At 38.6% G+C, this 144,179-nt stretch overlaps 4 protein-coding genes and 1 long non-coding RNA gene across 8 annotated transcripts in view; 4 read left to right on the top strand and 1 right to left on the bottom strand.

Moving 5' to 3' along the window:
- The window catches only part of syne3 (spectrin repeat containing, nuclear envelope family member 3), a 64,123-nt gene extending 32,010 nt beyond the window's left edge, over positions 1–32,113 (top strand). The window contains exons 10-17 of the mRNA XM_061968993.1: positions 1,885–2,028; positions 3,112–3,246; positions 5,090–5,251; positions 6,521–6,693; positions 6,768–6,999; positions 10,041–10,184; positions 13,305–13,490; positions 29,635–32,113. Of these exons, the coding sequence (XP_061824977.1) occupies positions 1,885–2,028; positions 3,112–3,246; positions 5,090–5,251; positions 6,521–6,693; positions 6,768–6,999; positions 10,041–10,184; positions 13,305–13,490; positions 29,635–29,817 (1,359 nt within the window). The 3' untranslated portion in view covers positions 29,818–32,113. The remainder of the gene's footprint in view (positions 1–1,884; positions 2,029–3,111; positions 3,247–5,089; positions 5,252–6,520; positions 6,694–6,767; positions 7,000–10,040; positions 10,185–13,304; positions 13,491–29,634) is intronic.
- An 8,233-nt stretch (positions 32,114–40,346) lies between these two features.
- clmna (calmin a) lies at positions 40,347–98,612 on the top strand. Of its 3 annotated transcripts, none has more exons than XM_061968994.1 (14): positions 40,347–40,579; positions 40,672–40,773; positions 60,739–60,800; positions 68,705–68,800; positions 68,898–68,981; positions 69,074–69,166; positions 73,014–73,204; positions 73,282–73,475; positions 85,684–85,766; positions 85,870–87,912; positions 90,985–91,109; positions 92,546–92,630; positions 92,723–92,781; positions 95,574–98,612. In XM_061968994.1, the coding sequence occupies exons 2-14, from the start codon at positions 40,689–40,691 to the stop codon at positions 95,665–95,667; spliced, it is 3,294 nt and encodes a 1,097-aa protein (XP_061824978.1). In that variant the 5' UTR covers positions 40,347–40,579; positions 40,672–40,688; the 3' UTR covers positions 95,668–98,612. The 3 variants fall into 3 exon arrangements, with proteins under 3 accessions (XP_061824978.1, XP_061824979.1, XP_061824980.1); XM_061968995.1 differs by having other exon boundaries at positions 60,742–60,800; XM_061968996.1 differs by lacking the exons at positions 40,347–40,579; positions 60,739–60,800 and having other exon boundaries at positions 40,683–40,773.
- Positions 98,613–110,566: 11,954 nt separating this feature from the next.
- On the top strand, positions 110,567–123,215 carry lgals3a (lectin, galactoside binding soluble 3a). Its single transcript, XM_061969010.2, has 6 exons — positions 110,567–110,714; positions 111,023–111,040; positions 111,118–111,855; positions 118,277–118,365; positions 118,427–118,583; positions 122,442–123,215. Exons 2-6 carry the CDS (start codon positions 111,026–111,028, stop codon positions 122,595–122,597), a joined length of 1,155 nt encoding a protein of 384 aa, XP_061824994.1. The 5' UTR covers positions 110,567–110,714; positions 111,023–111,025; the 3' UTR covers positions 122,598–123,215.
- A 53-nt stretch (positions 123,216–123,268) lies between these two features.
- LOC133611859 (uncharacterized) lies at positions 123,269–126,106 on the bottom strand. The gene is made up of 3 exons (XR_009816059.1): positions 125,909–126,106; positions 124,427–124,518; positions 123,269–124,339 (listed from the first exon to the last, which is right to left on the bottom strand). It is a non-coding gene; the product is annotated as an uncharacterized lncRNA (long non-coding RNA).
- synj2bp (synaptojanin 2 binding protein) lies at positions 125,832–142,027 on the top strand. 2 transcript variants are annotated; one of them, XM_061969012.1, is made up of 4 exons: positions 125,832–125,999; positions 136,932–137,068; positions 139,266–139,361; positions 141,043–142,027. In XM_061969012.1, exons 1-4 carry the CDS (start codon positions 125,942–125,944, stop codon positions 141,187–141,189), a joined length of 438 nt encoding a protein of 145 aa, XP_061824996.1. In that variant the 5' UTR covers positions 125,832–125,941; the 3' UTR covers positions 141,190–142,027. The 2 variants fall into 2 exon arrangements, with proteins under 2 accessions (XP_061824996.1, XP_061824997.1); XM_061969013.1 differs by lacking the exon at positions 125,832–125,999 and adding an exon at positions 126,331–126,458.
- The last annotated feature ends 2,152 nt before the right edge of the window (positions 142,028–144,179 follow it).

Consider the following 144,179-nt stretch of genomic DNA (forward strand, 5'->3'; position numbering starts at 1 on the left):
TATATATATATATATATATATATATATATATATATATATATAGCTAGAATTCACTGAAAGTCAAGTATTTCTTATATATATATATATATATATATGAAATACTTGACTCCTCCCTTCTTAACTACGCCCCCAATCACACACACCCCTCCTCCTCCCCCACCTCCCGAAATCGGAGGTCTCAAGGTTGGCAAGTATGCAATATTCATTTGCAGTAAAAGTTATTTAAAAATGAATAGTAGTATACAGCTGGACAAGGCTTTTAGTTGTTTTTTTTACATTATTTTTAGGAAACATCAGAACAGTATCAACATAATGGTTTACGTGGTACTAATTTTGTGGTTAATTTAGCAGGAAAAAACATCAGGAGATTTTACAAACAACTTTTTTGCTTGTGTTTAAGAGGAGCATGAGCATTTGCATTTCAAAATATAAGAGAAATCTGTAAAATTATGGGATTTCTTGACATCTACTCGATTTTATGGCACTTTATGGATTTATTACATTGTAAGGGTTCCTCGTGAGGAACCCTGGAATATTGCTAATATTAAAAAATTATTTAAAAAAATCTGGGCTTCTTCATGTAGTTTATAGATGAGACATTTTTTAAAGATGGCTGACATAATTTCTTCTTGGATGTTAGAGAAAGTCTCAGAATGTGCAAACTGCTGCCTACTCTTCTTTACTTATTGACTAAGTCTCTTATTTGTCAAGATACAATCACGATCAAAAGTTTACATACACTTGTAAAGAACATAATGTCATGGCTGTCTTGAGTTTCCAATACTTTCTACAACTCTTATTTTTTTTGTGATAGAGTGATTGGAGCACATACTTGTTGGTCACAAAAAACATTCATGAAGTTTGGTTCTTTTATGAATTTATTATGGGTCTACTGAAAATGTGAGCAAATCTGCTGGGTTAAAAGTATACATACAGCAATGTTAATATTTGCTTACATGTCCCTTGGCAAGTTTCACTGCAATGAGGCGCTTTTGGTAGCCATCCACAAGCTTCTGCTTGAATTTTTGACCACTCCTCTTGACAAAATTGGTGCAGTTCAGTTGAATTTGTTGGTTTTCTGACATTGACTTGTTTCTTCAGCATTGTCCAAACGTTTAAGTCAGGACTTTGGGAAGGCCATTCTAAAACCTTAAATAAAAATAAGAGTTGTAGAAATTATTGGAAACTCAAGACAGCCATGACATTATGTTCCTTACAAGTGTATGTAAACTTTTGATCGCGACTGTATATACCGTACACAAAATTTGGATTTTTGTCAGAGATATCTTTTCTGTCGTCTTCATTTGATTGAATCAGGGAACATACAAAGTCACGGAGCTCCTTTATGTGCTTTATAAATAAAGTTGATTTGATTTGATTTGATTTAATGAGCCTACGCTCCCAGCGTTGCGGACAGAGACTTGTCAAGCAGACTCGATCGCTGCAGTAGTATTAACAAAGAAAACGGGACCGGTAAGACACCATGAAAGAAGGACAAAAACTGGATGTCCCTGCATAAATTGGGGGAAAAAATAGCAGCACTGTATTAGAAGAAAGGAGTCATGGGTTAGGGTTATGGTTAAGGTTAGGCCGCATAAGCATTTCGCTTATGAAGCAGCTGAGTGTTAAAAAAAAAAATACAGATATATGTCAAAATGCCTAATATCGGGGCTGATAATCGGCCTGGCCGATAATCGATCGGTGTGGAGAGAGTTAATGCAATTTAAGTAGCATCAAGAAGCGAGTAATACTTGATGGTCAGATAGGTTCCCCTCTAAATGTGTTTTCATATTGGATTGTTGAATTTAGGCAATGAAAAGACATTAAAAACAAATAATGGGGAAGTTTCTGACTGCTTTTTTATGTAATTTTTCACTTTGGCAGGCCTCCGTTTCAAGAAGTAAGGACTTTGGAGATGCTTACATTTTGATCAGCTCCAAGTTAAGGGGCTTGCGAGACAGGATGATGGCAGCTGAAGTGCTCCAGCCTGACATCCTTGCCAAGAAAAGTCAGTTCGACCAGTTGAAGGTGAGTTGAAATGTCGGCATGATAAGGACTGTTTGTTTACTTACTACTAGCGGTGTCCCGATTTTGATCCGAGACGATATCTGCAGGAATCATGCATGCCGGTACTTGTATTATTTTGTAGTGTGGAATGTTAGAAAAGGTTTGATCAAGTGAAATTAGTCTAACAGAGAACAATGGTCGTTATGAAGCTAACGTTCATACTTAACATTGTTCTCTGTTTGACTCATTTCACTTGATCAAACCTTTTCTAACATTCTACACTCAGTTTCCCCTTTATGTGACTGAACGTGGCGCATTGCCACAGCAAAATTGAAGCTCTCACACTTGAATTTAAAACATTTTTTTTACATGAAAACAAATTAAAGTAACATAATGTATTGTAGCTTCCAGAAGAAGTCAAAAATCAAACGCTATTTTTACTTTTTATTGCCAATCTTATGCTTACAACCGGCCCAATTCCAATACATATTCCCTCCCGTGCACACAATTTCGTATTCTTGCTTCCCCGGACACACGACAACACTTCCTCATTCTCCGCCAATCCCCTTTCAGGCACGGACGGTGCACTCGCGATCTCATGGGAACAATGAACATGAATTTAAAACCACACGAACATAAAACATTGCCACCAGCAGATCGTTACAGTACAGTCTATAATAACACCAGAAAAGGATGCTAAAATTATTGCTTGTCAGTTTTAGTAAAGAAAAAGTATCTAGATACCGGTACTTGAAAAATTCTCAACAAAGTACATCGTACAATAAGCAGCAACAATATAAGAAATATATGTTCGTACTTATTAAAAATAACATAGTTTTGTTTTTAAATGTATGTACAGTATACATTTTTTTAACCTTTTCAAAGAAAATTATATCGTCATAGCAAATTATACAATGACGTCATGATCATCACGACCCTACAGACACGGGTGTCTTGGAAATTTAAGGGAAACCCTGACACTACTGAATAAAACAAGTGTAGTGTATGTAGTCGTTATGGATCAAGCCTTCACAAAAAGTTTGCTTCTTTTTCAAACAAGAAACTCTTAACACATCATGTGTTGTGGATGTGTCCTATTTGCAGGCCATCCAGAAGGACCTGGAAGACTGTGAAGCACACATCACATTTCTTGAAACGCTCATATCGTCCAGTTCCAGCAACAAGACTCAGTTTGAAAAAGTTCACGCTGACTGGAAACAGCTTTGCAACACAATTAGGGTAAGAGACTTGTGAAATTTAACTCTGAGGTTTATTCCTTCACTTCATGCAGTCATCGTGTCTTTTCAATCGAAAGGATTTCACCTGTTGTGCAAAAAAACTGAAAAACAACTGCAGATGTCCATCCATCCATCTTCTTCCGCTTATCCGAGGTCGGGTCGCAGGGGCAGCAGCCTAAGCAGGGAAGCCCAGACTTTCCTCTCCCCAGCCACTTCGTCCAGCTCTTCCCGGGGGATCCCGAGGCGTTCCCAGGCCAGCCGGGAGACATAGTCTTCCCAACGTGTCCTGGGTCTTCCCCGTGGCCTCCTACCGGTTGGACGTGCCCTAAACACCTCCCTAGGGAGGCGTTCGGGTGGCATCCTGACCAGATGCCCGAACCACCTCATCTGGCTCCTCTCGATGTGGAGGAGCAGCGGCTTTACTTTGAGCTCCCCCCGGATGACAGAGCTTTTTTAACCTATCTCTAAGGGAGAGCCCCGCCACCCGGCGGAGGAAACTCATTTCGGCCGCTTGTACCCGTGATCCTGTCCTTTCGGTCATAACCCAAAGCTCATGACCATAGGTGAGGATGGGAACGTAGATCAACCGGTAAATTGAGAGCTTTGCCTTCCGGCTCAGCTCCTTCTTCACCACAACGGATCGATACAGCGTCCGCATTACTGAAGACGCCGCACCAATCCGCCTGTCGATCTCACGATCCACTCTTCCCCCACTCGTGAACAAGACTCCTAGGTACTTGAACTCCTCCACTTGGGGCAGGGTCTTCTCCCCAACCCGGAGATGGCACTCCACCCTTTTTCGGGCGAGAACCATGGACTCGGACTTGGAGGTGCTGATTCTCATCCCAGTCGCTTCACACTCAGCTGCGAACCAATCCAGTGAGAGCTGAAGATCCTGGCCAGATGAAGCCATCAGGACCACATCATCCGCAAAAAGCAGAGACCTAATCCTGCAGCCACAAACCGGATCCCCTCAACGCCTTGACTGCGCCTAGAAATTCTGTCCATAAAAGTTATGAACAGAATCGGAGTTCCTTAAGGCTCTGGATGCTGTGGGGCTGTCTTGGTTGACAAGACTGGGGGCGGTACCTCTGGATTGGCAGAATGGGGTGGTGGTTCCTCTCTTTAAGAAGGGGAACCGGAGGGTGTGTTCTAACTATCGTGGGATCACACTCCTCAGCCTTCCCGGTAAGGTCTATTCAGGTGTACTGGAGAGGAGGCTACGCCGGATAGTCGAATCTCGGATTCAGGAGGAACAGTGTAGTTTTCGTCCTGGTCGTTGAACTGTGGACCAGCTCTATACTCTCGGCAGGGTCCTTAAGGGTGCATGGGAGTTTGCCCAACCAGTCTACATGTGCTTTGTGGACTTGGAGAAGGCATTCGACCGTGTCCCTCGGGAGGTCCTGTGGGGAGTGCTCAGAGAGTATAGGGTATCGGACTGTCTGATTGTGGCTGTCCGCTCCCTGTACGATCAGTGTCAGAGTAGGTCGGACACGTTTCCAGTGAGGGTTGGACTCCGCCAAGGCTGCCCTTTGTCACCGATTCTGTTCAACTGCAGATGTGATAAAAGTAATTTGATATCCATAAAAAGAATACCAATATTGGAATGTAGAGAAGGTCATTTCTTCACCCTTGATTGTTTTACTTGTTTGCATTGAATTGGTTGGTATATATTTCTCACCTTTATACTTGTATGACATTTGAAAATGTTGTGTAAATTATAAGAATGCTGAAGGTCAAATGGGACAAATTAAATACATCTTTAAATAATTACTTAAATGTATAATAAAATAATTATAATTCGATTTAAATACATACTGTACATGTGTTATTAAATGTTGTAGGTGAAGTTGCATGAGAGTGAGCAGAGTATCGAAGATCACAAAAGCTTCCATGAGAGTCTACTGAACATGGAGAAATGCTTGATGGTCCTGAAGCAGAAGGTGGAGTCCTTTAAGAGTCCCACAGGAGAATGGAACATTGATGGTCGCAAACACGAGGCTGAGGTCTGTGAGTTTTTATACTGACAACTAGGGTTACAAAATTCCGGGAATATTCAAAGTTGGGAACTTTCCTTGGGAATATATGGGAATTAATGGGAATAAACGTTGAATGCAACATGCTAGATCTTGCAGCATGATTATTAGCTAAAACAACCTGGTTTAATGCAAATTCAGTAGAATTTCATATATTATAATTGTATTATTTGAATAATGATAAATGAATGTGTTGTGGCAGTTGCGGATGTCACCAATGCAGCGGTTTGAGGAAACACTCGGTTGCTTCTCCAAACATGTCTTTAATGGTGAACTGCCAACAAAATAATGCTAAACAGCAAGTGCTTAAAGTGTAATGGCTTTGTAAACACACTGAGACAGTCCAAGTCCATTGTGTTCTTTGTGGTGTTTTTGAAACAGCACCATTGTTTTCTTCAGAATTTTCGACTAACTTAAAGGGTTTTGCCAAGAGGATTATTTGTAATGTGTACATTTTCAGAATGTGCTTTATCTCTTTTTGGCCAAAGTAAGACAAATAAATACATTTTGAAGTTGGATGCATTTTTAAAGACTTATGTGGGAATACACTTTCCTCCTAAAAATGACACCCATATTTTAAAGAGATAACATTTAAAAATGACTTCTGGGTATATTATATTGATCAACTAATTCTTATATTGAGGGCTTTATGGGCGGAATAGAGGCCCTCCCATCGACTCCATTGTTAGAATTAGTTTTAATTACAACTTAGACTGCATCAAAAACATATGTTTTCTTGTCTTACATAATGATTGTAAATAATGGGCAAAATTAAAAAAACTAGATCCCTTTTAATAATTTTTTTTCATCCTGGAACCTCAAACACACCATCAGCAGCTTCTCTATATTTTCATGGATAAATGTCAGCCGTTGAGATATTTTTTTCACATCCTTGGCTGACATAGCCGACTCATTCTGCTACAGTATGGTGCAGACTAGCTGTGCTACGTTCCAACTGTGACGAAGTTGGCTAGATACATGTTAGATCGTGGTTCTATGAGTTATTTTTTTAATTCAATGAATATCATCCACTTATTCTCAGCACTGTCCTTCACACTCATGTTGCACAAATGTTGCTCTCTACCCACAAGCTAATGCGAGTAAGTTCGGATTTTTAAGTCGTATCATACGGGTTTCACTAGGCGCGTAACCTAAAAGAGATAGCTTTTATCCCGAAAAACTTGTAAACTGGGTGACTCGTGTCCCAAGGACCCACTGACTATTCTGGATGGTCCACAGAAAGCACTGGGAGAGTTTCCAGAGAAAGAGTTGCAGCTCCAGCAGATGGAGGTCCAATGTCAGAAAGTTCTACAAAGGACTTCGCAGAAAGGAGGAGTCCACATTGTGGAAGATATGAACCGTCTCAAAGAGTCCTGGTTGAACTTGTACAAGATGAGTGTCAACATTCACAGGTGATGTTCTACATATTAAAAATGCAGCTTTGGTGCAATTAAGTTCATCTTCATGTTGCTTTCTTTTCTTGCAGGCTGCTGAATGGATCCACGGAACAGATGACTGTTTCTGACATGTGGGGAATCAACACTTTAGGCTCCACAAAAATGGCAGAGGTGGTGGATGGTAGTCAACATCCCAAAGGTCACCTCATACCGCCTAGACAGGAAGAGATTCCCAAAGAAGTAGCTCGTATGTCCGACGCAGAATGTTCTGACCAAAGCAGAGGAGCTTTTGTGCACTTGAGGCAGAAAGATGGCGCAATGGTATGTTGTCAAAAGTTGAAATATATTAAAAAAAACTATTAGGGTTGTGCCATTAATCAGTATCGAACAATTTTCGTGAAAAAATAAATGATCACGATTGCCGATTAATGCTTTTAATTGCTCTCTGGCTGACAGTCTTTTTTGTTTTGTTTCATGACTGATAAGCTAATCTAATTACCGTAATGTCCGGGCTATAGAGTGCACCGGTATTTTTGCACCATATTTTAGAAGACATTAATTGTTTTACATACTGTATATTAGCCGCACCAGACTATAAGCCACAGATATACAGTATACCCGTACGAAACATTTTGTAAATGTTTATTTACTTACCTTAATTGTTTCCGAACAGTGCCTGTCACATGGCAGTAAAACGGCTAATCAAACAAAACAGAAGTCATCGTCATGGACCCGCTAGCTGCTGAAGCTACCTCTCCAATCAGCTAAACAGACTCAATAACTTTACAGTGAATTTACAAAATTTAAGCAGTACAAAAATAATGCCATTATAAGTTAATACTACTTTTTTTTTTTTTTTTTTTTTTTTTTTGTGTCCTGTCCAGCTTCTCAGGCAAATCATATAGTTGATGTAGATGCCCATGTCGGCTGTTCAGATTTACTTTACAAAAGAGAAGTGTAGGATACTTCTCTTGTTGCCTTATTTGTATTTGACTTTATTAAATGTATTTATATTATCATTTAGTGCAGCCGGGCCGGAGCAGGAGGGGATAGAAAGAGAAAAAAAAAGAAGACAGAGGGGGAAATTGTGGGGACAAGTCGGGGATTAGACAGAGAGACAAAAACAACAACAGCAAACAACAACAACAACAACAATAGAGCAACATCAGCAAATATGACATGTACAAATATGATGGTAAAAGTAATAGCAAATAAGCAGTTAGCGAAAAATAAAAAATAATACAGAAATGACAATGAGCATTATTACACTACAAATGGATCAATACAAATACCAATAGAAATAGCGCTATTGATAATGAACAATACCAATAATTTACCTTTATTATCAACAATACAGTTGTTTAAATGCAACAATACATATACGTAATGATAACTTGAGATACGAAAGAATGCAGAAAAATGGAGGGGGAGAAAGAGAAGCAACCTACATTAACCTTGTAGATTGTTATAGTCACAATAGGTTAAGCTTTGTCAGTGTGCCATGTGTTACACCCAGTTTACCCTAGGGCAACAACGTTAATATATGTTTGATGAAACGTGATTATGTGCATGAGTGTAAGTATGCATATGTACTTGTATATGTACAGAATGTGTATATGTGTTTGTACAATGAATGTATATGTACAGAATGTGTACCGTATATGTGTTTGTACAGTGAATGTATATGTACAGTGTTAGTAAGTTAATACTACTAACACAGACACTTGTAAATGTGTTAGCATATTCGATAATGCTAAAGACTCCATACCCAGCAGGGAGAAGACATTAAAACAACATTGAGAACTTGTTGAATTAGGTCCTGACGTTGAGCTAATCAAACATAACGTTGCAACAACATGCTTTTTGACGACTGTTTATTCATTGTCAGGTTGTGACGTTGATTTGACGATTGAAATAGGTTGGGTTGTTATCAGCATACTTCAGTCATCAACAATTATATCATCTGAGAAATGGACATTGAAACAGTGTAGGTCTGACTTGGTAGGATATGTACAGCGAGCGGTGAACATAGTGAGCTCAGAAAACATAAGAACAAGTATATACATTTGATTATTTACATTTGATTATTTACAATCCGGGGATGTGGAGGGGTGCGGGGGTTAGGCTAGGGTTGTAGCTGCCTGGAGGTGTTCTTTTAAGGAGGTTTTGAAGGAGGATAGAGATGCACTTTTTTTGTTTTACACCTGTTGGGAGTGCATTCCATATTGCTGTGGCATAGAAGGAGAATGAGTTAAGACCTTTGTTAGATCGGAATCTGGGTTTGACGTTGTTTGTGGAGCTCCCCCTGGTGTTGTGGTTATGGCGGTCATTTAACCTAACCACTAAGCTAGTTTGAAACAACACCAAGAAATAAGTGTTCAGTAAAGTTTAAGAAGTGTAGATGGAAGCTCGTTACCGCAGAGCAAGCAGTTATTAGCATGAAATTTACAAGTAGATTAATAAAGAGGGCGGATCGATCCATATAACGGTGGTGTCGACACTAAGGGTAGTATGAGTATATGATCTATATTTTCATTTTCACAAAATTGTTTTTTCATTAAGTTTGTTAATGTTTACGAACTCGGGGAATAATTCCCATGATACATAAAAAACAAAGGATTTTAATGTTTAATAAATACTAGATTTAGCTTGTTTTTTAAATTAGTGTTCTATTAACTTTGTTTTCATCAAACAATTGTATGTAATTAAAGAGGATAAGGAACTGGTTTAAATATTGTGTTGATATTGTTAAATAGAAAAAGTTACAGTTAATACATGTGATTGGTATTGGTTGGCCGATCTCCTGATAGAATCGGAATCGGCAACATAAAACCCTGATCGGAACATTCTTAAAAACTCTACTTAAAACAATATGATGCCATTATGCAGACTCAACAATGGTATAGTGTTTTATTTCAAATACTAATTGTGTCATGGCAGTACACATGTAATGAGATTACAATCTAATGGTAGTGCAGACACTACGACTACTCCGACAAAAACATTTTATTTACAGTATCTGCAAACAGTACGTGATCCAATCAGTAGGATTGAAACAATTGAAGGTGATTTCCTTCCTGCCATTTGCTGATGTGACGGTTACGTACGTACCTGCGTCTTAATTCATTTGGAGTAGAGTAAGGAAAGACAATACAAAACATAAAACTGCTCATCTTTTGTTTACAAACATGAAATTAAATATCAACTACAGAGAGTGTAATTCTTTAATCAAAATAATAGATTATAGTTTAGTTGATGTGTGCAAAGATGCAGACAAGGGGCTTAGTAGAAGTTTAACATTTCCAATAAGAGCAAAGCAATTAGACAGATTGTTGCTGATTTGCATATTTGATGCTATTCAGGTGAGCGGGGATCAATACAAGTCCAAAAGGAAACAGTTTGAGGCTTGGCTCAGCAGAGAGAATCAACTCCTGTCAGGAATCCTTAGCACCAAGCGAGGAACCCTGACGAGCAATCAAGTCCAGAAACAACGAGACACACTAAAGGTGAACACACAACAACACAACATGTTCACTTGTTAGCTTTTCTTTGCCTTTCCTTTATGCATCGGATACTAGGGATGGGTACCATACATATTTGAATCAATAAGGTACCAATTCCTGGTACCTGGGAATCGATACCAGTACTCAACAATACTAATTTTCTGTACTTTTGTGTGTGTTGTTCAGTATTAATGGTTTTTGATAATACTTTTTTTTTTTTTTGCAACATTTAAACATAAGCTAATAATAATAACTGCTGACCAGTTGTTATATCTTGTTGTATTATCATCATTGCAAGTATGACAATAAATTGGAATTACAGCTGCAAGTCCAAGACATTAGATGGCAGTAGTGTACATTATATGGTCTGTTTTTTGTTGCGCCCTAAAAAGTGTTAATACTGTAAGTATTGTACACACGACACACCAATTGTAACATGATTGATTGTAACGTGCATCTTAGTTGGTAGTTTAAAATCGCTAATGCTAATCAGTAAGATGGTAATAGCAAAGCCAATGTATATTAGCATTAAGTTAGCGCATTTTTGGAAAAGTGGATCCTTACTTTACTTACGTTGTAGCGTTTTTTGAGTCAATTTCTTTGTTGGCATTGAAAATTGCAACATTACCCAGAGGTAGTTTGGCTGAGCACCGCTCTCAGTGCTGCTGGAGGGATCTCGAAGTGCCAAAGTACTAGGAGCCACTTAAATTGAGAACTGGGCGTGCTGTCACGCGCAACCCAGATACCGTAACATGGCAACAATAGACTTAACGGTAATCAAAGCCTGGCGGGATTCGGCCCAAAAAAGTGCCAAAAAATTTTTGATATCAGTTTGAGGCCAAGTAAATACAGGGCCAGTATTGCCGATACTCATTATCGAATACGTCATTATTATTGAATATTTTTGTGAATTTGCCTCTACTTAGTTGACTATGATTACGAGAAAACAGCAAAAATATGTTTTGCATTAAAATGTTTTTATAACAAAATACAATATAAAACAATGTAATAGTAAGTAAATGAATCATTTCCCTATTACAATCTACCACTCACAATGTCATTTTTGCAAAATAACAAGAAAAACAATGTAACAAAAAATATAGATCTTAAAATGTAATCAAAACCAGTAATATAACTTCCATTTCATGCAGATATTTGTGGAAAAAGAACGTATGTAATAGTGGAGCAGGGAGGGGGAGAGGTAAAGTGTGCCTATTCTGTGTTATATGTGTTTTATGTTGCACGATTGCACCAAGTAAAATTCCTAGTTTGTGAACCCGTTCTCAAACAATGGCAATAAAAACTCGACTGATTCTTCTGAGTGAGCAGCTTAGAGAGAAAGATGTGCTGTTTGCACTGACAGACTACAACAGGAGACGCTGCGGCCTCGTAAACTGTGAGGAAATTTTAGTAATTACCTGGATGTATAGAAGAGAAACTGCGACAAAAGTATTGATGGGATACCAATATCCACCTTGGTATCGATACTATCGATATTTATATTGATACGCCCACCTCTAGTGTAATTGCAGACGCTATCAAATAAGTACAGTAAGTAATCATTCCTCACAATTCCCCACATACCTTAGTTTGAAGCTGATTTTGGGCACGGGAAAGAAACAAAATAAATCATGTTTTGTGTGGCTTTAATTATTTTAAAATGTAAGTGTTGGAAGCTAATTCTCAAATGAACACAGTTGTCAAATAGGAATACAGGAGGTATAGCTTTGACCAGTGCGACTCGGGCACAAGGCCTCCTTCACAGCTCCCCCATAGAAAAGGTAACGATACTGCAGGTTATGCAGGTTCGCATACTGTAACTTTGTTACGACTTTTACTACCTCTATTTAGTCAAGTTTGATGTCTTTTTTGACTTCGCATAACTATCGTATCGTATCTCTACCGTGTTATACAGTATTTGTTCATCAGATCTCTGTTTTGTTCACTTCAATAAAAGACCATGTTCCTTTTATTTACTTTGGGAGAATGACCTACATCAGGGGTGTCGAACTAATTTTAGCCCAGGGGCCACCTGGAGGAAAATCTATTCCCAATTGGACCGGATTGGTAAAATCATGGCATAAGAACTTAAAAATAAACATAACTTCAGATTGAGTTCTTTGTTTTACTTAGGCCAAAAATAGAACAAGCACGTTCTGAAAGCGTACATAACACAAATAATCCTCTTAACAAAACACTTCAAGTTAGTTGAAAATTCAGAGGAAAAACATTCCAGCAGTTTCAAAAACACTACAAAGGACAACTTAGACTTTGTCTCTGTGTATCTACAAAGCTATTAAACTTTAAGTCACAGCCTATCTGGAATTAAACAAAAAAGATAATAATAAAAACTGTGCTAACTCAACCCAACAAACCATACAAACGGAGGTAGTAAATATTTAAAAGGGTTTAGTTACATTTTTTGTCCAATTTTCTCTTTTTGACAGACATTTTGTGGCAATGATGGTGCCAAAGAACGATGTGTTTCACGCAAAAGGGCAGGTTTTCCGTTTCATTTGGGTCGAGGAGAATGAGCCGTAGCCTCTCTTTACTGTGTACCTCTTGCTTGGCATACTTGCTTAGCCCCGCTATAAACCGTTTGCTTGTCTAACAGAATTGCTATGGCGACATCCAGTGGACACATTTATAATAATAGTAATAAACCTGGGATTTATATAGCGCTTTTCTAAGTACCCAAAGTCGCTTTACATGTAGAACCCGTCATTCATTCACACCTGGTGGTGGTAAGCTACTTTCATAGCCACAGCTGCCCTGGGATAGACTGACATTTAGAACAGCAGTTTTTTTCATTGAAGAAATTGCTAATTTTTACATTTGGCAAACTCATCTCGCGGACCGGGCCGCAGGCCGATTCAAACCTTTTCAGACCCATGGACCGTACGTTTAACTCCTCTGATCTACATACACATGACGTTACTGACACCTAGTGACTAGTCAGTGCACTACATATCATGATTTCTCTCTTTAAAAAAGAAAACAACACCATAGAGCCGACAGTGATTGGAATATGAAAATACTTTGTGGAAGGCAAGCCTAGTAAACACTTATTTTGGTGGTACAAAAGGATGCTAAATACTCCCAACTTTTGTGTGCTCCATACAGGCTCTGAAGGCAGGAGTGAGTTGGGGTCAAAAGCAGTTCCAGCTTTTGCTGCAGGACAGGAAAGAGAGTCAGGCAGGATCAGGTCCAGCAGAAGATGACAGCTTCGAAGAACTTCGTTATCGCTGGACTCTCTACAAGTCCAAACTAAAGGATGCCCGTGTCTTTCAGAAAAGGCTCAATTCCCAGGTAACGATCCAACTATGGACATGAAACATTTGACACTATACACAAGAGCAGTGAGAATGTCAACCAAATCTACATTATTACAAAATGAATGACAATAACTATGGCCCATAACTTGTATTACAATATTTGAAACTTCTTGCTTTTTCAGTATAAGCTCACTTTTTATTTTTTACATCTATTTATTTACAACTCAAATCCAAGTACAGAAAAAAAAATATTTATTGAACTCTTCTTAGAAGTTAGAATGCAAATATGAAATATATAAATAATTTAAATACTGTACTATGTCATATGTACACTGCAAATAGTGAACTTACTATGCAAAAAACAAATCACACTGTACTGTGTGCCCAACAAATAAGACTCTACTATGTACACAACAAATAATGCATTTACTACCGTATTTTTCGGAGTATAAGTCGCAGCGGCCGAAAATGCGCAATAAAGAAAGAAAAAATCATATATAAGTCGCACTGGAGTATAAGTCGCATTTTTTGGGGAAATTTATTTGATAAAACCCAACACCAAGAATAGACATTTGAAAGGCAATTTAAAATAAATAAAGAATAGTGAACAGCAGGCTGAATAAGTGTACGTTATATGAGGCATAAATAACCAACTGAGAACGTGCCTGGTATGTTAACGTAACATATTATGGTAAGAGTCATTCAAATAACTATAACATATAGAACATGCTATACGTTTACCAAACCATCTGTCACTCCTAATCGCTAAATCCCATGAAATCTTATACGTCTAGTCTCTTACGTGAATGAGCTAAATAATATTATTTGATATTCTACGGTAATGTGTTAATCATTTCACACATAAGTCGCTCCTGAGTATAAGTCGCACCCCCGGCCAAACTATGAAAAAAACTGCGACTTATAGTCCGAAAAATACGGTATTTTAAAATATGCAAGACATACAAGTTAATTGCATTTGAAAGGGTATATTTCCATTATTATTATGTGTTGTCATTACATCAGTGGTTAATTTGGTCTCAAAAAATAATGGCAATATCCTTTATCTGCAATAATTTGTAGGTCAATATATCGTCGAGCAAAATGTGTTGTAGGCCCAAGCCTATGATGATCTCAACCTCTTTTTGGGAAATTTTTAAAAAGGTGGAAAGAGGTTGGGAGACAGAGTGTGGATTGTCTGTGGTGATCGATAAAGAGAGGGGGCCAAAGAGAGAAGAGCGAATGGTTTCAACAAATGAAGTTATTACACTGCTCTTCTGTGGAATTTGTGAATGAGGGGTTTACCTATGCATGCAATTCTATGTTCCAATGTCAACTGTAATGTCACATCTCATTGTGATGATCTCTGTGAAATGTGCAATTGTATTGTGTAGGCTTTATTAGAGGCCAGCAGACCTCTACTCACTCATTTTAGTAAAGCTAAAAACACCAAGCCTGGGTGGAACAGGTATGTAGCTGGCCCACATGCAGAGGCTAAGGAGGCCCGTAAGGCCTGGGTTATTGCTGGTAGACCTAGACAGGGACCTGTTCTTGAGCATAAAAAGATAACCAATACCCCATACAAATATGCAGTGTGCTTTGTTGGCAAGCATGAGCGAGCCCTATGAGCTGACTCAATGGCGTGGAAACTGCTTGACAGCAATGTCATTGGCTTCTGGAAGGAAGTTAAAAATATAAATAGAGTTAAAGCAGCATTGCCATGTAACATTAAGGGTGGATCTGGTGGAGGAAATATACCTGAACTATGCAGGCAGCACTATGCCGCTCTATTTAACTGTGTTAGAAGTGAGCTATATTGTACAGGCAACATAGAGGAGGAAGTGGTACACATCAGCCCCAATGACATTTCCCAAGCCATCAGGAAACTAGCTGATAACAAAGCATGTGGCATGGATACTATTACTGCAGAGCACCTAAAGCTAGCAAGCCCTAGGGTAGCTGTGTTGCTTTCCATCTGTTTTACGGGGTTCTTAATACATGGCATCCTGCCAGATGCTATGCTGACAGTTATTTTAGTACCTGTCATTAAAGACAAGGCTGGTAAGGTAGGGAGTATGGTCAATTATCGACCTATCGCCCTAGCCAGCATACTATCTAAAGTGCTGGAAAGTGTGATAATACACAGAGTTGGGGATCTTATTTGCACCACAGACAACCAATTTGGCTTTAAGAGTAAGCATTGCACTGACTTGTGTATTTGTGCTTTAAAAGAAGCAGTAGAAAAATACAGAGCGCAGGGCTCTACAATGTTGGTAGGTTTTATTGATGCATCTAAGGCATTTGACAGAGTCAACCATCACAAAGTCTTTACCAAGCTGAAGCATAGGGGTGCTCCAGGTAGCATCATACGTATTCTGGCATATTGGTACGACAGGTAAAATGGGGGAGTAGTTTATCCTCTCCCTTTAGAGTTGGCAATGGGGTACGGCAGGGTGGGCTTCTATCAACAGGCCGATTTAGCCTGTATATGGATGATCTGTCAAGGCAGTTGAGAGAATGCAAAACAGGGTGCATCATTGGGAACACCTTAATCGATCATGATTATTTGGCCATTATATGCTTCACAATACGAAGGTCCTGAGTAGTCTGCGGTTCAATCCCAGGCTCGGGATCTTTCTGTGTGGAGTTTGCATGTTCTTCCCGTGACTGCGTGGGTTCCCTCCGGGTACTCCGGTTTCCTCCCACCTCCAAAGACATGCACCTGGGGATAGGTTGATTGGCAACACTTAATTGGCCCTAGTGTGTGAATGTGAGTGTGAATGTTGTCTGTCTATCTGTGTTGGCCCTGCGATGAGGTGGCGACTTGTCCAGCGTGTACCCCGCCTTCCGCCCGATTGTAGCTGAGATAAGCTCCAGCGCCCCCCGCGACCCCAAAGAAATAGTAGCCTAATGATATGTAGGACCAAGGAGGATCAACATCTTAATTTCCCAGGTTTCTACTTGTCTGTGTGCAACAATGTCAAATACTTTGGCCACATCATCAATGACAAGATGGAGGATGATGCTGACATGCTTAGACAAAGAAGAATGATGTATGTCCAAGTCAATATGCTGGTGAAAAAATGTCACTACTGTTCTGATGAAGCGATAATGTACTTGTTTAGAGCTTACTTCACCCCTATGTACACAGCACCCCTCTGGGTGAGGTTCAAAAAAAGAGAGCTTGCGCAAACTCCAGGTTGCAGATAATGACTGTCTCAGAATCCTGCTCGGAAAGCCCAGGGGTAGTAGTGCCAGCAAACTTTTTTTGTGATTTAAGGATAAACACCTTCCACGCCACCCTGAGAAAACTGATGTCTAAAATGTATATGTAGACTGCAGGGGTCCGAGAATGATCTTATTATACAGATAACCAATCCTAGGTGTAGTTCTGTTAGGTACCAATCGTATATATGGGGATACTGGTATTGGAGCCTTTTATAGTATGTGTAGACGCATTTTTAAAGTATTTATATATATATATATATACACACTATTTTGCCAAAAGTATTTGGCCACCCATCCAAATGATGAGAATCAGGTGCCCTAATCACTTGGCCCGGTGTATAAAATCAAGAACTTAGGCATGAACACTGTTTCTACAAACATTTGTGAAAGAATGGGCCGCGCTCAGTGATTTCCAGCGTGGAACTGTTATAGGATGCCACCACCTGTGCAACAAATCCAGTCGTAAAATTTCCTGGCTCCTAAATATTCCAAAGTCGACTTTATTATAAGAAAAGTGAAGAGTTTGGGAACAACAGCAAGTCAGCCACCAAGTGGTAGTCCACGTAAACTGACAAGAGAGGGGTCAGCGGATGCTGAAGCGCATAGTGCAAAGACTTTCTGCACAGTCAGTTGCTACAGAGCTCCAAACTTCATGTGACTTTCCAATTAGCCCACGTACAGTACGCAGAGAGGGTCATGGAATGGGTTTCATTGGCCGAGCAGCTGCATCTAAGCCATACATCACCAAGTCCAATGCAAAGTGTGGACGCAGTGGTGTAAAGCACGTCACCACCGGACTCTAGAGCAGTGGATACGTGTTCTCTGGACTGATGAGTCACGCTTTTCCATCTGGCAATCTGATGGACCAGTCTGGGTTTGGAGGTTGCCAGGAGAACGCTACATTTCGGACTGCATTGTGCCGGATGTGAAATTTGGTGGTGTGGGGTTGTTTTTCAGGAGTTGGGCTTGGCCCCTTAGTTCCAGTGAAAGGAACTTTGGAATGCTCCAGGATACCAAAACATTTTGGACAATTCCTTAGAATGGCACTTCAAGTTCATATGTGAGTAAAGGCAGGTGGCCAAATACTTTTGGCAATATAGTGTGTATGTATGTATATATATATATATATATATATCAGTGTTTCCCACACATTCATTTATTTGTGGCGGCCCGCCACGAAAGAATTACGTCCGCCACAAATGGATTTTTCGGCTTTTGACTCGCTCGACCGTTCATAAAAGCAATGGGACTCTGTCTGTGAATGTACCTTGTAGTTACAACTCCGGTGCAGTAGGTGGCGGTAGCCTACTATGCATTAACTCCGCCAATAGCACTTAATTCACCTGGTGGGCCAGAAGAAGAAGAAGAAGAAGAAGAAGAAGACGGCGGAGTAAAAGAACGGACCGACCGGATCAAAATACGAGGGTAATATAGGTTGTAGGTAGATAAGTTATAGCTGCATCGCTCGCGGCTCGTCATATATTTAACGTTAATCCGCGATTTCACCGAGCGTTTCACTCACGGTGAGCAGCCTGATGCTGCTTCATTAACACCGCCGCTGTTGTCACGTCACGTGTTACCATACCGACGAGCTAATGTGTCCAGGTTATAACCCTGTTGTCAATAAACAGACGTGGAGACGGTGCTTCAGATACTGCATTAATAATGAAGCTAAATTGTCCACTGTCCACTTCAGCATGTGAATGCAATGAAAAGAATAAAATCTGAGCCAACCAACTGTTAAAATGTTGTCCAGGTTAATGTTTTGGCCATTAAAGGCCCTTCATTTCAAGATTTCAACTGTGATCGGGCTTTAAACAGGTGGCTGACCTGTTCAGATGGGTGTAACTCAGGGGTGCTCACACTTTTTCTGCAGGCGAGCAACTTTTCAATTGATCAAGTCGTGGGGCTCTACCTCATTCATATATATAATTTATATTTACTTATTTATGAAATATATGTTTTTGTTAACAAGTTAAAGGTGTTTAATGATAATGCAAGCATGTTTAACACATATAGTTAATATTGTTAATAAATTAAAGGTGTTTAATGATAATACAAATATGTTTAATACATATAGTTAATATTGTTAACAAGTTAAAGGTGTTTAATGACAATACAAGCATGTTTAACACATATAGTTAATATTGTTAACAAGTTAAAGGTGTTTAAAGATAATACAAGCATGTTTAACACATATAGTTAATATTGTTAACAAGTTAAAGGTGTTTAAAAAATAATACAAGCATGTTTAACACATATAGATTCCTTTCTTTCATGAAGACAAGAATATAAGTTGGTGTATTACCTGATTGTGATGACTTGCATTGATAGGAATCAGACAGTGGTGCTGATAACGTCCGCATTTTCGAATGGAGGAGAAAAAAAAGTCCTCCTTTCTGTCCAATACCACATGAAAGTGGTTGGTTTTGGGCATCTTATCTGTCCAGCTTCTGTACTCCTTTGTATACACTTTACAAGAAATACATTGTCGGCAAACTCCGTAGCTTGCTAGCTTGTGCACGCCAGCTTTCTGAGACTCTTATTTTGTTAGCGCAACTGTGCAGTCGGTCTTTGGAGTTTTGAAGACAGGTACGGCGCCAGAGTCTGTTGAAATAAAGTGTTTCTCGCCTTCCTGTCGGTAATTTTAATGAGCTAAATATGTACATAAAGTGTTGTACTTATATTCCAACTCCGCGTTCTTCTTGGTCATCGCCGCTGCCGCCGTCACCCCCCGCCCCCCGACCACACCACCACAAATAGATGCCTGTCCTGTGGGAAACACTGTATATATACAGTATAATTTTTTTTTATTGCTGCTTTTATTTATTTATTAGATGCCTTTTACTGAATATGCACAAACACTGTTTCTAATATGTGATATTGCCTTTTATACTGTTTTTGTTGTTGTTTTTGTTTCATGTACTCATGTGATTGTATGTCTACTTGGACGTTAGAGTCTGCAATAAAGCTTGATTGATTGAATGTGGTTTGAGGAGATGGCTTATGGTGGTAAGAAGCTGTTTAGAGTTTCCCGGCTTATTGTAGATCTTGTGAGAGTAGAATTGAGATGTAGCGTATTTAAGATGTTTTGAGTATAAGTTTTGGTGCTCACGCTAGGCCAGTCTGTGAACAGTCAGACCCAAAGCCTTGTAGCGCCGCTCAAGGACACACCCCACCGTTTTCATCTTTCGGAGCTAATTTGTGAACTAGGGGGCAGAGTGCTGTGAGTTGACCTGTCCTAGATTTTAAGGTTGTTGTTCAGTGAGTGGTTGTAAAAGTCAACCGATTTAGTTACAGATGAGAAGCGTCCAAATGTGGTGAGATGTTGAAAGTCTGTATTCATTGAGTCTATGTTGATATTTTTAATGTTTCTAAAATTATTTAACCTGGGGGCTTTTTAGGGCTGGCTGGTATACCGGTATTACGAGTTAAACCGGTGTATTTTAGAAAGAGGTGTGTATTTGCCATACTGATATCTAATATCTTTTGATGCTGCCTTTGATAGTTACTCCCGCCGTTTATCCGCGATTCATTGACAATCACATCGCGTCAACACCCGCCGCAGGCCTTCGCAATGCTTTTTTTTGGATAATAATATAAAGGGTCTGTCACGCGTCTGGAGTCTCTGCCGCGCATTGTAGACACCGACGCCCCGCCACATTCACCTTTACACACAGCCGACCTGCTCACGCCGTAGCTCCTATGAATTGTGCTGCTAAGAAATATCCTCTGCCCAATTTTTCCTTTAAAATTGCCTCGCAAAGTTTCACATACTTTGGTGTTTAGGTCACACATACGTTTGCAGAACTTTATAAAGCCAACTTGGTTCCACTGCAGTCCAGAATCCAAGGAGATTTTGATCGCTGGTTTATCTACAGTGGCTCGTGTCAACTCTATTAAAATGAATATACTTCCTTGATTTTTTTATCTGTTTCAGTGCCATACTTGCCAACCTTGAGACCTCCGAATTCTGGAGATTGGGGGGGGGGGTGTATATTGTAGCGTCCCGGAAGAGTTAGTGCTGCGAGGGGTTCTGGGTATTTGTCCTGTTGTGTTTATGTTGTGTTACGGTGCGGATGTTCTCCCGAAATGTGTTTGTCATTCTTGTTTGGTGTGGGTTCACAGTGTGGCGCATATTTGTAACAGTGTTAAAGTTGTTTATACGGCCACCTTCAGTGTGACCTGTATGGCTGTTGACCAAGTATGCCTTGCATCCACTTATGTGCGTTTAAAAGCCCTATATATATCATGTGGCTGTATGGAGGAAAAGCGGACGTGACGACAGGTTGTAGAGGACGCTAAAGGCAGTGCCTTTAAGGCACGCCCCTAATATTGTTGACCGGGTGGAAATCGGGAGAAATTCGGGAGAATGGTTGCCCCGGGGGATTTTCGGGAGGGGCACTGAAATTCGGGAGTCTCCCGGGAAAATCGGGAAGGTTGGCAATTATGTTCAGTGCATACCACTTTTTCTCCCTCAGTCCTTCTTTCGTAAATTATTCAGATTTTATATTTCCCTTGGAACAAAAAGACTCACAGGTTACGTAAACAATATTTGCAAAGACCCAAATCGTTGGGAGGATTAACACTACCAAACTTTAGGTTTTACTCCTGGGTAGGGATGTCCCGATCCGATATTTGGATCGGATCGGCCACCGATATTTGCCAAAAAATGCGTATCGGCAAGGCATGGGAAAATGCCGATCCAGTTAAAAAAAAAAAACTCCGCTTCGTGTTTCCAACGCACCTATTTAAATAATACATTCCACTTTTCTGCTGCTCCCTTATTTCCGTTCCGCATTTTCCAGCACACCTTCAACACATCCACGGGTCTGTGGATTCTCACTCAGTTGCTTTTAGCTGCTGGCATTACACGACAGGCTCTTCTCACTCTTTCCTGTGTCTCCCTCTCACAGACAGCAAGCGTACCTTCTTACCCACGTCACATACTGTCACGTCATACGTCACATACTGTCACGTCATACGTCACATACTGTCACGTCATACGTCACATACGTATACGTCCTCTCCCAGCAGAGAGGTAGCAGCATGGCTAACGTTAGCTGTGATGCTAGCGCAGCCGTGTGACCAACGTTCTCTCTAAGGTGCGCGCTTGTGCAATTACGCACTGCTCAAACGTCCTCTGCGCATAGCAATTATATGCCACGCACAAAATCAAATAAAAAAATAAGCGCATAACAATTTTCGACACACGGACACGACAGAGAAAACAGTTTTCGTCATCATTGTTCAAATATTGTAACGTCTGTCGAGACGCTTATCTCCATTCAGTGCCACACGTCCACACCATCAAAATGCCGAGGCAAACATTTCCACATCAACACCGTATGAAAAAATTAGTGATTTTTTTAGTTGTGATTTCCTTCTCTGCATGAAAGTTTAAAAGTAGCATATATTAATGCAGTATGAAGAAGAATGTTTTAAGTAGACATGCAAGCCTTGAAAGAAAATTTTGAAAATCAAGACTACATTTCCTGCAAATGGGTGCATTTCTACCCTATATTTTAACTTTAGATTTATTCTCATATCAAACTCTTTTGGCTGTCTTTTTGACACTTACATCCAGCGCCCCCCTCCACACCCTGGATTATAAATAATGTAAATAATTCAATGTGATTATCTTGTGTGATGACTGTATTATGATGATAGTATATATCTGATAGTATAAATCTGTATCATGAATCAATTTAAGTGGACCCCGACTTAAACAAGTTGAAAAACTTATTGGGGTGTTACCATTTAGTAGTCAATTGTACGGAATATGTACTTCACTGTGCAACCTACTAATAAAAGTCTCAATCAATCAATCAAAACACATAGAATCATCATACTGCTGTGATTATATGCATCAAGTGTTCATTCAAGGCTGAGGCAAAATATCGAGATATATATCGTGTATCGCAATATGGCCTTAAAATATCGCAATATTAAAAAAAGGCCATATCGCCCAGCCCTAGTTTCAATGATGCCATTTCTGTTTGTCATGTATAATTTTGTCTATTTTGTGTTTATCCTTGAATAAACAGGTCAGTTTCTTGTTACCAACCATTGTGTATTATTCAAACTCCCCTAATTCAGCTGGCTAGTTGTTATCAAGAGTACTAAAACCCTTTTCAACATGATTCTGACAACTAAGTAGGCTAAATAACTTTAAACTTTAATACATGCTCGGATAGGCCAGTATCGGTCAGTATCGGATCGGAAGTGCAAAAACAATATCGGTATTGGATCGGAAGTGCAAAAACCTGGATCGGGACATCCCTACTCCTGGGCCACCAACATTAGAATTCTAAAGTATATGAAGCATTTGATCCTCCTCCGTTATGGCTGGTTATGGAGGCAAACTCAACCAAACCAGTATCTCTTAGAGCTCTGGTTCACTCTCCCATCCACTCTTCTACCTCCTCTTATACAAAAAAACTCAATTGTAAATCCTTAATTCAGGATTTGGGTTCAGTTTAAGCGCTATTTTGGTTTGCAGACTATTTGTAGTTTTGCACCCATCACTGCTAATTATGCTTTCCCTCCCTCTCTTGTTGATAGTGTCTTTTTAAGATTGTCAAGTCTCGGGATCAACAACATTAAAGATTTTTACATTGATACTTATGCCTTTTTCCAGCAACTTTGTGATACATTTTCAAACCCGAAGCAACATTTTTTTTTAGATATCTACAGCTCTGCAGTTTTGTTGGTAATACTTTCCCCAGGTTTACAGATTTACAGAGTGACGCAGTTTTAGATGGTGTTTCTGACACGGCTTCCAACTTTAAAAGGATCAATTACACGTATTTATAACCACATTTTTATGCTTAGTGATTTCCAGCGTGGAACTGTCATAGGATGCCACCTGTGCAACAAATCCAGTCATGAAATTTCCTCTCTCCTAAATATTCCAAAGTCAACTATCGGCTTTATGATAAGAAAATGGAAGAGTTCGGGAACAACAGCAACTCAGCCACCAAGTGGTAGGCCACGTAAACTGACATAGAGGGGTCAGCGGATGCTGAAGCGCATAGTGTATAGAGGTTACCGGCTTTCTGCACAGTCAATTGCTACAGAGCCGTAAACTTCATGTGACCTTCCAATTAGCCCACGTACAGTACACAGAGAGCTTCATGGAATGGGTTTCCATGGCCGCTGCATCTAAGCTATACATCACCGAGTCCAATGCAAAGTGTGGGATGCAGTGGTGTAAAGCACGTCGCCACTGGACTCTAGAGTAGTGGAGACGTCTTCTCTGGAGTGATGAATCACCCTTTTCCATCTGGCAATCTGATGGACCAGTCTGGGTTTGGAGGTTGCCAGGAGAACGCTACATTTCGGACTGCATTGTGCCGAGTGTGAAATTTGGTAGAGGAGGAGGAGTTGTGCTGTGGGGTTGTTTTTCAGGAGTTGGGCTTGGCCCCTTAGTTCCAGTGAAATTAACTTTGAATGCTCCAGGATACCAAAACATTTTTGGACAATTCCATGCTCCCAACCTTGTGGGAACAGTTTGAAGCGGGCCGCTCCCTCTTCCAACATGACTGTGCACCAGTGCACAAAGCAAGGTCCATAAAGACATGGATGACAGAGTCTGGTGTGGATGAACTTGACTGGCTTGCACAGAGTCCTGACCTGAACCCGATAGAACACCTTTGGGATGAATTAGAACGGAGACTGAGAGCCAGGCCTTCTCCACCAACATCAGTGTGTGACCTCACCAATGCGCTTTTGGAAGAATGGTGGAAAATTCCTATAAATACACTCCGCAACCTTGTGGACACCCTTCCCAGAAGAGTTGAAGCTGTAATAGCTGCAAAAGGTGGACCCACATCATATTGAACCCTGTGGGTTAGGAATGGGGTGGCACTTCAAGTTCATGTGTGAGTCAAGGCAGGTGGACAAATACTTGCCTCGTGGTCTGAGAGTCCTAGGTTGTAGACTTGAAGGTTTTAAATGAGGGCAGAGTTTGTTATCACGAGGTCGAGGGTGTGTGCTTTGGTGTGTGTGGGAACTTTGACATGTTGTTTTAGGTTTAGACAGTCCAATGAGTGAAGAAAGTTTGGTTTGGTTCGGTTTGCAGGTGTGGTGAAAAGACTTCGAAGCTCGGTGATGAATGCTGAGTTTGGTTTGGGAGGCCGATAGTATTTTTGCGGGGGGAGACACTTTGCATTTAAATGAAAGGCATTCAAATGAGGGCGGTTGGGGGAGTGCATAGGAGAGAGTTGCGGTAAAAAAAAACAGCCAGGCCCCCCACGGAGACCAGTGCTGTGAGCTTTCCCCAAATATCCAAAGCCATGCTGGACAGGCCTCATTTAGGGTGGAAGGGACTTCTGTTTCAGTTAAATACGTAATGTCAATCCCTGTGTCTAAATGGTGGTCATTAATAAAGCAAAGTTGTACATCTTTTACTACATTGTAGTATAACAAAACAAAGCTGTTATCTTCTACTACATTATAGTATACCGGCTCAAATAAACAATGTACTTTCTTGTTTTACTACATAACAGTATAACAAAACGATTATCTTCTACTACATTATAGTATAACAAAATAAAACATTTTAATTCTACTACATTATAGTATAGCAGATCAAATATACACAATATTTTCATGTTGTACTACATTATAGTAGTATCTGCGATGAGGTGGCGACTTGTCCAGGGTGTACCCCGCCTTCCGCCCGATTGTAGCTGAGATAGGCTCCAGCGCCCCCCGCGACCCCAAAGGGAATAAGCGGTAGAAAATGGATGGATGGATGGACTACATTATAGTATAACAAAACAAACATGTTGTCCTCGACTACATTATGTATTGTATAACAAAACAAATACACACAATACTTGCATCTGCTACTATAGTACACTAAAACGTTTATTTTCTACTGCATTATAGTATAACGAAACAAAACATTTATCTTCTACTTCAATACAACCTCTACTACATTATAGTACAACAAAACATACACAATGCATTCATCTTCTACTACATTATAGTATAACAAAACTATATGTTTAAGTTATACAACATTAATACAACATATACCTACTCAGTGGCCTTGTGGTTAGAGTGTCCGCCCTGAGATCGGTAGGTTGTGGGTTCAAACCCCGGCCGAGTCATACCAAAGACTATAAAAATGGGACCCATTACCTCCCTGCTTGGCACTCAGTATCAAGGGTTGGAATTGGGGGTTAAATCACCAAAAATGATTCCCGGGCGCGGCCACCGCTGCTGCCCACTGCTCCCCTCACCTCCCAGGGGGTGATCAAGGGTGATGGGTTAAATGCAGAGAATAATTTCGCCACACCTAGTGTGTGTGTGACAATCATTGGTACTTTAACTTTACTTTAACTTTAAATTATAACCAAACAATTACACACAGTATTTTAATCCGCTACTACATTACAGTATAACAAAACAATATTTTTAAGTTATACTACATTAAATTATAACCAAACAATTACACACAGTATTTTCATATTCTACTACATTATAGTATAACAAAGCAATGTTTAAGTTATACGACATTAAATTATAACCAAACAATTACACACAGTATTTTCATCTTCTGCTACATTACAGTATAACAAAACAATGTTTAAGTCATACTACAGTAAATTATAACCAATTATACACAATATTTTCATCTTCTACTACATTATAGTATAACAAAACAATGTTAGTTATACTACATTAAATTATAACCAAACAATTACACACAGTATGTTCATCTTCTGCTACATTATAGTATAACAAAACAATGTTTAAGTTATACTACATTAAATTATAACCAATTACACACAATATTGTCATTTTTTACTACATTATAGTACAACAAAACAATATGTTAGTTATACTACATTAAAATTATAACCAAACAATTACACACAGTATTTTCATCTTCTACTACATTATAGTATAACAAAACAATATGTTTAAGTTATACTACATTAAATTATAACCAATTACTCACAATATTTTCATTTTGTACTACATTATAGTATAACAAAATATGTTAGTTATACTACATTAAATTATAGCCAAACAAGTACACACAGTATTTTCATCTTTTACTACATTATAGTATAACAAAACAATGTTTAAGTTATACTACATTAAATTATAACCAATTACTCACAATATTTTAATTTTGTACTACATTATAGTATAACAAAATATGTTAGTTATACTACATTAAATTATAACCAAACAATTACACACAGTATTTTCATCTTCTACTACATTATAGTATAACAAAACAATATGTTTAAGTTATACTACATTAAATTATATTTAAACAATTACACACAATATTTTCATCTTCTACTACATTACAGTATAACAAAACAATGTTTAAGTTATACGACATTAAATTATAACCAAATAATTACACACAGTATTTTCATCTTCTGCTACATTACAGTATAACAAAACAATGTTTAAGTCATACTACAGTAAATTATAACCAATTACACACAATAGTTTCATCTTCTACTACATTATAGTATAACAAAACAATGTTAGTTTTACTACATTAAATTATAACCAAACAATTACACACAGTATGTTCATCTTCTGCTACATTATAGTATAATAAAACAATGTTTAAGTTATACTACCGGTACATTAAATTATAACCAATTACACACAATATTTTCATTTTTTACTACATTATAGTACAACAAAACAATATGTTAGTTATACTACATTAAAATTATAACCAAACAATTACACACAGTATTTTCATCTTCTACTACATTATAGTATAACAAAACAATATGTTTAAGTTATCTACATTAAATTATATTTAAACAATTACACACAATATTTTCATCTTCTACTACATTATAGTATAACAAAACAATATGTTTAAGTTATACTCCATTAAATTATAACCAATTACTCACAATATTTTCATTTTGTACTACATTATAGTATAACAAAATATGTTAGTTATACTACATTAAATTATAGCCAAACAATTACACACATTATTTTCATCTTCTACTACATTATAGTACAACAAAACAATGTTTAAGTTATACTACATTAAATTATAACCAATTAGTCACAATATTTTCATTTTGTACTACATTATAGTACAACAAAATGTTAGTTATACTACATTAAATTGTAACCAAACCATTACACACAGTATTTTCATCTTCTACTACATTATAGTATAACAAAACAATATGTTTAAGTTATACTACATTAAATTATATTTAAACAATTACACACAATATTTTCATCTTCTACTACATTATAGTATGACAAAACAATATGTTTAAGTTATACTACATTAAATTATAACCAAACCATTACACACAGTATTTTCATCTTCTACTACATTATAGTATAACAAAACAATGTTTAAGTTATACTAAATTAAATTATAACCAATTACTCACAATATTTTCATTTTGTACTACATTATAGTATAACAAAATATGTTAGTTATACTACATTAAATTAGAACCAAACAATTGCACACAGTATTTTCATCTTCTACTACATTATAGTATAACAAAACAATATGTTTAAGTTACACTACATTAAATTATAACCAAACCATTACACACAGTATTTTCATCTTCTACTACATTATAGTATAACAAAACAATGTTTAAGTTATACTACATTAAATTATAACCAATTACACACAATATTTTCATTTTTTACTACATTATAGTATAACAAAACAATATGTTAGTTATACTACATTAAAATTATAACCAAACAATTACACACAGTATTTTCATCTTCTACTACATTATAGTATAACAAAACAATATGTTTAAGTTATACTACATTAAATTATATTTAAACAATTACACACAATATTTTCATCTTCTACTACATTATAGTATAACAAAACAATGTTTAAGTTATACTACATTAAATTATAACCGATTACACACAATATTTTCATTTTTTACTACATTATAGTATAACAAAACAATATGTTAGTTATACTACATTAAAATTATAACCAAACAATTACACACAGTATTTTCATCTTCTACTACATTATAGTATAACAAAACAATATGTTTAAGTTATACTACATTAAATTATATTCAAACAATTACACACAATATTTTCATCTTCTACTACATTATAGTATGACAAAACAATATGTTTAAGTTATACTACATTAAATTATAACCAAACCATTACACACAGTATTTTCATCTTCTACTACATTATAGTATAACAAAACAATGTTTAAGTTATACTACATTAAATTATAACCAATTACTCACAATATTTTCATTTTGTACTACATTATAGTATAACAAAATATGTTAGTTATACTACATTAAATTAGAACCAAACAATTACTCACAATATTTTCATTTGGTACTACATTATAGTATAACAAAACAATATTTAAGTTATACTACATTAAATTATAACCAAACAATTACACACAGTATTTTCATCTTCTACTACATTATAGTACAACAAAACAATATGTTCAAGTTATGTTACATTAAATTAGAACCAAACAATTGCACACAGTATTTTCATCTTCTACTACATTATAGTATAACAAAACAATGTTTAAGTTATACTACATTAAATTATAACCAATTACACACAATATTTTCATTTTCTCCTACATTATAGTATAACAAAACAATATGTTAGTTATACTACATTAAATTATAACTAAACAATTACACACAGTATTTTCATCTGCTACTACATTATAGTATAACAAAACAATATGTTTAAGTTATACTACATACTTCAAACAATTACAGACAATTATTTTATCTTCTGCTACATTATAGTATAAAACAAAAAAATACACACAGTACTTTGAAGATGTAGTACAGGAATAACCAGCAGCCATATTGAGTGCTTGCCCGCCAACAGGAAGTGGGACAGCCTGCAGGTCACATGGTTTTGAGGCAACAATAACACCATGTTGTGGTACTTTGCAGAAGCCGAGCTTGATGCAGAGAGTTTGTCGACTGGCTCTTCCTCTCTGGCTCTTCTTCCTCGCCTTGCTGCTCATCGCCTTCCTGCTTCCCCTCATGGACAAAGACCACAGCTGCTCTCTCAGCAACAACTTTGCACGCTCCTTCAACATGATGCTGCGCTACTCTGGACCACCGCCTACATAACACAACAATACATCTATATCTATATCTGCATCCATGGCATATATCTACGCTACAGTATCATATCATGTATTTTAATACAGCCTTACAAAGATATGGACTTTATTTTAAAAGAGAGAATAACAAAATGTATTTTATACTTGAATTTGTATTTAATTGAGTATTTTAACTATTTGACTCTCAAACACAGCCTCGTACTGACGTCGTACCGTATATTTGGCGAATGTCGCAAAGTAAGTCATTGTCTTTTAGGTTTGATTTCTTTTTATGCATCAAAACATTTTAAAGTAACTAGATGAGGCAATTCCTGAAGGAATTGCGTGTGAATGCTCCAATGCTGACGTTGAACTGAAATCCTGGAATTTTTTTTGAATTGTTGACCCCCGTGACTGCGTGGGTTCCCTCCGGGTACTCCGGCTTCCTCCCACCGCCAAAGACATGCACCTGGGGACACTAAACTGATTGGCAACACTAAATTGGCCCTAGTGTGTGAAGGTGAGTGTGAATGTTGTCTGTCTATCTGTGTTGGCCCTGTGATAAGGTGGCGCCTTGTCCAGGGTGTACCCCGCCTTCCGCCCAATTGCAGCTGAGATAGGCTCCAGCAACCCCAAAAAAAAGGGACAAGCAGTAGAAAATGGATGGATGTTGTAGTAGAGCACACGATTCCCAAACAGGCTGAATATTTTGAAGTTGGAACAGTTTGAATCAGATGAAAAATGTAGGAGTTGTGGATCTTTGAAAAATATCTCATTGATTTCAATGGGAATTTCCGGAAAAATTGGGAAAAGCGGGAATTTTTTTTGAAAATGGTAAAAAACTTAAATGGTCTGAATGAGTTGAAATGGTTGGTGTTGGAATTTTTCAAATCGGTCGAGAAATGTTGAAGTAGTAACATTTTAAATTGAGAAATGGTAATAAGGAATTCCTGGAATTTCGTGAAAACCGGGAATTTTTCCAGTTCGAAAAACAACTTTGTTTTTTGTTCTGATTAAGAGGAATGTTTGGACGGTGGAACGGTTGAAATGGCTTGAAAAATGTGGAAGGATTAGACGCCAGATAACAGGGTTTGAAAAAACGGGAATTCTGGAAATTCCTGGAATTCTTTTGAACTTGGAAAAATAATAGTTTGAATGTCCAGGATGAGTGGAATATGTTGAAGGTGGAATGGTTTTAATCGGTTGAAAAATGTGGAAATGGTGGAAGTTTGAAAAATGGCCAATTCACTTTGAATGGGAAAAATGTCCTGGAAAATTTGTAAATCTGGACATTTTTGGAATTTGTCAAGGGAAAGCCCGCGATTCCTGAATAGGCTGAACAGTTTGAATCAGATGAATAATGTGGGAGTTGTGGAACTTTGAAAAATGCCTCATTGATTTCAATGGGAATTTCCGGAAAAATTGGGAAAAGCGGGAATTTTTTTTTTAAATTGTAAAAAACTTGAATGGTCTGAATGAGTTGAAATGGTTGGTGTTGTAATTTTTCTAATCGGTCGAGAAATGTTGAAGTAGTAACATTTTACATTGAGAAATGGTATTAAGGAATTCCTGGAATTTCGTGAAAACCGGGAATTGTTCCTGTTCGAACAACAACTTTGTTTTTTGTCCTGATTAAGAGGAATGTTCGGACGGTGGAACGGTTGAAGTGGCTTGAAAAATGTGATAGGAGTAGACGCCAGAAAAAAGGGTTTGGAAAAAAACGGGAATTCTGGAAATTCCTGGAATTCTTTTGAACTTGGAAAAATAATAGTTTGAATGTCCAGGATGAGTGGAATATGGTTTTAATCGGTTGAAAAATGTGGAAATGGTGGAAGTTAGAAAAAAGGCCAATTCATTTTGAATAGGAAAAATGTCCCGGAAAACCTGGAATTCTGGGAAATCTGGGAATTTTTGGAATTTGTCAAAGGGAAAGGCCTCGATTCCCGAATAGGCTGAACAGTTTGAAGTTGGAACGTGAATGCTTTGGCGCATTCACACAACAAGGAGAAAACATGACCAAGTGTTTGCAAACAAAGTATTTCTTTGTTTTTCTGCCTTGAACTCCTGACCTCAAGTACCACACATGAAGTACTTTTATATTCATTTCAGGTTTGACATCAATATTGTTGTCCTATCTTGTGTAGGTTTACTCTTTTCGCTTTTTTTTAAATGCGCGCTTGCAATTCATGTACTAGTACACACTATATATATATACTGCTGTATGTACTAGTATTTACTACTCGATGTACTATTGTGCTCAACATTATTTGAAATGTCATTTGCCAAACGAGGAAAATTGCCATAAATGATGCTTTGTAAAATGAGTAATATTTCTGGAGGGTTTTGTTATGCAACACAATTTATTTAAAGACACAAACTACACACTTTTGCGACAATTTAAGAACATTCTGAAAAATTAGGTGTGAGAAAGCTGTGGAAAAATATGAAAAAAAGAGTGTCGGGGAAAGAGGAAATACAAGAATAAAAGCATGAAATTTGGTTTAAAAAGGAAATCAAGTACTTTAGATTTACCATCAAAATGCAAATGTTACAGCCTGGTGGTCAAGTGGTGCAATGACACTTGGCCTTTAATGCAAAGGGTGATGGTTCAGTTCCCGGCTGTAACAAATTAAAGGAATTAGTTCATGCTCCATCCTAGCAAGAATCAAACTTCATTATACACAAATTATTTTTTTTAAATTTAAACCTTCCCGTGGAGGAGCACTGGGCACAAGGTCGGAGGTTAGCATTTTAGTCTGTGAAGCATCCGTATGTGAAGATAAATTGGGTGAAAGTGTCTTACCCAAAGACACATTTGCAGTGACATCGTTTCACTTCCGATATAATTTTTTGCGACAAAAAATATAGTCAAGCGTTTTAGTACACGTTTGCTCGCCTTTTACAGCATGCCATGACGTTGGCATCTGAAGTGAAAGTATCATTTTTATTGAAAATAAAAATATAATCTCCGAAAGCAATGAGAATAATTCAGTGTTCTTGATCTTACCAATAATTGGGTCAATATCCATTATCACCACTATCTACATCACCACTAGGTCACTATCACATCACCATTAGATCACAATCACCATTACATCATCATCCCTGTCACATTACATCACCATCAAATCAACATCACCATTGCATCACCATCCCTGTCACATTACATCACCATCCCTGTCACATTATATCACCATTACCATCACATTACCGTCACATTACATCCCTGTCACATTACTTCACCATCACATTAACATCACTATCACTATTACATCACATAACCATCACCATTACGATCGCATCACCATCAAATCACCCTAAAAGCCACAAAACCATAACGTCACCATCACATCATCAACATCACCACATCACATCACCATAACTATCATCATCTCATCACCATTGCATTATCATCACTATCACCATCACCTCTACATCACCAGCACCACTAAATCACATCACTATCACGATCACATCACCATCCCTGTCACATTACATCACCATTACATCACAACCCTGTCACATTATATCACCATCACTATCACCATCACATCACTATCACCATTATCATCACATTACCGTCACATTACTTCACCATCACCATCACATTAACATCACTATCACATCAACATTACATCACCATCATTACCACTATTACATCACCATCACATCACATTAACATCACTATCACCATCTCATCACCATTGCATTATCACTATCACCATCACCTCTACGTCACCAGTACCATTACATCACCATCACATCACCATTACATCACCATCCCTGTCACATTACATCACCATTACATCACCATCCCTGTCACATTATAGCACCACCACATCACCATCACCATTACCATCACATTACTTCACCATCACATCACATTAACATCACTATCACCATCACATCAACATTACATCACCATCATTATCACTACTACACCACCATCACATTAACATCACTATCACCATCTCATCACCATTGCATTATTCATCACTATCACCATCACCTCTATGTCACCAGCACCATTAGATCACATCACCATTACATCACCATCCCTGTCACATTACATCACCATTACATCACCATCCCTGTCACATTATATCACCACCACATCACCATCACCATTACCATCACATTACTTCACCATCACATTAACATCACTATAACCATCACATCAACCTTACATCACCATCATTATCACTACTACATCACCATCACATTAACATCACTATCACCATCTCATCACCATTGCATTATTCATCACTATCACCATCCCTATCACCTCTACGTCACCAGCACCATTAGATCACATCACATCACCATTACATCACCATCCCTGTCACATTACATCACTATCACCATCACCATTACCATCACATTACATCCCTGTCACATTACTTCACCATCACCATCACATTAAAATCAACATTACAATCACCATCACTATCACTATTACATCACCATCACATTAACATCACTATCACCATCACATCAACATTACATCACCATCATTATCACTATTACATCACCATCATCACCATTACGATCGCATCACCCTAAAAGCCACAAAACCATAACGTCTCCATCACATTAACATCACATCATCAACATCACCACATCACATCACCATCACCTTTACCACTATCACTATCACTATCTCATCACCATTGCATTATCATCACTATCACCATCACTTCTACGTCACCAGCACCACTAGATCACATCACATCACTATCACCATCACATTATCATCCCTATTACATCGCAAAACTATCACAACACATCACCATCCCCGTCACCATCACCTCTACATCACATCACTATCACCATCACATCACTCTGACCATCACATTATCATCACTATCACCATCACATCACCATCACCTCTATATCACCATATCCTTTAGATCACTATCAGTATCACCATCACCATTACATCACCATCCCTGTCACATCACATCACCATCACCGTCACACTGCATCACCATCACATCACCATCACATTACATCACCATCACATCACCATCACTATCACATCACCATCACATCACATCACCAATGCCAGCATGAATGAAAGACACGATTGTCTTAAAAATGTGTCTTGACTCATTTTCAATCAACGATAGTATCTCTATACTAATATGCAAGCTGTACACTGACTACTCTAAAGAAAACACTTTTTGAAAACTTTTGATTCCACTACTACTACTACTACTACTGTGTTCTGACAAGATATACTGAGTACACATGAGGGCAGTACTCACTTTAGATGGACAGATATACAATATGTCTCACTATCATCCCACGCTTGCAAACATGTACTTGTACGTGTAAAACATGTACGTGTACTCGCTGAGTGTATTCATTCATGCTGCGGTCGCCTCCGTCGACAATGTGACATTCTTTCTTTCTTTCTTTAGTTTATTTCGAACATGAACACACTTACATCATATTACATCACACAATTTCATATCATTTCATTTTACATCATGCCCGAAAAGGAGTAGGAAGAAGCAAAGCTTATTTAATCCTACCCCTTTCCCACTTCAAGCGTTTACAAATATATAGAATCATTTACTGACCTTTTTATATAATAAAACAACATCTATGAATTAGTACACAACAGTTTTGTAATATGTAATTAATTAATTAATTCAGTCATTATTAACATACTGAGATGAAGAATATCTTATTTTCAATAAGGTTGAAAGTATTTCTCATAATTCTTCTTTTTTGTACTCTGTAAGCACTATTATTTTGAACAACCTCTTAAACTGGATCATATCAGTACAATTTTTAACTTCTTTACTTAATCCATTCCATAATTTAATTCCACGCAGAAAAGTACCTGTGTGCACAAATGAACACACACACTAATGAGCGTGTACACTTTCAATACAAGTACCTGCTGGAAGTATTGTGAGTGTCAGGAACGACAGACTTGTATCACTTTTCAAGCAGTGGGAATATTTGGAGGCGTTCTTTGCCCACTCAGCATCATGTTTGAGTCAGTGAGGGTGACACATATTCAAATGATGATATAACATGCAAATATGGCTTGACTCACTCACCAGATACAAAATGGTAAATGGGTTATACTCGATGAGAGTGCGGAAATATGACCATATCACACCAACTCTCAAATCCCTTCACTGGCTTCCTGTTCCACTCAGGATTGAATTCAAAGTCTCCCTACTAACCCACCAGTACCTCCGTGGAAATGCCCCCCTCTACCTCAAAGAACTACTCACCCCCAAATCCTCCACACGACACCTCCGCTCCGGACAGGCTAACCTCCTCCAACCTCCGAGGACAAAGCTACGGACAATGGGAGACCGGGCTTTCTGCTCCGTCGCTCCCAGTCTGTGGAACGCTCTCCCTGACCACCTGAGGGCACCACAGACTGTGGATGCTTTTAAAAAAGGCTTAAAAACCCTTCTTTTTAAAAAAGCCTTTTTTTTATAGATATATTCATACTAGTTTTAGCTATTTGGCTGTTCTAGTTTTTATTTATTTTTTATTATCTTTTTATTTTTATTTTTTTAATACACTGTAGCACTTTGAGGTTGTTTACTCAAGTGCTTTTTACAAATAAAATCTATTATTATTATTATTACTTGTACAGCGCTTTTCTACCTTCAAGGTACTCAAAGCGCTTTGACACTATTTCCACATACCCATTCATTCTCACACTGATGGCGGGAGCTGCCGCGCAAGGCCCTAACCGTCACTCATCAGGAGCAAGGGTGAAGTGTCTTGCTCAAAGACACAAGGATGCACTGCAAAAAGTCAGTGTTCAAAAACAAGGGAAAAAAAATACAAAAATTAGGGGTAATTTACTTGAACTAAGCAAAATTATCTGCCAATAGAACAAGAAATTTTGGCTTGTCAAGACTTTCCAAAACAAGTAAAATTAGCTAACCTCAATAAACCCCAAAATACCTTAAAATAAGTATACTCTCACTAATAACAAGTGCACTTTTCTTGGTAGAAAAAAAAAGAGACCTTTTTGCTCAATATGTTGAAAAATATTCTTAAATGAAGTAAATGCTAGTGCCATTATCTTGACATAATGATATGCGCTCGGCATCAGGATTTCTTTTTTCATGCTTAAAATAATAAATGATTACTTTAAAAAAGTAGTTTCATACTTGTGAGTGTTGATGACACAGCTTTGCAACAGTTGATATTCTAGTTTCAAGCATGTTTTACTCAATATAGGTCATCAAATCTCAGCAACAAGCTGTAATATCTTACTGAGATCATTTAGGACCAAAACCCTTAAAACAAGTAAAACACTCTAACATAAAATCTGCTTAGTGAGAAGAATTATCTTATCAGACAGAAAATAAGCAAATATCACCCTTATTTGAGATATTTAATCTTACTTAGATTTCAGTTTTTGCAGTGTGTGACTAGGTTGGCAGAAGCTGGGGATCTAACCAGGAACCCTCAGATTGCTGGCACGGCCACTCTCCCAACTGCGCCACGCCGTCCCCAATATATATACACATATTCATATATATATACATATATGTGTATATAAGTGAAGTGAATTATATTTATATAGCGCTTTTTCTCAAGTGACTCAAAGCGCTTTACATAGTGAAACCCAATATCTAAGTTACATTTAAACCAATGTGGGTGGCTCTGGGAGCAGGTGGGTAAAGTGTCTTGCCCAAGGACACAACAGCAGTGACTAGGATGGTGGAAGCGGGGATCGAACCTGCAACCCTCAAGTTGCTGGCACGGCCGCTCTACCAACCGAGCTGTACCGCCCCAATACATATATCCACATATATATATACATATATATACAGTACATTTAAAGTTAAAGTGCCAATGATTGTCTCACACACACACACTAGGTGTGGTGAAATTATTCTCTGCATTTGACTCATCACCCTTGATCACCCCCTGGGAGGTGAGGGGAGCAGTGAGCAGCAACGGTGGCCGCGCCCGGGAATCATTTTTGGTGATTTAACCCCCCAATTCCAACCCTTGATGCTGAGTGCCAAGCAGGGAGGTAATGGGTTCCATTTTTTATAGTCTTTTTTTAGGGATGTCCGATAATGGCTTTTTGCCGATATCCGATATTCCGATATTGTCCAACTCTTTAATTACCGATATCGATATCAACCGATACCGATATATACAGTCGTGGAATTAACACATTATTATGCCTAATTTGGACAACAAGGTATGGTGAAGATAAGGTCCTTTTTTTTAAAAAATTAATAAAATAAAATAAGATGAATAAATTAAAAACATTTTCTTGAATAAAAAAGAAAGTAAAACAATATAAAAACAGTTACATAGAAACTAGTAAGAAATGAAAATGAGTAAAATTAACTGTTAAAGGTTAGTACTATTAGTGGACCAGCAGCACGCACAATCATGTGTGCTTACGGACTGTATCCCTTGCAGACTGTATTGATATATATTGATATATAATGTAGGAACCAGAATATTAATAACAGAAAGAAACAACCCTTTTGTGTGAATGAGTGTAAATGGGGTAGGGAGGTTTTTTGGGTTGGTGCACTAATTGTAAGTGTATCTTGTGTTTTTTATGTTGATTTAATACAAATAAAATTAAAAAAAACTATACCAATAATAAAAAGAAACAATACCGATAATTTCCGATATTACTTTTTAAAGCATTTATCGGCCGATATTATCGGACATCTCTACCAGGATCCCTCAGATTGCTGGCACGGCCACTCTCCCAACCGCCGTCCCCAATATATATACACACCACACACACATATATATATATATATATATATATATATATATATATATATATATATATATATATATATATATATATATATATATATATATATATATATATATATATATATATATATATATATATATATATATATATATATGTATATATATATATATATATATACCTATATGTATATATACATATATACACATACATAATCATACATATACCTATATGTATATATACATATATACACATACATAATCATACATATATATACATATAAAGTTAAAGTGCCAATGATATGATATGACATCTCTACCAGGATCCCTCAGATTGCTGGCACGGCCACTCTCCCAACCGCCGTCCCCAATATATATACACACACACATATATATATATATATATATATATATATATATATATATATATATATATATATATATATATATATATATATATACCTATATGTATATATACATATATACACATACATAATCATACATATATATACATATAAAGTTAAAGTGCCAATGATAGTCACACACACACACTAGGTGTGGCGAAATTATGCTCTGCATTTGACCCATCATCCTTGATCACCCCCTGGGAGGTGAGGAGAGCAGTGAGCAGCATCAAAGGCCGCGCCCGGGAATCATTTTTGGTGATTTAACCCCCAATTCCAACCCTTGATGTTGAGTGCCAAGCAGGGAGGTAATGGGTCCCATTTTTTATAGTCTTTTTGTATGACTATACATACATGTACATATATACATATTTATATATATATATATACATATGTCATACTTGCCAACCCTCCCGAATTTTCCGGGAGACTCCCGAAATTCAGCGCCTCTCCCGAAAACCTCCCGGGACAAATATTCTCCCGAAAATCTCCCGATTTTCAGCCGGAGCTGGAGGGGGCGTGGCCTCCAGCTCCGGACCTGAGTGAGGACAGCCTTTTTTCACGACGGGAGGACAACAGGGTGACAAGAACTAAATCATCCAGACTAGAGATAAATTGTATTATTATGTTTATCTTACCTAAAAACAAATATATTTATTAATTAAAAAAAAACAAAAAACGAAATACATTTTTACTATATTTTGCTAAAAACATCAAAATTAATTGTATTTTTAAATGTATTTTTTCTGACTCCTTATTACATCCAGCCATAGAATTATACATTAAAATAAACATATTTGAAATAATTAATTTTAAATTATCATAATAATTCATTTAAAATGACCATATTTAATTATTAAAATAATTGCTTGTTTATCAACAACTTTAGCATTTTATTCATTACATTTTGAAGCTCTCAGAAGCCAAGTTATGTTATATTCCTTAATATTTATTTATGCAAGTTTGAAGTATCAATTATCTAAACACAGTTTTGTTTGCATATTTTCAGGATGGAGATATATATATATACATATATGAAATACTAAATTCTAGCTGTCAATATACTCCTCCCCTCTTAACCACGCCCTGCCCCACTCCTGACCAGGCCCCCCGCCACCCACCTCCCGAAATCGGAGAGTTCAAGGTTGGCAAGTATGACATATGTACTGCACTAAAATACTTCATCTCGTTTGGGCCTTGTATTTGAGATGCTTTCATGGATTCATGTGAGTCCTTGCAGCTCCAAATTCCACCAAAACAGTGCCAGTGTGTGCCTTTTAAAAACATGTTTGCTAAACTTGTATCCTGTTTAATATTTAATCTCTGACGTCACGCAGCCCCCACCTGCTCCACAGCGAGAGAGATAGAAGAGGGCGTGGCTTGAGACACGGTTCCCCGCCCACACAGGAAGTCTCAGCCAGGTGCTGGTGGTCGTCATCTTCTCCGACGACATGATGGTCATTTCTCCACTGAGCCGTCGGACGGAAGCACATATTTATATCATTTTTTTAAATTAAATATGTATATCAAGATGTTATGATACACATCATGGCTGCCGACTGAACCGGACGCTTCCCGCCATCTCATCCTTTCATGTCTGCGTGTCGGTGCGCCGGACAATAGGACGCAGGCTCTCTCCAAGCTGTGGGTGATTTTTTTTGGACTTCATTTCACTTTATTTGGGACTTTGCTGCGTACTTTGTGGGCTTACTTTGTTGGCTTTGTGCTTCCCGCAGAGGCTCCGCGGCGTGTGATGGCTGCTCACGAATGGAAGGACTGGTTCGAACGGGAGGAATTGATCGGACAGATAAGCGACATGCGAGTCCAGAACCTCCAAGGTACGGACCGGCCTTCAAAAAGACGCTAAATATATAAATATAAGTGTCTAGTACATTATAGGTAATTGTTTCTATGTCCTAAGTTGTACTACATTCAAAATACACATATACATGCTTCACATACAAGTACATGTACTACATAGATTGTACTTCATACACAATGTTTTGAAAAACTACGTTTTTACTATTAAATATGTTTATCATTACATTTATTGTATTACATAATATTGAAGTATTTACATACATATACAAACCCCGTTTCCATATGAGTTGGGAAATTGTGTTAGATGTAAATATAAACGGAATACAATGATTTGCAAATCCTTTTCTTATTTGTATTTGACTTTATTAAATGTATTTATATTATCATTTAGTGCAGCCGGGCCGGAGCAGGAGGGGATAGAAAGAGAGAAAAAAAGAAGACAGAGGGGGAAATTGTGGGGACAAGAGGGGGATTAGAGAGAGAGACAAAAACAACAACAGCAAACAACAACAATAGAGCAACATCAGCAAATACGACATGTACAAATATGATGGTAAAAGTAATAGCAAATAAGCAGTTAGCGAAAAATAATACAGAAATGACAATGAGCATTATTACACTACAAATGGATCAATACAAATACCAATAGAAATAGCGCTATTGATAATGAACAATATCAATAATTTACCTTCATTATCAACAATACAGTTGTTTAAATGCAACAATACATATACGTAATGATAACTTGAGATACGAAAGAATGCAGAAAAATGGAGGGGGAGAAAGAGAAGCAACCTACATTAACCTTGTAGATTGTTATAGTCACAATAGGTTAAGCTTTGTCAGTGTGCCATGTGTTACACCCAGTTTACCCTAGGGCAACAACGTTAATATATGTTTGATGAAACGTGATTATGTGCATGAGTGTAAGTATGCATATGTGCTTGTATATGTACAGAATGTGTATATGTGTTTGTACAGTGAATGTATATGTACAGAATGTGTATATGTGTTTGTACAGTGAATGTATATGTACAGAGTGTGTATATGTGTTTGTACAGTAAGTGTATATGTACAGTATGTGTATGTTTGTATATTGAACGTGCGTGTGGATGTACGAACTTTAGGTATGTAAATATGTACTGTATTTGTGTATGTATGTGGGAGCGTAGGTACCTATGTACGTATGTGAGCATATGCAAATCCTTTTCAACCCATATTCAGTTGAATGCACTACAAAGACAACATATTTGATGTTCAAACTTATAAACTCTATTAACTTAGAATTAGATGGCTGCAACATGTGCCAAAGTAGTTGGGAAAGGGGCATGTTCACTGTGTTACATGGCCTTTCCTTTTAACAACACTCAGTAAACGTTATGGGAACTGAGGAGACACATTTTTGAAGCTTCTCAGGTGGAATTCTTTCCCATTCTTGCTTGATGTACAGCTTAAGTTGTTCAACAGTCCGGGGGTCTCCGTTGTGGTATTTTAGGCTTCTTAATGCGCCACACATTTTCAATGGGAGACAGGTCTGGACTACAGGCAGGCCAGTCTAATACCCACATTCTTTTACTATGAAGCCACGTTGATGTAACACGTGGCTTGGCATTGTCTTGCTGAAATAAGCAGGGGCGTCCTTGGTAACGTTGCTTGGATGGCAACATATGTTGCTCCAAAACCTGTATGTACCTTTCAGCATTAATGTTGTCTTCACAGATGTGTAAGTTACCCATGTCTTGGGCACTAATACACCCCCATACCATCACAGATGCTGGCTTTTCAACTTTGCGCCTATAACAATCCGGATGGTTATTTTCCTCTTTGGTCCAGAGGACACGACGTCCACAGTTTCCAAAAACAATTTGAAATGTGGACTCGTCAGACCACAGAACACTTTTCCACTTTGTATCAGTCCATCTTAGATGAGCTCAGGCCCAGCGAAGCCGACGGCGTTTCTGGGTGTTGTTGATAAACGGTTTTCGCCTTGCATAGGAGAGTTTTAACTTGCACTTACAGATGTAGCGACCAACTGTAGTTACTGGCAGTGGGTTTCTGAAGTGTTCCTGAGCCCATGTGGTGATATCCTTTACACACTGATGTCGCTTGTTGATGCAGTACAGCCTGAGGGATCGAAGGTCACGGGCTTAGCTGCTTACGTGCAATGATTTCTCCAGATTCTCTGAACCCTTTGATGATATTACGGACCGTAGATGGTGAAATCCCTAAATTCCTTGCAATAGCTGGTTGAGAAAGGTTTTTCTTAAACTGTTCAACAATTTGCTTACGCATTTGTTGACAAAGTGGTGACCCTCGCTCCATCCTTGTGAATGACTGAGCATTTCATGGAATGTACTTTTATACCCAATCATGGCACCCACCTGTTCCCAATTAGCCTGCACACCTGTGGAATGTTCCAAATAAGTCTTTGATGAGCATTCCTCAACTTTATCAGTATTTATTGCCACCTTTCCCAACTTCTTTGTCACGTGTTGCTGGCATCAAATTCTAAAGTTAATGATTATTTGCAAAAAAAAATGTTTATCAGTTTGAACATCATATATGTTGTCTTTGTAGCATATTCAACTGAATATGGGTTGAAAAGGATTTGCAAATCATTGTATTCCGTTTATATTTACATCTAACACAATTTCCCAACTCATATGGAAACGGGGTTTGTATATCATTTAATTCATATTGAGGTATTTAGATGATTTATGATTAGGCTGTAGTTATATTAAATAACATTGAAGCATTATTTACTATTGCAATTATTGCATAATGTTATAGTATTAAAAGCTTGTTAATATTACATAATAATGAATTATTGAAATATATTTATTACTTTTAATACGTAATAAAGTATTTAAATATAGTTATATATTACATATTAGCAAATTATTTAAAAGTATTTATTATATGACATAATATTGTAATATTCAAATATATTCATTATTCCATTTATTACACAATATTTAACTATTTAAATACATTTATTACAAAATATTTAAGTATTTCGTTGTATCAATCAAATATATGTATATAGCCCTTAATCATGTATCATTACAATTTTTTTGACAGTACGTAATACTGAGGTATTTAAAGATATTGTTAGATTTATTATTTGCATATATTTGTCATTACATGTATTATATTATATAATATTGAATTTTCTAAACATATATTAATCATTACACCATGATAAACATTCTGAACGTATTTCATCCATCCATTCTTTCATTCTCAAAATAATATCTCATCATATGAAATATAACTTACTTCACCAATTATTATTTATTTAATTATTTTTATTGTGATTACTTATGGGGTATATTGTGAATAAATTGAGAACAGGAAGTGAACAAAAGTTTTAGCAACTGTTATGTAAAAGAAAAGGGGTAGGATTAAAGAAGCTCTGCTTCTTCCTACTCCTTTTCGAACATGTTGAAAAGAGGAACTGGAAATTGTGATGTATCATGTTGTATGCTTGCATGTTCGAAATAAACTCAAACTCAACTCAACTTATATTACACTTTATTGAGGTAGTTCAATATATTTATTATATTACATCATATAATAATAATATATTAATACATTTATTACACAATATTAAAGTTTTTATTACAGTATTTCATGATATGTATCATTACGTCATATTACATAATATGTAAGTATTTAAATATATTTGTTATTAAATAATATTTAATTATTTAAATATATTTGTCATTACATTTATTATATTACATTTTATTGAGGTAGTTAAATATATTGTATTTTTTTATTAAATAGTATTGAATTATTTAAATATATTCATTATACTCCATGTAGTTATCCATACATATAATATATTACATAATATGAAAGTATTTAAATAGCTGTATTATTATATTTGTCACATAATGTTGAATTGTTTAAATATATATACACACATTATATATGTGTATACATTTATATATGTAAATATGTGTGTGTATACTGTATGTATATATAATATCATGTTTGTATGTGTGTGTATATTTATATATGTGTATATATTTATAATTATTGAAGACGGTCTGCTATCACTCGTTCCTGAAGCCAAGTGTACGACACATTGTGGCAATAAGAAGCTTCTAAGACAAATTCCCAGTTGGCAGACTTTTGAGTGGGGTGTGATTTTCAAGCCTAGTTGTGTGTGTGCTGATATTTGCTGGGTTGTCTGAATACTTTGCATTAGTTTTCGGCGATACTAGAAATGTCGATATCGATCCAATAGCAAGTAATTGCAAAGGCAGCATTGATCATACCAATGCTGATACTTCAACATTTCAATTTCACTGAGTGAATACATTTTTGATCACAATTACAATCATACATATCCCAGGATGTTGGTTTAACATATCAATAAAATATTTGTTTTAATTCTTATTATTCGGTCTAATTTAAATCCTTTGATTTTTGCCCTAAAAACACCTCCTGTGTTAGTAAACAATAGCAAAAACAACACAAGACTTTGTGGGAATAACAAATATCGATCTAACCACTGTAGTATCGACTATACTGATACTATACCTACTATCCTTATTAATATCGATATTTGTAGCCATCTGCTTACCTCGGTTCACATTCAAGAGCTCTAGTTTAGCAGTTAGCAATTAGCATGTCCTACGGTGCGCAGTGTATCATGTTTAGCTATTCCTTGTCCTCCAGTGATAAGTGTAAGAAACAAAGTTTGTTTGCTACTATGGAGGCGAGGATTGCTGACCTACAAGTGCTGTTGCACTGTGGTGGGAGGTTAGCCGCTAGCTTACTGGCAACAATGCGACATTACTTTGAGGACGCGTTCATTCGCTTGTTGCTGTTGCTGTCTAATTTGCGGTTGAACCTGGTTGCACAAAATCATTGAAATTGCCACAAAAGCACAAGAACTGAGACCTACTAGAATTGTAGCCATGTTTACATCAGTTCAGGGACTCATTTGGTTCACATTAGAATGTTATTTTTTTTTGTAATGTTAATGACTATATAAAAAGATACAATTTACCAAAAAATCAGAAATAGGAACATAGCCGAAGTATAGATTATCACTGGAGGAATACAGGACAAGGAACAGCTTAACATGCTACACTACACACCATAGGAAGATACCATCAGCCATGTCAGGTTTGAACGCTGATGACATCTATTAAACAAGACCAGAAGCAAGGAGTCAAACAGAGACAGAATTAAATAAGGCTCAATGAGGAGAGCGCGTACACCCGTACCCTTGTACAGTGTTCCACCACGCCCTGACGAAAGATTGTACGCCTCCCCTTTTATTTGGACATTCCCTGATTACATGGCAACAGCTGTTTCTAAGGGAGGGGGGTCGTAAACAGCCATCGCCTTTGGTTACAAAACAGTTCAAAGAAAAGGTCGTAAAACAGTTCAAAGAAGAGGTGCCTGGAGCTTGGGCAGGTACTGCTTCCACTCCGCTTTGTAGATCAAGACAAAATTTACAATAGAAGAAAGAAACCGACGCCTTCATGTCGCTTCCCATCGTACACAGTGGAGTTTTACAAGCCTTCTGCTTGGTAGGATCAAAGACAGCTTTTGTCCTCTCGCAGGGCGAGCTGAACTCAATGTAACACAAAGTTTTGTGATAACTTAAATACAATTATTCTGACAATAACCGCTAAGCTAGAGCTCTTGAATGTAACCAGAGGTGGCCGACAGTAGCAATGCCAAGTATAGTATCAGTACATGGTCGATACTACAGTGATTAGATCAATATTTTTAAGCATCACAAAATATATATATTTTTCCCATTGTTGTTATTGTTTAAAAACTCAGGGGTACTTATAGGGCAACAACCAATGGATTTATTCAGAGCAAATAGTAGTTTTTTTAAATGGATCATTCCGGACTTACCCTCACAACACCTTGGCGCCTCCCAAAGGGCTCCTTGGGCATGCTAAAAATAGATTCTGTTGACTAGATCGGGCTTCTATATAGCCCAGGGATGGTACAAATTATATTTGTGGCTGCATTTTTCCACAACATCACAAAACACTACAGGTTGGAGTATTTGATGCATTGAGTGGACAGGAAATGAGTGTCTCCATCGTGACAGCCAGCGTAGTTCACGGAAAATCCCTAATTTGATCTGGTCTGTACCACTTTGGCACGTAATAGAGCACGCGCAACACGCTCACTAATAGTACACGCACTTTTATAGCTTGCACACGCTATTTATTGCTCGTTATTTGGGATCTTAGTAAATAATTTAAACCAATTCCTTGTGGTCTAGATCAGTGTTTTCCAACCTTTTTTGAGCCAAGGCACATTTTTTCCGTTGAAAAAATGCGGAGGCACACCACCAGCAGAAATCATTAAAAAACAAAACTCAGTTAACAGTAAAAAGTAATTGTCGCAATTGTTGGATATGACTTTAAAGCATAACCAAGCATGCATCAATATAGCTCTTGTCTCAAAGTAGGTGTACTGTCATGACCTGTCACATCACACTGTGACTTATTTTGAGTTTTTTGCTGTTTTCCTGTGTGTAGTGTTTTAGTTTTTGACTTGCGCTCCTATTTTGGTGTTTTTTTTCTCTCTTTTTGGTATTTTCCTGTAGCAGTTTCATGTCTTCCTTTGAGCGATATTTCCCACATCCACTTTGTTTTAGCAATCAAGAATATTTCAGTTGTTTTTATCATTCTTTGTGGGGACATTGTTGATTGTCATGTCATGTTTGGATGTACATTGTGGACGCTCTCTTTGCTCCACAGTAAGTCTTTGCTGTCGTCCAGCATTCTGGTTTAGTTTAATTAGTAGCCAGTTCAGTTTTAGTTTTGTTCTGCATAGCCTTCCCTAAGCTTCAATACCTTTTCTTAGGGGCAATCACCTTTTGTTTATTTTTGGTGTAAGCATTAGACACCTTTTTACCTGCACACTGCCTCCCGCTGTTTCCGACACCTACAAAGCAATTAGCTACCTGCTGCCACCTACTGATATGGAAGAGTATAACATAGTTACTCTGCCGAGCAGGAGACAGCACAGACACTCAACAACAACACATAATTTGCAGACTATAATTACTGGTTTGCAAAAAATATTTTTAACCCAAATAGGTGAAATTAGATAATCTCCCACGGCACACCAGACTGTATCTCACGGCACACTAGTGTGCCGCGGCACAGTGGTTGAAAAACACTGGTCTAGATCAATGTTTTTCAACCACTGTGCCGTGAGATATTGTCTGGTGTGCCGTGGGAAATTATGCAACTTCACCTAATTGGTCCAAAAAATATATTTTGCAAAAATCAATAATTGTAATAATGTGCCGTTGTCTAGTGTCTGTGTTGTGTATAGCTTGACAGGGTAACCATGTAATATTCCATATAAGTAGGTGGCAGCAGGTAGTTCATTGCTTTGTAGAAGTCGGAACTGCACTGGCTACAAAAGTAAACAAAAACAGAATGCTGGACGACAGCAAAAACTTACAGCGTGTGGAGCAGAGACGGCGTCCACAAAGGACGTACATGACATGACAATCATCAATGTCCCCACAAAGAAGGATAGCGTACGCACAACTTAAATAGTCTTGATTGCGAAAACAAAGCAGGTGCGGGCTATAGCATTCAAAGGAAGGCGTGAAGCTGCTACAGGAGAACACCAACAAAACACGAAGGGTCACCAAAATAACAGCGCAAGACAGGACCGAAAGCACAACCCACAGGAAACAACAACAAACTCAAAATAAGGCACGACAACCTGGTGGAGTTTCATTTTTTAACCTTTTCTGCTGGTGGTGTGCCTCTGTATTTTTTTATGAAAAAATTTTGCCTTTGCTTAAAAAAGGTTGAAAAACACTGATCTAGATCAGTGGTTCTCAGACTTTTTTTTTTTTACCAAGTACCACCTCAGAAAACACTTGGCTCTCCAAGTACCACCATAATGACCAACATTAAAATACAGTAGCATAGTAGGCCTAAGTATTAATTGAAAACAAGGCAGATGTTTTATTAAACAAGTTGATTTAAGTAAGTCGGACATGTTTCCAGTGAGGGTTGGTCTCCGCCAAGGCTGCCCTTTGTCACCGATTCTGTTCATAACTTTTATGGACAGAATTTCTAGGCGCAGTCAAGGCGTTGAGGGGATCTGGTTTGGTGGCTGCAGGATTAGGCCTCTGCTTTTTGCAGATGATGTGGTCCTGATGGCTTCATCTGGCCAGGATCTTCAGCTCTCACTGGATCGGTTCGCAGCTGAGTGTGAAGCGACTGGGATGAGAATCAGCACCTCCAAGTCCGAGTCCATGGTTCTCGCCCGGAAAAGGGTGGAGTGCCATCTCCGGGTTGGGGAGGAGATCTTGCCCCAAGTGGAGGAGTTCAAGTACCTCGGAGTCTTGTTCACGAGTGAGGGAAGAGTGGATCGTGAGATCGACAGGCGGATCGGTGCGGCGTCTTTAGTAATGCGGACGCTGTATCGATCCGTTGTGGTGAAGAAGGAGCTGAGCCGGAAGGCAAAGCTCTCAATTTACCGGTCGATCTACGTTCCCATCCTCACCTATGGTCATGAGCTTTGGGTTATGACCGAAAGGACAAGATCACGGGTACAAGCGGCCGAAATGAGTTTCCTCCGCCGGGTGGCGGGGCTCTCCCTTAGAGATAGGGGAGCTCAAAGTAAAGCCGCTGCTCCTCCACATGGAGAGGAGCCAGATGAGGTGGTTCGGGCATCTGGTCAGGATGCCACCCGAACGCCTCCCTAGGGAGGTGTTTAGGGCACATCCGACCGGTAGGAGTCCGCGGGGAAGACCCAGGACACGTTGGGAAGACTATGTCTCCCGGCTGGCCTGGGAACGCCTCGGGGTCCCACAGGAGGAGCTGGGCGAAGTGGCTGGGGAGAGGGAAGTCTGGGCTTCCCTGCTTAGGCTGCTGCCCCCGCGACCCAACCTCGGATAAGCGGAAGAAGATGGATGGATGGATGGAGAAGAATGTATGTGTATTATTCATATGACTACTGTATTTTTCAGTTTTTGACTTTTGTGTGTGAGGCCCTACTTAAGGTTCAATTCAATTTATAAATTAGGCCATCTAGTTAAGATAAATGTTGTGATGGTTGATAAAATAATAAAGTAATGACAATCAGTGTCGGACGTATTGCACTCGAAGGGTAATATTGCACAGTAGGGTATTGGGGTAGGACAGGGGTGCTCACACTTTTTCTGCAGGCGAACTACTTTTCAATTGATCAAGTCGTGGGGATCTACCTCATTCATATATATAATTTATATTTACTTATTTATTAAATATATGTTTTTGTTAACAAGTTAAAGGTGTTTAATGATAATGCAAGCATGTTTAACACATATAGTTAATACATTAAAGGTGTTTAATGATAATACAAGTATGTTTAATACATATAGTTAATATTGTTAACAAGTTAAAGGTGTTTAAAGATAATGCAAGCATGTTTAACACATATAGTTAATATTGTTAACAAGTTAAAGGTGGTTAAAAATAATACAAGCATGTTTAACACAAATAGTTAATATTGTTAACAACTTAAAGGTTCTTAAAGATAAAACAAGCATGTTTAACACATATAGTTAATATTGTTAACAACTTAAAGGTGGTTAAAGATAATACAAGCATGTTTAACACATATAGTTGATATTGTTAATAAGTTAAAAGTGTTTAAAGATAATACAAGCATGTTTAACACATATAGATTCCTTTCTTTCATGAAGACAAGAATATAAATTGGTGTATTACCTGATTCTGATGACTTGCATTGATTGGAATCAGACAGTGGTGATGATAACGTCCGCATTTTCGAATGGAGGAGAAAAAAAGTCCTCCTTTCTGTCCAATACCACATGAAAGTGGTTGGTTTTTGGCATCTTATTTGTCCAGCTTCCGTACTCCTTTGTATACACTTTACAAGAAATACATTGTCGGCAAACTCCGTAGCTTGCTAGCTTGTGCACGCCAGCTTTCTGAGACTCTTATTTTGGTAGCGCAGGCAGGATGAAGCAGAGCTTTTATTGTGCAACTGTGCAGTCGGTCTTTGGAGTTTTGACAACAGGTACGGCGCCAGAGTCTGTTGAAATAAAGTGTTTCTCGCCTTCCAGTCGGTAATTTTAATGAGCTGGCAGCAGCCAGCGTCATCTCAGAAGACCCTCGGGTGCCGTGAATGTCAATCAAGTGACGAAAGTGATGTCATAGTGAAGATTTATGATCGCTCATTTTTAGGACTATTTTTTTAATGCCTGGCTGGTGATCGACTGACACACCCTCCGAGATCGACCGGTAGATCGCGATCGACGTAATGAGCACCCCTGGGGTAGGATATTGTATAGGGGTGAATAATTTATTATATAAGTTTATGTTCAGGATGGTGACAGCTGTGGGAAAGAATATAATTAAAATATAATACATTTATATAACAAATATAATTTGTTTGGGGGTTGATTGTGAGACGCTAGAATCCCTACAACGTCCTGAGAACATGGCAGGAATCGTGATTAAAGGAGATAAAGTTCCTCCAGGGCTTCATTGAAGTGGGCCGTGTGTTTTCTTGCAGTTGGTAAGTAACCGTTTCCATGGGAACACAAAACCATGAGTCATGTTGAAGACGGAGCTCTGTCGGTGTGTGCTAGTAAAATGATGCATATTTCTATCCCGTCAAGTTAGCGTTTTCTGTTGTTTTTTTTTTTATGGCACCTTTAGGAATGTTAGCAAACATACCATAAAATCTGTCAAACTACTGTGTGTCCACTCGGGAGTTCCCTCGAAACTTCTCCACATTCTTTTCGGCGCACCAGCGCCACCTTTTTCTGTTCAGCACAGACACGGTGCCCAAGTGTTGTTTGCTGCCAGCCTGTGCAGCCTTCATGGAGTCATGTGACGCGCAGCATGGCGGCGGGGAGAGCAGCAAGCTTTGAAACAATGGCCCAAGGGTTCTTACATAATGAAGAGACAGAGAGAGAGAGAGAGAGAGGCAGCTCGTTTCCCTCGGCTTTTACTGCGTCGCAGTGCCGGAGCTGAATGTTCCCACATCCCACACAGCGAGCTGCCTTCTTGTGCTCTGTTGCTGCTTTTTTTTTCCAACGGGGAAATAAACACTCCACATTTTAAATGCAGTTTCACACGCAGTATCATTTTATTCAGTCAGAAGTATTTGCTTTCTATTGGCAAGTTGTGAACGATACTACTTTGGTTTTGCAGTAGCTCTGGTCCATATGGTAATGCAGTGATGTTGCGAGGTACACGTCCTGCATTCTTGACGCATCTGAAAGAAGGCCTCAAATTTTAACTTTTTAAGGTCAAGGCAAGTGTTGCCTTTAAGGAGGGCTCACGTTTTAGGGCACCAAGGCAAACAAAAAAGTTGAAAGGGCACCAAGGCAAACATTTTCTTTCGAGGCATATATATATATATTAGGGCTGCAACTAACGATTAATTTGATAATCGATTAATCTGTCGATTATCACTTCAAATAATAATCGGATAAAAGAGACAAACTACGTTTCTATCCTTTCCAGTATTTTATTGGAAAAAAACATACTGGCACCATACTTATTTTGATTATTGTTTCTCAGCTGTTTGTACATGTTGCAGTTTATAAATAAAGGTTTATTTAAAAAAAAACAAAAAAAATAAATAAATACTTTTTTTTTTAAATAAAATAAAATTGCCTCTGCGCATAACATAGATCCAACGATTCGATGACTAAATTAAGCGCCAACTATTTTTATAATCGATTTTAATCGATTAGTTGTTGCAGCCCTAATATATACAGGTAAAAGCCAGTAAATTAGAATATTTTGAAAAACTTGATTTATTTCAGTAATTGCATTCAAAAGGTGTAACTTGTACATTATATTTATTCATTGCACACAGACTGATGCATTCAAATGTTTATTTCATTTAATTTTGATGATTTGAAGTGGCAACAAATGAAAATCCAAAATTCCGTGTGTCACAAAATTAGAATATTGTGCAGATCAGCAGATGACATGGCACCCCAAACCATCACTGATGGTGGAAACTTTACACTAGACTTCAGGCAACGTGGATCCTGTGCCTCTCCTGTCTTCCTCCAGACTCTGGGACCTCGATTTCCAAAGGAAATGCAAAATTTGCATGGTTGGGTGATGGTTTGGGGTGCCATGTCATCTGCTGGTGTCGGTCCACTCTGTTTCCTGAGATCCAGGGTCAACGCAGCCGTCTACCAGCAAGTTTTAGAGCACTTCATGCTTCCTGCTGCTGACCTGCTCTATGGAGATGGAGATTTCAAGTTCCAACAGGACTTGGCGCCTGCACACAGCGCAAAATCTACCCGTGCCTGGTTTACGGACCATGGTATTTCTGTTCTAAATTGGCCCGCCAACTCCCCTGACCTTAGCCCCATAGAAAATCTGTGGGGTATTGTGAAAAGGAAGATGCAGAATGCCAGACCCAAAAACGCAGAAGAGTTGAAGGCCACTATCAGAGCAACCTGGGCTCTCATAACACCTGAGCAGTGCCAGAAACTCATGGACTCCATGCCACGCCGCATTAACGCAGTAATTGAGGCAAAAGGAGCTCCAACCAAGTATTGAGTATTGTACATGCTCATATTTTTCATTTTCATACTTTTCAGTTGGCCAACATTTCTAAAAATCCCTTTTTTGTATTAGCCTTAAGTAATATTCTAATTTTGTGACACACGGAATTTTGGATTTTCATTTGTTGCCACTTCAAATCATCAAAATTAAATGAAATAAACATTTGAATGCATCAGTCTGTGTGCAATGAATAAATATAATGTACAAGTTACACCTTTTGAATGCAATTACTGAAATAAATCAAGTTTTTCAAAATATTCTAATTTACTGGCTTTTACCTGTGTGTGTATATATATATATATATATATATATATATATATATATATTATGCAATTAATTTAGTCATCGAGTCGTTGGATCTATGCCATGCGCAGAGGCTACTTTTTTATTTGTATTTTTTTTAATTATTATTATTTTATTTTTATTTTTATAAACCTTTATTTATACACTGCAACATTTACAAACAGCTGAGAAACAATTATCAAAATACGTATGGTGCCAGTATGCTGTTTTTTTTTTCCAATAAAATACTGGAAAGGATAGAAATGTAGTTGGTATCTTTTATCCGATTATCAATCGATAAATCGAAGTAATAATCGACAGATTAATCGATTATAAATTAGTTGTTAGTTGCAGCCCTAATATATATATATATATATATATATATATATATATATATATATAGTTTAGTAAGTATACATTGTTTTAGTTACCGTAAATTCAGGACTATGAGCCGCTACTTTTTTCCTACATTTAGAAACGTGGGGTTTGTGAGACGAGTGGCTAATTTATGGATTTTTCTTTGCTTAAATAAAACAAAAAATATTTTATATAAAAAAAAAAAAAACTCGATGTTTTATTGTTTGTGCTTTGGCGTCATCTTTTGTATGACTTTGCTCACTGCAGGTCCTTCCATTTACCGGCAGTGTATTATTATTTTTTTTAACCGTAGTGCCGTTCAGTCTTCTAGCCGTCCATAGCGTTTCTACTCTTATGGATTCTTCATTTATCACTCCAAGCAACGTTTGCAAGTTTTGCAGCATAACTTAAACTGTTAATACTTACTAAACCGTCCCATGTGTGACGTCTAAAGGAGTGTTTTCATTATTGTATTATTAAAGTGCAACGGCATCCTTTTTGGGTTGTTTCATTTTCATTAAATTCCTCAGTAAACTCACCAAGACGTCACCGTGGAGTTATGGAGTCAGTTTAGTTGATCGAAGAGGTAGCTTCTGCAGCTAGTGGGTCCATGACAATGGCTTCTGTTTTGTTTGATCAGCCGTTTTACTGCCACGTTACAGGCACGCTTTGGAAAAAATTAAGGCATGTAATCATTTATAGAACCTTACTGTGTAAACAACACATTTTGCAATGCATATATCTGCAGTGAGGCTAACTTATGGAAAAAACATATTTTTCTTCTCAAATTTAGTAAGTGCGGCTTAGATCCTGGTGCGCTCTGTAGTCCAGGAGTAATGAATGAAGAATCCTTTCGAGCAGAAACGCTACAGACGGTTATTCTTCCGGTTCAAGGCAAGAAAACGGCTTTGTCAAGCCGCAGCACCGGCAGTGAGCAAACTCGTTCAAAAGATGGTGTCATAACACAAACAATAACAAACCTTTTTAGTGTCTTTGTCAGTGTTTTATGAAAACTATTTGTTGTATAGAAACACGACCGTTAGCGAAGAAAAATCCATAAATTTGCCGCACAGTTTTATAGGTCGCAGGGTTAAAGACAATGGAAAAAAAGTAGCAGCTTATGGTTTGGAAAATAAGATAAATAAGATATAAATGTAACTTCAGCAATGAATGGTTAGTTATTATTTATAGATGTAACCTGGGCAATGATAAGTCAGGTATAAAACAATGCAGTGTAAGAGTGTGGGCTGAGGCGCCACGTCTTTCTGTGGAGGAGGAGATGTTACATGGCGATGTCATGTAAGTGTCGACCATTAGAGCATTTCAGCGTTGCTCTCTCTCACTTCTTCAAAAATGCCATATCCATGTGTCCACAAGTGTCATCTTGTCATAAAAATAAGGATGCTTCTGATGGTTACTGTTAGAGATGTCCGATAATATGGGACTGCCGATATTATCGGCAGATATCGTAAATTATCGGTATCTGTTTCAAAAAGTAAAATGTATGACTTTTTAAAACGGTACGGAGTGGTACACGGACGTAGGGAGAAGTACAGAGCAGTTGCGTCTCCCTGTCATACTTGCCAACCCTCCCGATTTTCCTGGGAGAATCCCGAATTTCAGTGCCCCTCCCGAAAATCTCCCGGGGCAGCCATTCTCCCGAATTTCTCCCGATTTCCACCCAGACAACAATATTGGGGGCGTGCCTTAAAGGCACTGCCTTTGCGTGCCGGCCCAATCACATAATATATACAGCTTTTCACACACACACAAGTGAATGCAAGCATACTTGGTCAACAGCCATACAGGTCACACTGAGGGTGGCCGTATAAACAACTTTACCACTGTTACAAATATGCGCCACACAGTGAACCCACACCAAACAAGAATGACAAACACATTTCGGGAGAACATCCGCACCGTAACACAACATAAACGCAACAGAACAAATACCCAGAACCCCTTTGCATCACTAACTCTTCCGGGACGCTACAATATACACCCCCTGCTACCCCCCTATACACCTCAACCCCGCCCCGCCCACCTCAACCTCCTCATGCTCTCTTAGAAAGAGCATGTCCCAAATTCCAAGCTGCTGTTTTGATGCATGTTAAAACAATAATGCTCTTTGTGACTTCAATAATAAATATGGCAGTGCCATGTTGGCATTTTTTTCCATAACTTGAGTTGATTTATTTTGGAAAATCTTGTTAAATTGTTTAATGCATCCAGCGGGGCATCGCAACAAAATTAGGCATAATAATGTGTTAATTCCACGACTGTATATATCGGTATCGGTTGATATCGGAATCGGTAATTAAGAGTTGGACAATATCGGATATCTGCAAAAAAAGCCATTATCGGACATCTCTAGTTACTGTATATGTGAAAGTATACATGTTGATGCTGAACGTGGAAATGAACTTTGAATTTAAAAAAAGGATACATTTAAATCTTTGCAAAGATGTTGTGGAAGCCCTAAATCTTACCTAGTGATGGGTTAACCTTAGTGCAAAGCCTAAACTACAGCAAAGTAATAAAGCTTTTTGTCAGGGGAAAAAAACACTCCATCCATCCATTTGCTATGGCTTATCCTGTTCAGGATGTGTTTGACACAACTGTGTTAAGTGTTTTTAGGATTGATTTAGTACGGGAGACGGATTACATCCGACTGTCTGATAGCCAGTCCATCCGACTATTTGGCCCAGTTGTGTGAAATGGGAAGAAATATAGCACAGTTGCTAATAAAAACACTGTAGTTATGGAAATATTACTTTCCAAATTGCAAAATAATGATTTCCAATATCTTTGAGCGGCTTAGTGCATCAAAGCCGTGGTCGTTTCCATCAAGCTAAAAATACCTCTGCTCTGGTAATAGGGTCAGTACCTCCTCGGAGCCGTAATGATGTAAGCCTGGATTTGCTCATTTTTTGTCTTAATTTGGTGATGGAGGCTGTTTTATGAGATGCGGGTGGTTGACTTTGTATTCGCCGCTGGGGAAAAGCTGCCTTGAGAGGGTTAACAGTGAAGCCAGCAGAGCACCCAGGAGTCTCAGCACGCAGAGTTTCTAAAATTACGCTCTCAGGTTGACCCGCAGCTCTCGGGGCTTTCGAAAAAAAACAACAACCACCCACCAGATCTCCATTTCTTTTACCGTCCAGTCTTCTCGTTTTTGTTTTTCTCTTTGTAATGAGAGGAGTTGTATGAAATCATACTTCAAAAATGTTTATCTATCCCCTTTTATGAACTTGGTGCTTTGACCCGTGAGATTTGTTCTTGTTATCCCCAGATGTTCAGTGAGAGTACCAGTTTATTTACACCGAAAATAACCCTTTGAGGAGCTGTTGATTTCTGTAATCTGTTGGCATGCAGGAAGCCTTTGAATGTCAGCATTTCTTGAGCACTACGTGTACCATTTTCTGAATATGAACGATTGTCTCAGTCCAGGTTCCCCACCTTTTTCCTTAAGTCAGCTAAAGCCTGAAGCGTTTTTTTGGAGATTTTATCAGATCGTTTAGAGCAGGGGTCGGCAACCCGCGGCTCCGGATCACTCTGATGCGGCTCAGCTGCATACTTGCCGACCCTCCCGATTTTCCCGGGATTTCGGTGCCTCTCGCAGAAAACTCCCAGGATTGATATTCTCCGATTTTCACCCTGACAATAATAATAAGAGCGTGCCATGATGGTACAGCATTTAGCACCCTCCACAATTTGTACAAACTGCATGCCAGCCCAGTCTTTTGTTGTATGCATCTTCTACTTGAACACGCAAGTGACAGCAAGGCATACTTGGTCAACAGCCACACAGGTTACACTGACGGTGGCCATATAAAACAACTTTAAGACTCTTACTAATAATGCGCCACACTTTGAACCAAAACCAAACAAGAATGACAAACACATTTCGGGAGAACATCTACACCTTAACACAACATAAACACAACAGAACAAATACCCAGAATCCCATGCAGCCCTGACTCTTCCAGGCTCCATTATACACCCCTGCTACCACCAAACCCCGCCCCCACCCCAACCCTGCTCCCCCCCTCCGTGCGTCAGTTGAGGTGGGCGGAGTTTGGTAGCGGGGGTGTATAATGTAGCCCGGAAGAGTTAGGGCTGCATGGGATTCTGGGTATTTGTTCTGTTGTGTTTATGTTGTGTTACGGTGTAGATGTTCTCCCGAAATGTGTTTGTCATTCTTGTTTGGTGTGGGTTCACAGTGTGGCGCATTATTAGTAAGAGTGTTAAAGTTTTTTATACCGCCACCGTCAGTGTAACCTGCGTGGTTGTTGAGCAAGTATGCCTTGCTGTCACTTAAGTGAGCAAGCAGAAGCCCCATACAACGTATGGCTGGGCCGGCACGGTGGTAGTAGTGGGCATTGAATGCTGTACCATCACGGCACGTTCGAGAGAACAGTTGCCCCTAAATTCGAAGTCTGCCGGAAAAATCGGGAGGTTCGACATGTATGACGCTGTCAAACGCCATTCACGTAAAACTCGCGGATTGCACTAACATTCAATTTTCATATTAAGGTGTGGGCTGCGTGTCTGAGACCCTTGTTTTATACAAAGCACAAAAACAACTTTGTATGCAGTGTTATTTCATTTTTAATTTCAAAAGATTTTTGTGGCTCCCATTGTTTTCTTTAATTTGTGAAACTGGTCAAAATGGCTCTTTGAGTAGTAAAGGTTGCCGACCCCTGGTTTAGAGAAAGTGCAAGATGTGCACTATTTTTTTGTAACACAGAGACATAAAGTAAAAACAAGGTAATAATTTGTATTTTATAGAGGGTAATACACTCAACAAAAATACAAACACAGGACTAGTTTTTGCCTCCATTTCCCTAGACCCGAACTCAAAGATGAAAATAAAAATTATTTGCACTCAAAAGTTCAATTTCTCTCAGATTTTGTTAACAAATCTGTGTCAGCGTACAGTTTTACTGTATTAGAGGTATTTTATTTTCTATGCCAGAAGCCGTAGAAGGTGCAAAATATTTGGATGACATAAGGATTCAAATAAGTATGAATGTCAGTGTTTCCCCCAGAAAATTTGTTAGTTAAGGTGGTGACTCTCCAGGAGGAGGGGACCGAGGAAGGGGGTGAGTGGGTGTAACTCGGCCTGTCGCCATCACGTCTCCACCTTGTTGCTGCTACCACAGCCTGGGGGGGCAATAGACTACAGACTGTGGTGACGTAAGCCTGCAACCTTTGGTTGTGTTTTCCGCTCCATTTGCTGAATGGCGATATACGATAAATATCTAGATATTTTTTCCGTAAAGTAAAAACAAAACAGTCCTAGTTACCTGAGATACTAAAATAATGACTTACAAAGTCAAATTAATGACTTACTGTAAGTAAGCGTTTGCAATAAGTGTTTGAAAAAAAGAGTTAAAAGTGGGGCTACATGCTGACATATGCTCAACTTATCATGCTTAATTTATTACAGCATTTGGGAAGCCTGGAGTTGATTTTTATTATGTAAATGTTATATTTTTTATCAACATGTGATAGCAGGGACCCTGCCATTCAAAACTAGGCTGCTACATTACTAATGATTAATGTAACTATAGATGAAAAAAATAGTACAATAGCAATAGGAGAGACTATTCATCCCTGAACAACATGAAGTTCATGTAGGCTTTATGATGCAGTTACATTATTATATCAACTATCAGAGACAGCTTCAGGAAACTCTTCTTTTAACATAATGTCCTTTTTTGCTGCTTCAACACAGCTCAATCAACACAGAAAAAGGTAAAGTGAAATAACTTAGTTGTTAACTGTAGGTCAATAATGCTTGTCTTTCTCTCAGAAAGACAGGACTTTGCTGTCCGAAACACACGCGCACACACACACAGTAAGCTAACGTTACGCTAAAAGCTAATTAGCCTTCACCTCAAGGACTGCGAGGGAGCTGAGCTGCCGCTTATGTTTCTACAACGTCAACGGGCTCATAGTGATTTTACTAGTAGTTGACTTGGAAGAGTTTATTATAATTTGGGGAGAGTCCGCTGCCTTCTGCTTACCTTTCTGCTCACTCCACCGAAGGAGCACTGACTCCATGCACTCTGAATACGCACTGCTGATTGGCTGTTACATGCACTCTGAATACGCACTGCTGATTGGCTGTGCGTCTAACCAATCAGATGGTTCTGTGGGTGGGACAATGCTGGGTGCTGTGTAGAGTACTGACAGAGGCAGAACTAAGCGGAGCAGCTTGTTAAGACTTTAGTTTAGGCAGTGGCTCTTTGTTGTTTAGGCGGCCGCCTTAACAACAAAGCGCTGCGGGAAACCCTGAATGTTATCAGAAAAATAGCAAAGTAAGGACATAATTATCAGAGTGATGTGGCGTCGGCCAAGTAGCTTTACTACTGAATAGACGGCTGGTCCATCCATCCATTTTCTACCGCTTATTCCCTTTGGGGTCGCGGGGGCGCTGGAGCCTATCTCAGCTACAATCGGGCGGAAGGCGGGGTACACCCTGGACAAGTCGCCACCTCATCACAGGGCCAACACAGATAGACAGACAACATTCACACTCACATCCACACACTAGGGCCAATTTAGTGTTGCCAATCAACTTATCATATGAAATAAATGTTATAATACATGTTTACAATGTTGAAACCTGCGATGCACCAAGTAGTAAGAAAAAAAAATGTTTAAACATTTTTTTGTTTTGTTTTAAAATATTGAGGGGGTATGAAAAAGTTCAACTTACAGACTGCATCATTTTCATCAAATATTTGTTCTCCTTTTTCTATGTTGCAGTAGAGAGACAAATGGTTCAGAAGAGGACTTTTACCCGATGGATAAATCTGCATTTAAAAAAGGTTTGTTCACGTCTTCACAATGAATGATCGCATCAAAAGTCATGGTTGTGGTCCGATGACCAAAATACTATCACACACACACTACAAACACCTTTTTTAAAATCATCATTTAATATCACATCAATCAGCGTATGTTGAAGTGGACAACAATGAACAAAATGTGGTTTTCTATAATTAAGTAATACCTACACTCTAGGGTTGTACGGTACTTGTATAGTACCACGATTAGGGATGTCCCGATCCAGGTTTTTGCACTTCCGATCCGATATTGTTTTTTGCATTTCCGATCCGATACCGATACTGACCGATACCGATACTGGCCTATCCGAGCATGTATTAAAGTTATTTAGCCTACTTAGTTGTCAGAATCATGTTGAAAAGGGTTTTAGTACTCTTGATAACAACTAGCCAGCTGAATTAGGTGAGTTTGAATAATACACAATGGTTGGTAACAAGAAACTGACCTGTTTATTCAAGGATAAACACAAAATAGACAAAATTATACATGACAAACAGAAATGGCATCATTGAACTAGGGCTGGGCGATATGGCCTTTTTTTAATATTGCGATATTTTAAGGCCATATTGCGATACACAATATATATCTCGATATTTTGCCTTAGCCTTGAATGAACACTTGATGCATATAATCACAGCAGTATGATGATTCTATGTGTTTTGATTGATTGATTGAGACTTTTATTAGTAGGTTGCACAGTGAAGTACATATTCCGTACAATTGACCACTAAATGGTAACACCCCAATAAGTTTTTCAACTTGTTTAAGTCGGGGTCCACTTAAATTGATTCATGATACAGATATATACTATCAGATATATACTATCATCATAATACAGTCATCACACAAGATAATCACATTGAATTATTTACATTATTTATAATCCAGGGTGTGGAGGGGGGCGCCGGATGTAAGTGTCAAAAAGACAGCCAAAAGAGTTTGATATGAGTATAAATATAAAGTTAAAATATAGGGTAGAAATGCACCCATTTGCAGGAAATGTAGTCTTGATTTTGAACATTTTCTTTCAAGGCTTGCATGTCTACATTAAAACATTCTTCTTCATACTGCATTAATATATGCTACTTTTAAACTTTCATGCAGAGAAGGAAATCACAACTAAAAAAATCACTAATTTTTTCATACGGTGTTGATGTGGACATTTTTGCTTCAGCATTTTGATGGTGTGGACGTGTGGCACCGAATGGAGATAAGCGTCTCGACAGACGTCACAATATTTGAACAATGATGACGAAAACTGTTTTCTCTGTCGTGTCCGTGTGTTGAAAATTGTTATGCGCTTATTTTTTTATTAGATTTTGTGCGTGGCATAGATTTGCTATGTGCAGAGGAGGTTTAAACAGTGCGCAATTGCACAGGCGAGCATAGCCATAATAATATATTCTAATTATGCTTATTTTCCAGTTGATTATTTTCCAGCAGAGCATCTTTGTATTTACAATGTTCGTGTACTTTGTGTTTGTTCTCCAAGAGAGTGAGTCAGGGCCAGCTGAGCATCTTATCAAGCCCTTTTGTCTTTGCACACAAAGAGCTTCTCTTCTTTTGGCCGTTAGACAAATCTCTGACCTACTGATGTACAGTAATACACTTGTCTTCCATCTTTGCCCCCCACAGTAATTGTCAATGTTTTAAGTTTAAAGGTGAACTGCACTTTTTTTGGAATTTTGCCTATCATTCACAGTCCTTATCTAAGATAAGCACACATGTTTTTCTTTTTTATGCATTCTAACTCGTAAATAAAGGCTAGCAAAAGTCAGCTAACAATGGAGCCATTGGGATTCGCTTTATTCCGCTTATAAAGCACTCTAAAAAACTTTTACCGTATTTTTCGAACTATAAGTCGCAGTTTTTTCCATAGTTAGTAATAGTCGGGGGTGCGACTTATACTCAGGAGCGACTTATGTGTGAAATGATTAACACATTACTGTAAAATATCAAATAATATTATTTATCTCTTTCACGTAAGAGACTAGACGTATAAGATTTCATGGGATTTAGCGATTAGGAGTGACAGATTGTTTGGTAAACGTATAGCATGTTCTATATGTTATAGTTATTTGAATGACTCTTACCATAATATGTTACGTTAACACACCAGTTGGTTATTTATGCCTCATATAACGTACACTTATTCAGCCTGTTGTTCACTATTCTTTATTTATTTTAAATTGCCTTTCAAATGTCTATTCTTGGTGTTGGGTTTTATCAAATAAATTTCCCCCAAAAATGCGACTTATACTCCAGTGCGACTTATATATGTTTTTTTTCCTTCTTTATTATGCACTTTCAGCCGGTGCGACTTATAGTCCGGAGCGACTTATACTCCGAAAAATACGGTGTATACAAAACCCAAAACCAGTGAAGTTGGCACGTTGTGTAAATGGTAAATAAAAAGAGAATACAATGATTTGCAAATCCTTTTCAACTTATATTCAAGTGAATAAACTGCAACGACAAGATATTTAATGTTTGAACTGAGAAACTTTTTTTTTTTTCAAATAATCATTAACTTAGAATTTAATGGCAGCAACACATTGCAAAAAAGTTGGCACAGGGGCATTTTTACCACTGTGTTACATGGCCTTTCCTTTTAACAACACTCGGTAAACGTTTGGGAACTGAGGAGACCAAATTTTTAAACTTTTCAGGTGGAATTCTTTCCCATTCTTGCTTGATGTACAGCTTAAGTTGTTCAACAGTCCGGGGTCTCCGTTGTGGTATTTTAGGCTTCATAATGCGCCACACATTTTCAATAAGTGACAGGTCTGGACTACAGGCAGGCCAGTCTAGTACCCGCACTCTTTTAGTATGAAGCCACACTGTTGGCATGTGCATGGCTTGTCATTGTTTTGCTGAAATAAGCAGGGGCGTCCATGAAAAAGACGTTGCTTGGATGGCAACATATGTTGCTCCAAAACCTGTATGTACCTTTTTAGCAATAATGGTACATTCACAGATGTGTAAGTTACCCATGCCTTGGGCACTAATACACCCCCATACCATCACAGATGCTGTTTTTTGAACTTTGCGCCTAAAACAATCCGGATGGTTATTTTCCTCTTTGTTCCGGAGGACACGATGTCCTCAGTTTCCAAAAACAATTTGAAATGTGGACTCGTCAGACCACAGAACACTTTTAACAGTTTCCCGGTTTGAACGTTAAGTAATTTGTCTTTGCAGTCTATCAATTGAATATAGGTTAAAAAGGATTTGCAAATCATTGTATTCTGCTTTTATTTACGATTTACACAACGTGCCACCTTCACTGGTTTTGGGTTTTGTACATGTTGTAAGTATATATTTAATGTAGTGACAAGCACATTCATAATAACATGAATTATTGACGTATTTTACTCATTTTAAGCATACAGGGGCGTTTAAAGTCACTATTTCCTTCAACAACAACTAGTACTAATCATGGCAGATTTTAAGAGAGCTAACAAAGCCTACTTTCAGTGATGATACAAAACCAAAATATTTTTGAGCTACGGAGGATGAGCTACAAGCTTTAGAAGTTGTGTGATAAGCAGATCGGGCAAGTAGCAGTGTTGCTAAGTGCTGAACAAACAATTCAAACTACAAACATAATAAAACAATCACTTACTGTATGTTTGCTCTGACTGGGATGCCGAAGGATGCGATGTTCGTATTTTCTATTTGGATAAAGAATTAATCATAATCCACTCGGAGGTAAAATAATATAAAAAAAAGTGAAGCAAACAAGCGTTTTTTTCGTGTGTTTCTCACCATCTTTGGTCTAAGTTGAATGTCAAAGTTGACCAACTTCTCGGTTTATGGCCACAACCTTCTGCTATCCAGGTGAGAGGCATGATTTATAATCTAAAATTAACTTTCACCAGCTGAAAAGGAAAATTGAATTGAATTTGAGAGCACCCAGCATGGACGAATAGAACAGACAAGTCATTGCTTTGTCTGCTCGTGGAAAACAAACATCCTAATCTACGATTTGACTCCCTCGAATGGCCTTGGCGCTGTGAAAACAGGACCAGGCTGTTCTGAAAAACACCCCCGAGGACACCTCAATGATGGACGCTTTTGACCTCCCTCCCTCCTCGACAACACCTGGAGTCGAACTTTTGCAGATCGGCCTCAGTCTAAAAAAACATTATATCATCACACCCAAGACAATTGTGCACATACGCACCCCCCCGCCCCCCCACCCCACACCTTCACCACCGCTTGTTTTCCCCTCGGGGTGATGGTCGGATGGCAGCGCTTCATAGCAGCAGTCGACCTCCAGGGCCCCAACTCCCCGCCCCTCTGTTGCGAGTTTATCGTGATTAAATGTAACATGTTTATGTGTGCATTGCATGGAGGTTTTTTCCCACCCCAAACTAGGCCCCCTTAGGAGCCCAGTCTAGATTGTATTTTTTTTACTCATCTTTTTTCCCCAGCGTTTTACATTTTTCCCATCTTTTACGGGGCGCCTTATGGTGACCCATCAGCGTTCCTGTTCTGTAACCCTGTACACTGTTTGTTTGTCTAATCTTGAACAGGTTTGTGCTGAAAACAAAGTTTCGTTGTACTTGTGCAATGACAATAAAGACCTATCTCAGAGACGATGCAGTATTTCACCGGCTCAATATGTCAACATGGCAGCATAAGCTAGCTAGCGCTTATAATAACAGTATCGCTAATACTTCAGTATTTAGGTAACGAGATGTAAATGCACTATTGTTGGCATTTTGTGGATGCTTTTTAGAGGGCTTTATGGGCAGAATAGTGTACTCCCATTAGCTGCATTGTTAGTCACCTCATACTTGCTGTGTTTTCCGAATTAGAATGCATAACAAAAATAAACATATGTGTTCTTGACTAACATAGGAATTGTCAATGAGAAGCAAATTTAAAAACGAAAGTGCAGTTCCCCTTTAAGGCTTGGATGTTTCATGCCAACACACAAGGCATGTTTTTATTTCTACCTAGCCCAAGGGTCGGCAACCCGTGGCTCCGGAGCCGCATGCGGCTCTTTGATCACTCTGATGCGGCTCAGCTGCATACTTGCCGACCCTCCGAGGAGACTTCCGGATTTCTTTCCCGGGAGACTTCCGGATTTCAGTGCCTCTCGCAGAAAACTCCCGGGATTAAAATCCTCCGATTTTCACCCTTAAAATAACAATTAGGATGTGCCATGATGGTACAGCATTTAGCGCCCTCAACAATCTGTATAAGCAGCGTGCCAGCTCAGCCTTTTGTTAAATGCATCTTCAGCTTGCACACATAAGTGACAGCAAGCATACTTGGTGAACAACCACACAGGTTACACTGACGGTGGCCATATAAAACAACTTTAACACTTTTACTAATAATGCGCCACACTTTGAACCAAAACCAAACAAGAATGACAAACACATTTCGGGAGAACATCTGCACCTTAACACAACAGAACAAATATCCAGAATCCCATGCAGCCCTGACTCTTCCGGGCTACATTATACAACCCCCCCCCCCCCAATCAAATCCCCGCCCCCACCCCAACCCTGCTCCCCCACACATCAACCCCCGCCACACCCTCCGTGCGTCGGTTGAGGTGGGTGGGGTTTGGTAGCGGGGGTGTATAACGTGGCCCGGAAGAGTTAGGGCTGCATGGGATTCTGGGTATTTGTTCTGTTGTGTTACGGTGCAGATGTTCTCCCGAAATGTGTTTGTCATTCTTGTTTGGTGTGGGTTCACAGAGTGGCGCATTATTAGTAAGAGTGTTAAAGTTTTTTATACCGCCACCGTCAGTGTAACCTGTGTGGTTGTTGACCAAGTATGCCTTGCTGTCACTTACGTGAGCAAGCAGAAGTCAAATACATCGTGTGGCCGGGCCGGCACGCTGGTTGTAGTGGGCGCTAAATGCTGTACTGATACGGCCCGTTCGAGAGAAAAGTTGCCCTGAAATTCGTAGTCTGCCGGAAAAATCGGGAGGGATGACAAGCATGACGCTGTCAACCGACATTCATAAAAAACTTGCGGGCCGCACTAACATTCACTTTTCATAATAAGGTGTGGGCTGCGTGTCTGTGACCCTTGGTTTATACATAGAACAAAGCAAAAAAAAAAAAACTTTGTATGCAGTGTTATTTCATTTTAAATTTCAAAAGATTTTTGTGGCTCCCATTGTTTTCTTTAATTTGTGAAACTGGTCAAAGTGGCTCTTTGACTGGTAAAGGTTGCCGACCCCTGACCTAGCCCATGGGGTGTCCTACCTTCTGAAAAATGACGTTCCTGGCACCTTGCCACGCTGACCTTGCATTGCGGTCCAATGACTGAGTGAACATCCAAAGGTTTGTAGGACTTCAATTCGTGGTTCGTGTTAGGATGATGATTGACAATTGCATCCACTCACCTCGCCGCCCTGCCCCAGTCACCAGACCAAGCTGCCAGTAAACACAAGCAGAGACAAGAAACGCTAGACAGAGCACAGGAAGTGATAAAAATAAGAGGCTGTACAGACGCAAGCCATGACACGACCTTTTCTTTGTGGACCTATTAGATTTTTATTTCATTATCCCTGCTTTACACCAACTGATGGGTGTCTGGTTGAATGCAACGTGGGGGTCAGTGGCCATCCATCCATTTTCTACCGCTTGTCCCTTTCTGGGTCGCGGGGGTGCTGGAGCCTATCCCAGCTGCACTTGGGCGGATGGCGGGGTACACCCTGGACAAGTCGCCACCTCACCATATATCATACTTGCCAACCCTCCCGATTTTCCCGGGAGACTCCCGAATTTCAGTGCCCCTTCCGAAAATCTCCCGGGGCAACCATTCTCCCGAATTTCTCCCGATTTCCACCCGGACAACAATATTGGGGGCGTGCCTTAAAGGCACTGCCTTTAGCGTCCTCTCTCACCTGAAAAGGAGACTATTATATATGTCTCCGTTATCCATAGGTTTATCTATAACCCATAAAGTAGGCAAGCACGGAGCTATTTCTCAGCCTGTGTTTATTCCAGCCGGCAGGTTAATACACTGACACACAACATCCGGATTCCCATCATGCATTGCTTCAAAACTACGGCAAGTAGTAATGTCCAAAAACATAACAGAGACGAAGCAGAAGAACGAAGAAGAGACGTGGCGACGACGAGTAAGAAGAAGAAGTACGCTTGCATGTTCCAAAATGATTGGAAAAAATAATTTCAGTTAATCCCGGACAGCTCGAAGGGGAAGGGGTATGCTGCCTGCACATTTTGTAGATCACACTTTTATGTGTGTGTATATGTGTAAATAAATGAACACTGAAATTCAAGTATTTATTTTATATACAGTATATATATATACATATATATATATATATATATATATATATATATATGTGTATGTGTGTGTGTGTGTGTATATATATATATATATATATATATATATATATATATATATATATATATATATATATATATATATATAGCTAGAATTCACTGAAAGTCAAGTATTTATTTGATTTATATATATATATATATATATATATATATATATATACCGTATTTTTTGGACTATAAGTCGCAGTTTTTTTCATAGTTTGGCCGGGCTCCAATGCGACTTATATATGTTTTTTTCCTTCTTTATTATACATTTTCGGCAGGTGCGACTTATACTCCGGTGCGACTTATACTCCGAAAAATACCGTGTATATATATATATATATATATATATGTATATATATATATATATATATATATATATAAGAAATACTTGAATTTCAGTGAATTCTAGCTATAAATATACTCCCCCCCCCTCCCCATCTCCCGAATTTGGAGGTCTCAAGGTTGGCAAGTATGCCATATATTTGTAGTTAGTTAATACAAAATATCCTATTGTTTTTTTCTTTCAATAGAAAAGTAATCTTATGTTACCTCCTCAGTGTGACCAACCCATTGAAGTCCAAGACCTTTTCCAAGAGATCCAAGATGGATGGATTCTCATGGCTCTCCTGGAAGAACTCTCTGGCTGCAAGCTGGTCAGACTCGCACTCTTTTACCCGTTAATGTAACCGCATAAATACATGCTATTACCGTGCAATAATTGCTGTGGATGTTTGTCGAATCATTGTCCAGCTTCATGGCTTCAAGAAGTCCTCTCACCGTATCTTCAGACTCAACAACATTGCCAAAGTCTTGGCCTTCCTCGAAGAGAGAAATGTGAGTGACACACAATAGCCGTGTTATCCAAATGTTAGTAATATACAGTAATTAAAATACAGTATATTCTGTGCATGTGTCCTGCTCAACAGGTAAAGCTTGTCAGTATCGACGCTGCTGATGTTGCTGATGGAAACTCCTCCATTATACTGGGACTCATTTGGAACATCATTCTCTTTTTCCAGGTTTACGCACTTTTTGATACTTCGTGATTAATTTAGGTCAAGCATGAAAAAAAACTTCTCTTTCAGTTTGTGCATTGTCAATTCACAAAAGGTAAGGAAAATATTAAAGCTGCGAGCAGCGTTGAACGGGCCCCCGCCCTCCTTGCACCGCGGGGTTAACGCGAGTCAGTGGGCATGCATGACGCATGCGGTACCACCAAAAATTTCAGAAAAATCGGAGCATCTGTAAGGATTTTATAACTGTTGTCATTTGTGATGCGGTTACGTCCCACCCAATACTCCGACCCACCATCAAAAATTTCAGGAAGATTGGACCATTTGGAAATAAGTTATGACAGTTATAATTTTTCACCACAAGGGGGCGATAATGAAACAGCAATAGACATAGAGTGGTGTCCCACCCAACACGCCGACCCACATACTTGCCAACCCTCCCAGAATTTCCGGGAGACTCCCAAAATTCAGCACCTCTCCCGAAAACCTCTCGGGACAAATTTTCTCCCGAAATTCAGGCGGAGCTGGAGGCCACGCCCCCCCAGCTCCACGCAGACCTGAGTGACGTGTCGACAGCCTGTTTTCACGTCCACTTTCCAACAATATAAACAGCGTGCCTGCCCAATGACGTTATAACTGTAGAATGATCGAGTGCGAGTTCTTGGTTTCTTATGTGGGTTTATTGTTAGGCAGTTTCATTAACGTCCTCCCAGCGCGGTAACAACACACAACAACAGCAGTCACGTTTTCGTCTGCCGTAAAGCAGTTCGTCTGCTGTAAACAGCAATGTTGTGACACTCTTAAACAGGACAATACTGCCATCTACTGTACATGCATATGTGACAATAACATCTAGGGCTTTTAGGGAGTGCAGTGCACAACTGCGCACACAACAAGGAGACGAAGCAGAATGCATCATCAGAGAGGTGTTCAGCATGGTCAGAAAAATAGTGACAGCGAATAGAACAAGGATGGGCAATTCAACCCTTAACTCAACAATGAGTAGATGAGTGTTATGTGTGTGTATATGTGTAAATAAATGAACACTGAAATTCAAGTATTTATTATATATATATATATATATATATATATATATATATATATATATATATATATATATATATATATATATATATAGCTAGAATTCACTGAAAGTCAAGTATTTCATATATATATATATATATATATATATATATATATATATATATATATATATATATATATATATATGAAATACCTGACTTGGTGAATTAGCTGTAAATATACTCCTCCCCTCTTAACCACGCCCCCCACCCCCCCCACTTCCCGAAATCGGAGGTCTCAAGGTTGGCAAGTTTGCCGACCCACCATCAAAAATGTCAGGAATATCGGCTCTTGTGTAAGGAAGTTATTACTGTTATAGTGTTTCACCACAGTTGGGCAACGAAAGCGTCACAGTAATCATGCAGTTGTGTCCCACCCAACACCCTGACCCACCATCAAAAATTTCAATAATTTTGGCGCATTTGGAAGAAATAGTAAATGGGTTATACTTGTATAGCGCTTTTCTACCTTTTTAAGGAACTCAAAGCGCTTTGACACTATTTCCACATTCACCCATTCACACACACATTCACACACTGATGGCGGGAGCTGCCATGCAAGGCGCTAACCAGCACCCATCAGGAGCAAGGGTGAAGTGTCTTGCTCAAGGACACAACGGACGTGACGAGGATGGTAGAAGGTGGGGATTGAACCAGGAACCCTCAGGTTGCGGGTCCCCCTTAGCTATGACAGTTATAGTATTCCATCAAAAGGTTTTTTTTTTTATATAAATGGCTGTAATGATAATGTCAATGAGGGATTTCTAATCACTGCTATGTTGGAATTGTTATTAATATTGATACTGTTGTTGATAATATTCATTTTTGTTTAACTACTTTTGGATTGTTTTGGGTCATGTTTGTGTGTCCTCTCAATTGCTCCGTTTATTGCTATTCTGAATGTTGCTGGGTCGGGTTTAGTTTTGGAATTTGAATTGCATTATTATGGTATTGTTGTGTATTGTCTTGTTGGATTGATTAATTTAAAAAAAAGTAAAAAAAAAAAAAAAAGGGGGCTAGCAAGACACCGCAGTAGTCATGTAGTTGAGTCCCACCCAACACCCTAACACACCATCAAAAATTTCAGGAAGATCGGAGCATGTGGAAGGACGTTATTACTGTTATAGTTTTTCACTACAAAAAAGTGATTACCCAATTTGTATTTATTAATGTTTACAAATTAAAATGGGAGAAGATAAACATTTAAACAGTGTTTTCCACAGGACTGCAATATACTTACAGCTCTGCGTTGAAGGGAGCAATGATATAACCGTCGACTATGCATAATTAGCATGGGCGCATTTGCAAAAAGTGAGTAAATAAAAACGTGAAAAGTCAAACAAATGTGTTTAGAACTTCAAAAAACTTTTTTTTTCTGTCGATTAGAGGTCTTTTCATTAATGGTAATAGGTTTAATTTGTATTGCACATAACATTTGAACAACAAATCTCAACGTGTTTACTCTGCAAATTTCGCAACAAAGTCGCTTAGTTGGCATTACTAATAAATCTTATTCTCTGGAAGACCAGGTGAGTTATGTGTTTATGAACAAGGGTGAACATGTAGCGCCAAATCTATAATAAATGAGAAGAATAGATGGGTACCGACTTCGTTGCTTTTTTTGGCACTGACCGAATCCCGCTAGTCCCACCAAGCACCGATTCATGACAAATCCAACGGTGCCGTGTTACAGTGCCTGGGTTGCGTTGTTATAATAAAATAAGATATAACAACTGGACAGCAGTTGTCAGTATCAGCTAATTTTTAAAGGTTGCGATATAAAAACAATTATTTTATCATCAAAAACAAATTTTTAATACACACTGAAGTACCGAAAATTGGTACCATTGAGTATCTATCGATTCCCAAATCCTGGAATTTGGTACTTTACCAGTTCAAATGTGAAAGGTACCCATCCCTAATGGGAAGCTCCAATTTTTGCATTGATTTGATTGTTTTCCCAGCTCTCCCGTTACTCTTTTGAGGCATGGTTTGGTTTAGTTTAGTTTATTTCAACCATGTGACAGTTACAATATGATATCGAAAATCTCTGGGTTAGGGTTTGATGCGTCTGCTTACTTTTGTGGGTGTCATGATCTGTGGTCTGGATCATGTTTTTGTTATTTTCTGTTAGTTTTAAGACTCCATAGTTCCTGTTTTTGTGCACCCTTGTTTGTTTTAGTTTCCATGACGACTTAAGATTTTCACCTGCCTCTCGCGTTCGGGACACACCTGTTTCTAATCAAGAGACCAGTATTTAAGCCCGTCTTTGCCTGTCAGTCGGCCTGGCGTCATTGCTTGTGTCATGCGATTGTTTGCTTCATGCCTTACCAAGTAAGTTTTGTTTGTTCATGCCACAGTTAGCGAGTTTTTGCCCTGTCCATAGTTTATGCAAAGTGTTAGCTTTTGTTTCCTGCGCTAAATTGTGCCTTCGCCTTGTGCGCCTTTTTGTTTGTACCTATTTGAAGTCAAGATTAAATCATGTTCCTACCTTCACGCCTTGTCCGGAAAAGTCCGTTTGCATCCCGGGAGAACAAACCTCGCAATAAGTTGCGACCCCCCCCCCCCCCGTTATGACAGTGTGTACCTCTTTTAAATTTAACCTTAAAAACTGTTCATCTCATTTTGTTTGCTTTCAGTCGTTTTATTTTTACAGGTTTTTATAGACATCTAGCTTAATAAAATGACACAAAACTCTCAAATACACTACCAACTACTAACCTACTCAGTGGCGCCGTCCATTTCAAGTCCCTTTTTCTCCTTCCTGTCAGATAAAGGAGTTGACTGGCAACATAAGGAGTCAGTTTCCGTCCACATCCAGCCTGTCATCCATACCTACCAGCTCTGACCCAGCTCACCGCAGCATTCCACCGACCGAGACACCGATGGTGCCCGCCAGCACAAGAGAAGATAGCAAGGCCATTAAAAAGCTGTTGCAGTGGGTGCAGAAGCGAACGCGCAGGTGATAGTGGGCTTCCATTTACACCAAACTTTTGATGGGTTTGATCGGTTCACCCAGTCTGAATGTTTGTTGCCTAGGTACGGTGTGGCGGTTCAGGACTTTGGCAAGAGCTGGACAAACGGTCTTGCTTTTCTTGCTGTCATCAAGTCTATTGACTCCAGCCTGGTAGACATGAGGAAGGCCTTGCTGAGGAATGCGAAAGAAAACCTTGAAGATGCGTTCAGGATCGCTCACTACAGCTTGGGTATCCCGCGCCTTCTTGAGCCTGAAGGTAATGTACAAAAAAATAACAATGTGATTTGTAAATCTTGTTATCCAGGGGGTCATTAAAAAGCATTAGCACTGATTTGCTCAGCCTCATGAAGCGTGACTATAACAGATTAAATGTGTTATTTCATGTGTAGTGGGCTCCTGTGCCACCTCCTGGTACCCCAGCACCTCCAAAACCCTCAAATCTAGACTCCAAACATCCCAGAACAAGCTAGTCAGGTTACTTCTAGACCTCCACCCCAGATCACACCTCATTCCTACCCATTTCTTCAAAGTGGGCTGGCTCAGGGTGGAAGGACAGAGTAAAATCCGCTACACCTCCCTGATACCGAAGTACATGTCAAACTCCTTCCATAACGTAAATGACCGCCATAACCACAACACCAGGGGGAGCTCCACAAACCACGTTACACCCAGATTCCACTCTAACAAAGGTTTTAACTCATTCTCCTTCTATGCCACATCAATATGGAATGCACTCCCAACAGGTATAAAAGAAAGGGCATCTCTATCCTCCTTCAAAACCGCACTAAAAGAACACCTCCAGTCAACTTCAACCCTATCCTAACACCCTCCTCGGATTGTAAATAATCAAATGTATATACTTCTTCTTATGCTTTCTGAACTCACTATGTTCTCTGCTCGCTGTACATCTCCTACCAAGTCAGACCTACACTGTTACAATGTCCATTTCTCAGATGATGCAATTGTTGATGACTGAAGTGCTGATATCAACCAAACCTAACCTCCCCCGCCACACCCCACACCCCGGATTGTAAATAATGTAAATAATTAAATGTATATACTCTAAAGATTAACTTGTGTGATGACTGTATTATGATGATAGTATATATTTGTACCATGAATTGATTTAAGTGGACCCCGACTTAAACAAGTTGAAAAACGTATTCGGGTGTTACCATTTAGTGGTCAATTGTACTGTACTCTGCAATCTACTAATACAAGTTTCAATCAATCAATCTCTCTTAATGTTAAAGACGTATTTAAAAGATCATAGATAGTTTTTTTAAGCCCCAGCTATGAAAATATTCAATTTATTATCAATGATTCCTATTGTGCGGAAATTATTTTATTGCAGCCATGTCCATGTTCAATTAGCGGCAATAAACGAGGGACGGCCATATAAGATCATAATGATCCCACACTGCGGAATTTTCCCTTTTTCTTCATTCTATTGACATCTATGATGGCGATGAATACTGATACCAAACAAGGAACGCAATTTCTCCGACTTCTTTTAGTACCGGTACAAGCTGTCACTCTTGTGCAGAAAGAAGTGCTACTCATGACATTGACTGGCTGAAGATAACTTATTTATTGATTATTTCTTCAAAGGACATGAAATCATTTTGCGGGTTATAAAGACGTTTAATTTTCCACATAAACTTCATTGCCGACAATTTCAACTGCATCACATCAGTTTTATTTGGGCCATGACTTCATTTTGTGTGTCCTCAACAGCACACGTTAGGACTTCACCAAAAATGGTATCAGGAACACGATTTGCTGACTGGATAGTTCCAACAAAAATGAGTCCTTGACATTAGATCCAGCAATAAAGAGATATCTTTAGCAAAAGCACGACGATGCATTCTCAAAAACCTACGCCCAAACAAACTCAGATGTGAAAATGCTATTTGTGGGGAATGTTGGATGAGTTTCAAATTCCGAAGAGAACGTGACTGAGCCTGAATGCTGGCTAACTTTGTCTCTCTTACTTAAAGAAATATGCAACTCTTCACTCTTTCGCTTTGATTTATTGTGCTAGTCTGAACCTGGCTGATATGTTGACTGTGGCGGTCTCTTGTGGTCATAAATGGTAATACAGCAGAGACAGTGTTGCTTTTGACTTAGTACTAGGGCAGTGGTTCTTAACCTGGGTTCGATCGAACCCTGGGGGTTCTGTGAGTCGGCCTCAGGGTTTCGGCGGAGGTCAAGACACACCCGACTCATCGTGTAAATACAAACTTCTCCCTATTGGCGTATTACGGATTTGGCAACAGCTTAATGGTTTGCAGGTGTGTAATTTGTTGTGAGTTTATGCACTGTGTTGGTTTTGTTGTTTGAACAAGGTGATGTTCATGCACGGTTCATGTTATGCACCAGTAAAACAACATGGTAACACTTTAGTATGGGGAACATATTCACCATTAATTAGTTGCTTATTAACATGCAAATTAGTAACATATTGGCTCTTAACTAGTCATTATTAAGTACTTATTAATGCCTTATTCGGCATGGCCTTATTATAACCCATCCATCCATCCATTTTCTACCGCTTATTCCCTTCGGGGTCGCGGGGGGCGCTGGAGCCTATCTCGGCTACAATCGGGCGGAAGGCGGGGTACACAGTGGACAAGTCGCCAACCCATCGCAGGGCCAACTTATTTTAACCCTAACCCTCTAACCCTGACCCTAACCAAATAACTCAAAATTAAGTCTTTATTACTTATAATATGTTCCCCTAGTGTCCAAATAACTCTAAATTAAGTGTTAGAGCCATATACTCTTTCTGTCCGACAAATGCATGACGTCACTAAAGGGGTTGGCTCAAGGCCAAGTGCCAGTCTACTTAGGGAAGGGCTGGGATCTTGCTCAGGTGTTGCTGAGCGGAGCCGCAACAGTTTTTGACTGTGCCAGGCTATGATTTGTTTGCTCCCGTTTATTTTCCGGTTTTGTTACAAAGTGAGTTTGATTTACGTGGCTGTATGATAATAAATATTTTTGTTAAACATGGACACAATTCTGGACATCAATTATTAGCCAGCTGCATACGTCTAAACTAGCTTCAGTTATATTCGGCAACCAGTAGCAGTAATAGTATAGTCCTTTACTGCTACATTAAGTCTTTGATACTTAGGATATGTTCCCCATATTAAAGTGTTACCAAAAACATATAACTTTGTCTTGAATTTGAAAAAAACAACATTTTATTTTCACTCGAAGACTTCTATGGAAATGCAAGAACCGAGACTCAGATTTCCCTCGCCCGGACGCGGGTCACCGGGGCCCCCCTCCGGAGCAAGGCCCGGAGTTGGGGCACGATGGCGAGCGCCTGGTGGCCGGGCCTGTCCCCATGGGGCCCGGCCGGGCACAGCCCGAAGAGGCAACGTGGGTCCCCCCTCCAATGGGCTCACCACCCATAGCAGGGGCCATAGAGGTCGGGTGCAATGTGAGCTGGGCGGTAGCCGAAGGCAGGGCACTTGGCGGTCCGATCCTCGGCTACAGAAGCTAGCTCTTGGGACGTGGAACGTCACCTCGCTGGGGGGAAAGGAGCCTGAGCTAGTGCGCGAGGTAGAGAAGTTCCGGTTGGATATAGTCGGACTCACCTCGACGCACAGCAAGGGCTCTGGAACCAGTTCTCTCGAGAGGGGCTGGACTCTCTTCCACTCTGGCGTTGCCAGCAGTGAGAGGCGACGGGCTGGGGTGGCAATTCTTGTTGCCCCCCGGCTCAGAGCCTGCATGTTGGAGTTCAACCCGGTGGACGAGAGGGTAGCTTCCCTCCGCCTTCGGGTGGGGGGACGGGTCCTGACTGTTGTTTGCGCTTACGCGCCAAACAGCAGCTCAGAGTACCCACCCTTTTTGGATTCACTCGAGGGAGTACTTGAGAGTGCTCCCCCGGGTGATTCCCTCGTTCTACTGGGGGACTTCAACGCTCATATTGGCAACGACAGTGAAACCTGGAGAGGCGTGATTGGGAAGAATGGCCGCCCGGATCTGAACCCAAGTGGTGTTTTGTTATTGGACTTTTGTGCCCGTCACGGATTGTCCATAACGAACACCATGTTCAAGCATAAGGGTGTCCATATGTGCACTTGGCACCAGGACACCCTAGGCCGCAGTTCTATGATCGACTTTGTAGTTGTGTCATCGGATTTGCGGCCTCATGTTTTGGACACTCGGGTGAAGAGAGGGGCGGAGCTTTCTACCGATCACCACCTGGTGGTGAGTTGGCTGCGATGGTGGGGGAGGATGCCGGACAGACCTGGCAGGCCCAAACGCATTGTGAGGGTTTGCTGGGAACGTCTGGCAGAGTCTCCTGTCAGAGAGAGTTTCAATTCCCACCTCCGGAAGAACTTTGAACATGTCACGAGGGAGGTGCTGGACATTGAGTCCGAGTGGACCATGTTCCGCACCTCTATTGTCGAGGCGGCTGATTGGAGCTGTGGCCGCAAGGTAGTTGGTGCCTGTCGTGGCGGTAATCCTAGAACCCGTTGGTGGACACCGGCGGTGAGGGATGCCGTCAAGCTGAAGAAGGAGTCCTATCGGGTTCTTTTGGCTCATGGGACTCCTGAGGCAGCGGACAGGTACCGACAGGCCAAGCGGTGTGCGGCTTCAGCGGTCGCGGAGGCAAAAACTCGGACATGGGAGGAGTTCGGGGAAGCCATGGAAAACGACTTCCGGACGGCTTCGAAGCGATTCTGGACCACCATCCACCGCCTCAGGAAGGGGAAGCAGTGCACTACCAACACCGTGTATGGTGCGGATGGTGTTCTGCTGACCTCGACTGCGGAAGTTGTGGATCGGTGGAGGGAATACTTCGAAGACCTCCTCAATCCCACCAACACGTCTTCCTATGAGGAAGCAGTGCCTGAGGAATCTGTCGTGGGCTCTCCTATTTCTGGGGCTGAGGTTGCTGAGGTAGTTAAAAAGCTCCTCGGTGGCAAGGCCCCGGGGGTGGATGAGATCCGCCCGGAGTTCCTTAAGGCTCTGGATGCTGTAGGGCTGTCTTGGTTGACAAGACTCTGCAGCATCGCGTGGACATCGGGGGCAGTACCTCTGGATTGGCAGACCGGGGTGGTGGTTCCTCTCTTTAAAAAGGGGAACCGGAGGGTGTGTTCTAACTATCGTGGGATCACACTCCTCAGCCTTCCCGGTAAGGTCTATTCAGGTGTACTGGAGAGGAGGCTACGCCGGATAGTTGAACCTCGGATTCAGGAGGAACAGTGTGGTTTTCGTCCTGGTCGTGGAACTGTGGACCAGCTCTATACTCTCGGCAGGGTCCTTGAGGGTGCATGGGAGTTTGCCCAACCAGTCTACATGTGCTTTGTGGACTTGGAGAAGGCATTCGACCGTGTCCCTCGGGAAGTCCTGTGGGGGATGCTCAGAGAGTATGGGGTTTCGGACTGTCTGATTGTGGCGGTCCGCTCCCTGTATGATCAGTGTCAGAGCTTGGTTCGCATTGCCGGCAGTAAGTCGGACACGTTTCCGGTGAGGGTTGGACTCCGCCAAGGCTGCCCTTTGTCACCGATTCTGTTCATAACTTTTATGGACAGAATTTCTAGGCGCAGTCAAGGCGTTGAGGGGATCCGGTTTGGTGGCTGCAGGATTAGGTCTCTGCTTTTTGCAGATGATTTGGTCCTGATGGCTTCATCTGGCCAGGATCTTCAGCTCTCACTGGATCGGTTCACAGCTGAGTGTGAAGCGACTGGGATGAGAATCAGCACCTCCAAGTCCGAGTCCATGGTTCTCGCCCGGAAAAGGGTGGAGTGCCATCTCCGGGTTGGGGAGGAGATCTTGCCCCAAGTGGAGGAGTTCAAGTACCTCGGAGTCTTGTTCACGAGTGAGGGAAGAGTGGATCGTGAGATCGACAGGCGGATCGGTGCGGCGTCTTCAGTAATGCGGACGCTGTATCGATCCGTTGTGGTGAAGAAGGAGCTGAGCCGGAAGGCAAAGCTCTCAATTTACCGGTCGATCTACGTTCCCATCCTCACCTATGGTCATGAGCTTTGGGTTATGACCGAAAGGACAAGATCACGGGTACAAGCGGCCGAAATGAGTTTCCTCCGCCGGGTGGCGGGGCTCTCCCTTAGAGATAGGGTGAGAAGCTCTGTCATCCGGGGGGAGCTCAAAGTAAAGCCGCTGCTCCTCCGCATCGAGAGGAGCCAGATGAGGTGGTTCGGGCATCTGGTCAGGATGCCACCCGAGCGCCTCCCTAAGGAGGTGTTTAGGGCATGTCCGACCGGTAGGAGGCCACGAGGAAGACCCAGGACACGTTGGGAAGACTATGTCTCCCGGCTGGCCTGGGAACGCCTCGGGATCCCCCGGGAGGAGCTGGACGAAGTGGCTGGGGAGAGGGAAGTCTGGGCTTCCCTGCTTAGGCTGCTGCCCCCGCGACCCGACCTCGGATAAGCGGAAGAAGATGGATGGATGGATGGACTAAAGAAGGGTTCGGTGAATGCGCATATGAAACTGGTGGGGTTCGGTACCTCCAACAAGGTTGAGAACCACTGCACTAGGGTTAGGCAGGGGCATCACTAGATTTGAAGGACAGGGGGGGCTTAGCCCCCAGGAGTTTCCTGTGATGCAAGCGAGTGATTTTTGTACTTTTGCACTTGCAATATCTTGTCGCTCACAACTTTTTGGCACTGTATTAGAATTACACAACAAACACTGAATACATCTAAATGGTTGAAAGTAGAAGTGTAAGAAAGCTTTAGTCATCTTTAGTAAGCATGAGATGGCCCAGACACATAAGGACAGTGTTGTTGCCTGGAAAAGCTAGCAGGCAACTGAGATCTGAGCCGAGGATGTCGTTGTGGCTTGTGCAGCCCTTTGAGACACTTGTGATTTAGGGCTATATAAATAAACTTTGATTTATTGATTGATTGAACTTGTAAACAGGGAAATGTTGCACAGATGATAGCAGTGTAAACCAATTTGCACAGCACTACAGAGTTGATCTGAAAACAGAGGTGTTTCTGGTGGAAATAAACTTTCTAGCCTGTAAAACAGAAGCTGAATGTCCACCCAAAGATATGTTGTCTGTGCACAACCTCTTTGATTCACAATTTTTGCACTTGCAATATTTCTTTGCTTACAACTTGTTACTGTATTAGATTTACACAGCAAATACTGAAAGGGGAACATTATCACAATTTCAGAAGGGTTAAAACCATTAAAAATCAGTTCCCAGTGGCTTATTTTATTTTTCGAAGTTTTTTTCAAAATTTTACCCATCACGCAATATCCCTAAAAAAAAGCTTCAAAGTGCCTGATTTTAACCATCGTTATAAACACCCGTCCATTTTCCTGTGACGTCACATAGTGAAGCCAACACAAACAAACTTGGCGGAAAGAACAGCAAGCTATAGCGACATTAGCTCGGATTCAGACTCGGATTTCAGCGGCTTAAGCGATTCAACAGATTACGCATGTATTGAAACGGATGGTTATAGTGTGGAGGCAGGTAGCGAAAACGAAATTGAAGAAGAAACTGAAGCTATTGAGCCATATCGGTTTGAACCGTATGCAAGCGAAACCGACGAAAACGACACGACAGCCAGCGACACGGGAGTAAGCGAGGACGAATTCGGCGATTGCCTTCTAACCAACGATTGGTATGTGTTTGTTTGGTATTAAAGGAAACTAACAACTATGAACTAGGTTTTCAGCATATGAAATACATTTGGCAACAACATGCACTTTGAGAGTGCAGACAGCCCAATTTCCATCAATTAATATATTCTGTAGACATACCCTCATCCGCGCTCTTTTCCTGAAAGCTGATCTGTCCAGTTTTGGAGTTGATGTCAGCAGGCCAGGGAGGCTAGGGTCGATAGGGGGTTTAGCTCGCTCGTCTGCGGGAACAAACTGCCGCCATTGCTTGCCGTGCTACCGAGGTCCTTTGTCCCTGAATTGCTCACACACTCCGGCAGATTCAATGGGGGTCTGGCGGCAGATTTCTTTGACTTTATCGTTGGAAATGCATCTGCTTTGAGTGTCGCAGGATATCCACACATTCTTGCCATTTCTGTCGTAGCATAGCTTTCGTCGGTAAAGTGTGCGGAACAAACGTCCAATTTCTTGCCACTTTCGCATCTTTGGGCCACTGGTGCAACTTGAATCCGTCCGTCCCTGTTCGTGTTGTTACACCCTCCGACAACACACCGACGAGGCATGATGTCTCCAAGGTACGGAAAACTGTCGAAAAAACGGAAAATAGCAGAGCTGATTTGACTCGGTGTTTGAGAAAATGGCGGATTGCTTCCCGATGTGACGCCACGTTGTGACGTCATCGCTCCGAGAGCGAATATTAGAAAGGCGTTTAATTCGCCAAAATTCACCCATTTAGAGTTCGGAAATCGGTTAAAAAAATATATGGTCTTTTTTCTGCAACATCAAGGTATATATTGACGCTTACATAGGTCTGGTGATAATGTTCCCCTTGAAGACACTGAAATGATTGGAAAGCAATATTGTCAGTCTCCTGTTATTACTCTAATGGTAATTCAAAGCATTTAGACCACAGGTGTCAAATTCAAGGCCCACAGGCCACACCTTGCCAGTAGGGATGGTTGATTAGGACTATCACAATAACCTGCCATTTACTGTATAGTGGAAGCAATAAAATTAAAGATAAAAAAACACCAATAAAACTCCACCTTTTTTGCCGATGAGGCTGTCAGTTCATCCAGTCTTCAGAGCCCCAGAAACTCTACTATAAAATAACAATAAGGCATTAAACTACATCAGTAGCACACCTATACTGCAAAGCTGTAGTAGCGGGATTTGCTTATTATATGGTACGAAAGTTATTTTTCTGTCAGCCGTATTATAGACATTATTATTATTGTGAGTTTTATATTACAAATCTATCTGAGCCGAGGATGTCATTGTGGCTTGTGCAGCCCTTTGAGACACTTGTGGTTAAGGGCTATATAAATAAACTTTGATTGATTGATTGAGATAGTGTTATGATGCAACTTCAGTGTGAACTCTCCCACGCTCCGTCCGGCTGCATAATGGTGAATAATGATAATGCTTATCATGAGTGTCATCATTATTCACCGATACAGACGGATGCAAAATAAATTGTTTATAAATTAGCAAAAACGGGCGAAAATAATGTTTTAGGAACTCACGTCAATCAATGTTCCACCACTCATCACCAACACGCTATTCAGAGCAGACATTGAGGAAAATGTCCCCAATACTGCGGGAGACATCTTCTTTCAGAATCTTCTCCACAGTTCAGAAAATGTTGACTTTGATTGCACAGAATCCTTTAAATAGCCACAAATGCGCCAGTAATGAGACGACTAGAATTGAAGCATGTCTACTTCCGGGCTTACTTCCGTAAACACTGCAGGACGTGCAACGTCATGACGACATGTCTGTATTTTGGTCAGTTTGCATTCACATTTGATGCTGGACACATTTTTTTTGTAATGTGAACTACATAAAAAGATCAGATTTCACACAAAAAAATCTGAATTGGACTTCCTACCCAGCAGTGTTGTGAACGAAGTAAACGTAGCCTTAATGCTGCTACCGTTTAGCTCGTCCTTGCAAAGGTAACAGTTAAAACGCGGACTGGATTTCAGTATAGTAATGCGAGCATTACTGATGGAACGGATTGGATTGGATAATAAGCACTGACAAAGGGTCTTCAAAATGACTTATAATCATAGTAAATAATTACAGGTTATGTTATTTATTAAATTCATATCCCTGCATATTTATATTGAAATTTTCTGCAAAAACAAAAAAAAATTAATCCCACTAAATTATTTAGAGGTGTTAATAATACATTATTGAAAGCCCCCATAAAATATGCCTAACGACACCAAGGTATTGGCAAGGACCTCACATTACTATACGATACGTTTTATTGTAAACTCCACGTGTTCATTCATAGTTTTGATGCCTTCAGTGACAATCTACAATGTAAATAGTCATGAAAATAAAGAAAACGCATTGAATGAGGTTTGTGCAAACTTTTGGCCTATACTGTATATATAATAATAATAATAATAATAATGCATTACATTTTATGTAGTGTTTTTCTATTATTAGATACTCAAAGCGCTCACAGAGAAGTGAAAACCCATCATTCATTTATACCTGGTGGTGGTAAGCTACATTTGTAGCCACAGCTGCCCTGGGGTAGACTGACGGAAGCGAGGCTGCCAGTTTGCGCCTACGGCCCCTCCAACCACCACCTATCATTCATTCATCATTCATTCACCAGTGTGAGCGGCACAGGGGTGAAGTGTCCTGCCCAAGGACACAACGGCAGCGATTTGGATGTCAAGAGGCGGGGAACGAACCTGCAACCCTCAGGTTTCTGGCACGGCCGCTCTACCCACTACACCATGCCGCATACTTGCCAATCCTCACGGATTTTCCGGGAGACTCCTGAAATTCAGCGCCTCTCCCGAAAACCTCCCGGGACAAATTTTCTCCCGAAATTCAGGCAGACCTGAGTGACGTGTCGACAGCCTGTTTTCACGTCCGCTTTCCCACAATATGAACAGCGCGCCTGCCCAATCACATTATAACTGTAGAATGATCGAGGGCGAGTTCTTGGTTTCTTATGTGGGTTTATTGTTGGGCAGTTTCATTAACGTCCTCCCAGCGCGGCAACAACACACAACAGCAGTCACATTTTCCTCTACCGTAAAGCAGTTCGTCTGCCGTAAACGGCAATGTTGTGACACTCTTAAACAGGACAATACTGCCATCTACTGTACATGCATATGTGACAATAACACCTAGGGCTTTTAGAGAGTGCAGTGCACAACTGCGCACACAACAAGGAGACGAAGCAGAATGCATCATCAGAGAGGGTGTTCAGCATGGTTAGAAAAATAGTGACAGAGAATAGAACAAGGATAGACAATTCAACCCTTAACTCAACAATGAGTAGATGAGTGTTATGTGTGTGTATATGTGTAAATAAATTAACACTGAAATTCAAGTATTTCTCTTATATATATATATATATAAATAAATAAGAGAAATATATATAGATATAGATATATATATATATATATATATATATAATAAAATAAATATATACATATACATATATATAGCTAGAATTCACTGAAAGTCAAGTATTTCTTATATATATATATATATATATATATATATATGAAATACTTGACTTGGTGAATTCTAGCTGTAAATATACTCCTCCCCTCTTGCGTGCAGAAGTCGTCCTTAATTTCCAATCTTACCAAAACATGACTTCAAAAAAGAATTTCATATTGATATCAACACATTAAAAATAAATACTATATTGTTAGAAAAAATATTGCCATACCGGGTTTTTTTCGACCCCAACTTAATAGCATATAATGGAAGGGATAAGACATACAGTAAGTCACTCCAGGAATCTGCAATTCGCACCAATTCAAGCAAATCCCAACTTTGCCGCACATTTTAGCCAATCAGTCGTTTTCTGCAATAGACTTTCTCATATGTTGATTCAATATTATTGGAAACAAAAAAGCTCAAAACAACGCAACTTCTCAAATATTTTCTATTATGCCCCACCTAGTAAGAAGAAAATATTTCGCGCCCACTCTCCACCGTGACATGAAATAGTATAACTTGTCTATAAAATTGTTATAACTATACCTCTGGATAACATTGAAATCTTATTAACATTAAAGGAAACAACACACCAGTCTTTCTTTTTCTCCCACCGTGGTTACAGTGAAGCCAAGTGCTATATACGCTTCATCATATTCTGGTACTGCAAAAAAAATCATGTCCTCCGAGGTCACACGTGCCCCCCCGTCATCGTACCGCGCCTCCCGAGAGGGGCCTGCCCCACTACTTTAGGTCTGCTGTAGTGTAAACAAAAATGTTTTAATGTGGTATATACGTTCTACATCGCTAGCAATAGCGTCTGTTTTTCCTCTTCATCCACCGTGTTTGAAGGTTGCAGAAGGAGTGCATGTAAGAGCATACAGGTTGTTTATACTCAGACAAGGTAAGAGCTTTCGTGGAAGTGGTCATTGTGGTTTCCGACCTCTTAACTGGAATGCTCACAACTCTGCCGTGGCGTCATTCCCAGCTCCAACATTCCGAGGTAAATGGAACATAAGACAATAAGACAGAGGGAAGGGGGACAATTGGGATTCAGCAAAATGGAGACAGAACTACCGTATTTTTCGGAGTATAAGTCGCACCGGAGTATAAGTCGCACCTGCCGAAAATGCATAATAAAGAATGAAAAAAACATGTATAAGTCGCAAACTATGAAAAAAACTGCGACTTATAGTCTGAAAAATACGGTACGTAGTTTTTTACCCAGGTTTTACATGGTCTGACTTTCTTCAATATTAAATGGAAAGCTTGAAGGACTTTTGACAGGCCTGATTCATTGTTTCCAAATTGACACACTATCTTCATGTTAGCAAAAAACTAGTAAATGTTATTTTTGTCTACTCCAGATGTGACCAGCAATGCACCAGATGACCAGTCCATCATGACATACGTGTCACAGTTCCTTGAGCACTTCCCGGGCACAGAGGAGGTACAAATCCATGAATGCACATAAATTACATGTTTCTGCCATCACATTGCAGAGAAACTTTCATCTGATGATGAGTACTGATTCTCGCTTTACCTTTTCTCAGCCAAAACAGCCTTACCCACTCATTGAAAGGAGCACCTCGATGGGCCGACTCAACTTCCGTAACGCCGACCTCCAACATTTCGTGAATAATGCTCACTCTGGCCGAGTGAAGGACAGGTTCTTAATGTTCCAGAAGGACTCTGCACAACCTCCATCCAAAATCTTGCGTTCGTCCATGTCAGAGGACAGAGGGGGCATGTCACCAGCCATTAAACCAGCCATTTCTCGCACTTGGTTTAGTGAAGACTTCTTGGGTGATTCCCCCTTCACAAAAGACAATTTGAGCAGTGTGGAAGAAAATCTGAAAGAACCGACAGAAGACGTCTCAACCAGCTCCGTGGAGAACTCCCAGCTGAATGATACTCACTTTCCCATTGACTCAACATTGCCTGAGTTAGTGACAACTGAATCCGTCATGGGCGATTCAGCTATTAACTCTCCAGATTCCTGGGTGGAGAGCGAGGAATGTGCTGTTCCCGTGAAGAGCCAAAGTGACAGTTTATTGTATGATTGCACAACACCTTGGGATGTTTACCGTGCTATTCCCGTGGAAATTACGAATGTTGATGGAGGTTTTGTCCACATTGCGGAGAAAGTGCTAGATGACCAGTCAATGGCTGAGTCATTTATTGATGAAGGAGTCTTTTCACTCAACTCATTGAGTAGTATGCAAGATGAAATTCTAGGCACCAGAGAGAAAAAGGTGCTGGACAATGACATGGTCAAAGAAAAGAACGAGGTAAATCTTGAGAGCCATAAAGACTTTTCACCGAAACCGTTGAAAGAACTTGAATTGGAAAATATGCGTGAGAAAACAGATTGTCATTATCAAGAAATTGATGCAAATTATTGTCAAAAAGAAGAAATATCCATCAAAGAATCCCCTTTTGAAAAATCATCATCCTTTGGAGGTGATGATCAACCAGAAAGTGATGATTCTAACCAATTTCAAAACTTGTCTAAACCTGAACCCCAATCATCATCCAACCAAGAACCTGCGGAAAAGTACGGTGTTACGCCAACCTGTTCTAGAGAAGACAACTGTTTAGAGCAACCTATGGATCCTTTATTGTTGGTTGATAAAGGACCATTTAATGACCAAACAAATAGACTTCAAGGTGAAAATATTGGTGAAGGACTTCAAATGGAAAATGAATGCCATAAAATGCACAATTCTCAACAAATAGAGGGAAATTATTTTCTTAAAGATGAAGTATCCTTTAAGGAAGACGCTGGCATTGTAAAACTGTCGTCCTCTGGAGACGACGTTTCACTGGAAAGAGATGAACCTCAACCATGTTCTGACCAAGAATTCAAGGAGCAGTATATTGCTCCACTAAGCTCTTACGGAGAGTGTTTGAAGCAAGTGGTGGACACTGAGAAAACCTGCCAAGTTATTGAAGGTGTGTTTGATTGTGAAAACAATCATGAAGAAGTACTTCCGTTCAAAGATGAATGTAAGAACACAGAAAGCTTGTTACAGGACAGAGGAACTGAGGCAGATGGAATTGTACTTGAAGGGACGGAATCGGCCACAGTAACGCAAAACGAAGCCATTGACGGGGGCAGAAGATCCTGCCCAGATCTTCAAACAGACTTGAGCTCTGAGAACCAATATGAAAACTCACAAATAAGTTCAAAGCAATATGCAAGAACTGATACTAGTTTAAGAAGTCAAACACCTGGACACATTGGACAGGACAGGACAACAAAACCGTTAGATGAGCGTCAACCCCGAGCTGAGAAAGCTGCTGTGTGTTGTGAAGCACCTGAGACCTCCAGGAAAACGGAGGAAGAGCTTTGCAGGTGTACACCAACAGAAGACATAGCTTGTGACGTCATTGAGCCGATGGATCTGTTTTACCCGTACAAAGAGGAAAACGTATTTACAGAGCCGCTTGATAACGAAATGCACAGCTGGCCGTCTGTTTTGACTGTATCTGCCCTGGAGCCAGCTCCAGCTTCCAAGATGCCGCCAGAAGGACAACCCGTTTGTCCCATGGATGATAACTTTCTGGTGGATTTGCTACATGACGACAATAAGGTATGTAGTTCTCCCAATCATTAGAAACTTTAGATGTTAGGGTTACAACATTGACTTGTTCATTCTATATCATCGACTCTACCCTCTGTCCTGTTTTCTTTGTATCTACAATTTCCTCTTTTGATGCGATTCATTCAGAGGGCTCTGAGACTCTGTCCCAGGTGGAGGAGTTTAAGTATCTCGGGGTCTTGTTCACAAGTGAGGGAAAGATGGAGAAGGAAATCAGCCGGAGAATCGGAGCAGCTGGGGCAGTATTGCAGTCTCTCTGCCGCACTGTTGTGACGAAACGAGAGCTGAGCCAGAAGGCAAATTCCTACTCTCACCTGTGGTCATGAAGTGTGGGTCATGATCGAAAGAATAAGATCGCGGATACAAGCGGCCGAAATGAGTTTCCTCAGAAGGGTGGCTGGCATCTCCCTTAGAGATAGGGTGAGAAGTTCAGTCACCCGAGAGAGACTCGGAGTAGAGCCGCTGCTCCTTCGCTTGGAAAGGAACCAGCTTAGGTAGTTCGGGCATCTTGTGCGGATGCCTCACGAGCGTCTCCCTAGGGAGGTCCTCGTTGCACGTCCCACTGGGAGGAGACCCCGCGGTAGGCCAAGGACCAGATGGGGGGGATTACATCTCCTCTCTGGCCTGGGAACGCTTCGGGATTCGGGATTGCCAAGAGGAAGTTGCTAATGTTGCTCTGGAGAGGGAAGTCTGGGGGTCTCTGCTGGAGCTATTGTCCCCGCGACCCGATTCCGGATAAGTGGTTGAAGATGGATGTATGGATGGATTCAGAGGGCCTACCTTCGCAAACATCTTCTCTACCTATTTCAGATCAAACTTTACAGTAAAAGTGCTGTAACACATCTCCAGTTCCAATAACACTCCATCTCTCCCAAGTCACTGTAAATGGGCTGTAAATGATACGGATACACCCATAGCATTTGTGACCCGGAATTCATTAGTTCATTAGCAACAAAGGAAACCGATAAGCTAAGTGTCTTGGTTTCTCACCAAGTTGACTTCCCCGAAAACACTGCACCTAGCGCCACCGTGGACAATTGAACAACACACAGTCCTCTCAGATGTGGAACTTTTGCAAGGCTCATGGCGGTGTCTGTAGGGCCAGAGTAGTGACGACAGTACACAGAAGCATAAACCAGCTGGAGCCAAGGATGAAAGAGCAGCATGTTGGTCCAGAGCTGCAGGTTGCAGACCCCTGGTCAAGATAGACTTGCTTTCTTAGTGAACCAATATTTACAGTGGAAATTTAACAGTTAGAAAAAATAGTTATGGATACACTAAGGCTGGGCGAGAAAACGATATTAAAATTTATCGCGATAGACACAAAATTGATATCAATAAAAAAATGCATTCGATAAAACGTTTAGTATTTTTTTTTCTTTGTCGGAACAAACCAAATATTGCAAAGCAAGGTTGGTTGCATGAAGAAAGGCACTCGCTCTGTGGGAACAGAGCAATGTAGGAAGTGATCACTGATCAGTGGGAGTGACACGCTAACAGCTAATCAGGTAACATTGTTGACTATCTGTTTGTTTGCGCCATCTTGTTATCTCGCGGTTTATTCTTTGCATGGAGTGAGAAGAGAAACTAAAAATTAGTGCTGCTGAGAGCGAAGAAATTGTGGATAAAACCGGAAAAGTCACCTCGACAGTATGGCAGATTTGGGTTGTTTTTTTTAAATGGACCATAGTCAGACCTGTCATGATCCGTGGTCCGGGTCATGTTTTTGTATTTTCTGTTAGTTTTGGACTCTTTTAGTTCCTGTTTGGGACACCTCTGAGTTTGGTTTGGTTGCCATGGCTGCGTATTGTTTTCACCTGTGTCTAATCAGAGGCACTATTTAAGCCAGTCAGTCGGCCTGGCGTCATTGTTTGTCTCATGCCTTGCCAAGTAAGTCCTGCTAGTTTCATGCCATACTTCCCTGAGTGTTCTAGGCCATAGTTTATGCTAAGTGTTTGCTTCATGCTCTCGTCACGTCTCTTGTCTTCTAGTCCATGCTAAGTATTTAGCTTTAAGTCCGATCGGCACCTTGTTCCTTAGCCTTGTTTTCCGTTTTTTTGTAGCACTTTCATTTTGAGGAATAAATCATGTTTTTACCTGCACGCCTTGTCCGGAATAGTCCGTCTGCCTTCCTGGGAGAACGACCCCGCAGTAAGCTGCAACCCCACCTTGACAGAATGACGCCAGACCGACTGACTGGCAAAGGCAGGCTTAAATAGTGCCTCTGATTAGACACAGGTGAAAACAATACGCAGCCATGGCAACCAAACCAACCTCAGAGGTGTCACAAACAGGAATTAAAAGAGTCCAAAACTAACAGAAAATACAAAAATATGATCCGGACCACGCATCATGACAAGACCAATGTGGTCTGTAAATTATGCAAGGCAATAGTCCTCACCAAGACCAGTAATACCACACTACATTATCCGCGCTCACCCTTTAGAGCACAGCTGCAACTTCCTGGCACTAAACCTACAGAAAATAGCTTTCTCTGTTTAAATTTTCATATTCAGAACCGTTTTGTTAAATTGTATTCAGCGTTTCTTACGTATTCTTTATTTTTGCACCTTCACTTTAAGAGGTGATTTTAGAATTTTGTTTACATTGAGTGTTTTGCATGGTTGACGTTTCCTTTTCTTTCTGCCTTGATAGCTGGATGGATTATAATCACAGGAAGATTACATTTGAAATATAAATGTTTACTTTTTTTTTCTTTTCTGGTCCTTATTTTTGATGGGTCATAAAAACACCAATAATTATCGCTATCGACCGATACAAAACCCTTATATCGTGATACTGTTTTCAGCCATACCGCCCAACCCTAGGAAACACACACAAGCACATTTGTGCATGTAGTAAAAAAAAAAAGATACCATTAAATGAAAGCAATCACTGAAGTTGTAAATTAGATGCACAATTTCAAATGCGGAATAATACATATACTTTTTATGATATGCTAAGCAGCTATTTGTTGTTCTGCAACCATGACAACAAAGTCTTATATTCCATTCAAAATAAAGCACTTCTACTTTCTTTTTCTCCTTTTCTTATTTTGTGAAGGCTGAGAAAGACGGCACATCGGCACCCAAAGAACAATGCCAGCTTCCTGGACTCATGGGAGCTTTTCCAATTACCTGCAGCGATGGAAGCCAAGACTCTTTCAAGGAAATCACAGTGCCTGTGAGGTAGGCTTTTATTCTGACATTCTTCTTACATTTAGGAAAGGATAGGACTTTCTCTCCGCTGCTGACCCGTCTCCGCTCGGGATGGTCTCCTGCTGGCCCCACTATAAAGTTAAAGTTAAAGTACCTTGAACTGGACTCTCACTATTATGTTAGATTTACTATGAACTGGACTTTCACAATATTATGTCAGACCCACTTGACGTCCATTGCATCCGGGGGGTCACCCACATATGCGGTCCTCTCCAAGGTTTCTCATAGTCATTCACATCGACGTCCCACTTGGTTGTGAGTTTTTCCTTGCCCTTATGTGGGCTCTGTACTGCGGATGTCGTTGTGGCTTCTGCAGCCCTTTGAGACAATTGTGATTTAGGGCTATATAAATAAACATTGATTGATTGATATTTGATTTACAGCATTGGATTGATTTGAATTAATCATGATTGTATTTTCAGATTTTAATTTGAATTATTTTTCTTTTTAATTATCTGTAAAGCACTTTGAATTGCCTTGTGTACAAATTGTGCTCAAAACAACCCGTTCAAAAGATGGTTTCGTAGCACAAACAATAACACACCTTTTTAGTGTCTCTGTCGGTGTTAAAAACTATTTGTTGAATACAATACATTATAGCCGTTAGCGAAGAAAAATCTATCAATTAGTCGCGGCGTTTTATAGGCCGCAGGTTTTGAAGCATAGGAAAAAATTAGCAGCTTATAATCGCAAAATACGGTCGGTTGGTGTTTTTCATGCCTGCATTTCACTTAACCTCTTAAGGCCCGAGCTGTTTGTTTACATGCTCTTTTTCCCCTCTTTGCTATTTGGGTTTATTGGTCCCTAATTGGAATAAAAACTAAGAATCATCTTTTGATAAGATGTACTTAGTCCATAAGTACACAAACATGTACTTCATGTTTAGTGACATGCTAATTCTTATTTTTACACCTTTTTTTTCCAAATTCCATTGTATTTTTATACTCTTCTGACACCACCAGATGGCAGTATAAGTGTCCACATAAGCGACCATAAGACCCCAATTCAGTAGTGTACACAATTTTGGAAATAAGAGCTAAAAGGTGCTGTCCACGCATGTGGCCATGAAGCCTTTTTAATCAAACCTTTTCTAACATTCCACACTAATAAAAATATGTATGATTACCGTACTGCTGATATTAAATTGAATCAATATCAGTACCGTCCAATGCTCAACGCTCTAATATCCGTATGGTATCAAAAGTGGAAAGGTTTTTCGGGGCACCCCTTCATTTTACATGCGCTTTTTCACCCAAAATGGGCTACCATATGATCACAAAATGTGACATTTCCATTTGTACTATTACTAACCACCTGAGTTTAGTTGAATACTAACATGCTTTGTCAGCAGCCACATATCCATAGCAGCTCCATTCTGTCTCAACTGATCTGAGTTTTCCTTTCAGCCATGACAGTCCGAGTCAGAACGAAGAAGTCCTGATCCCTCCAGTACTCCGTCACAGGAAGGGTCTTCACTCGTGTCAGGCCACGGTTGGTTTTCTCCGCTTTGCTCCCATCTGTAGAACCATTAATGTCTTAGTTGGCACTTAGCTACAACTGAAGTGTTGTCTTCTTCTTTCTAGTCGGAGGACAATCGCATCAACATGACAACAAAACAGAACATGGACGACTTAGAACGTTGGTAAGAATGTGTCCTTCCTCCTTTGATGTGTCCTGACTTTTAACGCTAATAACAAACTTTAGAGTCGATATCAAGAGTGAGTATCCTGACCTTCATTTATTAGTTAATAGGGGTGTAACGTGTAAATATATATTCCTTATCTGATTCTTGGCTATTGAAGTACAGTTCAGTCTTTAACTAGCTGGAGCTAGCTTGAAAAGCCTCATCTGTCGGGAACACTTGGCTTTCCAAGTGAAAAATGTAAACAAAGGCAAGTGAATAAGATGAAAGCAGGGAGCATTGTTCAGTATAGACAAAGAACGGGACCACAACCTAAGAATGTGAAGCATTTGCTCATTTTTGTTCCCTTACTTTACCCACAATTAGGACTGGGCATGAAAACAAGAGGGAAACACAAAAGGATGACACAAGAGCACAGAGCTCCTGCAGCAGCCACTACAGCGGCGTTAGTAGGACAAAACGGCGCTCGCCAAATAGTCTCTAATCCAGTGGTTCTTAACCTTGTTGGAGATACTGAACCCCACCAGTTTCATATGCGCATTCACCGAACCCAAACCGTAATCATAAAATGATGTTATTATATTAAAGAATTACTAATAAAGGTATATTTTACAAACAGAAAGTTACAGGAACGTACACGATTGCATGTTTACATCTCATTGTGCAACATGTGAATGTTTTTGTGGGAACTAAATGCGATATCTGAAAGGGATACACATTATTTCCAAAGTATAGGACCCCCCCCCCCCCCCCCCCCCCCCCCAGACATATAATACTAGTACACAGCTCATGAAAAACAATATGTTATAGTTATTGTAAGTGGGCTAAAACACTTATATTAGAAAATAATCTCATGGAAATGACTGCTGTCATTTGATTACAACAATAAAACACTGAACTTGTTATTTAGTCAGGTTTGGGACAGGTGTGCTGCAAGTGTGACCACAGTGCATGTGCACGTCTGACGTCGGTCACATGTGCTCCACTGAATGCTCAAGGAGTTTTTGCGTTTGCTCACACACATGGAAAATTAAAGGGAACATTGTTTGGGGGTATCCATAATACGCCGACAGGGAGAAGTTTTTTATTACACGATGAGTCAAGCGTGTCTTGACCTCCGCGGCGGAGGCTCTGCTGAACCCCTGAGGCCGACTCACCGAACCCCTAGGGTTCGATCGAACCCAGGTTAAGAACCACTGCTCTAATCACTGAAGCATGTTTAATACAAACAGTGAGATTTCTAACAATTAAGAAGATGTGTGTCATGTTTGGCCTCCTACAGAAACCATATTAAAACAAAAAATATATATTTTTCCCTCATTTTTTAAAATTTTTCATACATTTTTGAAAAAGCTCCTGAGAGCCACTAGGCTGGCGCATACTTGCCAACCTTGAGACCTCCGATTTGGGGTTGGGGGCGTGGCTAAGAGGGGAGGAGTATATTTACAGCTAGAATTCACCAAGTCAAGTATTTCTTACATATATATATATATATATATAAGAAATACTTGACTTTCAGTGAATTCTAGCTATATATATATTTATTTTATTTTTTATATATATATATATATATATATATATGAAATAAATACTTGAATTTCAGTGTTCATTTATTTACACATATACACACACATAACACTCATCTATACATTGTTGAGTTAAGGGTTGAATTGTCCATCCTTGTTCTATTCTCTGTCACTATTTTTCTAACCATGCTGAACACCCTTTCGCAGGTACCCAGAAAGGTTTCGAGTACCACCAAAAAAACTGAATCTCTGAAGACAGTATAAAAATCTGTGTTAAAGGTGTACAAATACTGTTTGTATAATAAGCATGTTATTGTTTACAAATGAGGGTTAAGAGTTCAGTACTAAAAATAAAAAAAAGAATGTGGCTTAAGTACAGTTTTTTAATTGAGCTGCTGCATTTTTTGGTTGGGTTGTTTATTTATTTTGAGTAACTTCTACATTTCTAAAAGGGGATGAATGTAATAGAGTGATCTATGTTTGTCTGTTGCCATCTCCTGGTGAATGTTGGCTATAGCGTACTGGGGTTACTTTTTGGTTGGCCAACGATTTACGTGGTGTTGCGCACCTGACGTCAAGTGTGTGAGTCTGTTCTGAAGTCTACAGTAAAGAGACGTACTTCATCACCTCGCCTGGTTATTGCCTCCAACTCAATATATTACAACAACATTGCTGTTTACGGCAGACGAACTGCTTTACGGTAGAATAAAACGTGACTGCTGTTGTTGTGTGTTGTTACCGCGCTGGGAGGACGTTAATGAAACTGCCTAACAATAAACCCACATAAGAAACCAAGAACTCGCCCTCGATCATTCTACAGTTGTAACGTGTTTGGGCAGGCACGCTGTTTATATTGTGGGAAAGCGGACGTGAATACAGGCTGTTGACACGTCACTCAGGTCCGCATGGAGCTGGAGGGGGCGTGGCCTCCAGCTCCGCCTGAATTTCGGGAGAGAATTTGTCCCGGGAGGTTTTAGGGAGAGGCGCTGAATTTCGGGAGTCTCCCGGAAAATCCGGGAGGGATGGCAAGTATGGGCCGGCGCCAAAGAGCCGCATGCGGCTCTAGAGCCGCGGGTTATCGACCCTTGCCGTATCGTATTATATCGTACATTGTATTAGTGTCGAAATTCTACATTTTTATGGCCGTCTCAGTTACTTTACTCTATGCAACGTAAACCTCTGCTTTACTGTACATCATAAAAACATGACTTCTGGAAATACTGCTTAACAATCTGATTTTGTGTGTGTGTGTGTGTGTGTGTGCAGCTGGAGCGATAGCTGGGAGCCGTATCTTCTGTTTGTCGTGTGGATTCTGCTCTACTGTGTGTTGCTGCTGCCTCAGATGGACGTCAAGATTTGACCCATCATCTACCGTGAAGACACACACTCTCATAAACTATTATTAACTATTAGTTACATTTTACGCAGGTATTTAGTCACACCTTTATCACATCGTCCACACAAACACACACAACTTTAATTTTTACCAAGTCAAGACAATTGACACGCTTTTATTGTTTACTTTTTATGAATATAATTATGGGTAATATTATTATAATTAGTTTTTTTTATGTTTGACAAAGTAAAAGCGTATTGCAGATAATAGTGAAACTCCTGTTGCAAAATCATTTCTCAGGTTTCTGCTCTATTTCTATGAAGGTAGTTAAGTAGTATTAATTTAAAAAATAAAAAGAATAATACAAAAAAACAATTACATTTTGGAGATGAAAATATGTCTATGTGAGACAAAAGAGAAGTGTTTACAAACGGTCACATTTTGAGCGCATGCTAGTATCGCTTTGCTATTTTTACAAGCTAACTACAAATTGTACTCTTGTTGTGATGATAAACAAACATTTTATATTTTATAATACAAATATCTTATGGCAGAAACTCAAGAAGCCTCCAAGAAAGATTGCTGCAGGATTCTTTCGTGTGGAGTAATTCATGCGCTCAGGGCTCTACGCGGTCGCCTTCTTCCACACCAAACTCGTCCAAGCATGCCTTGATAGAACAATCTTTGTGCACGGAACATATTTTACTATAAAATGGGATCTTCCGCAGAACATAGAATTATGTTGGAAATATGTCAGCAACTCTTCAACATCCCGATCCCTCCATGAGTGGAAAACTCCTCAGATAAATAATAGAATAAAATGTAAGTAATAAATATTATTTATCCTCAAAACACAATAGTTATAATTTAGCCTCAGAAAAATAGCAATTCAAATAATATATCCTCAGATAAATACTTTGTTTTATCTTCAAAGTAATAATAATTATAATTTATCCTCAAAAAATAATAATACAATAAAAACGCCTCAGATAAATAATAGAATAGAATGTAAGTAATAAATATTATCTATCCTCAAAACACAATACCGTATTTTTCGGAGTATAAGTCGCACCGGCTGAAAATGCATAATAAAGAAGGAAAAAAACATATAAGTTGCACTGGAGTATAAGTTGCATTTTTGGGGGAAATGTATTTGATAAAAGCCAACACCAAGAATAGACATTTGAAAGGCAATTTAAAATAAATAAAGAATAGTGAACAACAGGCTGAATAAGTGTACGTTATATGAGGCATAAATAACCAACTGAGAACGTGCTTGGTATGTTAATGTAACATATTATGGTAAGTCATTCAAATAACTATAACATATAGAACATGCTATACGTTTACCAAACAATCTGTCACTCCTAATCGCTAAATCCCATGAAATCTTATACGTCTAGTCTCTTACGTGAATGAGATAAATAACATTATTTGATATTTTACGCTAATGTGTTAATAATTTCACACATAAGTCGCTCCTGAGTATAAATCGCACCCCCCGGCCAAACTATGAAAAAAACTGCGACTTATAGTCCGAAAAATACGGTATGTTAAAATATGCAAGACATACAAGTTAATTGCATTTGAAAGGGTATATTTCCATTATTATTATGTGTTGTCATTACATCAGTGGTTAATTTGGTCTCAAAAAATAATGGCAATATCCTTTATCTGCAATAATTTGTAGGTCAATATATCGTCGAGCAAAATGTGTCGCTCCCGAGTATAAGTCGCACCCCCGGCCAAACTATGAAAAAAACTGCGACTTATAGTCCGAAAAATACGGTATAATTTAGCCTCAGAAAAATAACAATTCAAATAATATATCCTCAGATAAATACTAATTGTTTTATCTTCAAAGTAATAATAATGATAATTTATCCTCAAAAAATAATAATAAAATAAAATAATGTATCCTGAGATAAATAATTATAATTTATTCTTAGCTAAATAACAATTAACATAATTTATTCTGAGATAAAAATAACAATAATGTATCCTCGGATTGAAAATAATTACTTATTCCCATATAAATAATAATAAAAAATGATCGTCGTAATAATTTTTAAAAAATGCTTCAGATAAAAATAGTTATAATAATTTTCCCAGAGAAATAAGTAAAATAATTCATCCTCAGATAAATAACATGAGAAATATATTATTTTCAGTTAGAAAATGATTATATTCTCAGTTAAATACTGATATGATAAAAAAAACAATAATTTAGCCCTGGATTAAAAATATTTTATTCTCAGATAAATGCCCAATCTTTGGTATAGGTGGTCCTAATAGTTTTGTTCCTTGACTGTAATGTAAGTTGTAAATGATATGTAAATAAACAGCTCAGTCAGTCACACTGTACACAGAACACGTGAAATACTTATGAAATACTGTAACACAAAGATTATTAAGATCCTTTTAAAAACTGTTTGACGCACTGTAAGGCAGGTAGAAACAGGAAGTGTCAATAGTTAAACCACTATGCTGCTTAATTATTGCTGTTTATTTCCTGGGATGCAGATCCTCAAACGTCTACTGGTAATTAAGGATGTGAACCTCGCCTCCTGATTGGCTCAGACAGAGTATTTATCGGCTACACCCAAGATATTCAAAAAATACATTTTTGTTAGGATACCGGAATAGCTTTAAAGTTGACGCTTGGACATTCTGATGACATGAAAAGAGAATAAGGAAGCACTTTACAGTAATTATCAGTCAATATCACGACTGTTGGAACCTACCCCAGCTGCTAGCTTTAGAACGAGAATGTTTTCATCAACTTTGCTTCAATATAACTTTCCTGTAGAGATGACTTTGAGTGCGTTCACTGCTGTTTATGTGTACTTATTTACCACAGTGGCTTCCACGTTTAATATTTTAGCTGTTCTCATATGTTTTGGAACCCACAGTGCATTAATAACTTATTCTTTCATCCATGATCAAAACATATTTACGTTCTTTTTCATCCCAATTACACGTGGACTCTTTTGAAATGAACGTCATCCACATCGCAGATGATTGTATAGTAATGGTTGATTGTACATACACATACTTATAATATATATTTGTATATATAGTGGGGCGGGGGGGTGATTTGGAATGATTATCCCTACAAAGGTCTGAAAAATTAATCATTTTTATGGTACAGTAGGTAGGGTTGTATTTTGCCTCATTCTACTAGACCTCCAGGTCTAGCTGCAGTGTGCTCAGACAACCACCAGGTGGCATCTGTGAGCAGATAACATTGTATTATCTCATTCGCTTTCCAACATACACTAAAAGTATTTGGCCACCTGCCTTGACTCACATATGAACTTGAAGTGCCATCCCATTCCTACCCCATATGGTTCAATATGATGTGGGTCCACCTTTTGCAGCTATTACAGCTTCAACTCTTCTGGGAAGGCTGTCCACAAGGTTGCGGATTGTGTTTATAGGAATTTTTGACCATTCTTCCAAAAACGCATTGGTGAGGTCATTGCATTGGTCGAGAAGGCCTGGCTCTCAGTCTCCGTTCTAATTCATCTCAAAGGTGTTCTATAGGGTTCAGGTCAGGACTCTGTGCAGGCCAGTCAAGTTCATCCACACCAGACTCTGTCATGTCTTTATGGGCCTTGCTTTGTGCACTGGTGCACAGTCATGTTGGAAGAGGAAGGGGCCCCGGTCCAAACTGTTCCCACAAGGTTGGGAGCATGGAATTGTCCAAAATGTTTTGGTATCCTGGAGCATTCAAAGTTCATTTTCACTGGAACTAAGGGGCCAAGCCCCACACCTTAATTCCTACCACTTTGTGGTTGAGTTGCTGTTGTTCCCAAACTCTTCCTGTTAGAATTTTTTAATGTAAATTATCAAAAAACTCTCCGTTTTGAGTTCCAAATGAACAGACAAGAGGCTGTGTTTGTTGCACCAAGCAAAGGCTTGGAAAAAATCCATTGTGTACGATGGGAGGAGACGGGAGGGGGTTATGTATGGTCATCAAAGACCGGCTCAAGCTGAAGCCAGGACCAGCCCAAGCCCGAGGCATCTTTTTCTTTTGTGTTAATGTGACCGAAAACAATAATGACTGTTTACATACTCCCCATTCCTTTGGAAGCAGATGTTGTGTAACCAGGGAGGAGACGTAAACCTTTGTCGTCAGAGCGTGGGTGACACTGTAAGAGGTTACAGGTCGACACGTTTCTCCTCAATTGAGCAAAATTGAATTCTGTCTCTGTTTGATTCTTTGCTTCTTGTCTTGTTTAATAGATGTCATCAGTGTTTGAACCTGACATCTTCTATTTTCTTATAATAAAGCCGACAGTTGGAATATTTAGGAGCGAGGAAATTTCACGACTGGATTTGTTGCACAGGTGGCATCCTATGACAGTTCCACGCTGGAAATCACTGAGAGCGGCCGATTCTTTTACAAAATGTTTGTGGAAACAGTCTCCATGCCTAAGTGCTTGGTTTTACACACCTGTGGCCGGGCCAAGTGATTAGGACACCTGATTCTGATCATTTGGATGGGTGGCCAAATACTTTTGGCAATATAGTGTATCTTCACTCACGCTTTAAGTGAGGGATGAGGCAAAAACTAACCCAGACCCACGGTAGTTTAATACTTATTTTACTCATCAAATACATTTATGAACTTCATTTTTTTATATAAACATTCTGTGTTAATTACCGTATTTTCCGGGCTATAGAAGAAAACAAGACTATGAGCCGCTGATATATGGTATGTAAATCAACATTTACATACCTTAATTGTTTCCAAACACTGCAGTAAAACGGCTGATCAAACAAAACAGAAGTCATCGTCATGGAGCCACTAGCTGCAGGAGCTCGCTCCCCAATCAGCTAAACCGACTTAACAACAATACAAAAAGAATGCCATTTTAAGGTAATAATACTAACCTGTTAGCATATTCGCTAATGCTAACGACGCTAGCTTGATTACATTAAGATAGCACGTACAAATAAGCATGGAAAAAAAACTCAACGTCCATTGCACCGGTCTCCCCTAGAGGGTCTTCTCCAAGGTTTCTCATTGACATCCCACTGGGTTGAGTTTTTCCTTGCCCTTATGTGGGATCTGAACCGAGGATGTCGTCGTGGCTTGTGCAGCCCTTTGAGACACTCGTGATTTAGGGCTATAGAAATAGACATTGATTGATTGAAAACACACCTACAGACATCACACATGGGGACGGTTTACTAAGTATGAATAGTTTATGTTGCTTGAAGTTTTCAACCTTCAGCACCCGCGGTGAGCAAACTCATCCGAATGTGGCGCCAAAGCACAAAGAATAACACACCTTTTTAGCGTCTCTGTCGGTGTAATATGAAAACTGTTTGGCAACTGCAAAACATTATGGCCATTAGCGAAGATAAAATCCATAAATAAGCCCCACCGTTTTATAAGCTGCAGGGTACAAAGCGTTGGGGGAAAAAAGTAGCGGCTTATAGCCTGGAAAATAAGGCAATACATAAAATTGGACTGTTCTTCCATAGTTAATGAAGCTGTGCTGCAGTATTTAGGTATTGACAGTACTAAGGATGTATTGTTGCCACTTTGAAAAGCCATTTAACAGCCGAGGGTGTAAACAACTGCAGATGTATTGAAATATGTCATATCTGTTGATGTACAATTTGATTTAGTTTGACATTATTGTGGGAATGAAGCCACGCTTGAGCTTTGTCCTGCCAGCCGATGGAAATATTTGTCAGTGTGTTCTTTTTGTGGCATCATAATGACAAAAGAAATGATTGTATTGCTGTTCGCTATCGGCTACTGCTAGCAAAATAAAAGCTTTTCACCCACAAAAAGGCCTCCAATCATTAGAAGTGTGACATTATTACTGTTGTGTGTATAACAAAGGTTGAACTATTATCAGTCTAACATTAATTAATGCATGAAAAAAAACTTTTTATCTACAGCACAGGTGTCAAACTCAAGGCCCGCCACATCATTTTATCTGGCCCGCAAACACTTGGAAATGATATGTGTCAATAAAGTACTTCACATTTTCTCACTAAATGTCATTGATTTTTTTTCTTTTTGACAGAAAAAATATATGTACTGCTTGAAATTGCATACCTTTTCAACTTTAATAGTATCCAATATTGCAACAAATATTACAGTATATTATCATACTTTACAAACATTTTTTGTTAAAAAAAATAAAAATACTACAGTATATTATCATACTTTAAAAAAAAATTGTCAAAAAAAAAAATACTACAGTATATTATCATACTTTAAAAACATTTTGTCAAAAAAAATACTACAGTATATTATCATACTTTAAAAACATTTTTTGTCTAAAAAAAAATATTACAGTATATTATCATACTTTAAAAACATTTTTTGTCAAAAACAAAAATACTTCAGTATATTATCATACTTTAAAAACATTTTTTGTCTAAAAAATACTACAGTATATTATCATACTTTAAAAACATTTTTTGTCAAAAAAAAATACTACAGTATATTATCATACTTTAAAAACATTTTTGTCTAAAAAAAAATACTACATTATATTATCATACTTTAAAAACATTTTTTGTCAAAAAAAAATACAGTATATTATCATACTTTAAAAACATTTTTTTGTCTAAAAAAAATACTACAGTATATTATCATACTTTAAAAACATTTTTTGTCAAAAACAAATACTACAGTATATTATCATACTTTAAAAACATTTTGTCTAAAAAAAAATACTACAGTATATTATACTGTAAACATTTTTTGTCAAAAAAAAATACAGTATATTATCATAATTTAAAAACATTTTTTGTCTAAGAAAAATACTACAGTATATTATCATACTTTAAAAACATTTTTTGTCAAAAAAAAAATACAGTATATTATCATACTTTAAAAACATTTTTTGTCCAAAAAAAAAATACTACAGCATATTATCATACTTTAAAAACATTTTTTGTCAAAACAAAATACAGTATACTATCATACTTGAAAAACATTTTTTTGTCTAAAAAATACTACAGTATATTATCATACTTTAAAAACATTTTTTGTAAAAAAAAAAAATACTACAGTATATTATCATACTTTAAAAACATTTTTGTCTAAAAAAAAAATACTACAGTATATTATCATACTTCAAAAACATTTTTTGTCTAAAAAAAAATATTACAGTATATTATCATACTTTAAAAACATTTTTTGTCAAAAACAAAAATACTTCAGTATATTATCATACTTTAAAAACATTTTTTGTCTAAAAAATACTACAGTATATTATCATACTTTAAAAACATTTTTTGTCAAAAAAAATACTACAGTATATTATCATACTTTAAAAACATTTTTGTCTAAAAAAATACTACAGTATATTATCATACTTTAAAAACATTTTTTGTCAAAAAAATACTACAGTATATTATCATACTTTAAAAACATTTTTTGTCTAAAAAAAATACTACAGTATATTATCATACTTTAAAAACATGTTTTGTTAAAAACAAATACTACAGTATATTATCATACTTTAAAAACATTTTGTCTAAAAAAAAATACTACAGTATATTATACTGTAAAAACATTTTTTGTCAAAAAAAAAATACAGTATATTATCATAATTTAAAAACATTTTTTGTCTAAGAAAAATACTACAGTATATTATCATACTTTAAAAAACATTTTTTGTCAAAAAAAAAATACAGTATATTATCATACTTTAAAAACATTTTTTGTCCAAAAAAAAAATACTACAGCATATTATCATACTTTAAAAACATTTTTTGTCAAAACAAAATACAGTATACTATCATACTTGAAAAACATTTTTTGTCTAAAAAATACTACAGTATATTATCATACTTTAAAAACATTTTTTGTAAAAAAAAAAAATACTACAGTATATTATCATACTTTAAAAACATTTTTGTCTAAAAAAAAAAATACTACAGTATATTATCATACTTCAAAAACATTTTTTGTCAAAAAAAAAACAGTATATTATCATACTTTAAAAATATTTTTTGTCTAAAAAAAATACTACAGTATATTATCATACTTTAAAAACATTTTTTGTCAAAAACAAATACTACAGTATATTATCATACTTTAAAAACATTTTTGTCTAAAAAAAAAATACTACAGTATATTATACTGTAAAAACATTTTTTGTCAAAAAAAATACAGTATATTATCATAATTTTAAAAAAAAAATTGTCAAAAAAAAATACTACAGTATATTATCATACTTTAAAAACATGTTTTGTCTAAAAAAAAATACTACAGTATATTATCATACTTTAAAAACATTTTTTGTCAAAAAAATACTACAGTATATTATCATACTTTAAAAACATTTTTTGTCTAAAAAAAAAACTACATTATATTATCATACATTAAAAACATTTTTGTCTAAAAAAAATACTACAGTATATTATCATACTTTAAAAACATTTTTTTGTCAAAAAAAATACTACAGTATATTATCATACTTTAAAAACATGTTTTGTCTAAAAAAAACTACAGTATATTATCATACTTTAAAAACATTTTTTGTCAAAAAAAAAATACAGTATATTATCATACTTTAAAAATATTTTTTGTCAAAAAAAACAAACAGTATATTATCATACTTTAAAAACATTTTTTTTGTCTAAAAAAATACTACAGTATATTATCATACTTTAAAAACATTTTTTGTCTAAAAACGAAATACTACAGTATATTATCATACTTTAAAAACATTTTTTGTCAAAAAAAAATACTACAGTATATTATCATACTTTAAAAACATTTTTTGTCTAAAAAGAAATACTACAGTATATTATCATACTTTAAAAACATTTTTTGTCTAAAGAAAATAAATAATACTACAGTATATTATCATACTTTACAAACATTTTTTGTCTAAAAAAAAAATACTACAGTATATTATCATACTTTACAAACATTTTTTTGTCTAAAAAAATAAATAATACTACAGTATATTATCATACTTTACAAACAGTTTTTGTCTAAAAAAAAATATACTACAGCATATTATCATACTTTCCAAAAAAATGTTTGTCTAAAAAAATAATACTACAGTATATTATCATACTTTACAAACATTTTTTGTCTAAAAAAAACAACTTAAATATCTGATTTTACAGCAAACTAACTACCCATCAAATTAATAAAAAATTACAATAAATTTGACGCTGTTCTTTACAGCACGTTACTGTAAATTGAAAAAAGAACTACCATTTATTTTGCGTTAAAATTCTGTTGACTGAGCTGCTTTATTTTGACCGTAAAAATCTTGTTTTTAACGATGTATTACTGTCAATGGAAAGACGCTACATTTGTTTTTACGGTCGAAAAACTGGCAGCTGAGTTGCCAGAATAAAACAAGAACTTGTACTGTTTTTCCATGAACAATATAATTAAGGATGTCCGATAATATCGGACTGCCAATACTATCGGCCGATAAATGCTTTAAAATGTAATATCGGAAATTATCGGTATCGGTTGTTTATGACTTCTTAAAACACAGCTGTGTACACGGACGTAGGGAGAAGTACAGAGTGCCAAAATAAACCTTAAAGGCACTGCCTTTGAGTGCCGGCCCAGTCACATAATATCTACGGCTTTTCACACACACAACTGAATGCAATGCATACTTGGTCAATAGCCATACAGGTCACACTGAGGGTGGCCGTATAAACAATTGTAACACTTTACAAATATGCGCTACACTGTGAACCCACACTAAACAAGAATGACAAACACATTTAGGGAGAACATCCGCATCGTAACACAACATAAACACAACAGAACAAATGCCCAGAACCCCTTGCAGCACTAACTCTTCCGGGATGCTACAATATACACCCCCCGCTACCAGCATGTCCCAAATTCCAAGCTGCTGTTTTGAGGCACGTTAAAAAAAAAGTAATGCAGATTGTGACTTCAATAATAAATATGGCAGTGCCATGTTGGCATTTTTTTTCCCATAACTTGGGTTGATTTATTTTGGAAAACCTTGTTACATTATTTAATGCATCCAGCGGGGCATCACAACAAAATTAGGCATAATAATGTGTTCATTCCACGACTGTATATATCGGTATCGGTTGATATCGGAATCGGTAATTAAGAGTTGGACAATATCGGAATATGGGCAAAAAAGCCATTATCAGTTAATGTTGCAAAAACCAATGTCAAATTAACACAAAAATTCTGGCAACTAAGCTGCCAGATTTTTTCGTAAAAATCAAAACACTGGTACTGTTTTTCCATTTACGTAAAATGTTGTAAACATTTTTATTTTTTTTAAACACTATATTTTACAGTAACATTTTGTACATATAAAGTTTTTTACTGTAAAATGGATTTATAATAATATATATATTATTATTATTATTATTATTATATTTGTATATTATTTTATATTTATATATTTTTATATTATATATAATTGTATTATTATATTATTATTTTTTTACATTATATATATTTATATATTATATTATATTATATTATAATATGTATAATATTTATATATTATATTATATTATATTATAATATGTATAATATTTATATATTATTATATATATAAATATTATAATTATATTAAAATTCCTAATGAAATCCAGAGGCAAATTCATACATTATTCAATGTTACAATCGGCCCTCTGATGGCAGCCATATCTGCGATGTGGCCCTCAATGTAAACCACTTTGGACATCCCTGACCTACAGTGTTTCTAAATGACATTTTGCTGAGTGTGCAAATGGATCGATGCTTTAGTTTTTGTTGCTTTTACAATGAAGTACTATTAATAAAAAGCATCTTATCGCTGTGGAGGCTGTGCACAAAGACTGGACCTGCTGGGCACAGTGGGACACACAAGCAAGAAAAGACAAAAGGTGAGTGAGTGAGTGAGTACAAGCTGTGCTGGGACCCCTGCAATTGGCAGCAGGGAAAACTTTGAGATTAATAGGAATATAAATAAGGGTCGCTAAATGTAAACATTCAATCCCAATTTTCTAGATGATATATGTGGAATATTTAGCTCATTTTCTTATTTGAGGTAGAAATTAAATGGTGAATCTAAATGAAACGGTTCAATCTAAAGAATAAACCTAAATAGTAAATATTTTTTAAATGATAACATTCATCTTTTAAATGGCAATTAACATTAAAATAGTTTTAGTCCTGGAGGAGGCAACAAAAAACCAAGAACAGAACATCTCACAAAAGTGTGTTTCCAGGCTACTTGTGGCGTTTAAATGTTAATTAACATGCAAAATATTTAGTCTTTTAAGTCTAAATGTTATCCAAATACTTAATATTTTAAATGTTAAATCCAAACACAAAATATTTTGTATTATATCAACATGGTGAATCTAAATACTAAGTCTTTTAAATGCTAAATATAAATGATCTAAATTCCATTTTTTCTATATTAAATCTAAATGGTCATTTTAAATGTTAACTCTAAATGTTACCTAAATATAAATGGTGACTCACAGCTAAATGTAAATATTAAATATTGTTAGTGGGTAATTAACATGTATATTTAAAATGTTAATTAACATTTAAAAGACTTTAGTCTAAATGCTAAATCTAAATGTAATCTATATACCAAATATTTTAAACGTTAAATCTAAACGTTATGTAAATACTATTTTTTTGTATGTTAATTGACATTTAAAAGGTTTAGTAAACTAAATATTTTAAGTTTTAACATTTTAAAAATGTAAGTTTAAATGCTTAATCTAAATGTTTTTTAAATACTAAATATTTAAAATATTACAATTAAATGGTAAATCTGAATGTGAAATCGAGAGTAAATACTAAATATTTTCAAATGTTAATTAACATTTATTTTTTTAAATGTTAATGAGCATTGTACGGAGCCCCTAAAGGGACATGGGGGAATTTTATATTTTTATAATTTTTATTTTTATTTTTATTTTATTTTTTTAAGATATGTATCTCGTGCGCACAAGAAACTATCTCGTGCGCACGAGATACATATCTAAAAAAAAAAAAAAACATTTTAAAATTCCCCCATGTCCCTTTAGGGGCTCCGTATGAATCATATGTGCGCCATATGTAATTTTTTATTGCTCATTTTTCTGTCTTCCGTGTGTTTTACTTTTGTAGCTGTATGTGGGAATGGCGTTGCTGAAGTGGCAGCAGTTGCATCAGCTCTATGACATTTTTAACTTTTATGTCCTTTGTGTTCTTTAATGTTTCCCTCTTGTTATCATGTGTTTGTATCTTATTTTTGTGGACTTTTTGTATATGCACTAATTTCCCCCATTTTTTTAATCCAAGGCTAAATTATTTTTCTTATTATATCATTATTTAACTGAAATAAAGTCTATCCTATCCAGTTCGTCAAATAAGTACTTTATCTTTTTTTTTTACTAAATGTATTCGTTCTTTCCATTTTGACAGAAAAAATACATGCATTGGATGCAATTGCACAATTTTTCAAATTTAGTATTATCAATATTAGACTATATCATTATATTCAACTTTTTTTTTTGTCGAAATAAGTTTTTTAATAAATATCTCCTTGACTTATTTCAAAGCAAGTGATCCAGATAGATTTTATGGTAGAAACTGGCTGCCCAGAATTTTACTGTAAAACAGTTATAAAGCCGTTTTTCCACTTAGAGTAATATACAATAAATTAAAAAAAAGACCGTAAATTTTACGATAAAATTGTGATGACTGAACTGTCAGTTTTTTTTACTGCAAAATTAAAATATTTTTCTACAGCATTTATTAAATGTTCTTTTTTTACAAACGCTGTATAAAAATATTTAAATTTTGCAGTAAATAAACTGGCATCTAGACTATCATAGCAACCTATAAATTACCATTTATATTATAATGTTGCAAGCTAAATGTTTACGACATAAAAGTCGTTTTTATTTAATTCAATCTTGGAAAATGATACAAAAAGTAGAAAAGCCCTTAAAGTAATTTGTGAATATATGTATGTTTAATTATTACAATTTATTTGTATTGTCACTTATTTTCGCTTTCTTTAACAGTTTTTGTTTGTATAACGACGTTGATTGCTCAACCTGGTGGATATTTGAAAACACTGAAATGTTTATAGTTATTTACATAAATGTATTAGGATTAATCTCATGACATCATTATACAGTGCATTTGATTATTAAATTGTATTTGTATTTTTTTTTTTTACAATCAAATGCACTGTATAATGATATCATGAGATGAATCCTAATACATTCATGCAAATAAATATAAACTTTTCAATATTTTCAAATATCCATCAGGTTGAGCAATCAACATCATTATACAAACAAAAACTGTTAAAGAAAGCGAAAATAAAAGACAATACAAATATATATACATATTTACAATTTACTTTAAGGGCTTTTATACTTTTTGTACAATTTTCCAAGATTTAATAATATATATATATATATATATATATATATATATATATATATATATATATATATATATCGAGGATGTCGTGGTGGCTTGTGCAGCCCTTTGAGACACTTGTGATTTAGGGCTATATAAATAAACATTGATTGATATATATATATATATATATATATATATATATATATATATATCAATCAATCAATGTTTATTTATATAGCCCTAAATCACAAGTGTCTCAAAGGGCTGCACAAGCCACAACGACATCCTCGATATCCTCAATATATATATATATATATATATATATATATATATATATATATATATATATATATATATATATATATCTACAATTTACTTTAAGGGCTTTTATACTTTTTGTACAATTTTCCAAGATTTAATAATATATATACAGGTATATATATATATATATATATATATATATATATATATATATATATATATATATATATATATATATATATATATATATATATATATATATATATATATATATATATATTTAAATATTTACAATTTACTTTATGGGCTTTTCTACTTTTTGTACACTTTTCCAAGATTTAATTAAATTATATATATATATATATATATATATATATATATATATATATATATATATATATATAATTTTTTATTTAATTAAATTATATATATATATATGTATATATATATATACATATATGTATATATAATTCAATTAAATCATATATATATATGATTTAATTAAATCATATATATAAATGTATATATGATTTACTTAAATTATTATATATATATATACATATATATATATATATATATATGAATATGTATATATATATGTAATATATATATATATATATATATATATATATATATATATATATATATATATATGTAATATATATGAATATGTATATATATATATAAATATATATATATATATATATATATATATATATATATATATATATATATATATATATATATATATATATTCACAATTTACTTTAAGGGCTTTTCTACTTTTTGTATGATTTTCCAAGATTTAATGAAATAATTTGGGTTTCACTTTAAGAAAACGACTTTTATGTAGTAAACATTTAGCTTGCAATATATATATATATATATATATATATATATATATATATATATATATATATATATATATATATATATATATTCACAATTTACTTTAAGGGCTTTTCTACTTTTTGTATAATTTTCCAAGATGGAATTAAATTATTTATATATATATATATATATATATATATATATATATATATATATATATATATATATATATATATATATATATATATATATACTTTTTGTTTAATTTTCCAAGATTTAATTAAATAATTTGGGTTTCACTTTAACAGAAAACGACTTTTATGTAGTAAACATTTAACTTGCAACATTATTTAAAAAAAAAAAAAAGATCATTTATAGGTTTGCTGTCTTTCATAAGCACGCCGAGTGGAATCTCTCTCTTCCTTTGTCTTTCAGCGTCGCTGACGTCATCGACGGGGCGTGCGCGCACTTCCTGTTTGAAGAGTTGTCGCTCGCGCGCGTCACGTTAGCTTGTAGTTGCACTTTAGCCGGCCGATGCTAAACTAGACCTGCTGCTCCACTCGGCTTTCACTTTCCACAAGAAGAGAAGAGTCGAACGCCCGGAGAGGTTTTTATCAGCTCCTTTTTTCTTTCTTTCTTTCTTCTCCCTCCTGTTGTTTTAAAAAGCCAGCTAGCTGTTAGCACAACACACAGTCAGCTGTCAAGTAGCGAGCTAGCTACTTAGCGAGTTGTCAGAAGTCAAAAAGCCGTCAACGTGACAGCTCCTAATTAGCCTCGTTTGGTGCGTTTGTGTTGGTGTAATTTCATTAGTTGACATTTGTGTTTGTCCTGGAAATATTTGGTGTATTACTCATGAACATGTGACACGCCCTCTTGTTTGACAGCTCCTCACTTCTTCTTCTCTTTTTTTTTTAGGTCATGGCAGATTTCTCTGTGAGTATCTATTTCCGGTTTTCTTGTCCATCCATTTCCTGTTGACTTAAAAAAAAAAAGTGTTTTGTGTTTGTTAGCTGTCAGACGCTTTGGGAGACAGCACCCCGAGCAAGGCCACGTCTCAAGGCAACACCAACCCGACGGCTCCTGCCAACAATGCTCCGCATCCTTCCAACCCGGGGTGGCCCGCCTCGGCCCCTGGAGCCCCCACTCAGCCCTCGGCCCCGTCCGGCTACCCCGGCGGATCCGGTCCCGGCGCGCCGGGGCAGTTCCCGTTCCCGTCGGGCCCCGGAGCCCCGGGCCATTACCCGGGACCGCCGTCAGCACCCGGTGGCTACCCGTCCGGTCCCGGCGTACCTGGACAGTTTCCTCCAGCACCAGGGGCTCCAGGGCAGTATCCCTCCGGTCCTGGGGCGCCGGGCCAGTTCCCTGGGCACTACCCGCCCGAAGGAGCTCCAGGACAGCTCCCCGGAGGCCCCGTTCCTTATCCAGCTGGACCTTTCACCTCCGGCCCCGGAGCTCCTCCTGGCCCATATTCAAACATGCCGCTACCGGGTAACTACCCACCAGGGGGTGACGGCATGTACGGACCGGGGGGTCCGGGCGGTTACCCTCCTCCAGCCGGTCCGGGCAGTTACCCTCCCCCAGCCGGTCCAGGCTCTTTCCCGGCGTTCCCCAGTGGAGGCTTCCCCCCGATTCCCCCTGGATCCTGGGGATCTGCAGGTGGAGGTTTCCCACCCGCCCCTGGCCCCTTCGGTCCTGGGCTTGGCCCAATGGGACCTTATGACGGGCCCCCGGCTCCAGGAGGCATGTTGGTGAGTACGGTCTTTACTTTGTTTGCTGCTTTCTTTTATGGCGTTTGTGTTTCTGCTGGGCAGCTTTTTGGTGAAAACTCTTTTAACTTATCTTTGTCTTCATCATCATCATCATTTCTCTTTATTCCTTTCATGAAAATGCGCATATACAAGCCACGTACAGTTGACACTTTCATTGTTTTTTGTTTCTTATACAAACCCTGTTTCCATATGAGTTGGGAAATTGTGTTAGATGTAAATATAAACGGAATGCATTGATTTGCAAATAATTTTCAACCCATATTCAGTTGAATATGCTACAAAGACAACATATTTGATGTTCAAACTGATAAACATTTTTTTTTTGCAAATAACAGGCATGTGAATTTTCCGTCTGAAGTCGGAATTCCGTCTTTTTTAATCTCGGGGGAAAAAAAAAAAGTATCTCCTGTTTTTCCGTTTTTTTTCCCCACCCTAAATCAAGATTCGAGACGTAGTTTGTATTACGCCGTAGTTGATTGGTCGATATGTTCCTTGTGACCAATCAGGACATCTGTTATGAATGATGACGTTAATAACGTCATCATTCATAATGGTTATTACCGCCATTTTCCATATGTAAACGATGTCGGTTCTCGAGAGAAAGGACGCTTTACGAGTAAAAGAAATTGATAAACATGTCAAAAATAAGTTTCGATGGGACTGGATGGAAAGGGAAATCACTGATACTGTTGGGAAGAAGGAAGTTACGACTTTGTTGGGTGATTTTATTCGGAAAATTTCAAGGCTTTGGAAGTACATGCGAAACGCCAAAAACATATGAAACAACTTGAAGCAAGGTATAATAATACCTGGGATTTATATAGCGCTTTTCTAAGTACCCAAAGTCGCTTTACATGTAGAACCCATCATTCATTCACACCAAGGTATGTTCTATTAATTATGTTTTCATGTCTTTAAACACTAATTTTAGCATGTTAAATTGGTGAAAAACCAGGAGCTTTTTTAATAAACATTTTTTTTCAGTCTTTTTCATTGTGGTCAAATCACATGCCTGAAATAATCATTAACTTTAGAATTTGATGCCAGCAACACGTGACAAAGAAGTTGGAAAAGGTGGCAAAAAAAACTGATAAAGTTGAGGAATGCTCATCAAACACTTATTTGGAACATCCCACAGCTGTGCAGGCTAATTGGGAACAGGTGGGTGCCATGATTGGGTATAAAAACAGCTTCCCAAAAAATGCTCAGTCTTTCACAAGAAAGGATGGGGCGAGGTACACCCCTTTGTCCACAACTGAGCAAATAGTCAGACAGTTTAAGAACAACGTTTCTCAAAGTGCAATTGCAAGAAATTTAGGGATTTCAACATCTACGGTCCATAATATCATCAAAAGGTTCAGAGAATCTGGAAAAATCACTCCACGTAAGCGGCATGGCCGGAATCCAACATTGAATGACCGTGACCTTCGATCCCTCAGACGGCACTGTATCAAAAACCGACATCAATCTCTAAAGGATATCACCACATGGGCTCAGGAACACTTCAGAAAATACAGTTGGTCGCTACATCTGTAAGTGCAAGTTAAAGTTCTACTATGCAAAGTGAAAGCCATTTATCAACAACATCCAGAAACGCCGCCGGCTTCTCTGGGCCCGAGATCATCTAAGATGGACTCATGCAAAGTGTAAAAGTGTGCTGTGGTCTGACGAGTCCACATTTCAAATTGTTTTTGGAAATATTCGACATCGTGTCATCCGGACCAAAGGGGAAGCAAACCATCCAGACTGTTATCGACGCAAAGTTGAAAAGCCAGCATCTGTGATGGTATGGGGGTGCATTAGTGCCCAAGGCATGGGTAACTTACACATCTGTCGGGGTCCACGTTAATCAATTAATGGTAAATCAATTAATGGTAAACAGCTCAGACACTCAAGAATGGCCCATTATTTGCGGATTATAATTACTGGTTTGCAGAAAATATTTTTAACCCACTTAGGTGAAATTACATAATCTCCCACGGCACACCAGACTGTATCTCACGGTACACTAGTGGTTGAAAAACACTGCTTTACAGAATTCCATGCTTTCTCACCAGCAATAGACAAGCACATTTGTTTCAAATTTGTTCTCACTCTTGGATGTTTAAAGTCACACGGCCTTCTGTGGTTCTCATCTTCAGACGTGAACACAAATAACTTTTGTAAGTCCTTCCGAATAACTTTATTTTTAACTTTGAACATCACTAATAGAGTATGCAATTGTACAATGTCTTTCAGTTTTAACAATCCTTCCCTAATGAAGAGTGAATGTGTGTGGTCTCTGTATCCTACTTTAAAAATAATACGAAGAATAATACAAACATGTCCTTTACAAGGACATGTTTCCAATAAGTAGTTTGGTCGGGTTTGTTCCTCTACGATAGTCTACAAGAAGCACTATTGTGGACTTAATCCACTTTTTACATATACACTGTAACTGTGCATGATATTAAAATGTAGCCTTATCATGTAGCTCACATAGCTTTATAGGCCAGAGGTGTATGTGAGTGTTGCAATGGTGTTTTTGTTATTGTTTTGTTGTGTATCTATGCATTTTGCAATCGTGTGTGCACTATATAATTTTGTGTCTCTTGGTATTTTTTTGTTGCGTTTTACTTTTGTAAGAAATGGCGTCTCTGAAGTTTCTTTAATGTCTTTTAGTGTGATTTTTTTTGTTTCCACTCTTTTTTATGTGTTTCTTTACTTTATTTTTTGTGGAGTTCTTGTATTGCAATTCAACTACCGTATTTTCGGACTACAAGTCGCAGCTTTTTTCATATTTTGGCCGGAGGCGCGACTTATGTGTGAAATTATTAACACATTACCGTAAAATATCAAATAATATTATTTAGCTCATTCACGTAAGAGACTAGACGTATACGATTTCATGGGATTTAGCGATTAGGAGTGACAGATTGTTTGGTAAACGTATAGCATGTTCTATATGTTATAGTTATTTGAATGACTCTTACCATAATATGTTACGTTAACATACCAGGCACCTTCTCAGTTGGTTATTTATGCCTCATATAACGTACACTTATTCAGCCTGTTGTTCGCTATTCTTTATTTATTTTAAATTGCCTTTCAAATGTCTATTCTTGGTGTTGGCTTTTATCAAATAAATTTCCCCCAAAAATGCGACTTATACTCCAGTGCGACTTATACACGTTTTTTTTCTTCTTTATTATGCATTTTCGGCCGGTGCAACTTATACTCCAGTGCGACTTATATACGTTTTTTTCCTTCTTTATTATGCATTTTCGGCCGGTGCAACTTATACTCCAGTGCGACTTATATACGTTTTTTTCCTTCTTTATTATGCATTTTCGGCCGGTGCGACTTATACTCCGGAGCGACTTATACTCCGAAAAATGCGGTACTCAATTTCATGTGCCACTAGCTTCCATTATATTTTAACATTATGTTCGGTTAGACAAATATTGTATTGTATTGTATATATTATATAAAAAATATAATATAATATAATATTATAACATCAGTATATATTATATACTGTATATATAATATGTAAATATTACATAAATGTTATATTTTATATTGCTACTACGGCACATTTTTAGTCTACTTTATACCTGCATTATCCTTTCTATCCTTTGTAACTGAGCTACTGTGTTGAACAATTTATTTTGTGGATCAATAAAGTTTGTCTAAGTCTAAGTCTAAAATCTAGGTTAGCAATGTGAGCTACATGCTAAAATGAGAGCTGTATGCTATCATTACCTTTTAACAGGCTTAGTTAGCAACATTAGCATGGCTATGTGAGCTACATAGTATCATTACATTTTAACATCATGCTAGGTTAGCAAAACTGGCTTAGCAAGGCAAGCTACATGCTGTCATTACAGTTTAACATCATGCTAGGTGAGCAACACTAGCTACATGCTAACAGGGCAGTGGTGATTATCAGCCATGAAGGCTAAGCATTTCTTTCAGTGCGCACACAATGTTTACAGAGTTGAACTTGTGAATGTGACAAATATCAACATCTTTTTGTTCCCCGTGTCCTCCTGAAGCTCGTTTGCTAACATGTGCTAGCTGTTGGGGATATAGAGCAGCTTTCAAGGTAATCTATGTGGATCTTTCCAACTGGAATGCTGGTGTTGACATTCTACTTCTGGGTCTTGCTGGGTTCGCCGGAGGGGGGCAGACTGTTGTGCTGGGCTTCAATAAAGCCAAAGTCCAAATAGCTTTTGTGTTCTTGTCTTCCAGCCCCGTTATTATCCAGCCTTTAAATGATGTGCACAAGGACTTCCAGAAGCGACACTTGGTTTGAGAACTTGGTGCAGGGTTGTGGTGTTTTACCTGTCACGTCATGTACGACAATGTGTATCTGTATGCTATATGTTCATAATGTTTTTCTGATGTAACACATTTATCTGTGTATTAAAATGTTCACATCACGCACTAAACATGAACACTGAGCTTTTTACATTGTTTTCCCTACACACATTTATTAGTGGCGCCATGAATGGTTTTAGTGCTACTTGTGCACTCTTGTTCATAAACCAGGGGTGTAACGGTACACAAAAATGTCGGTTCGGTACATACCTCGGTTTAGAGGTCACGGTTCGGTTCATTTTCGGTACAGTAAGAAAACAACAAAATATACATTTTTTGGTTATTTATTTACCAAATTTGTAAACAATGGCTTTATCCTTTTAACATTGGGAACACTATAATAATTCTGCCCACGTTAACATTAAACTGCCTCAAGTTGTTGCTCAGATTAAATAAGTAAATCTCCATATAAAAAGTGCAACATTAAACAGTTTCAAGCCAACTCATCATGCTTAATTTATTACAGCATTTGGGAATTAAATGATAAATGGGTTATACTTGTATAGCGCTTTTCTACCTTCAAGGTACTCAAAGCGCTTTGACAGTATTTCCACATTCATCCATTCACACACACATTCACACACTGATGGCGGGAGCTGCCATGCAAGGCGCTAACCAGCAGCCATCAGGAGCAAGGGGTGAAGTGTCTTGCCCAAGGACACAATGGACGTGACTAGGATGGTAGAAGGTGGGGATTGAACCCCAGTAACTAGCAACCCTTCGATTGCTGGCACGGCCACTCTACCAACTTCGCCACGTCGTCCCCATTTGGGAAGCCTGTAGTTGATTTTTATTATGTAATTGTTATATTTTTATCAACCTGTGATAGCAGGGACCCTGCCATTCAAAACTAGGCTGCTCCATTACTAATGATTAATGTAACTATAGCTGAAAAAATAGTACAATAGCAATAGTTGAGACTATTCATCTCTGAACACCATGGAGTTCATGTAGGCTTTTTTTTTCATGTAGGCTTAATGATGCAGTTACATTATTATATCAACTATCGGAGACAGAAACTCTTCATTTAACATAATGTCCTTTTTTGCTGCTTCAACACAGCTCAATCAACACAGAAAAAGGTAAAGTGAAATAACAGACAGGGCTTTGCTGTCCGTAACACACACACACACACACACACACACACACACACACACACACAGCAAAATGAGCTAATGTTACGCTAAAAGCTAATTAGCCTTCACCTCAAGCCAAGATTGCGAGCAAGAAGAGCTGCCGTTTGTGTCTTGAAGGTCAACGGGCTCATAGTGATGTTACTAGTAGCTGACTGGGAGGTGTTTACTATAATTTGGGGAGAGTCCGCTGCCTGATGCTTACCTGCTAAACACCTATCTGCTAACCCCACCGCAGAAGCACTGACTTCATGCGCTCTGAATACGCACTGCTGATTGGCTGTTACCGCTCTGAATACGCACTGCTGATTGGCTGTTACCGCTCTGTATGTAACCAATCAGATGGTTGTGTGGGTGGGACAATGCTGGGTGCTGTGTAGAGTACTGACAAGAGACAGAGGCAGAACAAGCGGCGCAGCTTGTTAAGACTTTAGCTTAGGCGGCTACTTAATATGTTCGTGTGGAAACTCGTTCGGTACACCTCCGAACCGAAACGGTTCAATACAAATACACGTACCGTTACACCCCTATCATAAACACTTTATAAAGGAACTGTTGTTACTACTGCATACAGTAGATGGCGTTCTAAATGTGCTTCTTAGCACACATCATCTGCCAGTGAATAAAAATACGTAGCATAAGGGATTAGTGTTGGCAGTTTAGTTACTTTGTTATGTTTAGCGCATATTCATAGTGACCCTCTTTTTAATTATAAATAAAAATAAATGGCGACAAATCTACTGAAAAAAACATTTGGAGACTGCTCTTTTCAACGTGGAGGAAATTCCCCAAAAGGTGTTCGATGGTATGCATGATGGTCGTCTACTGGTGTTCAATGACAGACAGAGGTTTTAGTTTGTATTTTTTAATTTCAAAGATTCCCATTTTGTTTTGTTTTTTTGCAGATGGTGCCATACGATCTCCCACTCCACGCAGGGATTCTGCCCCGTCTTGTCATCACCATTGTCGGGGAGCCTCTGCCCGGCGCCAACAGGTGCGTTACTGCCCTCACCTGCACCGTTGGGCTTTTATGCTTGACTTTTCTCCTCCTGAAGGTTCCAAGTTGACTTCATCAAAGGTCCAGACGTGGTCTTCCACCTAAATCCCCGCTTCAGCGAGCAGACGATTGTTCGAAACTCAAGCATCGGCGGATGTTGGGGGCCGGAGGAGCGTGACGGTCATTACCCGTTTGTTCCAGGTCAACGTTTTGAGGTAGGACAACTTTTTTGTTGTTCTAATTGGCTCCACGGTTAGTGCATGTGTCGGTTATTGAATTTTATTCCCATGATCGGAAATTTAAAAAAACTATCTATATCCATAAATATTGTTTTTTTTATGACCTAAAATTAGAGATGTCCGATAATATCGGACTGCCGATAAATGCTTTAAAATGTAATATCGGAAATTATCGGTATCGGTTTCAAAATTATCGGTATCGGTTTCAGAAACTTAAAACGCCGCTGTGTACACGGACGTAGGGAGAAGTACAGAGCGCCAATAAACCTTAAAGGCACTGCCTTTGAATGCTGGCCCAGTCACATAATATCTACGGCTTTTCTCACACACAAGTGAATGCAAGGCATACTTGGTCAACAGCCATACAGGTCACGCTGAGGGTGGCCGTATAAACAACTTTAACACTGTTACAAATATGTGCCACACTGTGAACCCACACCAAGCAAGAATGACAAACACATTTCGGGAGAACATCCGCACCGTAACACAACATAAACACAACAGGACAAATACCCAGAGCCCCTTGCAGCACTAACTCTTCCGGGATGCTACAATATACACCCCCCGCTACCCCCTACCCCCCACCTCAACCCCGCCCACCTCAACGTCCTCATGCTCTCTCAGGGAGAGCATGTCCCAAATTCCAAGCTGCTGTTTTGAGGCATATTAAAGGGGAACATTATCACAATTTCAGAATGGTTAAAACCATTAAAAATCAGTTCCCAGTGGCTTATTATATTTTTCGAAGTTTTTTTCAAAATTTTACCCATCACGCAATATCCCTAAAAAAAGCTTCAAAGTGCCTGATTTTAACCACCCGTCCATTTTCCTGTGATGTCACATAGTGAAGCCAACACAAACAAACATGGCGGAAAGAACAGCAAGCTATAGCGACATTAGCTCGGATTCAGACTCTGATTTCAGCGGCTTAAGCGATTCAACAGATTACGAATGTATTGAAACGGATGGTTGTAGTGTGGAGGCAGGTAGCGAAAACGAAATTGAAGAAGAAACTGAAGCTATTGAGCCATATCGGTTTGAACCGTATGCAAGCGAAACCGACGAAAACGACACGACAGCCAGCGACACGGGAGAAAGCGAGGACGAATTCGGCGATCGCCTTCTAACCAACGATTGGTATGTGTTTGTTTGGCATTAAAGGAAACTAACAACTATGAACTAGGTTTACAGCATATGAAATACATTTGGCAACATGCACTTTGAGAATGCAGACAGCCCAATTTTCATCAATTAATATATTCTGTAGACATACCCTCATGTCAGCAGGCCAGGGAAGCTAGGGTCGATATTCTTCTCTTGACGGTGTGAGCCAAGACATCCAGGGGGGTTTAGCTCGCTCGTCTGCGGGAACAAACTGCCCCCATTGCTTGCCGTGCTACCGAGGTCCTTTGTCCCTGAATTGCTCACACACTCCGGCAGATTCAATGGGGGTCTGGCGGCAGATTTCTTTGACTTTATCGTTGGAAATGCATCTGCTTTGAGTGTCGCAGGATATCCACACATTCTTGCCATCTCTGTCGTAGCATAGCTTTCGTCGGTAAAGTGTGCGGAACAAACGTCCAATTCTTTGCCACTTTCGCATCTTTGGGCCACTGGTGCAACTTGAATCCGTCCTTGTTTGTGTTGTTACACCCTCCGACAACACACCGACGAGGCATGATATCTCCAAGGTACGGAAAACAGTCGAAAAAACAGAAAATAACAGAGCTGATTTGACTCGGTGTTTGAGAAAATGGCGGATTGCTTTCCGATGTGACGTCAATCGCTCCGAGAGCGAATATTAGAAAGGCGTTTAATTCGCCAAAATTCACCCATTTAGAGTTCGTAAATCGGTTTAAAAAATATATGGTCTTTTTTCTGCAACATCAAGGTATATATTGACGCTTACATAGGTCTGGTGATAATGTTCCCCTTTAAAAAAAAAAGAAGCCCTTTGTGACTTCAATAATAAATGTGGCAGTGCCATGTTGGCATTTTTTTCCATAACTTGAGTTGATTTATTTTGGAAAACCTTGTTGCATTGTTTAATGCATCCAGCGGGGCATCACAACAAAATTAGACATAATAATGTGTTAATTCCACGACTGTATATATCGGTATCGGTTGATATCGGAATCGTTAACTAAGAGTTGGACAATATCGGATATCGGCAAAAAAGCCATTATCGGACATCTCTACTTAAAATATATCAAATGCAGGGCTCGACTTTAACCACGGCAAGTGCGGCAAAAGCCGCGACCGCCCTCTCATTTGCCGTAATGCCCTGACAAATTGACCTACATTTGTGGCAACAACATGCCGTGACCACCCTTGACCTATTTTTTTAATTACCGAAACCCTGTCATTTATTAATGCATTTTAGGCAACACGAAGTCAGGCGCATGCGCACTAGTGTTATTTGGCTAGATAATCATTGTGGCCTAACAACTCAAACATTGCTGCGGAGATTTCCTCTCGGAGTAAACAGAGCCAAGCGCTTAGTTTGTCGTCAGGCAACGTTGGATGTGACAATAATAGTCTTCAGATGAGGATGTCAAGAGAAACTGTCACTGTTTATAGTCACAGTCAATTTTAATGATCATGCTCAACTTGAATACACACATACAGGTGAATGAAGGTCATACTTAGTCAACAGCCATACATGTCACACTAAGAGTGGCCGTATAAACAACGCCGACACTGTCATAACCCTGTGCCATATAGTGAGACCACACTAAACAACAATGACAAACACATTTCGGGAGAATATTTGCCCTGCAACATAAACACAACAGAAGAATTTCCCAGAATTCCTTGCAGCACCAACCCTTCTAACTTGCCTTGGTGCCCTAAAATATGAGCCCTCCTTTAAGGCAACACTTGCCTTGACCTTAAAAAGTTAAAATTCAAGGCCTGCAAATGTAAGCATTTTTATTTAAAATTTAACCTTCCTCTGATTATAATCCCCTCAGCTATTAAGGCAGAAAAGAAAGGAAATGTTAAAATAACCATGGAAAACAGTCAGTCAATGTAAATACAATTCTAAAATCACATTAAACACTCAACAATAACATCTTAAAATGAAGTTACAAAAATAAGGAATACGCAAGAAATGCTTAATAAATTGTAACTGCTTTTGCGTGCCGGCCCAGTCACATAATATACGCGGCTTCTAGACACACACACAAGTGAATGCAAGGCATACTTGATCAACAGCCATACAGGTCACACTGAGGGTGGCCGTATAAACAACTTTAACACTGTTACAAATATGCGCCACACTGTGAACCCACACCAAACAGGAATGACAAACACATTTCGGGAGAACATCCGCACCGTAACACAACAGAACAAATACCCAGAACCCCTTGCAGCACTAACTTTTCCGGGACGCTACAATATACACCCCCCCGCTACCACCAATTGATTGATTGATTGAAACTTTTATTAGTAGATTGCACAGTACAGTACATATTCTGTACAATTGACCACTAAATGGTAACACCCGAATAAGTTTTTCAACTTGTTTAAGTTGGGGTCCACGTTAATCAATTAATAGTAAAGTTACATTGTTTAATGCATCCAGCGGGGCATCACAACAAAATTAGGCATCATAATGTGTTAATTCCACGACTGTATATATGGGTATCGGTTGATATCGGAATCGGTCATTAAGAATTGGACAATATCGGATATCAGTAAAAAAAAGCCATTATCGGACATCTCTACTATAAACTCCAGATGTTGACTTTTTTTTACGCTTCTGCGACAGTTAAATGTTTGCTCGTACTGTGATGAGGGTTTTGTGTTTTCTTTCCCCCTCGTTGTGCGCAGCTGAAGATCCTGGTGGAGGAGGACAGTTTCAAAGTGGCCGTGGACGGCAACCACCTGCTGGAGTACGAACACCGCGTGGGCGGTATGGAGGACGTCACCCTGATGCGAGTGGCCGGTGACGTGGTCCTGTACAGCGCCTCGCCCAGCATGATCTGATGTGCTCGCACACAAACTCAGACGCTCCTATTTGAAAATCCCTTCCAAAAACCGCGCTTTTGACGGAATTTGAGACACACACACACACACACACACACACACACACACACACACACACACACACACACACACACTAATCAGCACAGTGCAATGTTCTTTTTTTTTTTGTATATTTATCTCAGCAGATGGCACATACATGCCCAAGAGAATTACATGACAACACTTCTACACTATAATGTGTCCAGACATCTCATCATAATGTACAATATGCAGGATGATATACTCTCATACACATTTAACCACATGTTTACTATTGTACATGTCTTTGCAACTACAAGACAACACAATGCATTTCTACCACACATATTCAATGCTGTATTGCATTTCCAGGATACTGTAAATGCACTTTGCAGTCGTTCCGCATTTCAAAGTTAGCGTGCTCTTCAAATTTGTCCAAATCATTGCTGGAGGCTGAGAAAAGTGTTAAATTGCCGAAGATAACATTATTTCTCGGCCAAAATCCAATGAGTGACGATGCATTTGAGTGAATCTAGTCTACTCTCTGACTGATTTTCAAGATGTATTAGATGATTGACTGAAATAAAAAAAGTGTCTTCACAGGCGTTTCTGCATTCATTGCCGCTCAATGATACAACAATAAAACAACATAAACCTGTCCAAATAAATTATTATATTTATAAATGAATAAAAAACTGTAGAAATGTATTTAGTACATGTATGACTTACAGGCACTATAAAATGACACGAAAATACCATTTAAACAAGCAAACACACTCACTGGAGATGTGACATTAGCGAACAAGTCGAGAGTTTTGAACGGCTCTTTCAAGTAAACGATGGAGAACCTATTATCAGTAACGAGCCATTCATCGAAGAGCAGTTTTTAATGCACATGCAGATACAGCATCATTCCACTGACAACACAACTATTGAATGAGTCAAAGTATCCACTTTTCTGGTTCATCGTTCTGATATGCAAAGTAGTTATAGCTGACACTGGCCAAAGTCAACTGTCGGCTTTATTATAAGAACATGGAAGAGTTTGTGAACAACAGCAACTCAGCCACGAAGTGGTAGGCCACGTAAACTGACTAGAGAGGGGTCAGCGGATGCTGAAGCACATAGTGCAAAGAGGTTGCCGGCTTTCTGCACACTCAGTTGCTACAGAGCTCCAAGCTTCTTGTGACCTTCCAATCAGCCCTCGTACACTACGCAGGGAGCTTCATGAAATGGGTTTCAATGGCCAAGCAGCTGCATCTAAGTCATACATCAAGTCCAATGCAAAGCGTGGGATGCAGTGGTGTAAAGCACGTCGCCACTGGACTCTAGAGCAGTGGAGACGCCTTCTCTGGACTGATGAATCACCCTTTTCCATCTGGCAATCTGATGGAGGAGTCTGGGTTTGGAGGTTGCCAGGAGAACGCTATGTTTCAGACTGCATTGTGCTGAGTGTGAAATTTGGTGGAGGAGGAATTATGATGTGGGGTTGTTTTTCCGGAGTTGGGCTTGGCCCCTTAGTTCCAGTGAAAGGAACTTTGAATGCTCCAAGATACCAAAACATTTTGGACAATTCCATGCTCCCAACCTTGTGGGAACAGTTTGGAGCGGGCCCCTTCCTCTTCCAACATGACTGTGCACCAGTGCACAAAGCAAGGTCCATAAAGACATGGATGACAGAGTCTGGTGCGGATTAACTTGACTGGCCTGCACAGAGTCCTGACCTGAACCCGATAGAACACATTTGGGATGAATTAGAACGGAGACTTGAGAGCCAGGCATTCTCCACCAACATCAGTGTGTGACCTCACCAATGCGCTTTCGGAAGAATGGTCAAAAATTCCTATAAACACACTCCGCAACCTTGTGGACAGCCTTCCCAGAAGAGTTGAAGCTGTAATAGCTGCAAACATCATATTGAACCATATGGGTTAGGAATGGGATGGCACTTCAAGTTCATATTTTGAGTCAAGACAGGTGGCCAAATACTTTTGGCAATATAGTATTAGTAAAACATTATAGAATACTTCCCACCAATAAAGTACATTTTGAGTAAATTGAAATTACCCCAGTTCACATCTTCCTATCTTATAAAGGCTTCCAATAATTAAATCCGTAATGCATACTTGCCAACCTTGAGAGCTCCGATTTCGGGGGGTGGAGGGTGGAGGGTGAGGGGCGTGGTCGGGGTGGGTTGGGGCGTGGTTAAGAGGGGGGAGTATATTGACAGCTCGAATTCTCCAAGTCAAGTATTTCATACATATATATATATATATATATATATATATATATATATATATATATATATATATATATATATATATATATATATATCTACATCCTGAAAATATGCAAACAAAACTGTGTTTGGATAATTGATACTTCAAACTTGCATAAATAAATCTAAAGGAATATAACATAACTTGGCTTCTGAGAGCTTCAAAATGTAATGAATAAAATGCTAAAGTTGTTGATAAACAAGCAATTATTTTAATAATTAAATATGGTCATTTTAAATGAATTATTATAATATAAAATTAATTATTTAAAATATGTTTATTTTAATTCTATGGCTGGATGTAATAAGGAGTCAGAAAAAATACAAAAAAAATACAATTAATTTGTATGTTTTTAGCAAAATATAGTAAAAAAAAATATATATATAGTATTTTTTTTTAAATTAATAAATATATTTATTTTTAGGTAAGATAAACATAATATTACAATTTGTCTCTAGTCCGGATGATTTAGTTCTTGTCACCTTGTTGAAAAAAGGCTGTCCTCACTCAGGTCCGCATGGAGCTGGAGTGGGCGTGGCCTCCAGCTCCTGCTGAAAATCGGGAGATTTTCGGGAGAATATTTGTCCCAGTAGGTTTTCGGGAGAGGCGCTGAATTTCGGGAGTCTCCCGGAAAATTCGGGAGGGTTGGCAAGAATGCCGTAATGTAAAAAAACGTCAACCAAAATGTATAACGAACCAGTCTTTTAAACGGCTCTTCGAAAAAAAGGCTCCCTTCAGAAATCCGTAACTCCCATCCGTGACAACTACAGCAGTGAATATCACAGCCTTTACCATTACTCAAACATTATAATAAATGGTTTAAAAATGTAATGTTTTTATGAAATCCATGCGAATATAACGCTTTCTGAAACTTAGAAAATCGGACGTTAGTTTCATTTCAGTAGAAGGCGCTTGTCCAGCAGTCCCGCTTAAGGCCACCAGGAGGCGGCGGCTCCATCTGCGACTGCGCAGTAGAAAGCAAGCAAAGCTGAAGGCAAATGACTTCGTCCTCACCATAAAGAGTTTGTACGCTTTTGAAAGAAAAACATGAATGGCTCCCTGCACTCCAACGTGGTGGAAATTGAACTGAAGCGAGGCTCGGCAGGTAAGAAGAACGTCCTTAAACCAGCTCGGCGGTTAGCTTCACTGTTAGCCACATAACTTAGCAGCGGGTAGCATGCTAATGCTAACTCCTTTAAAGTAGAAAACCACAACGTGTCAAACGAGTAGAACGAATAATTCAGATTATAAACGCGTTTTTATTCACGGGCCTGTCACGTCAGATGGAAGTGTTTGTTTCATCGTATTAGAAATGGGTTTTTTTAAAGTCCTAGTCGTAAATTACAAATAGAACGTGTCAAAGATCGTCTTTATGACAGGAGCACTTTGCTGTTTTGAAGGAGTTGCTGGCAAAGCGCCAGTGAAAGATCGTCAATAGACCATTTCCCACCGAAAGTTCAGGAACTTTTTTACATTCCTGGAACTATAGGTTCCTGTGGACATGTGTGTGGTTTCCATCACATTTGAGGTATCAGGCTAATGACGTGTATATATATGGAGTCTGGTTAGTATATTTCTACATTGATACCATTTAGAGAGGAATCGTTCACAATCCTTATGAGAAACAAAAACACATGTTTTTTTTGCACTCTAAAGATCAAAAAACGCCCGCAAGATTCAGCTAAGCCTTTAAAAGAATGCATCCAAAAAACCACCAACAATTTTTCATTAACGTAACATGTATAATAACAAAGCTGTAGCGACATTGTTATTGTAAGAGCGGACACTAAAAACAGTTTTTTTCTCGCGTAGCAACACATCGTCATGCTTCGGCATTGACCGTAAGCTACCTTCTGTGTCAGAGGCGGAATGGCGTTTGAGTTGGTCTCAGATCCCACATCAGGGCAAAGAAAAAAATTCAAAACAATGGGATACAATGAGAAATCTTGGAGGGGACCGCAGATGTGGGGACCCCCCCATCCTGGACGATCGGTGCAATGGACGTTGAGTGGATCTAGTTAATAGTGTGAGAGTCCAGTCCATAGTGGGACCAGCAGGAGTGGATCTAGTTTAATAGTGTGAGAGTCCAGTCCATAGTTGATCTAACATAATAGTGAAGAGTCCAGTCCATAGTGGATCGAGCATAATGTTGTGAGACTCCAGTTCATAGTGGATCTAACATAATAGTGAGAGTCCAGTCCATAGTGGATCTAACATAATAGTGTGAGAGTCCAGTCCATAGTTGATCTAACATAATAGTGAGAGTCCAGTCCATAGTGGATCTAGCATAATATTTTTAGAGTCCAGTTCATAGTGGATCTAACATGATCGTGAGAGTCCAGTCCATAGTGGATCTAACATAGTAGTGAGAGAGTCCAGTCCATAGTTGATCTAACATAATAGTGAGAGTCCAGTCCATAGTGGATCTAGCATAATATTGTGAGAGTCCAGTTCATAGTGGATCTAACATAATAGTGAGAGTCCAGTCCATAGTGGATCTAACATAATAGTGTGAGAGTCCAGTCCATAGTGGATCTAACATAATAGTGAGAGTCCAGTCAGTAGTGGGACCAGCAGGAATGGATCTAGTTACCGTAATAGTGTGAGAGTCCAGTCCATAGTTGATCTAACATAATAGTGAGAGTCCAGTAAGTAGTGGGACCAGCAGGAGTGGATCTAGTTAATAGTGTGAGAGTCCAGTCCATAGTTGATCTAACATAATAGTGAGAGTCCAGTCCATAGTGGATCTAACATAATATTGTGAGAGTCCAGTTCATAGTGGATCTAACATAATAGTGAGAGTCCAGTCCATAGTGGATCTAACATAATATTGTGAGAGTCCAGTTCATAGTGGATCTAACATAATAGTGAGAGTCCAGTCCATAGTGGATCTAGCATAATATTGTGAGAGTCCAGTTCATAGTGGATCTAACATAATAGTGAGAGTCCAGTCCATAGTGGATCTAGCATACCGTATTTTCCGCACCATAAGGCGCCCTGGGTTATAAGCCGCGCCTTCAATGAACGGCATATTTCAAAACTTTGTCCACCTATAAGCCGCCCCGTGTTGTAAGCCGCATCTAACTGCGCTAAATCGTATATCAACATGGACAGAGCTGCGTGAAAAAAGCCACCCGGCCTCTTCGCGTAAACTTAAACTTACCTTAACCACTCGCTCATCTTTTCTTCATCCATCCCTTCGAGTTAGCTTTTATGATGACGCCGGCTGGAAAGGTCTCTTTTGGCAAGGTCTTCCTTTTGAATATCACCATGGGTGGAAGTTTCTGGCCATTAGCATGGCAAGCTAGAACCACAGTGAAGGATGACTTCTCATTCCCTGTGGTGCGAATATTCACCGTACGTGCTCCCGTTGTATCCACAGTGCGGTTCACAGGAATATCAGTTGCTGTGAAATAGTAATCCGTGTGCGGATGGAGAGATTGCGTCTTTTCATGAACCGGATCCCGGTCGCTTAGTAGGAGCCATTTTGTGGTCTTTACAGATGTAAACACACAAAGGAAATGAAACGTACGGTGATATCCGCGCGCTTTTTCTTCTTCTACGCGGGCGGGTGGTTGCTTACAGTAGAAGAAGAAGCGCTTCCTGTTCTACCGGGAAAAAAGATGGCGGCTGTTTACCGAAGTTGCGAGACCGAAACTTTATGAAAATGAATCTTAATATTTATCCATATATAAAGCGCACCCGGTTATAAGGCGCACTGTCAGCTTTTGAGAAAATTTGTGGTTTTTAGGTGCGCCTTATAGTGCGGAAAATACGGTAATATTGTGAGAGTCCAGTTCATAGTGGATCTAACGTAATAGTGAGAGTCCAGTTCATAGTGGATCTAACATAACAGTGAGAGTCCAGTCCATAGTGTATCTAACATAACAGTGAGAGTCCAGTCCATAGTGTATCTAACATAACAGTGACAGTCCAGTCCATAGTGGATCTAACATAACAGTGACAGTCCAGTCCATAGTGGATCTAACATAATAGTGAGAGTCCAGTCCATATTGGATCTAACATAACAGTGAGAGTCCAGTCCATAGTGGGGCCAGCAGGGGATCATCTTGAGTGGAGACAGGTCAGCAGCGCAGAGACATCCCCAACTGATGCACAGATGAGTGGTACACCCCGGGTCCCGACATTGAATAGCTAGCGCCTCATCTGTGGTCACTTAATAACCTCTCCACGCAAGAGAGGGGGGCAGAGCACAAAAGAGACGGCAGATCAACTGGTCTAAAAGGGGTCTATTTAAAGGCTAGAGTATACAAATGAGTTTTAAGATGGGACATAAATACTTCTACTGAGGTAGCATCTCTAACTGTTACCGGGAGGACATTCCATAGTACTGGAGCCCCAATAGAAAACGCTCTATAGCCCTCAGACTTTTTTGGGGCTCTGGGAATCACTAATAAGCCGGAGGTCTTTGAATGCAGATTTCTTGCCGGGACATATGGTACAATACAATTAGCAAGATAGGATGGAACTAAGACCCTTTAGTATTTTATACGTAAGTAGTAAAACCTTAAAGTCACATCTTAAAGTGCACAGGAAGCCAGTGCAGGTGAGCCAGTATAGGCGTAATATGATCAAACTTTATAATGCACAACACAGTGCTAAAAACACTCATCCCTACTGACTGAAAAACATGAACAATTAGGGCTGGGCGATATGGCCTTTTATTAATATTTCGATATTTTTAGGCCATGTCACGATACACGATATATATCTCGATATTTTGCCTTAGCCTTGAATGAACACTTGATGCATATAATCACAGCAGTATGATGATTCTATGTGTCTACATTAAAACATTCTTCTTCATACTGCATTAATATATGTTACTTTTACACTTTCATGCAGAGAGGGAAATCACAACTAAGTCAATTTAGCAAAAGTGTATTTATTAAACAGTGGCACAAACATTCATGTCATTTCAAAACAGAAAGTGCAAGATAGTCAGAGACATTTTAAAACAAGCTATTAGTGCACTTTTGTGCATGATGTCACTAAGATGACATATCAAAACAACACTAAATTAAAGTGCACTTTTTGTACATTTGAACGTTTAAAACAAATAAAGTGCACTTTTGTGCATGATGTCACACAAGCTATTTCAATAACTGTCAAATAAAAATGAGCTGCATAATAATAAATCAAATAGTTTATGTCCTTCGCTATGTGGTAGTTTCCTGCGAACGTTATCTCCTTCTGTAGTTGACAATTTTTTTTCATACGGTGTTGATCTGGAAATTGTTGCTTGGGTATTTTGTTGGGTGGCACCGGCCGGAGATGTTGACATGCGGAGTTTCAAGCACTCTTCATTCTCTAGCGGGTGACTTTTCAAATGATGCTACAAATTAGCAGTGGTGCTACTTTTTGTAGCAACGCTTTTGCCGCATACTTGACAAATTACGGTTGTCTGTTCAACATATTCCCGCTTGAAGCCAAACCACAGCCAGACGATGGACCCCGTGCTGTTTTTCTTGGGAATGAATTATTCCTCCATTTGCTACCAGATTCGCACCTCCTTTCTCTCGTATTACCACTCGCACCACTCCACTAGCATCACAGCTAAAGTTACCCATGCCGCTACCTGTCTGCTCCATTATGTGACGTATGTAAGAAGGTGCGCTTGTTTTAAGTCTCTGTGAGGAGAGACAAAAGAAAGAGTGACAAGAGCCTGTAGTGTAATGCCCGCAGCTAAAAGCAACTGCGTGAGAACGTATACTCGAATATCTCGATATAGTAATTTTCTATATCACACAGAGACAAACCCGCGATATATCGAGTATATATCCCATATATCGCCCAGTCCTAATTGTACATATTACATGTTTTTATGAACGTGTTACCACCTGTTACTACATTATATATATATATACTTGCAGTGTGTGTACAAAACAATGATAAAGGATTTTGAAGGCAAAATAGATTGGTGTAAAACAAAGGGCATCTCTATCCTCCTTCAAAACCGCACTAAAAGAACACCTCCAAGTAACTTCAACCCTAAACTAACACCCTCCCTTCCACATCCTACCTCCCCGGATTGTAAATAATCAAATGTAAATAATCAAATTTCTTATACTTTCTGATCTCTCTCTCTCTCTCTCTCTCTCTCTCCTTCCTCCCCCCTCCCTCCATCCCTCCCCACTACTTGCTACATATCCTACCAAGTCAGTCCTACACTGTTCCAATATCCATTTCTCTGATGATGCAATTGTTGATGACTGAAGTGTTGATATCAACCAAACCTAACCCCCCGCCCCTCTCTCCACATTCCACACCCCGAATTGTAAATAATTCAATGTTTATACTCTGATGATTATCTTGTGTGATGACTGTATTATGATGATAGTATATATCTGTATCATGAATCAATTTAAGTGGACCCCGACTTAAACAAGTTGAAAAACGTATTCGGGTGTTACCATTTAGTGGTCAATTGTACGGAATATGTTCTTCATTGTGCAATCTACTAATAAAAGTCTCAATCAATCAATCAAAAAGGACTCCATTAAGCCGCATCTTGCAAGCGTTTTTTAATCTTTAGAATGCTATATAAAAAAAGATGTGTTCTTGTCTCTCATAATGATTGGCAAAATTCCCCCCAAAACGTGCAGTTCCCTTTCAATTAACAGACCGTATCATGGCATATTGATTTTATTAAAGTGTAAGTAAATGAAATGCAAAGCAATAATATACAAAATTATTTGATTTAAAAACAAAGTGTAGGATTTTACATAAAAAGTGAGGCTTTTGTCCACAGAAAGTCGCCCCCTCAGTAAATGATGAATTCATGAAGGTCACGCCATTTCTTGTGGTTCATTTCAGCTGTAAATAACAATATATAATAAAAAGTTGGTATAGTGTGTATTAGGGATGTCCCGATCCAGGTTTTTGCACTTCCGATCCTATACTGATATTGTTTTTGCACTTCCGATCCGATACCGATACTGACCGATACCGATACTGACCGATACTGGCCTATCCGAGCATGTATTAAAGTTTAAAGTTATTTAGCCTACTTAGTTGTCAGAATCATGTTGAAAAGGGTTTTAGTACTCTTGATAACAACTAGCCAGCTGAATTAGGGGAGTTTGAATAATACACGATGGTTGGTAACAAGAAACTGACCTGTTTATTCAAGGATAAACACAAAATAGACAAAATTATACATGACAAACAGAAATGGCATCATTGAACTAGGGCTGGGCGATATGGCCTTTTTTTTTAATATTGCGTCGAGATAAGCATCTCGACAGACGTTACAATATTTGAACAATGATGACGAAAACTGTTTTCTCTGTCGTGTCTGTGTGTCGAAAATTGTTATGCGCTTATTTTTTATTTGATTTTGTGCGTGGCATAGATTTGTCGTGCGCAATTGCACAGGTGCGCACCTTAGAGGGAGCGTTGCTAGCACGGCTGCGCTATTATCACAGCTAACGTTAGCCATGCTGCTACCTCTCTGCTCGGGGAGGGCGTATACGTATGTGACGTATGTCGTGACAGTATGTGACGTATGTTGTGACAGTTTGTAACGTGTGTAAGAAGGTGCGCTTGCTGTCTGTGAGAGGGAGACACAGGAAAGAGTGAGAAGAGCCTGTCGTGTAATGCCAGCAGCTAAAAGCAACTGCGTGAGAATCCACAGACCTGTGGATGTGTTGAAGGTGTGCTGGAAAATGCGAAACGGAAATTAGGGAGCAGCAGAAAAGTGGGATGTATTATTTAGATAGGTGCGTTGGAAAACACGGACCGGAGTTTTTTAAAAAACTGGATCTGGATCGGCATTTTCTCATGCCTTGCCGATACGCATTTTTTGGCAAATATCGGCGGCCGATCCGATCCAATTATCGGATCGGGACATCCCTAGTGTGTATATATAAAGAATAAATGTCCATGTTTATCTCACGGCAACGACATAAACGCATCAGATTAAGTGTTGGCTTGTTAGCATTAGCATGCAGTTCAGTCAGGTTGAGACGAATAACTACACAAATGCAAGATAAAAAGTGAATATTTGATTTACGTTTGTTACATTTGTCCTTCATTTCACATTTATCTTCAAACTACAATGCCGGAGTCCCACTGAGCAGCTGGCCTGGCTGCTAAGTTCGAAGTCTGCCTGAATACTTTGTATCCTCTGTAAATATGTTTAAAAGAGTCCGTCCACTTCTTCGCGTATTGAAATTAAGGCCATGTCCACACGAACACGGAGAGTTTCAAAAACGCATATTTGGGGTTAAAACAATCTCCATTCATACAAGTGTGGTTTCCAAACTGTCTCTTTGTCTACACACAAACATACACCTGCTGCCATGCACATTTTGTCCAATCAGAAGCCTGAAAAAAGCAGCAATAGCTGACTTGGTGGCATTACACCTCCCTATTGTGTTTATTTTGATATACTGGACGTACAATTCTCTTTAAAACCAGCCTGCACGTACACAGAGCCCTGGGAACATTATTAAAGAGCGAATGCACGCCTGTGCTGCTGAAAGCCAACACTCATAGAATTATAACATGGTGATGAAGTGAAGTGTACATCATTTATAAAATCAGCATGCACTATCAAGCCAAGGAAACCATTTTATATGTTTAAGGGAATTATAAAGCATTTAATCATCAGTATAGTGTAAGGGTGTAACGGTACACAAAAATTTCGGTTCGGTACGTACCTCGGTTTAGAGGTCACGGTTCGGTTCATTTTTGGTACAGTAAGAAAAAAACAAAATATACATTTTCTGGTTATTTATTTACCAAAATTTGTAAACAATGGCTTTATCCTTTTAACATAACAATAACATACATATACACACAGGGTCGATTGCCAGGGTTAATGCAGTCAACATATATAAAATAAAAACTAAATAAGATAAGGCTCAGAATTGGTTTATTAACAAAACCTTTCTACATATAAAGTGCAACATTTCCACATATAAAGTGCAACATTAAACTGCTTCAAGTTGTTGCTCAGATTAAATAAAATGACAAAACGTTTCTTCTACATGCAAAAAGTGCAACATTAAACAGTTTCAAGTCAACTCAGCCTCAGATTAAATTTTCTTCCCCAGCCTTTAACCCTGGTGACTTTCACTCAATTTTCATGTTTTTGCCAGAAAAATCAGTTTATCCACATTGTCTGCAGAAAGAGCAGACCTGCTTGCAGTTAAAATGTCTCCAGCTGTGGAAAATACCCTTTGGCTGGCCACGGAGCTAGCAGGTATGGCGAGGTAGTGCCTGGCTAACTTGGCAGTAAGAGGATATATGGGCTCATTGTTCTTCCACCATAGAAGTGGGTCAAAATCTAGTTTTGAATGCAATATGGTCTTAAATCTGCTGCTATAAAAACACCAACGGCATTTGTTATTGCTCTAGCCCTGCCTGACTCGCCGAGGAGAGGCTGCTTGAATGCGGTGGGAGCTGTGTTTGTTCGTCTTTCTCTTCGTTGAAGCGATGTTATCCATTGTTGTATCGCACCGCGAAACCAAAATGTTCCCAAACGGGAGATCTTAACGAGGCAGGAGGGTCTTCCAGCTCTGGCTTTTGTATGTTGTAGTAGCCCGGTCGCTGCTAGCATGCCGTGTGTTGTGCCTCGGTGTGCATTGTTTACACAATGTGCGGTGCGCTACTTAATATGTCCGTGTGGAAACTCGTTCGGTACACCTCCGAACCGAACCCCCCGTACCGAAACGGTTCAATACAAATACACGTACCATTACACCCTTAGTATAGTGATATGGTACATGTGTAATAAAGTGTATATTGTCTTTAACATCAGTACACACCACAAGGAGGACGCTTCATTATGTTTTTTGACGCTACATTATGGGTTTTTTTAGTTGCTTAGTCGGTTTTTACTCCATCTACAAAAATGGAAGCAAGACACGTACGTTAACTTCATGATTTGTCGTTAAATAAGGACTAAAAACATATAAGAAAGGTGCAACATTATTTTGACACAGAGCAAAAAGTCTTGCTTGTCAAAGTTGTCCCATCAGGTGGAGGTTCCACAGCGATCGTATCCAAAACAGCTGACTGTCATTGGCGGAAGTGTCGCAAAACTCATTTTGATGTGTCTTTGTTATTAATGTAGAGTGAAAAGAGCAGCATGTTTACGTTCAAACATACAGTAAGTCTTCTTATAGTGTGTTTAAAGGCAGCAAGGCAGTGTTGTTGAGCTTGGAAATGACAGCGTACAACGGTGACGTCATCACAAGTCTCCGTTTGTGCCGTGTACACGCATACGCTCCGCGGAGAGTTTTGGAACTCTACACTTTGGCCAGCGTTTGCAAAAGTCTGCGTTTTTAAAAGACAAAAGTATGCGTCTGCGTGTGGACAAGAGGCCGAAACGCAGAGATAAGTATGCGTTTATTAAGTATCTGTGTTCCTGTGGACATAGAATAGAAGAGAATAAAAAGTACTCTGTTGATCCCTGGGGGAAATTCAGCATCACAGTTCGCTCACAATAAACAATAAACACTTGGGTATTTTTTACATGTGAATAATATAAATACAGTATTATACAGCATTATTCACATGTGAATAATATAAATACAGTCTATTATACATCATTATTCACATGTGAATAATATAAATACAGTCTATTATACATCATTATTCACATGTGAATAATATAAATACAGTCTATTATACAGCATTATTCACATGTGAATAATATAAATACAGTCTATTATACAGCATTATTCACATGTGAATAATATAAATACAGTTTATTATACAGCATTATTCACATGTGAGTAATATAAATACAGTCTATTATACAGCATTATTCACATGTGAGTAATATAAATACAGTCTATTATACAGCATTATTCACATGTGAGTAATATAAATACAGTCTATTATACAGCATTATTCACATGTGAATAATATAAATACAGTCTATTATACAGCATTATTCACATGTGAATAATATAAATGCAGTCTATTATACAGCATTATTCACATGTGAATAATATAAATACAGTCTGTTATACAGCATTATTCACATGTGAATAATATAAATACAGTTTTTTTATACAGCATTATTCACATGTGAATAATATAAATACAGTCTACTATACAGTATTATTCACATGTGAATAATATAAATACAGTCTACTATACAGTATTATTCACATGTGAATAATATAAATACAGTCTATTATACAGCATTATTCACATGTGAATAATATAAACACAGTCTATTATACAGCATTATTCACATGTGAATAATATAAATATGGCCTTAGTTTCCATCCATCCATTTCCCTCTCGGAGTTGCGGGGGGTGCTGGAGCCTATCCCAGCTGCACTTGGGCGGAAGGCGGGGTACACCCTGGACAAGTCGCCACCTCATCACAGGGCCAACACAGATAGACAACATTAATACGTTTTTAAATATGAATAAACCGCATGAAACTGCGTACTAGTTTAAAGACTACGGCTGACTAAAATCACTGTAAGATAGTTCCACTGATCAGCGTTCGTCAGCACACAGATGCCACACAAAAGTTCCTGCAAAAGTTCCTTTCGTTTTTCTTTCTCTCAGTTGTCAAGTATGTTGTCACAGAAACACAAAGAAATAAAGAAATGGTTCAGCGGACTGTAATGGCGGTTGTTGTGTTTTTAAACAAGGTTTTAGGAACGCCCCCAACTGTGTTCAACCAATCAGCGATCGACCTTACAGCCCGCTCCTCTAATGTTCCGGGAACCTTTCCAAAGTCCCACCTCACTGACTGGAACTAAAAAATAGTTCCTTTGGAACTAAATCCGGCCAGGTAGTTTTTGGTGTAAACCCAGGAGCAACTTTATTTACTCTGGTAACATGGGACTCCTGTGGTGGAAAAAGAGCTAATGTAGTTTGAGAGCGTTGGTATTTTGAGTTAGTTTCTTCAGGGTTTTCCAACTGGAATATGACGTCCTCGTAGTTGAACAACCTGTGTTATACTTGTAATGGGCTATGTAAACTGCTGTCAATCTCGTGTGAAGCCATTCCACCTGAGAGTGATTGGATGGAGTGTTTGCAGGCCTGGGCTTCAACATCGTGGGAGGCGTGGACCAGCAGTATGTGGCCAACGACTGTGGCATCTACGTGTCCAAAATTAAAGAAGACGGAGCGGCCGCGCTGGACGGAAGACTAGAAGAAGGGGACAAGATTCTGATGGTAAAACATGTCAATCACGCTACGTTTGCTAATATCAGGTCACAGGTGTAAATAGAAGTCAACGTCTCAGAGCAAGACTGGAGCTTTACGTAGTTTGCACTTGTCAACTCATCAGCGCTATTAATGCTGACTCAGCAGTTGACTGCTTTTACAACATTGTAGGGGTGCAACGGTACACAAACATTTCGGTTCGGTACGTACCTCGGTTTAGAGGTCACAGTTAGGTTCATTTTCGGTACAGTAAGAAAACAACCAAATATAAATTTTTTGGTTATTTATTTACCAAATTTGTAAACAATGGCTTTATCCTTTTAACATTGGGAACACTATAATAATTCTGCCCACGTTAATCAACATTAAACTGCCTCAAGTTGTTGCTCAGATTAAATAAAATGACAAAACTTTTCTTCTACATATAAAAAGTGCAACATTAAACAGTTTCAAGTCAACTCCCCATGCTTAATTTATTACAGCATTTGGAAAGCCTGTAGTTGATTTTTATTATGTAAATGTTATATGTTTATCAACATGTGATAGCAGGGACCCCTGCCATTCAAAACTAGGCTGCTCCATTACTAATGATTAATGTAGCTTTAGCTGAAAAAATGGTACAATAGCAATAGGAGAGACTATTCATCCCTGAACACCATGGAGTTCATGTAGGCTTAATGATGCAGTTACATTATTATATCAACTATCAGAGACAGAAACTCTTCATTTAACATAATGTCCTTTTTTGCTGCTTCAACACAGAAAAAGGTAAAGTGAAATAACAGACAGACAGGGCTTTGCTGTCCGTAACACACACACACACACAGCAAAATGAGCTATTGTTACGCTAAAAGCTAATTAGCCTTCACCTCAAGCCAGGATTGCGAGCGAGCTGAGCTGTCGTTTGTGTCTTGAAGGTCAACGGGCTCATAGTGATGTTACTAGTAGTTGACTGGGAGGAGTTTAATATAATTTGGAGAGAGTCCGCTGCCTGATGCTTACCTGCTAAACGCTAAGCACTGACTACCGTATTTTCCGCACTCCAGTTTTCTCAAAAGCTGACAGTGCGGCTTATAATTTGGTGCGCCTTATATATGGACCAATATTGAGCCACAACAGGTCTCGCAACTACGGGATGCATAACGTAACCCCAGCCTCTACTGTAGCGTCTATTCTATGCGCTTTATAATGTATAATATAATATATATATATAATATATATATATATATATATATATATAATATATATATATATATATATAATATATATATATATATATAATATAATAAAGTTTTAAAATAGGCCATTCATTGAAGGTGCGCCTTATAATCCGGTGCGCCTTATAGTGCGGAAAATACGGTACATGTGCTCTGAATACGCACTGCTGATTGGCTGTTACCGCTCTGAATATGCACTGCTGATTGGCTGTTACCGCTCTGAATACGCACTGCTGATTGGCTGTTACCGCTCTGAATATGCACTGCTGATTGGCTGTTACCGCTCTGTATGTAACCAATCAGATGGTTGTGTGGGTGGGACAATGCTGGGTGCTGTGTAGAGTACTGACAGAGGCAGAAGGAAGCGGAGGCGGCTACTTAATATGTTCGTGTGGAAACTCGTTCGGTACACCTCCGAACCGAACCGAAACCCCCGTATCGAAACGGTTCAATACAAATACACGTACCGTTCCACCCCTACAACATTGGTTGTGTTGCTGCTGTACAATATACTTGTTCATTAACGGCCATGTGCTCAAATCCAGCCTGGTTTTCTTACTTTCCACTTTCTCATGCACTCCAAATCCTTCTCGACATTCAAAACATGATGTGTGTGCACTTTTCACATGAGTTCATCCATCCATCCCATCCATCCATTTTCTACCGCTTATTCCCTTCGGGGTCGCGGGGGGTGCTGGAGCCTATCTCAGCTACAATCGGGCAGAAGGCGGGGTACACCCTGGACAAGTCGCCACCTCATCACAGGGCCAACACAGATAGACAGACAACATTCACACTCACATTCACACACTAGGGCCAATTTAGTGTTGCCAATCAACCTATCCCCAGGTGCATGTCGTTGGAGGTGGGAGGAAGCCGGAGTACCCGGAGGGAACCCACGCAGTCACGGGGAGAACATGCAAACTCCACACAGAAAGATCCGACAAGTCTTATTTGAACCTGTTTTTGTGGCGTCCTTGCATGTGCAGATCAATGGAGTGAAGCTGGAGGCTCAGACACACAATGAAGTTGTCAATCTCTTCAGGAAAGCAGGGGAGGATGTGGAGCTGCGCGTTCTAAAAAAGGTTCCTTCAATATTCATTCTTTCAGTTGGATGAGAAGACATTTTACTGTCAGCCATATTCACTGAAATGTACTTTTAATGACTTTGATGTGCTTCTTTTCCAAACACAGCAGAAGATGTGTGCTGTAAACAACACAGTCACTCTTACAACTCAACAATCAAAGTACTATGACAGAGTAACGAATACAAGTAATGTAAGAGTGTGACTAATCAAAGTATTATAATTAATAGAAGTGTGTAACTAATAAAAGTAACAAAAGTAATGTAAAAGAGTAATTAATATGAGTAATACGAGTAATATGAGAAAGTAACTAATACACGTACTACGAGAAAATAACTAACACAAGTAATGAGTGTGACTATTTAAAGGTAAAAAATAGAGTAACTAATATAAGCAATATGAGTAACCAATAAAAGTAATGTAACTAATAACTAATAAGTAATGTAAGATCAACTAAAAAGTAATGTGAGAGTAGCTAAAAAGTAATTATTAAAAGTAATATGACAGAGTAACTAAAACGTAATGTAAAAGAGTAACTAATGAGTAATGTTTGAGTAATAAAAGTAATGTGAGAAAGTAACTAATACAAGTAATGTGTGACTAATCAAAGGGAAAAAGTAAACAGAGTAACTAATATAAGAATATGAGTAACTAATAAATGTAATAAGTAATGTAAGAGAAACTAAAAAGTAATGTTAGAGTAATTAAAAAGTAATTTAAGAGTAATTAATAAAAGTAGTATGACAGAGCAACTAATAAAAGTAATGTAAAAGAGTAACTAATAAAAGTAATTTGAGAAAGTAACTAAGACAAGTACATAGGAAAATAACCAACACAAGTAATGAGTGTGACTAATCGAAGAGGAAAAGTTAAAAGAGTAACTAATATAAGCAATATGAGTAACTAATAAGAGTAATGTAAGAGAAACTAAAAAGTAATGTGTGAGTAACTAAAAAGTAATTTAAGAATAATTATTCAAAGTAATATGACAGAGTAACTAATAAACTAAAGGAGTGTAACTAATAAAAGTAATGTGAGAGCGAAACTAATAAAAAATAATGTAACAATTAAAAAAGTAATATGACAGAGTAACTAATACAAGTAATATGACAGTAACAAAAGTAATGTACCCGTAATAGTAACAAAATTAATGAGGGTAACTAATATAAGAGAAACTAAAAAAGGTAATGTTAAAGTGTAGCTAATAAAAGTAATGTAAAAGAACTACTAAGTAATGTAAGAGCAAATAATAAAAGTAATATATGAGTATAACTAATACAAGTAATGCAAGAGAGTAACTAATAAAATATATACAAGAGTATAAACTAAAAAAAGTAAAATAAGAGAGTAACTAATACAATTAATGTAAAAGAAACTGAGTAATGTAAGCCCAACTAATAAAAGTAATATAAGAGTAACTATTAAAAGTAATATGACAGAGTAACTAATAAAATATAAGAGTGTAACTAAAAAGTAATATAAGAGAGTTACTAATACTAGTAATATAAAACTAACTAATTAATATAGGAGTAACTATTACAAGTAATGTAGGGATAATAAGACAGTAAGTAATACATTAAATATGCATATATATATATATATATATATATATATATATATAAGAGGGTAACTAATAAAAAAGAATATATAATAACATATACTTCATGTTTCCTCCATGCAGTCTCCCCATCATGCCAACGGACCACCTAACAGCCCCCAAAGCGATCCCACGTGGTCTGGCTCCTATGTCGGGATTCTGGCTGTGCTGATGGGAGCCGCAGCCATCTTGTCCTTGGTCTACTTAGGTCGCGTCAGAAGAGCCATTTAAGCGTCTTCATCATCTCTTCTTTTTAAGGTGCAGCCTGTTGCTTTCAGCCAAAGAAAGGAGGAAAGTCTTCTCGACCCACAAGTGTTGCCTTTCAGTCGGCACACTTGTCAAATTGCGCGGGGGATGAAAACAAGCGATGCTCCGAGACTCAAGGACCAATCGTGAAAATAGTGCACGCTCAAGGACACACACTTCTTTTGTGTAGCGATGCCATTTATCGTGCTCCTATAGTCGACGCTATTCTGAGCATGAAAACACCAAATAACACCATTCTGTCCTGAAAAGCAACAAAAGCTGTCATCCTTTGGCATCTTCACTTTTAGTCCAACATGTAATTATGACAGCCATGCACTGTAATGTAACAGGACCACAATATTATTTGTCCCAGCCTTGTCTTTTTTTAAAAAGTGTACAGTAAATTTGCTACGGAGTAGAAATAGCTCACGCCAGTTGACAGCCACCATGTTTCCATTGTATATATATGCTATGTCGTCATGAAAGAACAATCATATTTTTCAAATTGTGCACCGAGAGATTGCTTGTAATCACAGCTTGTTGGCGTTCTGATACGACCGCTTGGGTCGTGAACTTCTGTCGCGCAGACTAAAAGTTAGTTTGGCTCTACAGTAGTAAAGACTAAAAAAAAGTGTGAGGGGTTGAAGGTTTAGTTTTGCACTATAGCCACAGTAATGGAGTGGTGATGTTTGTCGTCAACGCCGGGGCTGGCTTCTAAATTGTACATACATTTCATGTCGCTCTCTGCTGACTGGCATTGTGAATAATAATGACAAGAGAAATGGATTAGAAATAAAAAATGTTTTACAGCTGGTCAAACTCACTTTGTGCCACCGACCCCCTGCTCGTGTTGCTCAATAACCACAAAATGAAAAACCAAATATGATCAAAAACGACCTACCCTTGTGGATTGAACAGAAAACTGCTCGATACAATCGTTACAATTGTCGATATTCCGATATTGTCCAACTCTTAATTACCGATTCCGATATCAACCGATACATACAGTGGTGGAATTAACACTGCCCCGCTGGATGCATTAAACAATGTAACAAGGTTTTCCAAAATAAATCAACTCAAGTTATGGGGAAAAAAATGCCAACATGGCACTGCCATATTTATTATTGAAGTCACAAAGTGCATTATTTTTTTTAACATGCCTCAAAACAGCAGCTTGGAATTTGGGACATGCTCTCACTGAGAGTGCATGAGGAGGTTGAGGTGGGGGGGCTAGGGGGTAGCGTCCCGGAATAGTTAGTGCTGCAAGGGGTTCTGGGTATTTGTTCTGTTGTGTTTATGTTGTGTTACGGTGCGGATGTTCTCCCGAAATGTGTTTGTTTGTGTGGGTTTACAGTGTGGCGCATATTTGTAACAGTGTTAAAGTTGTTCGTACGGCCACCCTCAGTGTGACCTGTATGACTGTTGACCAAGTATGCTTTGCATTCACTTGTGTGTGTGAAATGCCGCATATATTATGTGACTGGGCCGGCACTTTTAAGGTTTATTGGCGCTCTGTACTTCTCCCTACGTCCGTGTACACAGCGGCGTTTTAAAAAGTCATACATTTTACTTTTTGAAACCGATACCGATAATTTCCGATATTACATTTTAAAGCATTTATCGGCCGATAATATTGGACATCTCTAGTTACAATCCCAAATTTGGTCATGCACTTCCGCCTAACATAACAAACAGGAAGTCTTGTTACATAGTTACACTACTTTTGTATTCCTTGGACTCACTTTAGTAGGTTCCTACCTCATACTTTTTTATTTGTTTGCACTCACTGGAATAGGTTCCTACATCACACCTACCCTTTGCTTACCGTGCACTCACTGGAGTGGTTTCCTACACAGCACGTCCTTTTTGCTTTCTTTGCACTCACCGGAGTAGGTTCCTACATCACACTCACCCTTCGATTTTTTGGGGGGCTCATTATTATATGTTCATACATTAAACTTCCTTTTTGTATTCCTTGGACTCACTTTAGTAGGTCCTTACATCAGACTTCCTCTTTAATTTCCATTGACTCACTGCTATAGGTTCTTACATTAGCCGTCCTCTTTGCTTTATTTGCACTCAACGTAGTAGGTTCCTACAACACACTTCCTGTTTGCTTTCCTTGCACTCATGTTAGTAGGTTCCTACGTCATACCCACACTTTTTTTTTTACTTGGGATCACTGTTGTGGGTTCTTATCCTTTGCTTCCTTGCACTCATTGTAGTAGGTTTCCACTTCAACCCCGGAAAACTGATAGATACAATCATTACAACCCCATGCACTTCTGCTTAACTTAACAAACCGGAAGTCGTGTTATATACAGTTCTGCGCCCCACAATCAGTTGTTAAACTACAATGTTGACACATTGTTCAGCTATTGTAGCATTTATTGGGTACAAAATTCTAGCAAACTAGTGTTTAAATGCTGCTACGTTAGCTACGAGCGGATGTTTGTGTTGAATCTTCAAAATAATGTCTGTAAAGAATATTATAGATAAAAAACGAGCTACATTATGGATTGAACGGAAAACTGATCGATACAAGCGTTACAACCATAGACATCTTATAAGTAGACGCAGCATCGAGCGCTACTGGCGCTGACGAGACGCGGGGCTGCCATCTTGGAGTGGTGATCCGCTCCACTCAGTGCAATTCATTTAGCAGGAGCAATGAACTGTCAGCGCATTTAATTCATCTTACCTCACTGAATACCACTGATTTTCACGCGTTTTTTTTGTCATACGTGTAGCTATGATAAAGGACACATGTTTTGGCGTGTTTTATTATTCATAGTTTGCTTAACAGTAATAGAATATTCTTATATAAGTGACCAGACGTCCGAGAACAAAACTGGGAATATAATCCCAGAGAAGGGGGAAAAAACGGCCAGCTATTTTTAAATTGAAGAAACAATATGATTAGGTTATATATACATGCGTATATTCTACATAAACAATATATTACTACATTAGAT

Source organism: Nerophis lumbriciformis, linkage group LG08, assembly GCF_033978685.3.
Source record: "Nerophis lumbriciformis linkage group LG08, RoL_Nlum_v2.1, whole genome shotgun sequence".
Classification (NCBI taxonomy): Eukaryota; Metazoa; Chordata; class Actinopteri; order Syngnathiformes; family Syngnathidae; genus Nerophis; species Nerophis lumbriciformis.

Excerpts from the sequence above, each read along its gene's own strand:
- clmna (XM_061968994.1), top strand. The coding sequence starts at position 40,689 with ATGGCTGCTCACGAATGGAAGGACTGGTTCGAACGGGAGGAATTGATC. Across the intron at positions 69,167-73,013 it reads ACATCATTCTCTTTTTCCAG|ATAAAGGAGTTGACTGGCAA; the intron begins GTTTACGCACTT and ends CCTTCCTGTCAG. Across the intron at positions 85,767-85,869 it reads ACTTCCCGGGCACAGAGGAG|CCAAAACAGCCTTACCCACT; the intron begins GTACAAATCCAT and ends ACCTTTTCTCAG.
- lgals3a (XM_061969010.2), top strand. Across the intron at positions 111,856-118,276 it reads CGGCTCCAGGAGGCATGTTG|ATGGTGCCATACGATCTCCC; the intron begins GTGAGTACGGTC and ends GTTTTTTTGCAG. Across the intron at positions 118,366-118,426 it reads CCTCTGCCCGGCGCCAACAG|GTTCCAAGTTGACTTCATCA; the intron begins GTGCGTTACTGC and ends CTCCTCCTGAAG.
- synj2bp (XM_061969012.1), top strand. The coding sequence starts at position 125,942 with ATGAATGGCTCCCTGCACTCCAACGTGGTGGAAATTGAACTGAAGCGA. Across the intron at positions 126,000-136,931 it reads ACTGAAGCGAGGCTCGGCAG|GCCTGGGCTTCAACATCGTG; the intron begins GTAAGAAGAACG and ends GAGTGTTTGCAG. Across the intron at positions 137,069-139,265 it reads AAGGGGACAAGATTCTGATG|ATCAATGGAGTGAAGCTGGA; the intron begins GTAAAACATGTC and ends TTGCATGTGCAG.